This window comes from Onychomys torridus, chromosome 12 (genome assembly GCF_903995425.1).
Source record: "Onychomys torridus chromosome 12, mOncTor1.1, whole genome shotgun sequence".
Classification (NCBI taxonomy): Eukaryota; Metazoa; Chordata; class Mammalia; order Rodentia; family Cricetidae; genus Onychomys; species Onychomys torridus.
Genome location: NC_050454.1, coordinates 40,690,996 through 40,835,174, shown reverse-complemented (window position 1 = coordinate 40,835,174; position 144,179 = coordinate 40,690,996).

The window sequence follows — 144,179 nt, the reverse complement described above, 5'->3', positions numbered from 1 at the left end:
GCCTGTTGGCTGGTGCTCCCACACTGAGAGCAGGTCATTCCCCCAAGTACTGTTACATATATCAATTTTCTCTGGAGAAGCCTGCACAGACTCACCCATCCTGGTGCCTCACTAATTCTAGGAATCTCTCAATCCAGTCAAGTTGACACTTATCACCATAGTGTCATCACAAATAGCCTCATTTATTTCTTTCTTTTTATTGAAAATAGATTTTTTTCACATGTAATATATTCTGATCCTGGTTTCCCCTCCTTCTGCTCCTCCCAAGTCCTCCCCCACATCCGGATCTGCCCCACTTCTTTCTCTCATTAGAAAAAAAATAGGCTTTAAAGGGATAATAATTGCATGAAACAAATAAGACAAACAAAAACTCACACACCAGAATAGGACAAATCAAACAGACAGAAGGGTGGGGGAAAAGCCCAAGAAAAGGCACAAAAAACAGAGACACAGAGGTCTACCTGTTTGTACAATCTAGAATCCCATAAAAACCAACCAAACAAAAAAACCTGAAAGCAATAATACATACCCAAAGAACCTGTAGGGTAAAGAGAGAGAAAAAATACATACATAAAATAAAAATTAAAAAATGAGATGAAATTGAAGAAATAAAGGAAAAGGAAAAAAACTTTGATATGCAAGTGGTTGTCAATTGGAGATAGCTTCTGGGTTAGGGCTAGGAGCATGTGTCTACTTCTCTTTTAAGCTCTAGGACCCCTGAACATAGGCCTTGTGCATGTTGCTTCAGTCTTGGTGATCTGTGAGTTCATATGTGTGTCAATCCTGTTGATTTTTTTTCTTTTTTCTTTCTTTTTTTTTGGTGTCCTCCATCCCCTATGGCCCTTACATTTTCTGCCTCCTTTGCAAAGTTCCCTGAGCTTGAGGGGAGGGATTGATGGAAACATCCATTATAGGGTGGTGTATTCCAAGGTCTTTAACTCGATGCATAATGTCTGGCTGTAGATCTCTGTACTTGTTCCCAACTGCTGTAGGCAGAAGCTTCTCTGGTGCTGGCTGAGCAAGGCACTGATCTATAAGTATAGCAGAATGTCATTAGGAGTCATTTTATTGCTACTTTATTTCTTCCTCTTCCTCCTCCTCCTCTTTCTCTTCCTTCTTTTCCAGAACATTAGTGTTTGATTTTTTCCCTTGGTCCCTGGGCTATCTAGTCTCAGTTCTTGGTCAGCAAAGCAATGTGGGGTATGGTTTCTATCTGTGGAGTGGGCCTGTGTCAAATCAGATATTGATTGGTTACTCCCATAAGCTTTGTGCCACCATTGCTGTAGCATATCTTGCATGCAGGATGCTATTGTAGATCAAAGGGATTGTAGATGTGTTGGGTTTTTTTCTAACTTGCTTTTGAAATTTTATTTATTTGTTTATTATTTCTGCTTATTTGCATATGTTTGTATGTATGTATGTATGTATGTATGTATGTATGTATGTATGTATACATGTATATTTGGTTCAGGGGATCAAACTCAGGTTGTCAGGTTTGTCAGTAAGGGCTTTTACCTACTGACCCATCTCATTGGCCCCTAGTTTGCTTCTGATTGTTCCAAAGTATGTCTTAGTTCTGTGGCTGTACTATTGAAAGAGTTAGCTGCCTATGGTGGGACAACTTGCACAGTCTTGATACAGGGGGAGGGGCTTGTACCTGCCTCAGCTGAATGTACCAGGCTCTGCTTTTTCCTTTGGTAGCATGCAGAAAGAACTTCTGGCACCATGAACAATTTACCACAGGGGTAACAGCTTTTTGTAGGCATGAGTGAGACTTCTCTATGTTCAATGATTTGTGTAGGTGTTGTCTTTAGCAATAAGGCCTTGCTGTCAGTTTGTGGAGAGCAACCTATAGTATTGGCAATGGCCTGGGTGGTTTGGGGGTTCTCATGGGACCTCTTTGGTCAACAACTCCATGATAACCTAATTCTGGTGTTTGAAGCTTCATTTGGTGACAAGATATGTCCAGTTAGGGCTATGTTACTCCATTATTTGCCAATTTCATTTAGATTCTGTAATATATGTATATATATTAGGAATATTGAGAATCTTCTCCTTTATTAGGCTTCCATACTGCTCACATAGCCTATGATTTTATCGGTCTATCCCCAGGTTCCCTCCCTTGCCACCCTCTTTCTTCCTCCTCCCCATTTGGTCCCCCACATCCATCCATAACTATCTATCCTGTTTCCTTTCCTAGGGAGTTATCTGACCTACCACCCCAGTCCACTATGGTATATCTAACCTCTGTGGTTCTATGGGTTATAGCTTGGTTATCATTGACTTAACAACTAATATCCACTACAAGTGAATAAATATAGTATTTATCTTTTAGTGTCTGGGTTACCTCACTCAGGATGATTTTTAGTTCCATTCATTTACCTGCCAATTTCATTTGCTTTAAATGAGTAATGTTCCATTGTGTAAATGAACCACATAGTCCTTATTCATTCCTCCATTGGGGGACATCTAGGTTGCTTTCTATTTCTGGCTATTGTGAGTAGAGCAGCAATGGACCTGGTTGAACAAGTGTCCCTATGGTAGCATAAAGCATCCTTTGGATATGTGCCCAAGAGTAGTATAGTTGAATCTTAAGGTAAATCAAGCCCCATCTTCCTGAGGAAAGACCACACTAATTTTCATTAGTTGCTGTACAAGTTTGCACTCCCACAGGCAATGCATGTTTATACCCCTTACTGCACATCCTTGCCAGCATGAGCTGTCACTTGTGGTTTTTATCTTAGGCATTCTGACAGGTATAAGATGAACCTGCCAAGTAGTTTTGGTTTGTATCTCCCTGAAGGCCAAGGATGTTTGTAGCTAGACTTTCTTTGGACCACCAGCTCTCAAATAATGTCACAGAGACTTATTAAGCATGAAAGCTTGGCCTTAGCTTAGGCTTGTTCCCAACTAGCTCTTAAAACTTAAATTAACCCATTTATATTAATCTACATATCGCCACATGGCTCATTAGCTCTCCTCACATGGCTCATTACCTCTCCTCTGTATCATAAGTGTGACTTCCTCTGTGTCTCACTGGCAAATCCCTAGCTCTCAGATTCTTCCCCTCAGTTCCTTTCTCTCCCCAGAAGTCCCATCTATCCTCTTCTGCCTAGCTATTGGCTGTTCAGCTCTTTATTAAGCGAATCAGAAGGTGCCCCAGGTAGGTGAGGATGGACAGATACATCTTTACACAGTGTTAAAAATATTCCATAACAGATGTCAAACATTTAAATGTTTCTCAGCCATTTGTGTTACCTCTGTTGCATGTTTTCTGTTTAGATCTCTACCCCATTTTTAACTGGGTTGTTTTCTTGATATCTATTTTTTGAGTTCTTTATATATGTTTTAGATACTAGACCTCTATCAGATTCATAGTTGGTAAAATCTTTACCAATTCTATATGCTGCTACTTTGTTTGAATGATGGTGTTCTTTGCTGTGTAGAAGATTTTTGGTTTCATGATTTTCCATTTATTAATTGTTCATCTAAGTCCCTGTGCTAATGGTGTTCTGTTCAGAAAGTCCTTTCTGTGCGAATGAGTTCAAGGCTATTCCCCACTTTCTCTTTTATTAGTTTCAATGTGTCTGTTTTATGTTAAGATCTTTGGTCCATTTGGTGTTGAGTTTTGTGCAAGGTGATAAGTATAATTCTATTTTCTTTCTTCTATATGCAGCCATCCAGTTCAACCAGAACCCTTTGTTCAAGATGCTATCTTTTTTTCCAGTGTGTATTTATGGTTTCCTTATAGAAAGTTAAGTGTTCATAGGTGTGTGGATTTATGTCTTGGCCTTTCATTCTATTCCATTGATTGACATGTCTGTTTTTATGCCAACACCATACTGTTTTTTTTTTTTTTTTTTTTGAAGCTGAGGATCAAACCCAAGGCCTTGCACTTGCTAGGCAAGCACTCTACACTGAGCTAAATCCCCAACCCCGCTGTTTTTATTAATATAGCTCTGCAGTACAATTTCAGGCTGGGGATAGTTGGGGATAGTGATACCTCATAGTTCTTTTATTATTCATGATTGTTTTAGTTTTCCTGTTCTTTGTTTTGTTTTTTGGGAATGTGTTTCCACATTAAGTTGAAAATTGGCCTTTCAAGATCTGCAAAGAATTGAGTTGGAATTTTGATAGGGATTGCATTGAATATGTAAATTGCTTTTGGTGGGGTGGCTATTTTTATTGATGCTTGTATTAACCCTACTGATTCATGACTATGGGAGGTCCTTCTACCTTCTGATTTCTTCTTCAATTTCTTTCTTCCTTCTGCCTTAGCCAGGATTTTTACTGCTAAGGCAAAACACCATGACCAAAAAGCAAGCTGAGGAGGAAAGGGTATATTTGGATTATACATCCATATTGCTATTCATCATCAAAGGAAGTCAGCTCAGGAACTCAAACAAGGCTGGAACCTGAAGGCAGGAACTGATGCATGGGAGGCCATAGAGGGGTGATTCTTACTGACTTACTTCTCATGACTTGCTCAGTCTGTTTTCTTACAGAATCCAAGACCAACAGCCCAGGGATGGCACCACTTGCATTGGGCTTGGTCCTCTCCCATCAATTACTAATTAAGAAAATGCCTTACAGCTGAATCTTATGGAGGCATAACACTACAAGCTTGTGTCAATTTGACACACAAAACCTGCTAGTACAACTAACCCCTTGTCAACTTGACACACAAACACATCACTATTAGGCCACGACGCTTCCTTTCTTATTCATCCCCAAGATCTCACATTAAACATATAAACAACTTCAGTTCCACAGTCTTTACAGATTCAAACCCATTACAATTTCAGTCCTTTTGAAAATTCCAATTTCTTTTAAAATCCAAAGTCTTTTAAAATGCAAAGTCTCTCAATTGTGGGCTCCAGTAAATAGAAAATAAAGCAAATACTTTCTTACTTCAAGAGGGAATCCGGGCACAGTCACAGTCAAATTAAGGCAAAACCAAAGTCAAACCATCCAATGTCTGTAATCCACTTATGATCTTCTGAACTCCTCCAAAGGGCTTGGGTCACTTCTCCAGTTCTGCCCTCTGAAGCACACACAGCTTGTCTTCTAGGCTCCACCCGGCTGCACTCCACTGCTGTTGCTGCTCTTGGTGGTCATCCCATGCTATTCACATCTCTAAAACGGCTGGGGTCCCTTGCAGCAACTGCGCTGCACTTTCACCAGTAGCCTCTCATAGCGTCTCTTTCTGATGTCAAGCCTCAACTTCTTTGCATGATCCTGAAGGATTCCAGGGCCTTCACCTGCCACTGAAACTGTACCTTCACCAGTGGTCTCTTCTGGCCTCTCACAGTGCCAAGTCTCAGTGGCTCTCCATGACTCCTTCACGCCCTCAAAACCAGTACCACCTGGGAGATTCTTATACATTACCAAGTCCAGCAGCTAACACCGTACAACTGTGGCCGACTCTGGAACATAGCTTCTCTGTGCTCTCAAAAAACACTTTCCAGAAGATTTCACTTCAGTGATGCTGGTCTCCTATTAATTGTGGCTGACCCCTCAGCCCCAGCTAAGCAGAATGAGAGACTCTTAAATCAAAATAGCAAATGGCTCTAACAGAGTCGTCAAACTTCTCTCTAAAACTTCAAAAGTCGGGTCTCCATCCTTTGCACTGCTCTCAACAATCTTGTCTCCAAGTTCCCACAGAACTTCCCATGGACCTCTCAACACTCAGTGGCTTTTCTAGCCCAAACTTTCAAAGTCCTTCTGTAATCCTTCCATAAACACGGTCAGGTCTGTCACAGCGGTACCCCACAATCCTGGTATCAACTTCTGTCTAAGGGTTTCTGTTGCTGTGAAGAGACACCATGACCATCATAACTCTTATAAAGGAAAATAATTAAACTGGCTGGCTTACACTTTTAGAGGTTTAGCCTTTTATCATCCATAATGCCATATGGTGGTGTTCAGACAGACATGGTGCTGGAGTAGGAGCTGAGATTCGATATCTTGACCTGCAGGCAATGGGAAGTGGTCTGAAATACTGAGTGTGGCTTGAGCATATATGAGATCACAAATCCTGCCTTCACCGTGATACACTTCCTCAAATAAGGCCACACCTACTCCAACAAAGTCACACCTCCCAGTAGTGCCATTCCCTATGAGCTTATGGGGGCCAATTATATACAAACCACCACATTTAGGTAAATATTTTTTTAAATCATACAACACTTGCACTTGTTTGGTTAGAGTTACCCCAAGATATTTTGTATCATTTGAGGCTATTGTAAAAGGTGGTGTTTCCCTGATTTTATTCTTAGTCTGTCACTTGAATATAAGAAGGCTACTATTTTTATGAGTTAATTTTGTAGCCTGATACTTTGCTGTAAGTATTTATCAACTGTGTATTGAGTGCTTTTAATTTTTTCAAGACAGGGTTTCTCTGTGTAGTTTTGATGCCTGTCCTGGATCTCACTCTGTAGATCAGGCTGACCTCAAACTCACAGATATCTACCTGGCTCTGCCTCCTGAGTGCTAGGACTAAAGGCATGTGCCACCACAGCCTGGCCTCAACTGTACATTGAGTGTTTTTAAATATCATTTCTAGTTTAGTCTATTTGGTGTTCTGTGTGTTTCTTGTACCTTGATAAGCATCTCCTTCTTATGTTGGGGAAATTCCTTTTATGAATTTGTTGAAGATATTTTCCGTGCCTTTGACCTGGGTTTCTTCTTCCTCTACTTCTATTATTCTTAAGTTTTGTCATTTCATAGTATCCAAGATTTCCTTGACATTTCATAGTGTTCAGATTTTGTGCCTACTTTTTTTGTCTTTGATACCTGAGATTCTTTCTTTCATCTCTTGTATTCTGTTGGTGAAGTTTACCTCTGAGATTCCTGTCTGAGTTCCTAAATTTTTTATTCTCAGATTTCCCTCAGTTTTTTTTCAAGGTTTATTTATTTATTATGTATACAGTGTTCTGCCTACATGAATGCTTGCAGGCCAGAAGAGTGCACCAGATTCACTACAGATGGTTGTGAGCCACCATGTGGTTGCAGGGAATTTAACTCAGGACCTCTGGAAGAAGAACCAGTGCTCTTAACCTCTAAGCCATCTCTCCAGACCTCAGTTTGGGTTTTTGTTATGGATTCATTTCCGTTTTCAGATCTTGAAGTTTTATTCATTTCCTTTCACTGTTTGTGTTTTTGTAGATTTCTATAAGGGGTTTACTCATGTTCTCTTTGGGGACCTCTGCCATATTCCTAAAGGCTATGGTGCTTGTCTTGTGCTTCATCTATGCTGTAGTTCTCAGGGTCTATTGTGGTAGAGTTGCTAGGCTCTAGTGGAGACATATTGTCCTGGCTATTATTGGTTGTGTTTTTATGGTGTCATCTAGGCATCTGAGTTTGGGAAGATTATAATTCTAGGTGCTGATAGTTGGACTTTGTTACGGGGGTATTCTGTTTCTTGGTTTCTGTTGCCCTCTCTCATTCTTAGAAAGCTTTATTGGTTGTGTTTTACCTGTAGGTACTTCTGGAATCCTGGCAGGTGTGGCCACTGGCAGTTTCTGGTAACATTGTTTCTAGTTATAAGGAGCAGACAGGAATAGAGATGGGCTTGGAGAGGGGCATTGATGTGATCTACAGGGGTGAGGAGGACGGAAAGCATGGTGTTCTGCCAGGATCTGCTCAGTCCTTTGGGAATGGTACAGACAGTGTAATGAGGCCAAAACAGGAAGTTGGATACAGAGCAAGGTATTGCATTTGGAGGAGAGGAGTGATAGTGAATATCTGAGGCTCACCTTCCTGCTTCACTGGCCTACTTGCTTCTCTGGCAGTCTTGGATGGCAGATTCCCAGGGAATGCCTACTAGAGTTGAGAGCTGTGATAACAGGATGCACAGGGAGAAGGTCAGAGGAGAAGATCCGTGTGATCCACTGGAGATGGAGGTAGAGAAGTATGGAGGCCACAGCAGGTGGTCTGCCATAGAGCTGAGGATGAGACTGAGAGAATAGATTTAGAAAAGAGGAGGGAAGGGTTAGGATGTGCGGTTAGCCTACCTACTTCACTGGTTGGAGTGGCTAATGGGTTCACACGGCGTGCATGCCTATGTCTGGGGTTGGGATCATGGGATGAGTGGAGGAAGTCTAGTTTGGAGGAGAGAGGTCTCAGTGGTCAGAGTTGGGGCAGAGTGGAAGGCAAGGATGCAGCAAGCATTCTGCTACTAGTTGGTGACAAGACTAGGGGATTGGATTTGGAGAAAAGGGAGAGGTGAAGATATGCAGTTATCCCATCTGCTTCCCTGGCAAGGGTCCACAAGTATCCTCCTACAGCAATCCCTACTCACTATTTCTCAATAACATTGAAGAACACCATCGACAATTTGAAGGGAGATCTATTTCCTTTGGTACCACGATTATTAAGATCATCTAGCAGAGATCCTGGAAAAGCACTTGTCAAAATTAAGAAGAGAACCAGTATAGAAACCCTAGTGGACTATAATGTGTACATTATCATTGTCTGATGTTACAGTGTGATCGTCGTGGAAGAGGGAAGATCTCTATATTCTTGCATAAATGTATGATTAGCCACCTATTAGGAAAACTAAGTTAAAATATTCAGATATCTAGAGAAGATGTCTATTTCTTAGATTTTCTGGGAGTATATGATGTCAGAAACAGTTAATAAAATTTTGACTGATGTAGGATATATAAACTAATTCCAAACAGAGGCAGAAGCAAGAAATATTGGAACGTGATTGGATAACAATTAATTGATTTGGTTGTTATTTTCAATTGATTATGCCTGGAACCTAGTTTCTTCTGAACATTTCTTAAAAAGTTATCCAGAGGAAAAAATAGAACAAAATCAATATTCAATTCAGTTGTCACAGATACTTTATTGCCTTTGGTTACTAATGCCATCTGTTTGGAAGAGGTGAGCAGACATCACTGAAAGCTCCCATTTACCAGTGACAGAATCTAGCCATAAAGCTGACTTTTCTATTTGTGGTTAGAGTCTAAAATGCTGAAATAGACGATCATAAAATGTGCTTTGTTCCTAGAAAATCATGCAGTTATGTGACTTTTTACACATTACATCTTTCCCCCTTCTTTCTTTAGGGACTTTTCTCTAACTTAATTCTCATCTTATACTGAACAGATCCCAGTAAATTATAACACAGTGTAGTCTGTTAGCAAGTTTATAAACCTCAGATTCATATATAACATCTTATTTCCCCCTACTTTCAGTTTTATACCTGCTATTAAATCTTCTTGCACCTACCTCCACAATATGCCTCAAGTCACACCCTTTATATTAATCAGAACTGCCACTTTCTTATTATAATTCTGCCATGCCTTAGCTATATAACTGAAAATAACCCCTAAATTCATCTTTCTGTATTCTCCCAACCCTTTCTAATCTATTTTCCATACAGAATATCTAGAAAAATATATTTAAATATACGTCTTAATCCCATATTATTTCTTTTAAAAATATTTAGTTGCTAGAGGGATGACAGAATGGTTAAGAGCACATATCATTGCAGAGGACTGGGATGTCATTCCTGCACCCATGTTAGGTGGCTCTCAATTGTCTATAGCACCAGCTCCAGAGGATTCTACATCTCTGGCCTCCATGGACACCTGCGCACGCGCACGTGCGCACACGCACACACACACACACACACACACACACACACACACACACTGTGCTTAATATTCATTGTTTAATTTGTGTATATGTGTGGGTACACAGTGCGTCACAGATTGCTAGTGGATGTTAGAGGAAAACCTGTGGGATTTGATGCTCTCCTTCCAACATGTGGCACCTCAGGATGGAACTCAGGTTGTCAGGCTTGTCATCATGTGCCCTTATCTGAAAGCCATACCACTAGCTCCCAAATTATTACTTTTTTTTAACTTAAAATTTTTAAATGGGTTCACAGAATGCTTAGAATGAAATCTGAACCCCAATTTTTGACTTATGGCTCTAGGTGAAATACCTTTTCTGGTAAGATCAGGTGTAGGGGAGGATCATTTTCTTCTGCTTTATTAACATTCAGATAACTGGAGGAAGAGTCCAAGGTATCTACACACTTACCTCTCCCTAGGATTGGTTGCTGTCCTTGTTGGTTTCATATGTCAACTTTCCACAACCTAGAATCCTGTGAGAAGAGAATCTCAACTGAAGAGTTGTGCAGTTCAAGTTGGCCTGTTGGTGTGTCTGTGGGGGTACTGTCTTGAATTTTAATTTGTGTAGGAAGATCCAGCCCACTGAGGGCAGAACTATTCCCTGTACAGGAATTCTGGATTACATAAGATAGGAGAAGGATAACTAAATTGAAAGCTGAACAAATGCTTCCTTCCTTGTGTTGCATTTTGGTCAGGATGTTTTATCACTGCAATAGGAAAGAAAGTGGGGCAGTGCTACACCTTCTTCAAAGGTAACAGTTCCAAGCTCCATGTCCATCTGGCTGCTCGTTCCCTGCTCCTATAGGGCAAGAAGAGACAATGCTTTCCAAGTGTTAGTGGTACTATAGTTATTACATATTCCTTCGTCCTTTGTATCATACCCAAGCCTTCTTACATAGCCTTCCACCAAATTTCTATGAGTTCACCATATTCTATGTACAATCATTTTCCTGCTAGGAACCTGGCTGATAAAGCACCTGGTAGGAGGGGTGGATCAGAAAATAAGTTCATTAATTGGATACTTCAACACTTTTGAGAAAAATGCAGGTAAAGTTTACATGGGGAAATAGGACATTAGTGACATGTAACTTAGAGAGTTATTATCATTCCTCACATTTTCCTTGTATGGCCTAGGCTTCTGTGTGGTTAGTCAGAAGACAAGAAATGTAGAAGTAGTGTGCTATGCCTTTGAACCTGTGTTAACAGTAACAATTCTAATGATTGCACATCATCTGGCCTTTTCTGAAGACTCTGGATATCATATGTGATAAAAGGGACAAATACAAGGTTATGAAAATCCAACATTCATAAAAATGAGGAACATTTTTTCATAATCCAAAATGCATTCATTCAAATTTCAAAAGTTCCCATAGTCTTTCAATTTCAAAGACTAAATTCCAAAGTCTCTTCTGAGACTCAAGGCTGTCTCTTAAGTGTAACTCTCAGTAAGCAAAAATAAAAGCAGAAATTATATACTTTCAACATACAATGACACAGAATGCATACTATCATTTCAAAAGGAAGACAGGGGACATGGTGAAGAAATTCTGGATAAAAGCAAGAACAAAATCCATCAGGGCAAATACTGTAACTACATTTCATTCATGTAAAAGGACTTATATGTCTCTAACCTTTCAGCTTACTGACTGAAACACACATATCCCCCCGCCCCCTTAGGCTGGATTTACTCATTTTCTACAACTCTCCTCAGCAGGTATTCCATGGCTCTGACTGCAGATGCTCCAGTGGCGCAATTGGTACTTAAACAACAGCGTGTGCATGAGGAACATTTTTTAATGGAGCTTATCCTTCTTGAGGTGACAGAAAACCGAGTGGCTGGATCTAAGCCCAGGACCTAAGCACTGCAGAGTAGCAGTACCAAGTCACAGCTTAATCCCATGGGGATACAGAATCTTATCTTCTGTTGTCTTCTAATCCTATCTACTCTCCTCAAATGAAACATTTGACTACTGCCAGAGTGGGTTGTCTCACAAAGAAGTGCCAAAGCTGTTTGCATTTATGACTATCCATGAGAGCCATGCTCATAGTAAAAGTGAGCTAATAATGTGTAGCAAATATGAATATATATGCTTCCTTCTCTGGATGGATTTTAATGATGATCCAATGGTCACAGGATCATCTGTTTGTATTAGCAAGAATCAGGAGCATGTGTAGGAGTGGTCTCTGTGGTTGTTAGATCAGGAGGCATGAAAAGCATTGATTAGACACAAATGATATTATTTACCAATGGAGATTATAGAATTTAATATCTTGGATCAAGCTTTTATGGATAATTTAATCAATTCGACTGACTAATTCTAAGCTTGTCATAAAAATGATGGAAATGGTAAAATGTTTTTGGTCTGTAGAGGAAATAACTGATAGGCCAAGAGAGAGCATAAACAATATTCAAGCCACTTACTACTACAAAATTCCCAGATACTCCTCTAACTGTATCTGTTTGTATTGCCAGAGAAACTCAACAAGGCTCTAAATTGCCTTTGTCAAGGATTATTATTTGGAAAAACTATGGCTTCTAGACTCTGTGGGCTGGAATTCATGGTTGTGACATTATTTAACTCACTGTCATTAATGAGATACTGACTCCAGGTTCTGAGAACTTCAGGAATGGCTAGGCACTTCTCTTAACAAGAGATTGGAAAGCTACAGAACAAATCCCATTTTCAATATTCTGACATCCTTAGATTAATTTCTTTCATCCAATATAAAAATAATCAAATTCTTGGAAATAAAAACCATTATTTTTTAACTGTTGATTTGAAGAATTTGATTGTTCTTTCAGTCACATTAATTAAAAATTGTTTGCTAATTTCTTTGAACAGTGTTCAACACAAGCCTATTTATATGTATATGACTAGGAACATACCATCATGGTTTTAATACGAAATGTCTCCCACAGGCTTGTGCATTTGAATTCTTGGTCCCCAGATAGTGTTAATGTTTGAGGAGATTTTGAAACCTTATGGAAATAGAACCTGGCTGGCTGAGGTAGGTCATTGCACATGAACCTTTGAAGTTATACTGCAGTCTTGGTTTTGGCTTTATTCTCCCTGCTTCCTGATGTGTCATGGAGTTAACACATCATCCTGCAAAGCTCCTTTCACCACAGATGGAGCCACTGTGGCCACCATGTCTTCCTCTCCATGATCGATTGTACCTTCTATGTTGCAAACCCAGATAAATCTCTCCTCCCTGAAAGTGTTTCTGTCAGGTATTCTTTCACAGTAGTGAACAAAGTGAGCAATATACACAGACAGACAGACAGACAGACAGACAGACACACACACACACGTATCTATTTTGTACAGAAATTAAACTGAAGTTGAAAGAGGGCTGTGGATGCAGGAAAGATTACATTTGTTCTTGATAGTCTCTGAAAAGAGGCATGGATGGTTGGCAAGCAGTTGGCTAGTTATTATAGAGTGGCCCTTTCTCTTTCTGAAAAAAAAAGTGATGGGCTATTACTATGTCCTTCAGGAACTCATAAATTATATTTCCTGCGTTAGTAAATTCTTTCAGTACTTTGTGATATGTCTTATTGGGAATATGATAATGGATGGCTTTCATCTTTTAATGAAATCTTTGATGTAAAACTGTTTTGTTACCATGCTATCGCATGACTATAATGACCAAATAAAGGATCACATAAACAAGTAAATAAACCGCTTATATTAAAAATTAAACAAAACTTGCTTTTCATGTGTTATATATTGGCTATATTTTCTAGTAAATAAAAGTAGATTTTTAGATTATTTTTTGGGGTTTGGGGATGAGAGAATATGTACACTAAGAAAAACAGTATACACTGATATTATGAATAAAGATGAATAAAATAGAACAAATATATTAATGGTAGTCTTATCAAGACACTAGATTATAGTTTATAGGAAAATATTCATCAATATTTAGAATGTTGAATGTGATAGTGAAAACAATGGAAAGAGAGAAGTATGACATTTGATGAAAAGTATATCCTGGGCTCCTATGTGGTAATGGCCTCATATAGAATACTCAGATCATTACCACGTATCCAGGCAGTTGGTATATACTTTCACAGATGAGGACACTAGGTTTGGGAAGGCTAACTTATGTTCCCATGGTAATGATAGCTAAGACACAATTGAAAGTCCTATAACATTCTCTCAGTCCATAGTACATGCTAAACTAACTCGCATTTATGGTGCTTTGAGAGAACTGTAATTTCATAGAAATAGAAGAACCAGGGTGAGCAGCCAGGTTCATATGCCGAAAGAGGTATAAAACTAAAGAAGGAAAGAAACTTAGAAGGTAGAACCTAAGAGTCTCATTTAATTAATAAGGATAACAAGGCCCACAGAATAGAAGACAGGATGCATATTATGTGGCTTTATCTCCTTATTAGCATGGCTCTTTATCCCTTAGTTTTCTTATCTGTAAAATGGAGACATTTCCATAAAGATTCACAGAAAGCTCAATGCACATTCACTGTTCCAAACAAAACAGCCACTTTCTTGACTAACAAGAAATAATGAGTAATTAGTGTTGACTTCACTGTTTCTGTGTATCAGGGTTGCTACCTCTGAAACCTTCTCTCATAATCTCCAGATGGTTTCTCCATATTCCCCAAACATGGCTTCAGTTATGGGAAAGAATTGGACTTCTCTGTTCCCCTTAGCAGGAAGAACACAAGCTTTCCCAGAAAACCGTGTCAACGCTTTGTATCAGTCTCATTTGCTAGAACTAGAGGGACCATGTTGTCTAAATAGATATTTAGTATAGAGTTATAAATAGGTTTATTTGTTTGTTTTTGAGACACTGTGTCACCATGTAGGCCAAGCTGGCCTCTGCTGCCCCAGCCTCTTGGGCACTAGGATCACAGACATGCCAGCTGTAAATGGATATTTGCTTAGTCAACAGTATTATTGATTTATATTAAATATGCAACAGTAGTACTGAGTTATATAAAATATGAGTCACACTGAAACAGGAGCTGGGACAGAGATGAATGAAAACTGTGAGGCAAAGAGCATGCAGTGTGATGGTTACATTACATTCTATATGTCGAGTGCAGCACTATGATTATTATTTCATTTATTTTTCAAGGTACCATTGGAGAAAGTGATTGTCTGAGATCCAGAGAAGTAAAGTCTTACAAATATTTTGTATATAATTTGAACTAAGTTTTCATTGCTTTGAACGTTGATTTGTGATTGGGACATAAAAAACTGAAGAATGCTGTATACTGGTACATGTTAGTGTATGAATGTTACTAATTCAAGCACTACAAAAATATAACAGTTGTAAAATGTTCACCGTCTTATCATCACAACAACCCTGGCTCATTCTTGGCTCTGTTCTGGAAGTGTGCAAATGGAGTCTGACAAGTTGACTACCCTGCCAAATTTGCTTAGCTAAAAAAAGTGAAGGCTGAGTTTGGGGTCTACATTTTGTCTAACTCCAAAACATCTATTGCATCCTATAAAACAGGTTCCAGTTTGTAAATATATGTTAGGACAGTTTTGTCCAACATCCTACCTAATGTGATGATTCTAGAAGTATGTGGAACATATCAACCTTGCAAAGACATTTGGCTGCTTCCCTGTTTCCCTGCTTGGAATGTCAAGACAGAGTCCCAGGCAATGGAAAATAAATGTCTGTAAGTTCAGGGATGTCTGACCTGGGTCCTTCATATTGTTGATGATTGGTAATTGTTTTGAAGTCACAGACCCAGGCTTCTTAAGCCTTTTTCATGATAAAAAAATTATATGTCTCTACATATGTAGACATTTAAGGTAAGTATAAAAATCAAACATATACTTGAACATGGAAGACCTTTGCCCCATGCCTCATCTGCCACATGGCAGCACAGGGTGGAGAGAGATGCCCATTCTGTATTAACGCCTAAGGCAGGTGGGAGAGTCAACCCTGAAGTAACAAGAGTAGGGAGCTGTCTCTGACCCCACAGGCTGCAATATTCAGGAGAGCAGGTCCTGCACCTCTCCAGGGCAATATAATAGAGCCAATCCTGTTAATGGAAGTGTGTGGGTGAACCAGCCCCTATGATGTGAGCATGGGAGAGCTGCCCCCCCATTTCTTATCTGTCCTGTGGCAGCATGGGCAGGGAAAGATGACCTCCTCCTACCCACCAACTCCTGAGGCAAGAGGGAGAGTTGGTCCTGAGGTCACAAAAGCTGGAGAGCAGGCTCTACACCTTACCTGGGCAACAAAAATAGAGCCAACCCTGTTGGTGGGAGTGTGGGTGAGCAATCCATGAAGTATTGAGCAAGGAAGAGCTGTCCTCATTACTCATCTGTCTTGTGTCATTATGGGTGGGTGAGAGCAGACCTTTACCACCCCTCCCACCAGCCCATCAATGCCTGAGGCAGGTGGGAGAGATGGCCCTATGGTCATAAGAATGGGAGAGGTGTCCCTGATCCCCACCAGTTGAAACACTTGGGAGAGCAGGCCCTGCACCTCACCAGGGCACCATAGTAGAGCCAACCCTGTTGGTGGGAGTGTGGGTGAGCCAGCACCACAGTTGTGAGTATTGGAGAGTGTGGGAGTCTGGCTCTCACCTTTTGAAGGGTTCTTAGGTGGAGGAGAGAAGAGTTAAGAAATGATAAATAGAAAGAGAGACCTAACTGATGAGAAGAAAGAAACACAGGATAGCTTTGGGAAGGCCTTGGTCAATACCCAACTCATCCTTTATTGAAGAGGAATTTTTATAATATGCCAAAGGGAGGAGAAAAGTCCTCCCCTTTGCAAGATCAAAGCACTCTGTACAGCCAAGTGCAGACCCTTCCAAGCATCAGATAACCACACCCGTGATAAAATCATCCCATTATGCAGCCTTGCTGGGTAAAGCTCAGATTCTTTGACCCTGAGTAATTTCTCACTAGGAAACCTCTGTGGGCTCCCACAGGAAAACTGTCTCCATTACCCATATTCCTTGTGGTAGCCTGGATGGGGGAGAGTTGTCTTCCCCCTATCAATGCCTGGGGCAGGTGGGAAAGCTGGTCCTAAGGCCATAAGAGCAGAAAAAACCGACCCTATTAGTGCAGATGTAAGTGAGTCAGCCCCGAAGCTGTAAACATTGGAGAGCTGTCCCCATTTCTTATCTGGTGGACTAACCCTACAGCTGCTCAGACCCAGACTCAGGATTATGACTTGGCCTGCCCCAACATCTACCCCATTTATGACCTACTGGAGGATGTGAAAGAAGCTGACCTGCAGACCCAAAGGGGCAGGATCTCCACAACACAGGGCAACAACAGGATACCCAGGAATAGTCCTAGTGAGAACCCAGCATCAATAGTGTCGCAGAAACCAGAGGCCTCAAACCAGACCAATGGCTCTTTGAAATCAGCAAGTAAAGATAATGGACAAAGAGGGTTGATAGTGTGACTTACTGTTTCACACTGCAGCTTCCATGATGAGGTTTTTAATTTTTTCCCTTTTTTAATTTTTGTGTCTTAAATTTTATTTTATTTGAGGAATTTTAGGGGCAGAGGGCAGATTTGAAGGGACAGAGAAATGAATGGGATCAACATACATGATGAAAAAACTCATAGAATAATAGAAAAAGATCCAAAAAATTTTTATTTTAAAACAAGTCTTTCTAATATAGATTATTGTAGCATTTATTAATCACAGAAGCATATTGACACATTAATGATAAGCGTATGCTCTTCTTTTAAGCATAAATAATTAGATCTTGAGGGGGCCTGAGAAGATGGTTCGGTAGTGATAAGCACTTGCTGCTCTTGCTGAGCACTGGATTTCGGTTCCTAGTACTTTAATTCAAGATGTTCTCTTTCAGGCTTTGAATGGCCACTCCATGTAAGTATGTGGTGTACACACATACATGTAGGCACACATAACATACACCTAAAATAAATAAACTCAATGTTTAAGGAATTCAACATACAGCTGAGAAGGTAGCTCAGCTGGTAAAGTGCTTGCCATGGGAGCCCGAAGACACGAGTTGGATCCCCAGCACCCATGTAGTTACGTCTCTGTTGCTGTGATGGAATTCCCTGACAAAAAGCAACTTTGCAAAGAAAGGGTGAAGACACGGTGTCAGCAGCATGAGGTCGATCGGGCAGAGTGACATTTCCACAAGAGCAGAAATCTTAGTGCCTGCTCTAGAAACACTGCCATTCACAATGTACCAGAGTCTCATGTCTGGCCTAAGGTATCTTGAGCAGCGTTTTTAGCACCATGGCAGGTATATCAGGGGATCCTTTTTGTGTGTTCAGAACCCAGGCTGCAGCAAAGTGGTTCCGTGAGACGCGGGTGAGTACTTCTTTCTGAGTTTGTTTTGAATTACTTTTTCATCGTTGCATGGTCAATAACTGTTTACTCGAGTCAGGTTTTATTTATTTATTTATTTATTTATTTATTTATTTATTTATTTATTATTTAATTTATTTTTTTATGACCCTCAACCTATGGGGACATGGTTGAGAGGCTGGGGAATGGAGGATGTTGCCTAGAAGTCACTTGTTCTCCCCTTCTTACAACTCTACAGCATCACACACCTTAAAAAAAAAAGCTTTTACAATACAAATAAAACAGTAGAATACAACATAAACCACCCAAGCCAGTGAAACCCATCACACTACTATCCTGTTCCTCTGTAGACCAGTAGTGTTAACACTAGTGTATTAGAATACTCAACAACTAGCATCTGTATAGAAATAAGAAAATCAAGACTGAAGCCTGGTCTTAGATGATAATAACTGTGCTAAACACTTACAGAAAAGACCCAATGGTCACTCTGCACAGGGGGTGAAGGAATGGGACCAGGTGTCCTCCCTTATTTGTTAACATTGAAGAATTCTTTGAAAACTCAAGCACTTCAGAGACAGGTATAGGGTTTCAGGGGGACAGATTTACACAGTTAACTAAGCAGAATGAAACCGTGTACCCAGTGTACACCAAATGCACCCAGAAAACTGTCACTCTACCTTACAGCAGAAAGCAGAGGTGGGGGAAATTTCTAAGCAGTGTGAGGTTTTATTTCCAGTGAAACTGTGATAAATTTATAAGATAAACTCTGTTCTTAGAGTATCAAGGTAAGATTAAAAAAATTTCTCAGAGCTTTTATCAGTGCATCTGGCTGGTTGGTTGGTTTTAGTTTGGGCTCACAGGTGAGCCTTCTCTCTAGTGAGCAGGAAAAGTAACTTCATGCAACATTAATATCAAAGAGAGGGGTAATTAGGCATTTCTGAATATTTCTGGTTATCTCCAGGTTAATAAATATTCCTTTCTGTAGCTTGAAGCTATGAAAACAAGCCATTGTATTACAATTTGTAACATTTAGAAATCTTTTTTTTCCCTATAAGACAAACACATACATAATGAACCTTTGCGTTTTCTAGAATAATTCAAGTATTTAAAACTTTGCTGCAGGCTTCTAAAAGCAACATTTTCAATAATGACATGTTTTCTTTATTCTAATGATAATAATTACAAGCAGTAGCAATAACTAACATAATGGGATGTAATCACTTTGTGCTACTAGCACAATGAACTAACTGAGACAGGTATCTTCATAAAAATTATTTAACTCACAGTTGAGAGGCTCAGTTTTCAAGATGATAGGACTCATTTATCTATCCTTTGGTCAGAGACATTGCCCAGTAACCATGACAAGAGGATGAGTCAGAGTGACCAGTCACATGATACAGTGGAGGAGAAGGAGAAGGACTATTCTGGAAACCAAGACTTTTACATGGATTGTCATTGAAATTCAATACCCAAAGCATAGCACTGGATTATTTTTAAGTGCTTGACACTAAATACTTTACTAGCCTAATTTTACTTCATTTCAGAAAATTATAGAATATTTACTCTTACTATTATTTCACAGATGAGATAAATATCCCAACAGATAAATTACTTACTCAAAATCTCACAGTTGGGGTTAAGAATGAAGCTTAGTTGGTAGAGTGCTTGCCTAGCATGCACAAGTCACTGTGTTTGACTCATAGCATCACATAAACTGGCCGTGATTTTGTATGTCTGAAATCTCAGAACTTAGTACATAGCCAATTGGAAGGCAATTTGAAATGAGACCATTTCAAAATATAAGGAAATTGATTTAAAAAAATCTTCACAGCTCAAATGCAGAAAATAGTCCAGAGCCTTAACATACAACAATGATAATAACGCTAGAGAAATAGATTGCCCAACAGTTATGGAATCTAAAACTACAGTTTTAGAATTCTCAAAGAACATTTGATTATAGAATTTCTTCATGAGAAATGCTCATAATTATAGCTCTTACCCCTTGGTTAATAAAGTCTCTGGAACTCTGATAAATGATGATGATAGCGTGTTGCTACTGAAGGAGCAAGACACTGTAAGAGACAGGACACAGTGGAATGTTTTAGATCGTGGGGGTGTTCTTTCACAGGGGCTCATGGGACCTAATCTGTTCCATGTTCTCTTGTATTCTGGCCATTAGGTCAATGGCTTAGTTGTACTATCTGATCCTTCCATGAGGCACTGGTCTCAGATCACAGCCTATCGCAAATGTACCTTCCTTACTTAATCAGAGACAAGAGCCTTTGAAATGATGAACCTTTTTTTCTTCGTGTCTTGATCCACCTTAGGCAGCTGGCTAACACTGCATTTCGGGCAGGCACGCCATCTGCAGATTGTGCTAAACACAGACTCCCTCCTCAGGGTGTTTGCACTTGCTGCTACCTCCATCACCTCAGTGTTGACTAAGATGTTTGTGGGACTCCCTGACATGCTCCAGTTTCTGCTCAAGGATTCTGCTCAAGGATTACCAGCCCCGAAGGGCATTCCCTGACTACCTGTCAAAAACGCTGCCTTAATCATTTCTGGTTTCCAGTCTACTCTGTTCTTTCCCCATTTCCCCGGGTCCTGCTTTTCCCTTCATTGTTGGGATGTGGCATTGACATTATACTACATATCTTCTCTTTTCTGTCTGATGGCAATATGGGAGTGCTTATTCAATATCTGTTTTATACTATTATCATTATTATTGGTGGTGGTGGTGGTGGTGGTGTGTGTGCATGTGTGTGTGTGAGCTCACATGTGCATCCCATGTGTGCAAGCCAGAGGACACTTTTGGGGAATCATTTCTATCCTCTTATCATTATGTGGGTTTCAGAGATTGAACTCTGGTGGCCTTGGCTGTAAAGTGACTTCACCTGCTAAGTTATCTGACTGGCCCACATTCCATACTTACGGAATGAACAATTTTTCTAAGCAGGGGAATAACATCAACCTTGAATATTCAGGTGGTAGAGAAAGGCAACTTATTTTCAGATGTTTTAGAGAGGCAATTAAAGAATATTTTTAGTGACTAACTTCTATCATAATTTTTGTTTAGTTGTGATGTCTCTTTTTTTTGTGTACTTCACAACCTAAATTTGCTTGACAGTTTTCATAGTATAGGGCAGTTGCTTGGCAAAATGTCCAGTAATTTGTTGTTGTTTTTCCTTTGGTCCTCATTTTGAGTCCAATATTTTTTTTACAGGAGTATTATACAGCCTTGGTATTGTGCCTTCCAGTCACAGTCATATCCTACCTAGAAGAACATAGTCTGAATTTGTTCCACTGTTGACGGTACTTTCTTAGATCCTTTGGATCAGATGCGATTACTGTGCTGAAAGCATCACTGGGTTTCTTTGTAATCTGGGATAATGTGCTGCATGAAACTGGCAGACTGTGGGGACCCGTTTGCTCCTATTTAAAAAGCCAGTACTCTTTGTTAAGAAGAACTCCCCCACCTCTGCCCTCTATGTGTTTAATCACTTCTCTCTCATGGCAGCACTTTATTAGTTCCTTTTCTTAAGTGGGAAAATTGTCCCACATTTTGTCAGTGGGGTCCTTCTCTTTAGTCCCTCCACTTCCATTGCTGTTTCTACTAATCCTTGAGTGCTTTTTGCTCTCTGACAGAATAAGAACCTCTAAACACACCAGTGATTTTCCTCCTGCATAAGCCATTTCTTCCAGAAACACCATTTTCCCACTTGGAGAGAATGACATTTGGACATGAAGATATTGGCACAGGGTGAGCTCCTTAATGCTTATGTGGGCAAGAACAGTGTTCACTTCTGTTCTGGCCACCCCACACCCACTCCTCCTCTCTTGTTCCCATTTGCTTCATTTTGGATTTTATACGACTGAAGCATGTCCTCTCATTGTATTGCCGTCAGTGAAGTATCCAAGTTCAAAGGCCTGAAATGCTAAGTGCTTCCTAAAGGTTGTGGAAGGTAGAGAAGCCCTTCCTTTTCATCTGACAGCATGAGAGCTCTCACATCCCACACGCCATCCAAGCTTTGCTTCCTCACTTCTGTCTGTTGTCTGAGTTTTACAGATGTTCGGAAGTATCTAAAATAAATGGGGGTAATCAGGGAACCCCAATATCTGGAAGGTGAAGCCAATTCTTACCTGTTTTGTTTTGTCATCTGTTCCATTTTGGATTCGGGGAACACATTCAGTCCTTCCAAACAGCATGTACTTTGCAACACCCTGGTGACTGGCTTCAATTCCATCTGGTTGAGTCTGATTATTTTGTGGCAACTGTTCAGACTTATAGACCCAGCAATTAAAAGAACTTAGACAGGTTAATATTTATGTACCCTTTAACCACTTGCTTCTAAAGACCTCTTAGTTCTTCTACAAGACATTGTTTCACTGAGGGGACTATTGTTATTTTAATGGGACATGTTATGTATGCATAATTCTTTTAAAAGATTTCTCTCCCTTTTTCCTTTTGGAGCTGTCAGCCCTTCATTTACGAGTAGAAGATTAACTGTAGTTTGTTTTAATTGTTCCACCTTTGACAATGGCAAAAAAACAAAACAAAACAAATCCCAGCTTTATTTTTCCCCATTAATGTTTCTGTCTGAAGATCAAGGGAGTCTGCAGCTTGTTCTAGAGTAATAATTTCTATTGGCCCAAGTCCATTAACTGCAGGGAAAACACCTGGCGAGGCGGTGGGTAGCAGCCTGTTCTTGTTAACCTTTCAGCCTGCACAATAGCCACCAGCAGGCACCGAGTCAGGGCCTCTAATAAACTGGCATTAAAGTGCTGACAGCTAATAACTTTTTATGGGTTTCCAGACCTAAATGAAAGAAAATGTTCTGATTAATTAGAATCAAAGAATTTTTCAAATTCCACAACCCTAGAGTTGAATACATCTTAGACATGGAAAACAGAAGAAAGATCAATGTGGCCTTTCAGAAGATATTTTCCACAAACAAAACAGACTTCCAAACATATAAATGTAACTATTTTAATATACTTTAATTTTTAGCTGCTACACTCTTATTATTTTTTTAGTAAAAGAGAAAGTACCTAAGAAACTGAAAATCTAGCATACTAGCTATAGATAGATAGCTTTAGCTAAATTCTTTCAATGTGCACAAGAGTTTCTACTAGTGAATTATGGAAAACCTTTAATCCCTAATAATTGTGGGAGAAAGGAACACTTTGGTGGGAGAAACATTTTGAGAAGCATATGTATATTCACTTATTCTCTGCTTTGCTCACCCAGGAGAAACCCAGTTTGCAAGTTGACTGCCATCTCTAAGGGGAGTCTGCTCCCCAATGGTTATGTGGAACCTGAGGTGGGGTTAGGATTTCCAGGAGGGAGCAGGGGTGGCAGAATACAACCTTGGACTTTCAATGACCTAGACAGATCTCCTTTCTTTGTAGAGACAGGAAGTCAATGTTTTATTGTTAGAGGCAACAACACCAGCAAAGACAAGGCAGAGATAGAGGGGGAAGCAATTTCCACCACTGTCAAAGTTCAGGAAACTGAAGTCAAGAACAGCATCATAACCCTCCATGCTAGTTTGTGTACAACATTCAAATGACCATGGGGATAGTAGTGTTACCAACTTATCAAGCCTGTGTCCCCAACTTTTTTAGGTTTCTGTGGACAAACACAGAGTACAATGCAGAGAGCCAGTAGCAATGGCATAAAAGCCATTGTGTAGATCCATAGGCTGAAACTTACACTTTTCTATTGTAGAGTTTCTGGAATACACAGTTTTCCTAAAGGGCACTTTCCCATTCAGGTGACTTTATGGACCCATTTAGATGGACTCTTAAGAAGGACAGCAGTATGTCTAGCAGAGATAAAGGTATGTCTGGTTCTTTATGACAAAGCCTCTGCTAAATGGCAATGTCATGAGCTTTAGGTGATTCAGAATATCATGTCTCCACCCAGGGCCAGACACAGATCACAGATCCTTTGACCAAATGACTGTATCAGAATAGATTCCAAAAAATTAAAGAAGAAATGAAAATGCTTCCATGAAAGTAGCCATGCTTTAGCAGAAGGAAATAGCTTGTCTCAAGAGAATGCTTTCACCTCCACCTTCATCTCCTTTCAAATGACGTCTCAAATGGTAAATAAAAGCAATTGTGGTGCATGGTCCTTCCTTCATATTAGTATGTTACTAGGGACCACAAGAAGTGAGTCTCAGAAGCTGATCTCAAGGGAGTGGTCAATTGATGCCCTTCACGTATGTTCTACCAATGTCCAAAGTTCAGACTCATCAATTTTTAGAATGATGGTGAGTAGAGACCTCATAAAGGAAGGCAAAAGTTTTACCAGACTCAAGGCACCATTCAGTCTTAAAGAGCTGCTGAAAGCTGTGCCTGCAGTGGTTTGAATGTCAATCTCCTCCCAAACTCATCAGAAATTACTTCAAAATTTTAACAATACTTCTGTAACTGGATATTTTATGATGTCCATGACCATGACCAATGATGAGCAGTGACAAGAATTGAATCTTTTACGTTTTATTTTATTCAAGACTGAATTAATGAATAGTTAGACTAGTGAATCCATAAAATTGAACTAATAAGTGAAAAATTGGGGTTTGCAAAAAAAGTCAGGTGATGTCATATTCCTAAATGGCTTAGTGAGCTGGTCTTAGGTAAGAGCTGGCTCATGTGGAATATGATGTATATAGTATTCATTTACTCATATCCCTTGTGTGAAATTTTGTAGCAAGTATCCAACACATCAAGATATTACTACAACCCAAGCCCTATGAGACCTCTTGGCAAGTTATTTTCATTTCATCATAATTAAAATGACTGACAGGGCACTAAAGGGTTGCCAGACATGTTTTGATTCACAGTTTCAAAGGGTTCATTCCACCATGGTGGGGCATGGTGAAACAGCCCAGTTTATGGCATTGGGAGTGTGAGGTGGTGTTTGTCCACCCCAAAGAGCACCCAGAATCAGAAAAAATTATGGTAGGAACTAGGAACTGGTCTAAGCTTTGAAGGCCCACCCCTAGTCACCTGTTTCCACCAGCTAGTTCTCACCTTTATGAGTTCTACAGGTGCCTAAGATACTGCTGCCAACTGGGGACCAACCATATAAAATGTGATCCTGTAGGGGAATATATGAGACTCAAAATATAACTATACGTGTGTGTGCGCGCAAATGCGCATTCCTATTTTCCCTCCCACTTCCAAGTTGATTGGTGACCACATTTACATTTTGGCTGAGCTGACAGCCTCACTCAGTTTGGTCCTATGTAGAGACTGATCACTACAAAACAGTGGCAAACCTCATTTATGTATAATAAAAAATGAACACCTTACAGTTAAATGTCTCAGCTGTTTTGAAAACAATTCTTTATTGTTATAAGGGGTACATTGTTAATAGAAATATTTATTTAAACAACCATTTGCCTTTGAAATATGCTGTCATACTTAGGGTTTTTAGTTGTGAAGAGACACCATGACCACGGCAACTCTTATAAGGAAAACATTTAATTGGGGTGGCTTGCTTACAGTTCAGAGCTTCAGTCCATTATTATCATGGCGGGGAGCGTGGTGGTGTGCAGGCAGACGTGGTGCTGTAGCTGTAGCTGAGAGTTTTACATCTTGCAGAAAACAGCAAGTTGACTGAGGCACTTGGCAGTATTCTCAGCATAGGAAACCTCCTCAAAGCCTGCCCCACAGTGACACACTTCCTCTACCAAGGCCACACCCACTCCAATAAATTCCTATTAGTGCCACTCTATTAGATTATGGGAGCCAGTACATTCAAACTACTACCTATGTGCTATGGATTCAGATGCAAACCACCCGTCAACTCGAAAGGGGATCACATGTGAGTATATGGTGTGTTACTTCACATGTGCTTTTGAAATTTACATTATATTCTCTCTCTATCAGAAGGAATGGGAACGTATAAGAACTGGTAGTGGCTGAAAATACATTTAGCTTTGTACACCAATTGGAAAGGAAAACCACCCATTTCTCAAGCTTAATCACTAACTTTAGCATTATAGCTAGCTGGCTAAGAATTATCATTTTGCTCTCAGCGTTGTAGAGCAATGGCCCAATATCTGAGCGTTCCAGTGAACTAGGCTCGGTCATCTGTCTTGATATGCCAGCCAATGAGAAAAGCAGAGGGGATGGGAAAGAAGGAAGTCCCCAGTAGAGTAGCCTTACTGAGAAGGACAGCTACAAAGAATTAAGGAAATTCCACGGCTTAAGATCTGTCATAAGAGGCTAAAAGGACCTGTAAGACCTTATCAAGGAGCAACAAAGGTAAGGACTGGATGTCCGCATAGCTGGAGAGATTCACAAAGCAGCTAAGTTTGCTCTAACCAGGGCCTAGTTGATAATTATTTTAGGAGTAGCCTTGCAAAGCTCACAGATGGGGACAGTTTGCTAATCTGGGTGAGGTGATGGCTCCTGATGGCATATGGTATCTTTCCAGAGTGATCTTTTTTGGAAGACATTGGCCATTGCTTGGGGGAGCTAGTTCTGGTCTTTTGTAACAAAAAAAAAAAAAAAAAAAAAAAAAAAAAAAAAAATGTTATCAGATATGTCCTTCCTGTAATCCAAGGCAACTGCAGAAGGGAGTGACTTACAGTTAAAAAAAGAAAATAAAAAAAGAGGATGGAGTACAAGAGAAAAACTAATTAGTCTAGTCATTGCCTGGGCTCTCATTTAATTTCACTTATTATGTCACATCCATCCTTGAATGGAGACTCTTTCAATGCTTGTCCCAGTGGTAGAGGAATCTTTTGTATTTACTTAATGACTAAAATATCTCTGCAAATAATGCCATCACAATCGAAATTTTAAAAACAATGACAGTGAAACTAATATGAATAATCATGTTTTCCCTAGAAATTATGTAGCTTGTAGCTTGTGAGAGAAGACAAATGAACTTACTTATGGACTTTCAAACCTGTGCTCCTAAAAGCAAATCCAAGACTGCAACCTCTATATGTCCCTATTTCCCATGTTTCAAATATATTTTTGAAACTCATGGGTTGTTTTTGCTTGTTTAAAAACAATTATTGAGTTTTCTGTACAGGCTTTCAGCCATTTGAACCTGATTTCTTTCTTCTCTACCCTCAAGGTTAAATGCCCCTAATTCCGTGGTGCCAGCATCCCTCCTGGTAAAGGGGACATGGCAAGGTAGCGACCGCATATCCAGAGTTCACCTTGAAGTTATGTGATGTTAAATCAGTTTGACTTAGGGATGTTTTTCACCCCAAGGTCCTTTTTATTCTGTCATACAATTTTCTGTCAAGCTAAATGATGCATTTAAATAGAATGACCAAAGATAATGACTGTAACAAGGGAGAGGCCAGGACAATTGCTGTTGTAATGTCATTCTGATCTGGATGACCCTGTTATGTTGAAGTCAGGATATAAAGAATGTCAAGTTATGGTAACCTACTGATGTTCCTCAGCCAAATGATGGAACTCTCAAGTGGAATGGCATTTTCAAAAACTTGTCCAGTGGATATTTGTTACAAGACAGGTTGAGCAGTGATCATGATACTAACTGGAAATAAAATATAAGAACAATTACCTCAAGTTGATCACAGACTATGAGACATTAAAATCTGTTTTTCATGGAGCTATCTATCATGGCAAAACATTTTAGGAGTACAGAATTGAGACCAGAAAATAGACTTGGCCATAGTAAAATAGAAAGAGCAATTGACAAGAAATGTTTTCCAAAGATTCAGTTGGACTTTTGTACTGGAAAAAAAGCAATTGCACAACATCCAGAATACATAACAATGTAGTGCCATCATCTCTTTTCTTTCTCTCCTCCCTCTCTCCTTCTTCCCCCTCCTTTCCTTCCTGCTTCTTTGCCTCCTTTTCTTCCTACAGGATGAAGACATGGAGACCAGGATTATCTGCCTTAATTACACAAGGGGAGCTCTTCAAATGTTGCTTTTTATGTTTCAGGTTTCTGTTAGATGGAGCTAATAACCACAGGTAGTTGACTTACTCCATCTCCAGGAGTAATGGGCAATGCTGCACAGCATCTTTCTGACACAGCTTTATGCACTGTTTCCCAGTTTCTCTTCGTTCATGGACCACAGGGAGAGAAAAGTCTTGTTTCTTAAAAGTTGTTCCATGACATGCTACATATTTTCTTATTTTTAAGTAAAATGTCCCATAATCTCCCTCTTAATTCTACAGTCCCCCTTTTAAATTTATAATATGACCACAAGATTCTAGTTAATTGAGTCCGCTGAGACCAGAGCTTTATTTTGTAATTCTTGTATACGCTTGTCTTTTTTTCCTTTATAAGTAAAGTAGTGCTTAGTTAAATGACTGGTGAAATTTAAAGGGACTCAAGTGTGAGGCTGGCAATGACATAAGAAATGGAGGCCAGAAGTTCAATGTGTGGCTGGTGGCTAGAGAGAATTTGGTGTCTGGGGTAGAATTGTGGAGGAATCCCAGTGATAGCCTATCATTTAAGACAAATGTTTTAACCTTTTCATTTCCATCAAAATGCACCAAGTAACTATTATTGGTGAAATTATTAAGGCCACTCCATGTAGTTAAAAGAGGGTTTATTTTGTGGGGTAACTTACAAATGAAGGGATAGGTTGTAGGGTCTGGCAAAGGTATGGCGCAGTCTGGCGGTGTTCTCTGGAGAACTCTGCTCGGTCTACCTCCAGCGTCCAGTCCAGGGTCCCAGAACCAAGAGAGACCTCTCCTATTGATCCTGGGTCTTCTGCTTCCTCTCTTAGCCCCACCTTGTGGGCGTGACCATTTCTGAAGCCTCAATGGGGGTTGGAACTTCCAGGCCAATGCTGGGATGGCTACCAACTACAAACTATCTTTCTTAAATGTGCTTTTTGCCAATATATACTTTTCATATTAGTGGGATATGCAATTTGCTATTATTTATTGTGGTGATTTTTTTTTTTCTCTAACAAATAAAGCTTGCCTGGGGATCAGAGGAAAAAGCCAGCCATTATACTTAATGCAAAGGTCAGGCAGTGGCAGCACACACCTTTAATCTTAGCATTTGGGAGGAAGAGATTCATTTCTATGAGTTCAAGGCCGTATTGGGAACAGAGCCAGACATTGTGGTACATACATTTAATCCCAGAACTAGTTAACCACAGAGGTCTGGAGGTCTGTACAGACAGACAGGAAGTGGTGTAGCTGGGCAGAAAGAGGAAGTAAGATGGCAGGGCACAGAAAGGTATATAAAGCATGAGTATATAGGAAATAGCTCTCTAGGAAATATCTCCACTAGGAAATAGCTGAGGATTTCCTAGTGGTAAGAACTCGTGGCTGGCTTATTCTATTACCCTGATCTTTTAGCTTTCACCCCAATATCTGGCTCCAGGTTTATTTATTTTTTTTATTAATAAGACCTTTTAAGATTCATGTTACACTTTATATCAATTTTGAATTTCCTTTTGGTTTTGATATTGTAGTCCTTTACTATTTATTTAACTTTTTTCTATAAGGTTGATTGAATGTGTTCTTTGACAGCTTCACATGTGTAGAAAGTGATTCTGAATCCTGCATGCTGTGTAATGTCGTTCTGTATGCTGTGAATATATTTGCTCTGATTGGTTGATAAATAAAATGCTGATTGGCCAGTAGCAAGGCAGGAAGTATAGGTGGGATAAGCAGACAAAGAGAATTCTGGGAAGAGGAAGGCTGAGTCAGGAGTCACCAGCCAGACACAGAGGAGGCAAGATGACAAGGCAGAACTGAGAAAAGGTACCAAGCTACGTGGCTAAACATAGGTAAGAATTATGGGCTAATTTAAGTGTAGGAGCTAGTCAGTAATAAGCCTGAGCTAATGGCTGAGCAGTTATAATTAATATAAGCCTCTGTGTGTTTACTTCGGGGACATGAGTGGGAGAGATTTGGCCTGACTGATGGCTGGCCGGGACACAGGAAAACTTCCAACTACCGCTGCATCCTCACCCTTTTTCACATCTCTTTTCCACATTTGTGCCTCTCTTTTCTCATGTAACCCTTTCAAGTTTACCATGCATCATCTGTGTGACCCTGAGTTTGAAACGATCCATTAGAGCCTGGTGGACTCCATAGTGCCTCTTGTGGGCACAATTGAATACAGTGACAGCTCCTCCCCAGAATTCATCAGCAAGAAGGATTGAGCCCTTCCTTGATTTATGACTGGTTATTGACAGGTCCAGTCTAATACTGGCCAGAGCCATTGTGAGGTCATGAGAGTATTGGCTACATAATGCCTAGAAGATAGCAGCTCTTTCCCCTATATTCTGGTACACACATTCCTTCTGCTCCCTCTTACATGATGATTCCTGAGCTTTAGATAGTTATTATTTATGAGTAATGAGAGAACAATTTTGATGTATTGATAATAGAATTTAGAAAAAGCTTGTAAGAAAAAATCCCCATATACAGGGCATCCAAAAATGTGGATTTAATATTTTAAGTAGTAATGAGTGAATTACAACTGTATTTCAGAAAACAAATGCAAATACTTGTATCTCATGCTATTTGGTGACTTCTCCCATTGAATTGCTGACATTTTCAGTCTTGCTTAAAGAGTTACAGGAAATTTCATCTCAAGTCTCCCTTGTAAATTTGGTATAGGGACTTCTCTATTTTCTGAACTGCTTCTTTTTCCTTCCTTGTACTCACCCTGCTCACTCTCTTCCTGTCTTTCTGAGCTGTGAGTTTTGCCTCTCTTTTATTCTCTATAATCCAGTATTTCTCCAAGTGTGGTTGTTGCATGCCAGTTTCTTCTAAGATTGAAACATTTCATACTTCAGGGAAGCTGTTTAAACAGGGAGATAGGCAACTCAAAATATCTTCAGGAAGTTCCTGAAACTGACCAGATTCACTAGGCCCCTCCCTCATATCCTAAGCAATAAAGCTACTGAGAGTCACTCTCAGACTAGTCGTTCTGCAAAGAAGACTCTGAAACCAGACCAGCTGCCTAGAACAAGAAAAAAAACAAAACAAAACAAAACAAAAAACAAAAACACTGAGCTGCCTGGAAGAGGTTAGACCAGAGTCACTTGGAAAGGCATGCTTGCTACATCTTGTTGAGCTGCCTGTAAGCTGTGCAATGTGCTTCACGTTCCCAGCTTTTATGAGCTGTCACCCATGCCATGTTGGGCTTTGATGATGCAGCTGTCTTTGAATCATTTCATATCCTATGTGTAACTCCTCACCCATATTCCTGTAAGTAACCCCAATAAAACTCATTGGTTCACCAAGTTGGGCTTTGGTGCTATCTGTACTTTGGTCTGTCTTGGGCTCCCTATCTGGGGTGACTAGACATGTGTATTGTATCTCCCCAGGCAAAGTCTTATCACCTAACAGGGATGCTTGGCCCATCTGCAGATACAGCCACCACCCTGACAGTCCTGCTAGAATATTGAGACCAAATCATCTGATCCCAGTGTGTGAATCTAGTGCCATCTAGAATCCTAGTGTAGAAATCCTACAGAGAAATCTGATGGGGGCACCCCAGAACCTGCCTTGGAGCAGTGTTCTCTGTGAGTCTTTTCTACACCAAATTTCAGATCTGTTTCCTTGAACAACTGGCTGTCGGGGTTCCCCCACATCCAGTCTTAGATGCACCGAAATTCTTCCTAATCCCCAGTCGTACATTAAACTTCTGGGTCCCATTGTTTGTCCCCCTTGAGTTTCAGGCTTACCTCTGACCTCAGGGAGTTCTCAACACTACACAGTTTGGAGGACCCGTTCTTCCTGCATTTGGGGACCCGTTTGTGCATCTTTCTATGGTTGGCATCAACTGTATGTATGCCTCTGCCAGAACTAGAAACTGAGGGCTAGTTTTTATCTTTTCTTCATTGTATCCATCCACTCACAGACGTGTGTTTGTTGTGTCTAATAGCACATTTAGTTCCCTCTAGCACCAGTTTTTGAGTAGCTTTGTTCTGTGCACTTACAATATTTCTCACTTACAATATTACAACTGTGACTTTTAATGTTTCCTATGTCTCTATTAAGTTCAGATCATTCCTATGCAAAGCTATGAATTTATTCCTTCCAGTTTGATAAAAAGCTTTCAGTAGCTCCCATTTTCTGGAGTGTAAAATGCAAAGGCCCCAGTGTGGCTTACAATATACCTCATGACCTGATTGTTGTCTAGCAAATTTATTTCTGCTTATGCTTTTTTTTTTAAATTTTCTCTTTACCTCTCCAGTTTATTTCTTACTACTCCTTATTTCATTGTTTGGTCCTTTTATTTTACTGACTGGTTCTATAGATAAGTTCTTTAGCTTTCCCAGCTGTTCCTTGCCTCTGGGCCTTTAGTATAGAATACTTGTTCTTTCTGAACTCTCCCATACCCTCCTTACTTTATCACATCCATTTGATGATTGGGTCTTTCTTCTGGAATACTTTTATCTTTACTTCCTATTATGAGTGCCATATAATAGCAAATATTTCAAGCAAAAAGCAAGAAAGAATAGATCTGGCCAGGACTATGCTAACAATTTATTTTTTTCATAGTATTTTCCAGAATTGGGCCAAATAGTTACCTGTAGCTGCAAGGGAGGCTAAGGACAAAAGCATTGTGCTAAATACACACAATATAAGATCAGTTCAGACAAGTCATGATTCATCACTTAAGAAAGACAGATTGCAGTTGAGAACAAAATTGAGATATTACCAAGAAACAAGATGGGATGGCCTAAGGGGAGGTGATCAGAGACTCTTTCCAGATTTTCCCTTCTCGATTGACAGCACATACAGTTGTCTAACCAGTCTATTCCTCAGACCAGATGCTCTCCTGTAGCACAGGCAGGGCTGTTTCTGAAGTAAGAAACAAAGGCCTCAGGCTCTCCTAGTCAAGGTTAACCTGTCTGCATGTCAAGCTTGCTGCCTCTTAAGGGAGCCTCTTGCTGCTTGGCATGCTGCTTGTTTCTGGAGCTGCTTAGAAGGATTAATTTGGCTAGTGCTCCAGAGAATTTGGAAAGTAAACAACTGTTTCTCTTTTGTCAATATGGCAATTAAGAACAGGGAGATTAAAGAAAGAGAAGTAAATGCAGCTTTTATTTCTACAGTAGACTGATAGGCTTGGTGAGTCACTGAATAGGTAATGAGTACTGAGGAAAGATGTTGGATTAACAAACCCAGCTCAGTGATGCAGTCCTCTCCGTGCTCAGTGCTCAGCTTCTTCCCACCCCCCACATAACCAAACACGGCATAGACAGAAAGCTTGTACATTTCATGATGGGATTTTGTTTTCATTGACTGTGGAATAAAACTCATTTTATGCCAGGGATGGAAATGTGCATGAAAATTTGGCTTCCAAATTTTAAAGGAGCATTTTTTTTTTGCAGCCAGGTCTATGCCCTTTTTGAGTTTATTATGGATGAGGAAAATGTAAATATAAATTTGTTATTCAGTGATCCAATGGCAGTACTGCTCATTAACACAAAATCATATTTGCACACAGTGAGAACTTGTTCCAACCTTGTTAGCAATTTACCTGTCAGTGATCTCCTCAGATCTCTTAATCTTTCAGGGACTGTTTCTTTACTCTTTCAAGAGTCAAGATAATGCTTCCTGCTCCAAGGACTCATTGAGGGCCCTGTGTGGTACTTCAAGGAGATAGGGAACTATCACCATGGAATATGCCACTTTTATATGCTGATTACTTCCATCTGAGAGCACTTAAGGAGCAGCAAATGTCTGGAGCTCCCTTATTTGCTAAAGATAGATCCTCCAAAAACGAATTCAATTGTCATGTACCCCTCTAGGGGAGTTCTGTCAACTAGGGAAGATAACTCACAGGAGCAGAGGCACCATCCTTAGACAGACTGTCAGAGAACATTGACTGTTCTGATGGGCTCTTCTGGGACAGGTTTTATTACCTGAGAGATTGTATCTGCATACGTATATGATCTTTACTCATCAAAAACTTCCACCCATCCTCCCCAGAATAGGAACAGTGTGAATTCCTAAACTTAACTGATACCATTAAATGCCTTGTACTTACCAATGGAAAAAAACACAAACAAAATACTTCAGTTTAAGGGCTGGGGATTTGGCTCCATGGTAGGACACTTGTGTAATACATAATATTGTTGGGGTTTTTTTGCTCTTTTGAGGGGGCCTGCCACCCAGCTCCCAAATAAATACACACAGAGACATATTCTTACTTACAAATGCCCAGCCTTAGTTCGGTTTATTTCTGGTTGGCTTTTAACTTAAATTATCCCATATATCTTTTTGCCTCTGGGCTTTTCCTTTTCTCTTACTTCTCTAAATCTTACTGTAAATCTTACTCTTACTCTGTGGCTTCTGTGTAGCTGGGTTTTGGCCCCTAGAGTCTTCCCCCTTCTCTGGCTCCTAGCTCTTCTTCTTTTTCCAAGATTTCTCCTATTTATCCTCTCTGCCTGCCAGCCCCACCTAGCCTTTCTCCTTCCTTGGTATTGGCTGTTCAGCTCTTTATTAGACCAACAGGTGTTTTAGACAGGGAAAGTACAGAGTTAAACAAATGCAACATAAATAAAAGTAACATACCTTAAAATAATATTCTACAACACACAGAAATTCCTGGGTTTAATTCCAGCATGGCAAGCAAACAAGACAGAACAAGGGACACTCTGGTTCAAGTCATATTTGTGCACATGCTAATGACAAAAATGCAGTCCTTCCATATCAACATGTTCATTGTTAGTTCACTTCTTAGACTCAATTATTGGACCTTCAGAAATAATCTTTCTCTTTTCCACAAGCCCAATTTAGAGCCCATCATGTGATAGATATCCAATGAACACTTTTTTTTTTTTTTTTTGAGCTGAGGATCAAACCCAGGGCCTTGCACTTGCTAGACAAGCACTCTACCACTGAGCTAAATCCCCAACCCGTGAACACTTATTAAATTGAAGATAGCATTGGAAATCAAGTGATCCATGTATGTAGAAGCATTATAAATTACCATACATATATAAGCAGGAACACACCATCAAAGGCATTCCCTCTCTCCAGCTGAGAGCTCCAGATCATTTACATATAAAGGTCTATGTGATGCCTACATGCTAGTTACCATACATGATTTACTTTTTCAGAAAATTGGGTGTGTAAGAGGATCCTAAGAGGAAAAGGATGTTTTATCAGGGGATCTGTGTCTTAGAAATGCACCAGGAGATAATACAAGGGGTTATTGTCGATTCTGGTAGCTCTTTAGATCAGCAGCAACCAAATTTGATTGATGATAGGGATGAGGATGCTGTGGTAAGGACTTAGTCGTTGTGAAGCAGTCTTCTGTTGATTAAATGGTTAATGTTAAGCCATTGAGTTGTAATTAATTAGTATCAACAACAGTACAGTGACTGTAAACAAGGGCAATGCTTTCATTCAGAAAAAATAGCTTTCATTCAGAAACAAACATGGATGACATTGAGCAATAGACTCACCTTGTTGTCTGTTCTCTGTCTTTCAGTGCTGTAGGCTTTTTGATTAAACTGTTGTGAGGCTGGCTGTCATTGAGAAAAGCAAAAAAAGAAAAAAAAAAGAAAAAAAGAAAAAACACAGAAGGAATATTGGGATTGTCAGATTCTTGACTTTATGGCTCCTAAGTACATTTTTGTGGTTTTCCATAAAAAATATTTGTCTGAAAGTGGAAGGATGCTTGAGAAAGAATAGGAGGTGTTTGGTTGAGCACCAGAAGTTGGGTTTGGGAACTCACATTAAAAAGCACAGAGTTTGGGATGGGGGAGGCAGGTCAGTGGGTAAAGTGCTTGGTGCAAACATGGGGGTCTGAGTTCAGAACCTCAGCACAAATGGAAAAGCCAGGTGCAACAGTATACGTCTGTAACCCTACTACTGGTGAGGGAGCTGTATATAAACGACTCCTAGGACATTCAACCAGTCTCACGTCAAACACTGAGAGACCCTGCCTCAAAAAGTAAGGTGGAGAGTAATAGAGGAAGACACTCACCTGAAGTGTGTGACTTCCAAACATTTATGCAAAGGGTAAGTGCACCTGCACACACACACACACACACACACACACACACACACACACACACACCCCAAAGAAAATCCTACAGTGTTTGAGGGAAATGAACAGTGAACCATTTTTTTTTGTCCTTGAAGTAATGAAGAGAATTTTAATTGACGTGACTGGGATTTATGCTTATAGGATCCTAAAGACGTCATGGCTGTACACATATGAGGAGCTAGAATACATTTTTGTATACTGGTCAGCACCATCTCTGGCTTTGCTTTAAATTATGTGACTTTAAAAAGAAAGCGACTATATCAATTAAAGGGAAAAAAGCCCTCATAATCCCATTAGTTCAGCAGCACATATTTCAATATTTATCCTGCTATTTTTCTATGTATATTGATGTATGCTTATATGTATTTATATCTGCACTTGTACCTATACTCACAACTGTACTTACATCTACTTCTATCCACACTTGTAACTGTAGATAAATATGGTTCTAAAAGTAGTGCATCCTAGGGCATTCTGGGAGGAAGGTGACAGGTACACGGGAAAAATTCACAGCTGATATTTACAGCGAAACTAGGTCACAAGCTCTTCCTTTGAGTCCTAAAATATAAACAACTGGGAACAAGTTATTGACTATCTCATAGCCTCTGTAGCAACAACATCTTACTCTGAGGAAACAAGAAGGGACCAGTGAGGTGACTGAAGTATTTGAACACAGGAACACACAAAATAACTCGAGAAGGGCATGGGATGATCAAAAAGCAAAAGACAGCACTAAGTGTTTTCTCTAGTTCCCACAGCACATGGTGTCAGAATCACAGTGAGGTTGGAGGAGCTGGGAGTCTCCAGATGATACAACATATGAAGATTCTGTGCTCTATAAAGTTCCTTGAGAATTTTATAGACTACATTTTGATCATACTCATCTTTCTCCCACAAATATGCCCAGATCTGCCCCCACTTCCCAACCCAACTAAATTCAAATCTTTTTATTTTTTCTCTACCAAGGCTGATTTGTGTAGTCCAAATTTTCTTGGATGGGTGTCCTTCCACTGGAAAATGGTTGCTTTAGCGAGAGCTACATTCTAGCAACTAACAGTTGCCCATAGCTAAGGTTGAGACTTAGGGTCTAACTACCTTCTCCATGCTGGGATAAGGAGGTCTGGTTTGGGCTCACCTACATTTTGTTCATGCTGGCACAAACTCTGTGAGTTCATGTGTGCAGCTGATCTGGTGTGTCCAGGAGAGACTGTTTTCTTACACACATCTACTACTACCTTTCACTTTTAAAGTCTTTCTGCTCTCTCTCTCTTGTAATGATCTGTGAGTCTTTGAAGGGGTGGGGCAACAAATATATTCCATGTAGGGATGAGCACTTTCATCCTCTTAATTTTTGCGTGTTGATCACATGGGGACCTTTTTATTAATCACCACAGACTGCAAATAGGAATTTCTCTGATGAGGGTTCCAAGAGCCAAGGGTATGTAAGTGTAATGGTAAATGATTAGGAGTTGGTTTAATATTATATCACTTTGGCAGAATAATTGTAGTAGGATCTTTCCTAGGCTTTATGAAGGTTCTTGGCTTGATAATGGTGCCAGGTATATATTTCATCTTGTGAATCAGGTCTTAAATCCAAGCAGAAAGGGATTGATTATTCTCATTATGTTCATGGCCCTATTGCTTCAGTGAGTATCTCCTGCCAAGCCAGTCATCATCATCATCATCATCATCATCATCATCATTATTTAAGTTTTCCTTTTTTTTAACAACTCCATGGCCCTCAACTTGATGGACTCTTTTTCTTTCAATATAATCTATATTTAATATATATGTATACATACATGTATATATTCACACACACATGTAGCCTGAGTTCATAACTCAAGCACATATGTCAAAGTCAGGTACAGCAGTAGTCATTTGTAGCCCCAGTCCAGGGGGAAGGTTACATCAGCTCTAAGGAAAAACAAAATTCTGGCCTTTGAAGGCAAATGAATGAAGCTGGAGAGCATGTTAAGAGAAAAAAAAAAAAGAAGCTCAGAAACACAAATCCATCTATCTCCTTTCTTTCTTTCTTTCTTTCTTTCTTTCTTTCTTTCTTTCTTTCTTTCCTTCCTTCCTTCCTTTCCTTCCTTCCTTCCTTCCTTCCTCCTTCCTTCCTTCCTTCCTTCCTTCCTTCCTTTCTTCCTTCCTTTCTTTCTTTCTTTCTTTCTTTCTTTCTTTCTTTCTTTCTTATTTCTGATATGTTAGAAGAAATCAGTATAAAAGGGGAGTCAGAAAATGTAATAAGCATGATTATAGGGCTGAGTATGGAATTTTATGCACCCTGGGCACTTAAACTAGTATAAAGCAAAAAGGCTTATCGGTGAAATGGCTATTTCTAGATATATAACATGATATGGACAAGTTGGGAAAATCTGTTATTTTAAGTGATAACACAGCTAGTTGACACTGTACTGTTTATTTTCAGAGCAGAACCTTGTGCTCTACCACTGATTAAGACACCCCAGATCATTAAGTGATTTTCTTAAATATTTACTTTGTTGCCTTTTGCTTTTAATTTGTTTTATAAATATGTTAACAGACCTTCAACAGAACCTTAGTGATAGAATTTTTGTTGTAGCAACAGTTGTTTCCTTAGGATATCAAGATTTCCATTTTAGACATATTTTAATGACTTAAAGTATTTTATTGATTCTGTAAGGATTTTGTAAAATATAGTTTGAACATATTCATCCACCTCAACCCCTCCCATCACTTATCAACCTTTCAACTCTCATCTTTTCCTATCTAATTTTGAGGTTTCTTCTTATTTTTATTATTATTTTGTTCCATTTTTCTTCTTTCTCCACTAAGCAGCTTGTGTTGTCCTTCTAGGCTTGGGATTGATGGTTTTGATTATATGAATAAAGGTTTTGATAAAGAATATAAATGAACAGGCAGATGAAAGAGATGTATAAGTAGGCCTTGGCAGGGTGCTAATTACCTACCTATGCCCTCTTTGCCCTGCCAACTTGTAGGCATCTCCATGTGTTGAACATTTCAGAAGCTCTCTAATCCCTACCTTTTAGGTTTAGGATGGAAGATCATTAAATAGTCATTGAAGATTACATAATTGGCCATTTTTTTTTTTTTTTTTGTCAGAGGGACTGAAAGATCCAGTGTCTAGTCACAAGATAGTTTTCATGGCTACTACCCCTACTCTGGCTCTTCAGAAATCCACCAAGGGAAACCTGGGTCAACCCTACAGGGCTGTGAGGGAAGGGCCAAGGGATGCAGGAACATAGGGTCAGGTGCGTCTATGACTCAGAAAATCAAAGACCATAGTGACCCTGGGTCAGGAACGAGGGCCAGAGGCCAAATGTTATAACAAAAGATTGCTGTATTGCCCCCACCAACAAGGGGTTCATATCAGGATCAGGGTCTATACATGTCACTGTAACACATATTTGTTGTTCCCTTTTACTTCTGTAGTGCTTTTTATTGTTTATTATTCCGTTTAGGTGTACTTCTAATATAACTTTAAATTGTTCTTTTCATTATTTTAAATACTATGGAAGGTGACAAAATCAAAATAAAATCCAGGTCTGGTGGCACATACTTTTAATCTCAGCACTCAATAGACTGAGGTAGAGCATACTACCATTTCAGGTACACCTGGGCTACATAGCAAGTGCCTGGCCTTCTAGGCCTGACAAAACAAAGCATACAACCCTACCTCCCAAATCACACACACATAAATTAAGTTAAATAAAATACCATGTCTTATCTGAGCTGGTTTATTTAATAAAATTAATCAGTCACTAAGGACTATCAGTTATTTCAAAATATTCAGAATTTAGTAAAATAGGTAACTAGAAAAGCATTTGTGCTGATGAACTGGTCCAAAATGCCTATTCATCTGTTTCTGCTATTAAAAGCAAACAAGTAAATACAACTTTAGCTTTGGTTTAGATATTTTTCTGGGAATAATTGACTACATTTTAGAACAGAAAATTCCCCATTGAAACCATATGTGGCACATACTTAAAGTGTGTTTCCTAAGCTGCTGTGGGATGGGAGATTTCTAAAATACAAACCCTGATATTGAGGTCTCCCACTGCAGCCGTGGTGGGGGATGTTAGAATTGGGCAGATACTCATTTAGTTGACTCTCAAATACCTGAATGCTGAATTTCATTCAGCCTAATTGGAACAAAGGGATCGGGTGGAAACAGCTGGGTATGCATGTGCTGTAATTGTTAAAGGGAGAAGTAATTTCTAAGTGTCTGATCTACAAGTCTTTGTTAATATTCTCAGGATATTTCCCAGTAGACAATTTTAGTTTTTTTTTAAATATATATTTCTAGACAGCGGCACTTGCTATTTTATTTGCCAGGGTAAAATATCATGGCTGAGTATCCAAGGCTATATTTATTCTTTGTTTTCATCTATCCCTCATCTCTGTCCAGTGAAGTGTTTTGAATTTAATACAGTGTTATATGTATATATTAAAGGTTTCCAATCCTTCATATTGTTCTTCTCTATCTTGCTATTTTCTTCTATTTCATCATATTTATCTCACATATTAAGCTAATTTAAAGGGTAGTTAATGAATGTGTTTTAAAATGTAGAGAGTCTCTGCTTTCTAACTTTGTATGAACATGTTTAGCTGCCCCCACCAAAGTGAACTACATTCTTTCTAACTCTTGTAAAAAATAAACCTTCCCTACATTAAGTTGTAACTTATCAGATATTTGATCAAGTGTTTGGTATAGAAACAAGAAAAATAAAAAAAAAATCAGTATGGAGAACAGACAGCTGATGTCATATCCTTGGCTATGTGATGTTTAGCCTTTTGGAACTGGTTTACACATGTGAATACTTATGTGTTTGTGTACAATTTGTATATTTGTTTGCTTGTGTACATATATATATATATATATATATTTATGTGTGTGTAAGAAGGCAGGTTTGTGTGTGTGTGTATGTCTGTATTTATGTTTTTGTGTATACATGTGTATATTTATGTGTGTGCATATGTATATTTACATGTGTAAATTTATATACACACAAAGATAAACTTACACAAACAGAATGTGGCAGTGGTGTCCACATGGTATTAGTCCTTCATGCATGAGATGTGCAGGATTGAGGGGTCGTGGAATCTTGTATCATCGTTTCTGACAACTGCTGAACCTAGCAAATATGTAAAAGGTTTTCATTCTCTGCAAGGATGCCTTGGAAGGCCTTCGATGAACTTGAGAAAGTGAAACTTGGGTCATGGAAACTCGAGAATGTTGGAGATGTCAAAACCATGGGACATTCACCAAGGAAAGCTGCAGGCACAGAGGTTATCTGGGCCAGAGAGTGTTGCAGGTGGCAGAGCTACAGGACCAGGGTTTCCCTAACTCTTTGGACCTGCTGGTAATACAATGTATAGAGTGTCTGTATAGTCCCAGACACTCTATACAGAGCTAGGGATTTACTGTTCGTTTTCTTTGGTTTTTGTTTTGACTTTGATCCAGTCTTTCTCTGCAATGCCCACATTCTGTCATTTTGGAATGATAATTCTTATTCTGTGCCAGTATGTTTTGGAAATGGATTTTTTTTTTAAATTTTATTTTATAAGGACTCACAGTTAAGAACTTGTCATGACTCTCAGATGATGTTGGATTTTGAAGGGTTGGGACTATGAAGGACTGTGGAAACTTTTGAAGTTGAACTAATTATATTTTGCATTATTATACAGCCATAAGTCTGTTGGGGGACAGGTATGGAATATTGTGGCTTGACTATGAAATATCTTTATAGGCTTGTGTGTTTGATTTCTAGGCCTCCAGCTTATGGCACTATTTAGAAAGACTGTGGAATCTTTGGATGTGGAACCTCTCTAGAAGAAGTGGGTCATTGGGGATGGCCTTGATAGGAGGTGGGGTCTCTCTAGAGGAAGTGGTCCCTGGGGCTGAGCCTTGAAGTTTTGTATTCCAGACTCCTTACCTACCCACTCAATTCTTCTGCTCCATAGATGAAATAGCAGCAGCTGCCTTCCCTGCCTCCTGCCATGCTTTTCCTAGGGACTGTATCCTTTGTCACTGTAAGGAAAAAGAAACTCTTCCTTTCATTAAAAAATAGTAGCACATTTCTGGGACTCCTTTGACCAATAACTTGAAGGGAAATATCCCACACTTGATACTGGTTTATTCTTTGATAACCTATGGTTTCTAGGAGGGGAATTATCCTTTTATGTGGGGTAACTCCAATTAAACTTTTCTCCCCAAATTATCCTTATTCCCCCTTTCATATCACCTGTGTCTACTATTCTCTGCCTAAACTCTTTCGCTCCTCTCCTCAAGGGCTTCTTTCTGGTTTACTGGCTGCTATAAGGTATTCTAGGTTAAACCACAGATCTAAATATCTGAGGCTAAGCTCCATAAATGAGAGAGAACATACCTTATTTTTCTTTCTAGGTCTGGGTTACCTCGTTCAGTATAATATATTCTGGTTCTGTTGGTTTGCTTGCAGATTTCATGAATACATTTTTATTTTCTTTACAGGTGAGTAAAATTCCATTGTGTAAATATCCATTTTCCATTCATTTGCTGGGTAACATCTAGGCTGTTTCTATTTCTTAGTTATTGTGAATGGATCCACAATGAATATGGATGAGTAGATATATCTAAACTGGCATATAGAATGCTTTGGACATATGTACAAAGTGGGATAGTTGGATATCACCACTGCTTTTTGTTGCCCACAAAAACTTGATGTTAAGTTTTTATTTTTTGAAGACTCCATACATTTCTATCACAGGGCTTAGGATAAAAAATCAGACTTAAATGGACCTGGAAGTTTCTTACTTGCTGGCTAGCTTTCATGGTGCTGGGAGGTGCTGTGTAGCCTACTGGAGGGAAAAAGTCATTATTAGTCTTAGCCAGCTGTGAACCTTGTGAGCTATAGTAATGATAACCTTAGCCTTGTGATAGATTTCCATTGGTGTAGTGGAAATAATAGTGGCATAGATGTTCTTGGGGTAGTACTCATTTTACAATGAAATTAAACTCCAATTCACAGAAGGGAATGCAGAATGGATAATGCAAACCTGGCCAAGAACCTATGGCTGAGGAAGTCATACACCTCCTGAAAGAACAAACTGTCACTATATTGGACATGGTCTCAAACTGCTTTCTAAGTATTTGTCCTTATATCCATAGACAAAACTCCAATGGATATCTCTAAACCATAAAAATGTAGGAAGTACTAATCAGACTTAAAAGATTCTAAAGGAAAAAAAAAGATGATATTGTAGCTGGAAGTTTTCCTGTGTTCTGGCCTGCTGGCAGTTGGGACAAATCTCTCCCACTCTCGTCTACCAAGTAAATACACAGAGGCTTACATTAATTATAACTGCTTGGCCATTAGCTCAGGCTTATTACTGACTAGCTAGTATACTTAAATTAACCCATAATTCTTATTTAAGTTTAGCTACATGGCTTGGTACCTTTTCTCAGTTCTGCCTTGTCATCTTGCTTCCTCTGTGTCTGGCTGGCAACTCTTGACTCAGCCTTTCTCTTCCCAACATTCTCCTCATATGCTTGTCCTGCCTATACTTTCTGCCTGGCTACCGGCCAATCAGCATTTTATTTATCAACCAATCAGAGCACACATATTCACAGCATACAGAACAACATCCTACAGCATGATATGAAGTTAGGAGAGGGATGAAAGGAAGTTCTTGGAGAATTTGGAGGTGGGGAGGTATCATAAGGATACAACCAAAATACATTGTATGCATGTATGAAAATCTCAAAGAATAGTGTAGCTAGAGTTTTCTCTCTGGGTCCTGCCAAGCCCCAGAAGTCCCATAGGCCACTTATAAAATACACATACAGACACTTATATTATTTAAACTGTTTGGCCTAATGGCTCAGGCTTCTAGCTATCTAGTTCTTACATCTTAAATTAACTCATTTCTATACATCTATACCTTGCCACATGGCTCATGGCTTACCAGTATCTTACATGTTAGTACTCACGGTGGTGGCTGGCAGCATCTCCTCCAGACTTCCACCTCCCAGCCTCTCCTCTCTGTTTGTCCCGCCTATCCTATACTTCCTGCCTAGCTACTAGCCAATCAGTGTTTTATTTATTCACAGCATACAAGACATCCCACAGCACTTCCCCTTTTCTGTTGTTTTTTTTTTTTTTAAGGAAGATTTTAACTTTAACATAGTAAAATTACATATAAAAACAGTTATCTAACGGGAATTACAGTTACAATATCTAGTCTATTTGTATTTGGCAAAATTAAAGAAGATATCCTATCTATCTTACATTTGTGAGTCTAAAGTTTCATATCTAACTTATCTCTTATCCTAACTAAGGAAATTATAACTATCTAGTCTTCAACTACATCAAAGACTTCAGAAGGATATAATATTACCTGAGAAATGGGAGAAGGATACAAGCAACTTTTGAGAGTCTTGTAGGGTAGACAGAGAAAGCTGGCAGCCTGGACAGTCATCTAATGTTCCTTTGTAAAGATGGGGCATTTGTCTTCAGTCCACAGGTCTAGAGTCTCTCAGTCACTTCTCTCCATGTCCTGTAGAATGTCTGGCAGTTTCCTCCATGAAGCAAAAACCTGAAGGACCATTTTGCCAAGCAAAGTTCAGTGGTCACCTTCCTATGGGTCCTGCATGCCCAGTCAATACACTTTTTTCAAGCAGTCCAGACAAGAACAGTTTCTTACCCAAAAGGGTATTTTTGCCAAGGTTAAGATAAACTTCATATGGAGTGTCTTCGATGCCCGTCTTCCTCTCTGAAGTAAACCAGTGCTGCCAGGAGCAGCCATGTCTCACTGTCCAGAAAGTCTAAATTTTTAAAACATTTTAAATGTCATATTCTGCTGGGCGTTGGTGGTGCACACCTTTAATCTCAGCACTTGGGAGGCAGAGCCAGGCGGATCTCTGTGAGTTTGAGGCCAGCCTGGGCTACCAAGTGAGTTCCAGGAAAGGCACAAAGCTACACAGGGAAACCCTGTCTCGAAAAACTAAAAATAAATAAATAAATACATAAATAAAAAAATAAAATAAAAAATAAATAAATGTCATATTCTGTAGGTCTTTCAAGTGTTTGAAGATTACCTATCTATCTGAAATATATCTATGTATACCTAGAAGACTTAACTAACATGGCTACAAGTATGATTATCATAGATAGCTAATTATTAATCTATTTCTTAATTATCCATTATAATCTTAAATGAGCTGTGCAAACATAATACCTTAAATAAGAGTAGAAATATACATACAGTATAATAAAATTAACTTTAAGTTTATATCAATAGACTCAAATCTATAGCAATGTAAAACATTTTTAAATAAGTTGTTGCTCTTTAAAAGTAGGTTCAACAATCTACCCTTTTATCTTATCATATCTATATCCTATATATCTATATTATATCCCCTTTTTTCTTTTAGAAAGATATTTTAGTTATAATTAACCTGTTTAAATAAAAACATTGGTTTTTCTCTGTCCCACACTAGAATACTCTTCTGTTATGGGACACAAGGATCTCTCAAACTTTTTTTTTTTTTTTTTGACTATGCTTGGGTTTAGAGAAGAAGTAAGATAATTCCATCCCTAAAGCCAGTTTGGTATATTTGGGAATTTGGGAATATATATAATCTCGTACTACTTTCTGCTGGAGGGGGGCACTGTATCTTTTGGGGACACAAAGAAAATTTTAGGATTATAGAGTAGTCTGTGAGAGTGTATTGTCTGAGCCAGTTGCCTTGAAACCATTCTGGATGTTGGATCATCTGTGCCATGGTGTTATCAGAGACCTTTCAGGGGGTCTTGGCTGGTCAAACCTGATGTATCTTAATCTGGAACAAATCCATAGCCTCTGGCTTTCTGTGGAAACAAAAAGCAGAGCCTCCTTTCCAAAGCAACATATTCTTACATCCAAATTTTGAAGTCAAGTTACCTTTAAAATATACATATTGGCTCAATTCAACAACTTTTACAATCAATTGTTTTTCTGCAGTTAAGAATCCCAAAGACAACACAATCCAGAATCTCTGTGTAATATCCATCTTTATGTGGCTTATTTTTTATACTACCTTTACTGTCTCTTTAAAGACTTTATTCTTAAAAACTATTTCTTTATATAACTGTATATATTTCTTTTTCTCTTTCTTCCAAACCTACATACATTTTTACACACATTGTAAAACATTTAAAGTCTTGTTCCATCTGAATCTGTCTTATTGTGAGTCTGTTGTTTTAAACTGCAGCATTACTAGGCCCAGCTAGCTTAGTCGGTAGAGCATGAGACTCTTAAATCTCAGGGTCATGGGTTTGAGCCCCACATTGGGCGCCATTTGTAGCTCGAGTTTTTCTCTCCAGGTCCCTCCAAGCCCTGGCAGTCCTGTAGCCCACTTATAAAATACACATACAGACACTTATATTATTTAGCTGTTTGGCCTAATGGCTCAGGCTTCCAGCTATCTAGTTCTTACATCTTAAATTAACCCATTTCTGTAAATCTATACCTTGCCACATGGCTTGTGGCTTACCAGTATCTTACATGTTGGTACTCATGGTGGTGGCTGGCAGCGTCTCCTCAAGACTTCTACCTCCCAGCTTCTCCTCTCTGTTTGTACCACCTATCCTATACTTCCTGCTTGGCTACTGGACAATCAGCATTTTATTTATTCACAGCATACAGGATATCCCACAGCAGAATAGATTAAATAAAATTTTAAAACAAAATCAATTTATTGTCATCTTTTACAACTAAATACTTTTGCTTAAAAAATCAGTTGGGACGTTTTAGTGGAAACATATTCTGGATCATCAGTTTATATGAAGCAGAAAGAAAATACCAGTATTACCTAAGCCATGGCATTCCAATGCTCACAAAACGTTTCACAGCTAGAAATTTTTGTAGCTACTCAAAATGTGAATTATCTTGCACTGCAATTCATGTAAAACAAACAAAAAAATAACCCCCTGATTTATTATGGACTACAAAAAAATTAATACGGGTCCTCTAGAATTATATGCGGAAAGTGCATATTTTGGTTTTTATAGCTGGCTTTCTGTGAGCATGGATGTGATTTTGATAAAGTGGTACATGTTTTAATACTGTTGCATTACTCTTTCGCATAATGTATATGCTTGTTTTTCAGTGGGAAGACTCTACAGACAATACTACTTGAGAAAATGGATGGTATCAATTTATCAAGGAGCTTTAGTAAAATAATGAGGTTCTGATTATCAGAATTATCTTTAGTCACAATATGATTCATCTGTCCTTGTGACCTGTTTTTTGCCTTGTTGATAGATGTTTGCTCTGATAGACTCCCACGCACCATTCAAAGAAGTCTTTACAGACCTTTAATAAAGATTTTAAGTATTAAGCTCCACTACCAACAAGTGCGACCATCACATTGACTGTCCCTTCACATACTGTGGACCATCAGAGCCATAAACCCATTAAATTATCTCACTCTATAGGCATGTTGAACCTTGGACATTGCTACACAATGTTGCTATTTACAAAGTTCATGGTCAAGAACTGTGTGATCAAGTTACAAAAACATCAGAACAAAGTTTTAGAATGTTTTAAGCTTATAGTTTTAAGTCTGTTACGTTTTGAATGCCTGACATTGGGGCAGTTGTAAGTTCTAAGGGAAAGTTATCCTGGCAGGTGGGAGCCAAGGAATACCACAAAGTCACACTGCACAACAAACCTCATACAAGAGATTTAGTGGGAAAGACAGAGGAGGGTGGCTGCCTCTGCCTGGGTGAAGAGCAGCAGGGAACTGAGCAGAAGTCAAGGGGGCTAGAGAGATGGCTCAGTGGTTAAGACAGGGTTTATAGAGGGTTTCTTGAGTGTGTGTGGAGCTTTCCAGGGTGGCCTGGGATTGGTGGGAGTTTTGTGGCCTCATATTTGGGCAAGCTCATGGATTGGTGGCATTCTGTGGCTTGGTCCTAGGACAAGCTCGAGGATTGGTTAACTGTTGTTTTGACCCTGGTCTGAGGCTTGAGGTCAAGTCAGAGGCAGGGTTTTCTTTCTCTAGCCCTTTTACCCTACAGCAGTCTATGCCTCTGTCTTGTGGCATCATTTTGTCTTCCCTCCCATCGATTCTTAGAACCTCCTTGAGTGGATATTCCTTCATTCTCAGCTCTTTTAATTTGATCCCTACTGAAAATTTGCAATTAACTGGCTTTGTGGGTAACCCACCCGTAGGTCACTGGCTGAGCTTCTTATGGCAATAGTAAAGGACAGCCCATCAGTCACTGTATAAGACAGTTTAGTTCCCACTCTGGAAGGACACTGACTGCCATCACAAAGGACTTGGGATTCTTCGGATTCACACAGAAATGTCAACTCCAGAACGTGGCCCTTGTCTAAGCTGGCTTCTGAAGTCTGGGTAGCAGAACTTAGAAGCAGAGGGATAATCATGGGATAGCTACTTCTTGAGCTCAGTTGGTTTCCACAGAGTTGTCGCGTCCTGCTCTGGCTCATAGTGTACTGTCCAGGACTTCTCACATGCCCATACTAGGTTGAACAGCAGACTAGGTGAGTTCTTCTTTATTCTGCTGTCTAGGTTTCCAGTTAAAATGGCGGAATGATAGACCGAATGTTGGGGGTCAACTAGTGCTTCCGTTACTCCTTGCTGAAAATTCTTGACTTAAATAAATTAGTTTTGTTAATAAATTATAATGTACTAAATGAAAATAAAACTGAGTAAAAATGACCCAAGGTCTAAGAACATTTAACAATTTAGACTCCTATTCCCCCTTACGTAGTTTTTTTTTTTAAGATGTGAATTTATGCTTGTTTATCTTATGTCCAGGTGTCTCACCTGCATATTTGTAAGTTCACCTCTTGAGGGCAGTGTCTATAGGGGCCCAAAGAGAGTGTTGGCTCCCAGGGAACTGGACTTATAGATGGTCTGCAGCTGCCACATGGGGACTGAAAAGTGAACCCCAGTCCTCTGCAAGCACAGTGAGCCCTCTGACCTGCTGAGCCATCTCTCCAACCCCACCTGTACGTTCAGATCCAGGCATGATTTATATATTGTTAAAATTAGTAGTTCAGTAACAGTTCTTTTCTCATTTTGTGCTGTGAAGTGCTTTTTTATGTTAGTATAGAACTTCATTATTTATTATTAAATATATAGTGAATATTCTGCATATATTATTTTTCTTTTCTTAGATTAATTTTCTTAACCTATCTACCCACCCCACCCAAAGAATGGCTTGGTGAAAGAATTAGGATTATTTAATGAGTTTTGAAGCACAATAAAAATGACTTTCTAAATGACATTAAATCATCCTTAAACCCCAATATTCCATCTACAGGAATAGCAAGGCTGCCATGGTTTGAAACCAGGTGTGACATTTTTCCTGTCAAATGTTTGCAGAAAAGTTAAGCATGGAAGCACATACCTTAATTTTGAACATTTGATTCCAAACTCTATCTGAAATGAGAATAATTGAAGACATGAATTATCATGAAATTTAGCAAAATCTAACAAACAAATTCCACCAATAATTCCCCCTTCACATTCTCTTTCAAAACGAAAATAAAATGAATAGTTAAAATTCACACAAAATATCAGTGCAATGCAAATATTTGGACATATACATTCAAGGAAAGGATTATTTTAATGATTATTCTCTGACTAGTTTCTTCTCAATTAACACACACACATACAGACACACACTCACACACACACACACACAAATACACACGAGTGCATGCACACATACACTCTGATCCTCTAGGTTCTAACTCTTTGCTGTGATTGTGTGGTTCAATCTATTAGAAACTTGCAGTACCTGTCCCTGCCCACACTCGACTGGAGGAATCACAATTTCACAGTTTCGTTCCCTGTCATAATGAGTTTCTGGCTCCGGACATGCAGGGAGAAATCCCAAACATTGGCTTCTCAATAGGGAAACAGTGAAACATCAGAGGAAACAGAAATTAGATCAATATATAATAATAATACAACAGCTCTAGAATCGTTCCCTGTACTCATATGTATGTTGCTGCAAATATATATATTTCCTTCCCACATCATTTCTGAGCAGAAAATTGTACAAGTTTAAGTTGGAGGAAGCAACTGAGAAATGTAGGTAGCATGCATTATTTATTTATTGTGTCACTGGGCTTCTTTTATTAACTAGGATAAGAAAAATTATCAGGACCAAGATTTTAATCAGCCATAACATTTATAATGCAAAACTATTTTATGAGTAAGATTTTTATTTTAAATCTGTTAGTAAGAAATATGAAAATAAGCCACTATAAAGACTATAAGATTGAATACAGGGTAATAGGACATATTCAATGTACATTTTGTTGAATTTATCAAAAAATATGGTCACAGGTCAAATAGAAGTATCTAAAGCCATTTTAGCAAATTGATGTCACATGTACATGTGACATTCTTCTCTCTAGATGGGTGACATATGCAGATATGACATTAGACTGGTCACCGGTGCTCCTTTCCCACAGATGGATGATGTGTACAGATGCAACTGAGTTGAAGGCAGTAGCTGGGGTCCCTGCTGTTCCTTCCTTTATTCATTCTTTGTCCCTGGGCAGCTTTCTTAAGCCAGAGGAAATTGATGTTGGCACTGTGTTCCCCTGTGTAGACAGTCTCTGGATTTAACCATGCTCAAGTTGATACTGCATTCATATATATATATACATATATATATATATGTATATATATACACACGTATATATACATATATGTATATATATATATATATATATATACATATATATATGTATACATATACAGACACACACACACACACACACACACACACACACACACACACACATATATATATATATCTTTTTGGTAGGTAGGTATTAGTATTTCTAGTACATAGCACATATACATGAAGACATATTCCCCCAAAGGCTTCTCCATTTTGACACTTCAGTTTATTATAGTTGAACTTTTTACTGTGTTGGGAGAATTCATGATTCTTCTACTTCTTCTTCTTCTTCTTCTTCTTTTTTTTTTTTTTTTTTTTTTTTGGTTTTTCAAGACAGTATTTCTCTGTGTAGATTTGCACCTTTCCTGGAACCCGAGTTGTAGACCAGGCTGGCCTCGAACTCACAGAGATCCACCTGCTTCTGCCTCCTGAGTGCTGGGATTAACGGAGGTGCCACCACCGCCCTACAATTGTTCTTTTTATCTTGTGGCTCTGGTGATAGAATGTATAGCCTCGGGCATGCCAAGTTTTTCACCACTAAACAATACCCTTACCACAGCCACCAGTGTTTTGGGAGTAATATCCTTTGTGTGCCAATAGGAAGTGGACTCACTCTCTAGGAACAGCTTCCTGGCTCTGACCTGATTCACCAACTCTCACTTGCTTAGTGGCACTAGTTTCAGAAGGAGATCCCAAATCCAAAGGGCACTGGGCTATTCGTTTCCTTATGATATTGATAAGTGCTGGGAAAGTCAAAACCATGAACGTTCATTGGCACTGTATCCATGGGAAGTAGGAGAAAAAGTTACCTCAAGTTACTGTCCAGAAATGGGGCAGCAGTTGATGGCCACTTAAAAGCAAAGTTCCCCAGTACTGTTTCCTCAAGAAGGGAGGTAGGGAGGTGTGTGTGTGTGTGTGTGTGTGTGTGTGTGTGTGTGTGTGTGTAGGTAGGTAGGAGGTAGTTCAGTGCAGCGCACCTCTCTAATATACTCAAGGCCCTGGGCCTGATCCCCAGTCCTGAGAGCAAAATAGGAGAAATATACGAAGGGAGAGTTGAGATTTTAATAATTGTTATTTTCCTATTTTTATTTATTTGAGATCTGGAAACTCAGCAAGTTGATAGTGAACCAGTTACCTTTGCAGACAGAAGAAAAGGAAAAAAAAAATCATGGCTCTTTTTATCTTGGTATGTTAGACAGAAATCTATAGAGATCCCTAAGCAAGCAGGTATTTGCGAGGGGTGGTGATGGTGCACGCCTTTAATCCCAGCACTTGGGAGGCAGAGGCAGAAAGATCTCTGTGAGTTTGAGGGCAGCCTGGGCTACAGTTCCAGGAAAGGTGCAAAGCTACAAAGAGAAAACCTGTCTCGAAAAACCAAAAAAAAAAAAAAAATAGAAGAAGGTATTTTCAACTGATACTGGGTGACAAAGGGAGGAGTTTTCTCCAGTGTAACTGGGCATATCTCCTACACTCCAGGGCAGGTCCTATGCCCAGCAGTAATTGGCCAGCACAAAATGGACTTGCCTGTGTGTGTATGTGTGTGTGTGTGTGTGTGTGTGTGGCTTGTGTGTGTGTGTGCGTGCGTCCGTGTGTGTGTGTGTGTGTGTGTGTGTGTGTGTGTGTCTTTGTTATTGTTATTAGTTTGTTCATTTTAATTTTCTTTCTTTTTTTTTTTTTTTGAGAGAGAGACAGAGTAAAGATGGGTGGATAAAGAGGAGCATAGGATCAGGAAAGAGTTGGGGGAGGGAAAGGTATATCATTAAAATGTAATAGTATGAAAAAATAAAATAAGATAAATAAAAAATATGGGGGGCCCTCAAAATTCTCCATCTTCTAGGGCACACCATCTTCTCTTCAGTGTGAATAGAGTGGATGCCACTTCTGGATTTAGGTAGCATTATGTGACAAAATTGGAAGACTGTGCTGACTGATTAAGGATACAAATCCGGTGACTTTGAGTTAATTACAAGGAACGTCACCCTGGGAGGGCCTGATCGAATCATGAGTGTCATTAAGAGATGCCTATACCTCTCTAGCATTAGACATTTAAGCAGCATAGATGTCCAAACTGCCATTATATAGACAGGGCAGGATGTCAGGCAGCAGATGGCTTCTGGAAACAGCAATAATGCATGGATGACAGCCAGACACAAAACCAGGACCTCCGTCCTATAGCTATAACGTGCTGAATTCTGCCAACAACCAACTATCTCGGCCAAAGACCCCAACTTGCACAAGCACTCAGCACTATGTAGTGCATTGATTCCACTGTTAAGGCCTCCCCAGAACAACCCAGTTTGCTAAAATATGAACTCATAAAGACTGCAACAATACCTCTAAGTTTGCAATAGAAAACTGATAGATTTACCTTAAAATTATCTCCTTTTTCTTTTCCAATAATGGAAAAAAAACCCACACATTTTCCTTTAAAGTTGACTATTTCCTTTGGGGACATCTTGATGTACTATATCTTCAACCTATATTGTAGCCGTGACTCTAGAAACCATGTCTGGTCTTGTTTAGCACAAGCCTACATCTTTGTCAAGTCCTTCTTCAAGTATCTCCTCAACTGCATCAAGAAGAGTCCTTGTCTGTAAGGATCTCTTGAATTCATCATTTCTCATTCACTGAAAACTGGCCTGCCCCTACTAATACACAGGGACTTTCTTTGACGCGCTTGCCTGTGACACTTTTTTGCTACTAAGCACAATAGACACTATTTTGTTATTGCTCTTGGCCAGTCAGTAGTGTCAGCAATTTCTCTTTCAAACAATTTATTTTACTTTGAACACATTTTTCTCCTTTTTTCAATGATTTCTCTTCTGTACTGAATGTTAGTAATAGAAGGCATCAACACTCACTTTCTTCTTAATAGAACTCCTCTCCCTGAACAATAATATCTGTTCTCTTTATTTAATTTGCCATGAACATATGGTAATCATCAATCTAATTCCAAATATTTTCTCCTTATTTTAAATACACATGTCCATTAGCTTAAGAATGTTTTGGTTTTGGTGGCCAATGGTCATTCTCTCATATACATAAAGATCAACTAACATCTTGCTGGGTTTGAATTTTGTTTCATATAGCCCTGATTTTGGTGGCTATCACCACCATTTACCTATTTAGGCAGTCTGAGGAACTTGATATCTGTATTAGCTAGAGGTCTCAATAGGATGACTTTCTGCTGACTGAAAGGCCAAGGGTCTGGGACTTCCTCAGTCCACAAGACTGGATGTCTCAAAAGTCACAGTATGGTGCTGGAAACCCACAGTATTCCCAGAGAGCTGCTGGTCTTCCATTCACTTTGGTATGGGAAGAAGTTGGTTTGAATACCACCGAAAGACTGTCTTAGCAGTAGGATCAATAAACTTGCCAGCAAGAGAGAGTGAAGGAAAGTACAAAAAAAGCAAAAGCTTTCTTTTCCCAAGTCGTTTTGTTTGGGCTGCTCTCAGAAGATTTGGTCCAGATTTACTGTGGGACTTCTAATCTCAAAGAATCAATCAATGAAGTCCCTCACAGGCATGTCCAGCTGCTTAGGTTCCAGATGTAGCCAAGGTAACTAAAATTAGCCATCACAATATCTTACACTAACCTCCTGTTAGACTTGCCTTTGTCTTATCACTGGCCGTTAATCATTTACCAAAATCTGCTCAGACTTAGTATTCTGTTCACATTTAATGTTTTATTCTTCCATCTGAAGCCACTGATATTTCCCAGTATTTCACGATGTCCATTAAAGTTATTTCTGTTTTTAATCTAGATAATTTGTTTCATTGCATTGTCTGAAGTAATTTTAGAATACATGTATTTGATTAATCACATTCAATTGAAAATTTCATGTATCATTTTTTGTTCTGTGTATAATTCCCAATTCCAGCAGGGCACATCAACCCGGCATCTCCTTGCCCTAATGGCTGTCTCTCGTTACTTTTACAACTCCATCCTTGATTCTAGCCACATTTCTTTTAGTACTCTACTTAAAACTAAACAAATCCTGGGTTATACATCTTTTTACTACCATCTATTCTGCCTGGAAAGCACTTCCTTCTTCCTTCCTTCCTTCCTTCCTTCCTTCCTTCCTTCCTTCCTTTCTTCCTTCCCTTTCCTCCCTCTCTCTCTCTCTCTCTTTCTCTCTCTCTCTCTCTCTCTCTTTCTTTCTTTCTTTCTTTCTTTCTTCAGTTCTTCCTTTCTTTCTTGTTTTGTGAAGGAGGTGTGCTTATTCCTGACCATTAACTTAAAGAGTCCACCTTTGCTCCATTAAGCCTGTCTTGGGTATTCTTCTATCTATGATAGCACTGTGCTCTGTGATCTTAGACTGAATTGGAGATGAGTGGGTTTTCTTTATTTTACATAACATCCATTTAGAGTTATCACTTCCTTCCCAGACCATCAATCCCAGCACAATGCATGATGCTCCAGAAAAGAAAATCATTATTATGTCAATAAGATGAATTAATATTGTAAAATGTACAGTTTTACACATGTTGAGAAGTTCCTGATTTCCATGATAATATATCTCATACAGTAAGGCTTTTAGCACTTCCACAGAGACTTCCCAGAGGGGTTGAGGACACCAGGAGAACATTGCCCACAGAATTAACTAAGCAGGGCTCCTAGGGGCTCACAGAGACTGAAGCAATGACACGGACCTCAGACATGAGTCTGAGCGAGGTCCTCTGTGTACATGTTATGGTTGTGTAGCTTGGTGTTCATGTGGGACTTCCATCAGTGGGAGTTGGGGGTGTTTGACTCTTTTGTCTACTCTTGGGACCCTTTTTATCCTACTGGTTTGCCTCCTCTAGCCCTGATATGAGGGTTTGTGCCTGGTCTTACTGTGCCCTGTTATGCCGTGTTCAGTTGATATCCCTGGGATGCCTGCTCTTTCTTGAAGGGAAACAGAGGAGCAGTAGATATGGGGAGAGAAGAGGTGGTGGGTACCCAGAGAGGTGGATGGAGGGGAAACTGTGTGATAGTACTTTCTCATCAGGATCTCCAGCTCACAAATAATGACATGGAGACTTATTATTAATTATGACTGCTCAGCCTTAGCTTAGGCTTGTGCCTATCTAGTTCTTATAAATTAATCGTATTTTTAAAATCTACATCTGGCACATGGTTCATTGTGTAACCTCTGTACTCCCCATCCTGCTTCATTTTCCACATCTGGATGTTCACTCAGCCTTTCTTTTTTTCCAGAATTCTCTCTCTGCCTGGAGGTCCCACCTTTACCTCCTGGCTGTTAAGGCTTTTTTTTTTTTTTTTTTTTTTTTTTTTTAAGACAGGGTTTCTCTGTGAAGTTTTTGGTGCCTGTCCTGGATCTTCCTCTGTAGAACAGGCTGGCTTCAAACTCACAGAGATCCATCTGGCTCTGCCAAGTGCTGGGATTAAAGGAGTGTGCCACCGCTGCCCAGCTGGCTGCTCAGTTTTTTATTACACCAATCATAGCAATATGTCTTCATACAGCATTCAAACATCCCACAACAAAACTGTGAATAGGATGCAATGTATGAGAGAAGAATAAATAAGAAAAAATAAAGTTAAAGCAACTTGAGAAATGAAAGAGAAAGCTATTCAAGTCTAAGGCATCATGGTTATAAATAATCATATCTAATTTTCCCACTTTGAATTTGTTTTTGGTAAATTCATGGAGTTTCCTCCACAGCATGAGAAACATTGGGTTCCAAAGAAAGCTTAAATTATTTGGGGACAAATAAAGGTGTCTGTGGTTTGAATATTTAAAAAAATATATCAAAAAACACCCCACAAAACAATAACAATAAAACAACAACCAAGAAAAAAAAAAAAACAAACCCACAGAGGGATCACTGTGCATTCAGTACTCCCTAAGCCTGACATTATGTAGCCAAATCCAGTTCAGACATTTTTTTTCTAAAGAACCTTGAAAAACCAAAAAAAAAAAAAAAAAAAAAAGAAAAGAAAAGAAAAAGCTGGGTGGTAGTGGTGCATGCATTTAATCCCAGCACTCAGGAGGCAGAGGCAGGCGGATCTCTGTGAGTTCGAGGCCAGCCTGGGCTACAAAGCAAGTTCCAGGAAAGGTGCAAAGCTACACACTTGAAAACCCCCCCCCCCAAAAAAAAGAAAAAAAAAAAACAAAGAAAAAACCTTGACTTCTTGTCTTGTCTGCTTTCATAATTCAGTTCCAATGTGGATTTTTAAATATTATGTGTGTGTGTCTGTGTGTGTGTCTGTGTGTCTGTGTGTATTGCTAGGGCACACATGTGGAGATCAGGTGATGAAAATTTGGAATTGCTTCTCTCCTTCAACCTTATGAATTCTGGGTATTGAACTCAGGTTGTCAGGCTTATAGCCAAACAGTTTTACTTTCTGAGACATCTTCCTGTTTATAGAATGAAATAGACCTGAACACTATTTAATAAAGACCAAATATATTAAGATGATTTTGCTGTTCCAGATTTTAATTTCCCAGAGTTCCATGTTGTTTTTTTTTCTTCTTCTTCAAGCATTGTGTCCTCTGCTTTTTCCCTCTACAGTCTTTGGAGATATAACAATGACTGTTTTTCTTCCTTGATGTCAAAGAATCTTCTTTTATCTGATTTTTCCCTGGGGTTACAGAGAATGATTTAGAATAAACTAAATTTGACTTGATTCTTGACTTGTTCCTGGAAATGTCAAAGTTCTAAATTGTATTCCTCTGCAGGGGATTTTTAATGTCCTGACTTACTTCCAGACTCTGTTCTGAGCAGGAAAACACACTGCTTTCCATCTGAGTTCATTGAAATAGTGCAAAGTCTGTCTGGAAGTATTGCTTAGTGTCTCTTCTTCCCTTGGAGCAGCTCCACCCAGTGAATGCCGCTGTCTACAGAGGCAAACCTCTGAGCCATGAGCATAGATGAAATCCACAGTCACATCTTCCCTGTGATGGTGTGGATAGAGAGCACTGGGCAGATGCTGCAGGGTGTTTACATGATGTGCTCCTAAGTTGTTCTCACCAGCTATTATTTCAGAAAGGCATCACATCCCTTGCTTTTGTCAGAAGACTTTTACATAAAATTATATTTAATCTTTCCATTTGTAGAAGAAAGCTGCTCAGTTTGGAACATGTTGGTCTCTTTGAAATGTTTCTGTTGAAAGCGGCACGCTTTTGAAAAGCCACATGCATTAGGCTCTATTTTTAATGTTCTCATGACGGTTTCCACACTTTCTGGAGCATGCAGTATCTAAGCTTCTGCTGAAGCATGTAATTACCAAAGATGACTTAACATCTGGCATGTGGCACATGGAAGCAGTGTCAAAAAGGGAAGATTGGCAAGATGGAGACAGTCAAGTGAGGCATATCTGAAACTCACGGGCTCCGCCAAACACTCTCCCTGGGACTATAAAAAAAAGAGAACCTGATTCACAAAGGGTGCTCATTTAATTTTTACAATGGTCTTCATCAGAGATATCAAAGGGCTGTTTTTGTTTGTAATGAAGACTGTTTCTTATGGACAATGACCTTTAATTTGTTGTCTGTATTGTTCGGTTTGCACCTTTGGATCAGGGCATTCATTATGTACAGAAGACCTATATCCATGCATAGTTAAAAATGAGCCTATAATTTCACCAACTATACTAGATAGGAACCCGCTGAGAGATTATTAAAATGTGTATTCCTGAGCTTTGCTTAAACAGAATGTTAATCCTAGTATGCTAAGAATTAAGTCCAAAAACCTTCCGTTTCTTAGAGTTGGATTAGACTGAAAAGGAAAGACCACTATTATAACTTGAAAAAATGCTAACTTTCTATCTTTTCAGTCCAAGTAGAGCTTGAATGTTGGATTAGCTATATCATAACAACCTCCTGGAACATGACAGAATGCAACAATCACAGATCTACCCTTATGAGTGAGGAGTGAGACTTTGCATTTGGATGAGATCCTGGGGAAACTAGCATAGGTAATGCTAGATTTAGGTACAGCTGAGTAATTCATTAGACACACTGATACACAGGAAAAAGAATGGGGGATTGGACACAGACAAGGAAATTATAGATAGGAGAGGGTAATATTCAGGAAATGATGAAGACTGGAAGCTGCTTACAGGATGATCGGGGGATGTTTCACAATAATTCTAGAGCCCTTTGCTTAAAGTGGAAAAGAATTTAAATGGTAATCATTTGTTTAAAGACATTTTGTAATTCATTCAAGCTTTAGTTTGCACAAATTATTTTTGATAAATTATTTTTGATAAATTATTGTGATGTATCTATCACACTTTAATATTTAGTAATTACAACAGACCATTTCTGGGTTTTTCAAAATATGTACAGATCGACACAGTTATAGTCACTGAATAATTCAAGGAGAAAACATTTCCAATACCCCTCAGGTATCAAGATCTGTAAGTCTGGCTACAAATCTGAAAGAAGATTAAAGTTACCAGCAAAACCTAAGTGCAATATTCTCTGAATGAATTCAGTCTAGTGAAATGAGTTTGGTTATTTTAAGCTTCTATCAAGCAGAATAAATTATATTAAAATAAATTAAATCATATAACCTAATGAAGGTATTTCTAGTCACTTAGCAAGATAACTCTTACAAGCTAAATACTGAAAGCTGTGTATCTAATTGATAAAAGCACATTTATTATTGCATTAGGGACATATAAAGTGGCCCTGTAATGTTCCCACCACACAGGGTTCTGTCTCATTAATTCCAAGAAGACACTGCACAAGTTTTATGCTAATTCTGACAAATTAAATTTCTTAGGGTTTTAATTTGGATTTTGCAATCTTTCTTGCAAAGTAACCATTTAACCTCACAAATGTTAGCTTTATAATAATTAATTGTAATTCTCACATAACCAGTAAGTTATAATCGCTAGGTAGGCTTTTATTTAAAATATACGCTCATTTTAACAAGGAAAAAATTTTTTGGAGTAGTATTTCTGGGGTTAATGAATGTGGCCACTTTTCCTAAGTACATTGAGAGAGGGTTCCCATGGGACAATGGATGTTGCCTCTTTTCCTAACTCAACTCTCCTGGATCCTCCTTTCAAGGGTAGTGAGGAATCTGGGATCATTTTTGGAAAAAGCTTCACAGAGTGCATTCTAGTTTTGATGTACTGATTTGGACAGTGTTCTTTCTGCTCAAGGAAGAGTGATAATAATGCATATTTGTTTGCTTATGACACATTGGTTTCCCAAATTTCCGTAAGGGGAAGAATCACCTAGGGTACTTACTAAACTGTCATCTACCAAGGCTTTCTCTGGAGATTCTGGTTTACTTGAATTGGGATCCAGCACTGGGATTTGTGTTGTCAGGGACCTGAATAAGTTCCAACACGAAGCATGGCTGTAACACCGTATTCTAACTAAGAGGCAGAAAAAAAAAATCTAGAAACATTTGTGCACAAAGTATAGATCAATACTCTCAACTTTAGGTGTTCATTAGAAATCCTTGTGTGGGCACACACGTGTGTGTGTGTGTGTGTGTGTGTGTGTGTGTGTATGTGTAAGTATATGTGTGTGTATGTGTGTATTCACATTTGTGTCTATCTGCATACATATGTGCATGTGAATATATGTTGCACATGCATATAAACTCTAGAAGGAAAACTCTGGGTCATTCCTCAGGAGGACTTTTAAAAATTCTTCCTTTTGAGATATGTTCTCTCAGTGGCTGGAAGTAATGAGGCAGGATATGCTGGCTGGTGCACAAACCCCAGAGAGCTGCCTGCCTCTGCCTGCTGAGTGCTGGGATTACAAGTATGCCTTACCATGCCTGGAATTGTTTTATGTTGGTTTTCTGTATTGAAATCAGGTCTTCATGCTTCCAAGGCAAGCACATTACTGCTAGACTAGACCCCCAGACTAGAAATACTCTTCTAAAATCTTGATGATCACAAACTTCCAGACCAAATAAGTCAGAATCTGTATAACAACACTCTAGTGTCAGAGTAAGTAATCAAGAAGCCACCACAGAGAAGGTGGTGGCACAGTCATATTATGCTACCAGAAATAAATTATAAAAATTCATTACTTATGAGTTGTAACATCTAGTGTTTCTAATCAGTAGGTCCACAGTAGTATACCCACCACCAGTTTTATGTCTAGCAAATTATAGGTGGAGTTGATACTGCAGGCTGAAAACTTCTTTGTGAACTGAATGTTCTGTGGGAAGGTAAAGATAAAATTGATTAAATGGAAGTATACTAGGACCACAATGGACTGAGCCCAGGACTGAAAAAACTGTTCAACATCCTACCTGCCTGCCTGCCTATCATGTGCTCAGGTAGATTAGATGTGTGTGTGTGTGTGTGTGTGTGTGTGTGTGTGTGTGTGTGTGTGTGTGTGTGTGTGTGTGTGTGTAATACTTACAATAATGATAGATGACAGACATGGTTTATTATTTTCACTTTTGAAGTATGGGAATTGAGGCACATGGAGGTTAACTTGTTCAAAGTTAGGAAACTGTAGACCTGAACCAGGAAAGTTGGAGTTCAGTTGGGATCACTTCAGTGTCGTGATGATTAACCTTGGTTGTTGTCTTAGTTAGGGTCTCTATTGCTGTGAAGAGACACCATGATCAAGGAAACTCTTATAAAGGACATTTAATTGGGGCTGGCTTACAGTTCAGAGGTTTAGTCCATTATAAACATAGTGGGACATGGTGGCATGCAGGCAGACATGGTGCTGGAGAAGGAGCTGAGAGTTCTACATCTTGGTCCACAGGCAGCAGAAGGAGAGACTGTTTCACTAGGCATGGATTGAGCATATATGAGACCTCAAAGTCTGCCTCCACAGTGACACACTTCCTCCAAGAAGGCCACACCTAACAGTGCCACTCCCTACTGGCATATGGGGACCATTTTCTTTCAAGCCATAACAGTTGTCAACTTGAAACATTGAAATGCAAGCCTATGGGCTCTGAAGAGGGATTTAATGACCAGATTATCTGTAGGCTGAAGACCTACCCAAAGTGTGGGCAACATCTTTTGGTAGCAGCCCAGATAAAAGGTCAAAGAAGAAGGAAAGCTTACTCTTTGCCTGCTTGCCTTCACTATCGCTGGTAAGTTCACATGATCTGTCACTGCTGTGTTCTATTGCTGACACCAGAATTAGCCACTTCAGGCTTATAATGTAGACCGAACCCCAGCAGCTCTTCAGGAATCCGCTAGATCTTCAGCAACATATTGGAACTGCTTAGGCATTCAGCATTGCGGAATGAGAAGCTACTAAACTCTCAGCCTCTCCAGTGTGAAAGAACCATTGTGTCATTACTCAGACCATACCATGTAAGACAAGCTAATAGATCCCCTTTTAATATCTATACTTACTCTATCAGTTCTGTTACTCTAGAGAACCATGACTAATCCAAGAGTCCAGGCAGTTACCCAGTATTATACTTAAGGCGGTGAAGATGGATAGTAGCTGAGTGTAGCTGTCCACTGTACACCAAGAACATAGATGCTTTGCTTTCAGCCTTCCCATACATAGAAATTGAGAGATGTATGTTAATGGAATAAATATCTGACAAGAGCCAAAAGAAGAAATGATAGAAATAAAGGTGTTCATAACTAGAAACAACTTGATATATATTAGGAGAGGACCAATGTAAGAGTTAAAGATATAGTGGTTTGGTTGTGCCTAAAACAGTATGGCAATACCAGATGTGAACATACATCAGGAGCATATTCCATAATTACAGAGAAAAAGGTAGAACAGGAGAAAGCTATTACACACACACACACACACACACACACACACACACACACACACACACACACAACTTAGGTCAGTACCGCTGTTTCAATTCATCCACAGGTAAGAGAATGTTTAGTTAGAAAAACATGCATTTGTTTTCATTAAACTATCAAATTTTTACTGGCTATACGCTAAGCACTCAAGATTTGGCAGAGAACAAAGAACTGTTTTCTATTGGGAATCTTCTTATGTTCTAGTGAGGTGAGTGAGAGTGAGCATATATATACAAAGAGTAAGGTGTTGATACTTTTGGGAAAAATAAAGTCGAGTAACGGGGATGGACTGTGATGAGCATGGTGGATGTATGTGAAAAAGTGACGGGGGAAACATTTGCTCATGTAAAATCATCAAGGACATCCTCTTTTATAAATTGATAACTGAACAGAAATTTAGAATCAATGTAATGTGAAGAACAGGATAATATATAGCCTTAATCAGAACCCTAGAGTAAGGTACCTTATGTAAAATGAAACTCTCCTGCCCATATCATCTGTCGACAGCCTAGTGATGTTTTTTCCTTGTACCCGAAGAGACCAACAGGAAAACACTGCCTGAACATTGATTGCTAAAGGGTAGGATGGATATGGCCTGTAGCTGGCAAATTAGACAACATGCTTCTCGGGAATGCGCTATAAATGTGTGTCTCCTGCCATTGGTCCATATGAACATGTTTGTGTGTGTTTTATTCCCAGCTTTGTTCATCATATAAGAGGAAACACTGAACATACTCTAACCTGTGAACAGAAACGTTCTCTACCAGTTTGTCTCACGAAGATGCTTCTTTTGACCCACAAACACATTTTGCTTCTATTGCTGTCCAGGTAAAAAGCAAAAGCACCTTGTGTTACCCAGCCTCGTCACATTCTTCATGAATCTCTGTGCTGTGTTCCTACTGAAAATCGGAAGGAGAAGTTAAAACACTTCTGGTTTACAACAGATTCAGGAAATGGGTTTTGGTGCTTGTTTTTGGAACAGAGCCATTATACAGGCGAGGATGACTGGGAACTTGTGATCCTCCTGTTTCAGCTTCCTCAGTGTGTAGATTATTCCACCACTCCTGCCCGGAAACAGATTCAAAAGCCTCGTTTAGTCAAACAGATGCATTAATGTGAAAGAGTCAAGGACAGACACTAACATTTTTCTTTTGTGTTGGTCTCCTTGTCCTGGGCCAGGATAACATCGTCCTATGACAATTGTGGAAACCATTGCACAAGACGCTACAGAAGCAGTTAGATGGGCACACTGCCTAAGCTCCCCTGCGGGTGGCTTAGAATTCCTGCCAAGCAGAGAGAGAGAGAGAGAGAGAGAGAGAGAGAGAGAGAGAGAGAGAGAGAGAGAGAGGGAGGCACTAGCACAGGTTTTTGAAACTTCAAAGCTCTCCCCAGTGATACACTTTCTCCAACAAGGCCATACCTCCTAATTCTCCTAATTCTTCTAATCTTATCAGAGAGTTCCACTCCCTGGTGACTAAGCATTTAAATACGTAAGCCTATGGGGGACATTGTTATTCAAACCAGTACAATGCTATGCAGCCAAGCAAGTGTGAGTCCTCCACTAAGCTGTACAGCCCATCTGAAATCCTTTCCCTGATTCAATGACATCATCATGAGAATAGAGCATAGGAGAGAATGTGCAAGCATGGTGCAACCATAGTTCTATGGCAAGCACAAGCTTCTTGCCATGGAGCTAGTCCTCGGCTGGGAGGAAATGACTTAAAACAGGTACTGTACCGGAAGGTGAGATGGGTTCAGATGGAAGGGCATCTGAGAAAGGATGTGATTATGCCAGTCTCAGGAGAGATTCTGGCAAGAAAATATTGTTCTGAGCTCTCGCTCAGACTTCAGAATGACTAATGCTTAAATTGCTGTGTCTAGAGAAGGAAACCTGACACCTGCTGAGTTTTTCCTAAAAACTCTACTTCATAATTTGCATAAAAGAAGTGATGCCATTTTTGCTGTCTGTTGAATCAGCCTACTTGAAACTGGAGCTACAGTTTGGCTCACATGCTGTAGCTTCTACTTTTCACTTTGCACTGTTTTAAAGTTCTACAATGAAATGTAAAAGGAGGAAATTACCCAGACTTAAATGCATTTTGAGTGAAGAGAATTATACATTTTAAATTATTTGAGCAGAATGAAATTAAGTAAGAAATGAACTAAAAATAAAATAGCCAGGAAATCAAAAAATATATTTTTTGAAGTTAAAGATAATAAATGCTCACAGCATGCATAATAGCTTAATCACTGTCAGTGTCCATGTGCCAGGAGTTCTGAGGAATTTTACGAATATCTCCAAAACTAGGACAGGCTGTAAATATGGAGACCAACCATCATAATAAATACAACCTGCTAGCTTCTACTTCTGGCTGGAATTGAGTAAATGTTCCACACTTCTCTTCCACCATAAGCAACTAGGAAACTAGACACAATATGGGAAGCAGGTGTTTCAGACATTAAACAGATGGCAACATGGTACTGTCATCCAAAAGAAGAAGAAACCAAGCAAGACGAGGTGTGTAATTTTTTTTTTTTCCTTTCTGCCTGGAGGTCCTTTCTGAAAAGCATCCATAGCACATTAGGATGTGGAATGTGCACCCAAGTAGAATACATTGTGCTGACTGAATTTTACAATAAGCTTGATGATGAACTTTATTTGTCAGAGTTAGGCAGAATGGAAACAAAAAATTGAAAAGAATTTTCCTTAAGTATTAAATGTATTTTGTATCCTTTTTTGTGTTTACAACCTTTGCAGTCACTGGAGAGACCTAAGGCTGCTTATGAATAGTTCCTACTAACTTTTCCTAATAGGTGCTAACCTCTTTAGTATGAATTTGGTAAGCTTTTATTTATAGCTATGTTGCACACACAGGGCTATGAGGTCTAAATGGAGGACATATTTCCAGTGAGGGTTGTGTTCACCTCTCCGCTGCAATCCAGGTCATGTAATAAATCTGAGACGATTTTCATACTTTCAGTTCCAGATTTTACCAGTAATGATGAAGGTAAGTTCCAGGTGAGATTTTATGTTTAGTGTTTTTACTCTCATTCTCTTCTTCAGCAGCATCATCCACCATCATCATGATCATCGTCATCATTGTTAGTGGTGGTTCTACTTAGGAGCCCTGGAAAATATCTCAAAATTGCCACCTTTTTCTCTCTACTGCAGGATGGAGCATTCCCATACACACTGTCATTACATGGGGTTGGATTGCATTTTGTTTACTCTCAAGGACTGACCTCTTTGAGGCTCCTATTTCCATGTGTCTCCTAGTTACACATTTGCAGGTCTATTTTAACAGTCATAATGTAGGAGTGCCAGTCTTCCTGCATTCATTATTTATTTCTCATCATTTATTTGAATATGAGTGGAGGACTGACATAATTTGTTAGCGCTTTTAAAACTCTGCTACTATTAAAATCTTGTCTACATGCCATGCATACATAATTTCATGCCATCACGGGTGAAACACATATCCTCTCAAGACAATACTCTTTGGAATCATACATTGAGAACATCTCATGTTACAATTTAAAATACAAGTCGAGAGGTTTAGGATAAAATGAAATTAAGGTGAAATGTCAGTACAATAGCTGTAATTTCTGAGCATTGTAATATAACTGTAGTTGCTCCTTGATGGAATCTTGGGGGCAAGTTTTACCATTCAGACATTTTCCACTCATAACTAGAGATCGTCTTATTAAGAATAAACAAAATAGACATTGGTTCCCTTGCTAGTGATTGGTATTATTTCACACTGTAAGTAAACTAATGGTTGGAAAGAATAGTGATCAAAGACAAGTTTATGCAAGGAGGTTCCTCTATCGATGTCTTCTGAGTACTGAGTTCAACACTGAGTCTCTAGGATTATATTATAAATGAGTTAAGGTTTCATATTAATGGTACAAATCCAAAGAGAAGTATTTTAATTTAACCAAGAAGTTGCAGTATAATATTTAGAATCACATAGTATATGTTTCCATAACATAGCAATATTTTCTGCATTGAGTATAGTTTAAAACTTACTACTATAAAGTCTTTAAATGTCATTACTTAGAGAAGTATTTCAAAATGTTTTAGTAGTAGGCTTTTAAAGGGGAATTTTATAGCCGGTGAACTGACAATATGGGGCTTTTGGTTTATGGATCAGATTTCCTTATTGTGTATTTTCTCAAAAAAATTCAGTTATATTTTTTATGAACTTATACAAAGGGAATAGCAAGCTGTCATTTTTTTTCTCTTATTTCAAAATAGAGGATTTTCCCTGTTCATGCATTACACTGGTTCTCTGTCCCTTTTACATTATTTTTTATTTAACTGTGAAAGACATTCTATACATGCATACCATGAATTTTATTTCCTTCATTGGATATTAAAGAATTTGTATAATTGCCAGTAAAGACAGAACTGTATATGCAAAGAGTAAAAGAAGAACAAGTGATTTTTTTTTTTTTTTGCATAGGTCTAATCTATAAAGATGGCTAATGGTAGAAGCAGAAAGTATGGCAGATAGATCCTAGGACTTAACTGCTCATCACAAAATCTATCTAAATGCCCAAATATGTTATAACCTAAAACCTCCTTGGAAGTGTGACTAGCATTCCCTCGTGAACTGGAGTGATTATGGAAACTGAAATTTGTGGTGCTAGTTTTCTGTGAAAAGACTGTAGCTTCCTCAGTCATAATGGTGTGCCATTTATTGTTTCATAAGAGCTTACAATAAAAAACTAAAAATTATTTATATAAAGTATTATAATCTCCATTGCAAAAATCTTCGACAATACTATGCTTTTCTTCACGGATGTATAAAGTCATGTAGTGGGTAGCTTTTATGGATATCTAATTGATTTTATGGTTTACATGAATCAATAGTTGATACACTTCAGCCAACTTTTCTACATTGAGTGCATTTCTCTCGTATCTTGAAAAGTGAGTGTGATTGGTGGGCATTTCTATTACATATGGTAAATTTCAAACAGGCTTCTTTCTTTTAAATGAAAAACTTATGTGTGTCTGTGTGAGGGTATATGCACTTGAGTGCAGGTGCCTTTGGAGGCTATATGAGAGTGTCTGGTCCCCTGGAACTGAAGTTACAGGTGGTTAAGAGCCACTTAACATGGATGCTCAGATCGAAACTTGGGTCCTCTGGAAGATCAGCAAATACTCTTAACCACTGAGCCATCCCTCTTGAAAATAAGAATGGTGCAGCTGACTAGAGATTTGGGTCAAAGATCTCTCTACATCTTTTCTCTGCTCTCTCCCAACTCTCTCCTTGCTGAAAGATTCACTCATCCTCTGTGGTGTTTCAACATCATCCACTTTTGTGAATCAAGGGCATTTTTCAGCAGGGGAAATTTACTTATGATTCACTAGGAATCCAGGGATTATACATGAGAAGGCATAGTTGCTTTCTACAAGGGAAGTGAAGCTGAGCATGTTTGTCTCTGCCAAGTCCTTTTGCTTTCTTTCTTCTAGCTTACTCTCAATGGTCTTTGTATTTTTGCAGGAAAAGAGTCAGTAAGGACTTTCACACTGGGAGAATATCGTCCAACCAGAAATAGGCCTGAGACCTTGGCAGGACTATGATCTGTCAGCATTTAGTCCTTGGAAGAGTGGCTGTGACTATACTTTTCAGTTGGCTATTTTATTCCTTCTTCAGATTTATTCTAGAACACATTCATGGGTGTAAAAATGTCTACATAGTTTTATATTACAGTTATAATGATATTCTGATAGTAGTCTTTGTAACATCACGAAGTTAGGATTCTCATATTGACAATGGCCTCAAAGTTCCATCCAAGTATTTTATTGTATATCTTTAATATACCTTAGATAATTATAAATTATGATCATATCTTATATGATTTTTTGCATATTTTACAAAAGGACATTGTCAATATATCTATATGTATTTATTAGTGTTCATATATAAGTTGTATAGGGAGGGGGAACATTCCACAGCACATGTGCGGAGGTCAAAGATCAACTTGTTGGGATCCACTCTCTCCTTCCATCATGTGGGTTCTGAGGATTGAACTCGGGATATCAGACTTGGCAGCAGGCACCTTTACTCAGTGAGCCATGTGTTGGACTTGTCCTATGTTCTCTAATATCTAAATATATAGAAGGAGTAAATTCTGACTTTCAAAGTAACTGTATTTTTATTATACTTAGTTAAAATTTCAAATTTGTAAATAAGAGCCTAAAAAGTTCTGAGAACTTTTCATTAAGATGAATTTTTCTTATTAAAACTAAAACTAGGTCTCTTGTTTTCAATTGCCAGTTTCCACGCAATGCCATTCCCAAGATCTGGGACTAGCTTACTGTTTAAGAAGGGCGCCAGGCAGTGACTTCACATTAATAGCGAACAAATTACCATTTAGTTTTCTGTTACAACTGTGAAATTGATGTATAAAAGTACAAAAGCAAATGATTTCTCTCAGTAATAATACCATGGTAATCTTTTGAAAATAAAATTTTAATCCAGATCTTATTATAAAGAATGTATATCAACACTCCAGCTATGATAAGAATGCATTGTTTGTAGAAAATTGTTATTAAATTAAATTGTTCTGACTTATGTTGTAAATCAATTTTATTTAACCAAAACCCCATCACACTGACAGAAATCACATCAGCAATAATAGAAGGGAAGAACGGCAAGCTACATAGTCGGCCTCAACTCCAGGAAGGTCAAGAGACCAACCTTGGATTAATATGAGGAGGCCTTCATAACTTAAGAGAGTCCAGAAAACACCCAAGTCACCTGGCGATCCTAACTGTGATGGAAATCATGCACGGAAGGGGGCATTATTGTAAATCTTTGTCTACATGACAGATTTACATTTCCTTACCTCCATAAAATTCTCCGTTAATGGCACAACACCTATTAAGCTGAGATATTTCTAGGTGTAGTACGTCATGGTATTTTCCTGTACAGTTTACATTATTCTTGGCATTTCACTGCCTGTCTCATGAGATGGCCAAGAAGGAAAATATAGTAACTTGCACTCACATCTCAAGGACAAAAATGCTGTGTCTTACCACAGGATATGTTACAAAACTGAAAACCAAATATTGAGAATAATAAAGTTGAAAAATGAGAAACCCAAAGGCTAAGGGGGAAAATAGTTTCTTTCTTAGAATAACGTTTTAACACATATCAAATCCATCAAATTTCTAGGCTGTAAGGTGTTTCAGAGGTGGTCAAACCACATTTATAATGGCTCATTCTTAGAGAGATGAGAATGTGCAAAATACAATCTTGTACATAAACCCAGTGTTAGACTTTATACTTCCTCTGGCCCTTCTCTATAGAAACCCTGGGCTCTCAAAAACATTAGCACAATACTCCTGCAGTGCCTTGAAAAAAGAGTGGGTTTGCATGAGAGAGGCTATTCAAATGTACAGGCAACCTTCTGAGCAATGTCAGCACGTCAAGAGCCTGAGATAATTTAATTTTTATTAGCATGTGGCTGGGGAGAGGAAAATAATTTCAACACTTTTATTTTTTGCCTTTTTTATTGAAAAAAAATGTTTCATACAATATATTCTGATTACCCTTTTTTCCCTCCCTCAACTCCTCTCAGATCTTCCCCGTGTCCCGCCTCGCCCAATTCCATGCCCTTCTTTTCTCTCTGTTTAGAGGCAAACAAAGAAACACGCACACATATCCATAGGCACATCCACAGTTACAGAGGCTCACATACCCAGAGGCACAGACACACACCACAAAACTCTTAACTATGCAAGCTTTGCAAATTCTCGGATAAAAGAAACCAAAGTAATAGTTGCAAGAAACTGTTAAATTCCAACTCATTCTGAGTAAATTTTTAGGTTTATGGTAGGATATTCTGCAAAGTAAAGTCTGGGCATCGCGTGTGAGCCCAAAAGGAAACATGAAAGACATATTTCTGCATTTCAGAGCTGATAGAGATTAATGGTTTGTTTTTGTTTTTGCTTGTGTTTCCCCAGTGAAAGTTATAATTTTCTGTGTTGGAGCTGCCCATGGACTGAGGCAAGGTCATGCTGATATCCAGTGGTAGAGCACACTTTAGACACAGATGTTTGCTTTGTGCTCTGGGGAATTCTCTGAATCCATTAAGAAACAGCCATGCTTCTTCTTTGGTAACTGGCTTCAAGAGCAGAGTAGAAAATGTTATTCCTTAGCTTTTAGATTTTTTTTTTCTTTAGTTTGGCCAAAGAGAAGCACAGAAGATGAGTTCTTGAAGTTTTAAGGAAATTTTCAGAAAGAACAATTGTCCTTCTTTCCTAAGTAGTAGGTATTACTGTGTGAGCAACTGTTTTGCTTGGTGCAATATCCTTTTCATTTTACATTAGCAATAAAAGGCTCTGTGGAAAAGCCTCATGTGTGACAATATGGTCATTACACAATGCTTTGGATATATGGTATTTATTGATGTTACAAACCATTGGAAACAGCTGTATAGATCATGAGGGAGAACTCTATTATAATGGCTAGTAATAGTTTTCCACAATAGGAGCTTGGAAAGTATTTGTTATTTGCTATGCTTCTTTTGTAGAGGGGTGTGTGTGTGTGTGTGGTGTGTGGTGTGTAATCCTGTATCTAAGATAATCCAGTCTGGACCATGAATAGTCTGAAAAAATTAATATGCTGAAGTGTTGAATTGTTCCATGCACATCATTATTTAGAGGTTTTTACATAAAAGGAGTTTCTAAGGGCTGTGTTGCAGGCCTATTCTCACTGCAGAGCAGAGCAGGGAAGTTCTTATATTCTTAACAATTAGCAAGCAGTGTGTGCTTCCTTCTGATTTACAGAAAAACTACAAGAACATTCAGAGGAAACTGCCAATGCTTCAGATTCTAGCTAAATCATGTCAAATGTGCTTTACAGAGACTCTTCAGCTCTGCTGGACAGAATATTCTATTACAGACTGTCTGTGTACCCTCCAAATGCATATGTCAAAGAACAACTTCTAGTATAACTGTAGTTGAAGACAAGATCTTCATGAAAATAATCATCATTAAGGCCATACACAAGGGACCTCTCTTCCCATTGGTTAAGTATCCTTATAAAAAGATATATTAGTCTCTCTCTCTCTCTCTCTCTCTCTCTCTCTCTCTCTCTCTCTGTCTCTCTCTCTCTCATCCCTGAAAAGCCCCGAAATGCTCTCTACAAGTATACAACCATATTACAGCTTGATCTTGAACTATCTAGTGCTGTGGGATGTTCTGTATGTCAAATGTGTTGCTCTGATTGGTTAAAATAAATAAAGTGCTGATTGGCCAGTATCCAGGCAGGAAGGATAGGGTAGGTGGGACAAGGAGGAGGAGAATGGTGAGAAGTGAAGGCTGGGGCTGAGAGACACAGCCAGCCACCGCCATGACAAGAGATAAGGTACTAGTAAGCCACGAATCATGTGGCAAAGTATAGATCAATAGAAATGGGCTAAATATAAGAGTAAGAGCTAGACAATGATAGGCCTGAGCTAATGGCCAAGCAGTTTAAATAATATAAATGTCTGTATGTTTATTTGACAAGTGGGTTGTTGGACTAATAGGGCTTGGCGGGGGCTGGAGAGAAGGTCTTCAACTACAATCTAGTCTTAAGAATTATAAAAACTCCTAGTGTTTAACCCAGGTCAAGATCTATGGCATTACTGTTATAGCACCCAGAACTAATACATTTACCATTTAAAGTAAAACTGTGATTGATAAAAATCTAAAAATAAAAAAAAAACATTATATTTAAAAAAGTTTAAACTTTCAGTTAGTTGTTTTCTCTCCTTTTTACTTCTATCTTTTTGGATCTTAATTTAGCCCTTCATAGATAGCAAGAGATGGAAATATTCGTGGGAAAACTAGACACAACAAACACAACTTGTACAAAGAAATACGTTATGCTTGTTCTAGGAACCCAAGCTCATTGCAGGCCAACCAAAGAGAAACATGACATTGAAGCAGCATTCAGGCCGTTAGGGGCCGACCGTGCATGTGAGTTCTCTTGTTCTTGCTACAGCTTGTCTCAGGTTTATCTCTTGCCCAAACACAACAAACAAAACGGCTTCAGGAACAGCCACCATTTCACCGAGAACCCTTCAAAGGCACAAGTGTTGAGTTTCTCCAAGATGAGGAGTCATGTTTTCATAGCAGAAAACCCTAATTTAAGTTGGAAATATGTTGGAAAATGTCATTTCCTTTGCAACCCAAACAAATTAAGAGAAAGGGAAATATCATTTAGAATTCATAGCGTGAGAAATTTTGAGAGTCGTAGGAATTTGGCAAAACCTAAAATATTGCTTGGCATTTATAAGATAAGTATTTTGGGAGTCTAAATTAAACTTGTGGCTAGATATATCTGAGAATGTGTTAATTTGGCACTGTATCTGTTTCTTGCTGTAATTAATGTCCTATGAATTAAGCACTTGTTGTGTATATAACTTACTTGTCAAACCAATGGCAAACTTCGTGTGTGTGTGTGTGTGTGTGTGTGTGTGTGTGTGTGTGTGTTTCCACAATGCCATGATTTATTGAGTAAGAATAAATGCACAAGTTCTACTACAGTTTCATTGGCTGCAATTCACCAAGAGTACCAGTTTATCTCAGAAGCTGACTGTGGGAAAATATGGGCTTCTTTCTCTAAATATCACTCACTATCGTCAACTATCAAATCATTTATTACACAGTACACGTATGTATGAACTTAGGTTACAGAATGCCTACAATGGGATCAGATAGGCTTCAGCAGAGTTTGGAGTTCAAAGAGGCCATACTATAGGCAGGCAGAATCCTAACAGAAATGCTAAATATTTTAAAACCGTGATCATTTCTCTGTAATGGAGCTTACTGAGTGCTTACAAAGCTAAACATAGAATAGCAAAATTTACTTGTGTGGTATTTGTTACTACTGTGATGTATACCATGTCCCACTCGAAGGGCCAAAGGCAATGCCTTGGAAGTTTAAATGTGGGAAAACCATTTAAAGAAAACCTCTTTCATTCTGTAGATGACATAGATTTTAATATTTTATATTGTCACCTGTTGCCACTATTATATTTCCTTTTAAGTCTCTCCTGTACAGGTTGGATGGTTCAACTTTGTTGGTGTTCCAATTTTTACTGTGAGTCCTTGAAAGAAAGATGAGCTCTTCATGGATGGCAGTGTTTGTAGAAACATGGAAGTAGAAGCCATTACTGAAGTAGTACAAATCCATCGTTTGAAGGCAGAGTAAGAAACTTAAACCATTTTGCTTATGGCAATTGAACTCTATTCCTATAGAAGAATCATAGCTATTGTCATTCTATATTTCTCTTTTGTATGTTTAGTAAATATACTGTGGTATATATAATTTCTATTACATTACTTTCATCTCTTTCCTTCCTTAAAGAGGATGGGCAATGGGAAAGAGAAAACTGAGACCTGATTTGGCTGAATGGAGGATATTGCTTGGCAATCTGATTTGGTAGTTGTTACTAGAAAGTGAAAACAATGGAAAGCAGGTAGACTAGTTTTAATATCTATTACTTAGGAAAAAAATGTATCTGATTTTAGGATCTTTTGGAAGAATTACTTTGGATATAATTCCAAAGTAATAAATATATTTACTAGGATGGATTCCTAGTAAACAGTAGAAATACTTGTCAAATGAGCAAATAAACACATAGGAGCTAAATAAATATATAGAAATACACATGAAAAACATGTTGATACTGGTAGCAATATATGCAGTGCTGACTGAGTAAGTCAGGAATGGAAGATTCAGAATTTACTAATCTTCTTGCCTTTCTACCATAAGAAATAGCCCAGACTGGATGGCTTATAAATGAAATAAAGTAATTATGTCACAGTTCTAAGTGTCCAAAGTCCATGAACATGGTGTCATCAGCACTGGTTTCCTGTAGAGTTTTCTTCTTGACTTGCAGTTCACATCTTCATACTGAATCCTTACACTCTCTCTGTGGATCCAAAAACGAGAGAAATCTCTGCTGTGTCTTCCTCTTCCCATGGTCCTTTTGGGCTAGGATCCCACCCATCCTGTGACTTTTCTTTGCCCCCAGTCAAGGTATTCACTCCAAATATAGATGCCTTGTGGGTTTGAACTTCAATATGTGAACCCAGAGAGGGATACAATTCAGTTCATATAAGACAAGGACACTTATAAGAACTGTCAGCAATACCCTTGGAGCAGCTCTTGTCTAGTATTCACATATGTGTTTCTTCATATACTTCACCTTGATAATTAATATTAAAACTATAAAAATCTCATTCAATCAAACATCTGCAGATGAAATACGAGAAATGTTAAGTTATTCAGTGTATCAGCATTCCAGTCTTTCACATTTCTTCTATTTACATTCCTCTATAATATTTTCCATCCAACAGTAATGAGCTCAAACCCCTGTCGCCCAGATTCAATGTTTGTAAACTAAAACTCATTTCATAGTTTATTTGAATTCACTTGAATGGTGTTAATTCAAAGTGGGGGATTGAATAAGCTTGGTTTTCGTATTCTCAGCTGTTTAGGTAGATTTATTTATTAGCTAATTGTCTGAGGCAAAAGGTAGAGCTTAATTGAAGAGCACCTGTCAATCATGCTAGAGGCGGGCCCTGTTGTAGAAGCCCCAAACCACAGAACATTGTTGTTTTTCTCTTTTATGTGAGTGACCCAGCAAAATTATTAGAATTTACACTGCCTTTGGCATAGTGTTCACAATCTTCTCTCTAATTTCAATTTTAATATAAAAGCAAATAACTCCATGCCTGTAAGGGCTTGAGATGTGGAGACTTACTGTCTTTGGCTGCTTGAATCTATTATTGTTTACAAAAAGCACAGCATTCCTTTATATTATGAGAAACCACAGATTATGTTAAACTCTACTACCACCACCTCTGAAAAAGAGACTACAAGCATTATATTATAAATATGAAAATTTTCTAGTAGAAACAAACTAAAAACAACAACAACAACAACATTGCCTTAAGTAATTTGTTTGGTTTAAAAGAAGAACTGGAAATGTTGAACCATATATGGTTTGATTATGATGTTCCCTTGTAAACTTACCATACTGTGTTTTAATTATAATCAATACATATCTCAGACTAATGACTATTATTCTTCAAGTTGAGGTAGTCAGACTATTTCTAATCTCATATTGCATGACCTGTATATGAGATGTGTGTATGTATTCTGAAAGCATATACATTTTGGGATTCATGAGAAAAGCAGCAAATTTGAGATCACGACACAAGAAAAGGACCCAAGCTCTTTTGCACTGTAATGAAAGTAATTTCTTTCATTTGTCTTTTTTCCTTCCTGACTTTCTTTTTCTCTTCCACTAACTGTGATAAAAAACATCATCTGCTTTTCCCCATTTGCTCACATGACTCTTCACTAAGCATCTAAAGTGAACATATTTCCCTGAACATTTCTCAAGTCAATTATTTCTAAAAGTGCATGTTGTGTCTCTTTCTCCCACACATGTAAAAGGAATATACAGGAATAGCTTCAGACTTACTTTGTGCTATTTTCAAGCAAATTTTAAATAATTGCAGTAAGTAGACTTATGATTTGTAACTCAATAATATGCATCTTATTTTCTTCTGCTATTTTGAAAAGGGCATTGATTGTAACTAAATACCACACCCCACAGTTTCCTGATACATATAAATATTTCCTCTGTATTTATTCTTCTCCCTCATGTTACACTTTGTATTCATTAAAACGCAAGTTATGACTGGTTTTGAAAGGCTGTCTGAATAATTGTTTTGGAAATAAAAATTATAGGTAGGAATTATTTGAAAGTGGAAAAATTTGAAACCAGGGAAAAGTTATACTGTTCTTTCTTTCAATTTTTTAAAAATCCTCATTTTAAAAATCTTATTTTGTCATAGTTTTGTGGTTTCTCAGATGGACATGGGAACACACATAGTTTTAGAGAATACATGCCTTTTATATTTAAATCATACAAAGTAGCCTTTGGCCAACAACCTGCTTTCCTCTCTGTCTTTGCTCTGTGATTTCAGTTACAGGGACAGGCCAGGGCCTGCAGCTTTTAAGTTCTTAGAAAGACTAGATTCATGAGGTATGTGTCCTAGAACCACCCAGGTTATAGGAATATGGTCTAAGTTCCAAGTGCTCTATTAATTCTGCTTGAGCATGCTGTATTGGTTGTAGGGAAAGGCTAATTGTATTGTGTGATGCAGAAAACTAAGACAAAAACGTTAGAATGATAGGATTGCCATGCCTACAAAGATCTGAAATAAGTGTGTACTTTAAAATTGTTCAATCAATGTTTTATTGGAAGTCATCTGATGTGATTTAGTCATCAAGATCCTTGGATCAAATACAAGGAAGAAATTTAGCTAAGTGAAAGTAAAGATTGATGGGGAAAACGATTCAGTTTATAAAAGAAAGAAGTGTAGATGTCAGACACTGGACATAGAAGCTCAAGCTAACATGATTGCGTCTTGTGGGATCTAATGTCTATGTGTAGAGGTTCCTGTCTTTTAGATTCCCTCATGTGGAAATATTTCTCTAGACTAAAGATGAAAGGGGAATCTTCATCAAAGTTTCCATTTAGAAATATCCTAGTTAAAGTCTCTTATTAAGACAATTTCAGCCATGCACCTAATTCTGAAAGAATCCCTGGGCCAGAAGAATGAGCTACCGGGATCAGCTGCTTGTGGATGAGATAGGCAGGCCTTCATATTTGGTAGTGAAACACAAGGTTCTAGTCATGGTGGTGGTGGTAATAACAAATATCCAGGAAACTCCCATGTCTGTAGTAACTACATATCTCATAAATTTATAATTTAAAAAGACTTATGTTTTATATCTAGTTGTTTTGTCTATGTTCATACACCCTGGTTCCCTTTTCTAGATAAGTATCAATCAAAACTAAATCCAGATCCCAATCTGGACTTTGGGCAGATTCTCAAATCAGATTGTCCTTTGTCATGATGCAGCTGGCTTATGTGTTGACGAGGAACTGAAAACCTCCATGTATTTCCATTCAGGTAGTAAAGTGGACCTTCTCACAGTGGGCCAACGAGCATTTTTATCATGATTTTTTTTTTTTCTAGGTGGTCCTAAGCACCATAGGCTATTCTGCAGCACTCCTGGGCTGTGGCCACTAGATGTCAGTAGCACCTTCCCAACTGTTTGCCAACTGAAAAATTATCTCCATCATTGCAGATGTCCCTTGAACACTACATCTGCCAAGGTGTGAAGGGCCACTGAGATAAGGAAAGTTGTGAAGTAAAATATAGTTATCAAGATACAGTGCCCCTCCATTCTCACTGGACTGAGCTGGTGCAGCTCTTTGGGTTTGGAGTTTGACATCAGCATGTAGAAGTTTTATAGCAGTGGGTAATATGCTTCTGACATCTCATTTTCTACAAATCAACATGGTGACAGGAACAAACCATGGAGTGGATGGTTCCATGAACCTTTAGCATAGTGACTTACATAATAAATGGCTTTTCCACTAAGGTTATTACTGCTTTGGGGCCAGGAAGAAACATTAATGCACGTCTACACATTGGCTTACTTTCCTTATAGCAGAATGAGTGTCTTGGTTAAATATTTTGATGTCCTGTTTCTGACCATGGTAAAAATAGATTTTTCTGAAAATTTTTATAGCTATTACCCAAGAGATATCAATGGGGTGTTATCAACTGAAGGCTAGCCTACATATGGAGAATGGTTTATCATAACCATGTGGATTGTTTGCAGTTACACAATCATTAACTATTATTACTGAGCATGAGGGTAGTCTTTCAGTAAACTCTTCCCTCCATCCATCCATTCATCTTTTCTTCCTCCCTGCCTGCTCTTTTCTTCCCTGTTTTCCTTTGTTCCCATTTTCATCATTATCTTCCATTTCCCTTTTACCTTTTTCTATTTTTCCTCCTTGCCACTCTACATACAATTGCCTGTAAATTTCAGGATAGAAATTTGTTAGCAATAAATAACACTAGAATCCATCAGCCAGGATCTTTGTATATAGATACCTCTTTAGCAGTTTCTCTATCATAGCAACAGGTTCCACATTTTCCCTTTCTGTGAAGTCTGAGCTCAATGTCTTTGGCCTGAATCAGTGCATAGAACAGAACTAAGCAATGGGCTAGAGTGGTCAGGCAGACCTTCTCTGATGCCCAGGATCTGAACTTCCTTTGATCGTCAATGACTCAAGCAAGTAATAGTAGAAAGAAGAAGGAGAGAACTTACTCAATGTGGCCATGTTGGAAAGGGGGAGGAAGAGATCCTGTTGTTCCCCCAAGTCAATCTTATTGGTTGTGGTGTGAAGTTGAGGTTGGACTAAAAGTGAGGAAATTTGCATAATGAAGCAGTCCTGGTCGAGGTGTGGTCTTGCCCATTTTTAAAGTACTGGTTCAGCTCCAGTACCTCAGGCAAGGTGGTCTAATAAATTGTAAATATTTTTCCAGAAGGGAAGGACTAGACTCTATGTAGAATGAGGCTTCAGCCTTTTCTTTCACCCAGTGTGAGATTCCAGGAGAAGTTCCAGTATCTCAACAGGAGAGAGGCACTAGTGTCAGACCTACAAAGATAGTTAATTGCTCAGCACACATGAAGCCATGAGACCAATTCCAGTACTACTACATAAAACAAAAGGACAGAAAAGGCTAGATGTTTTAATTTTTATGTGGACTAATGCTATGGTAAAATTCAGATAAATAACTTTCTTCCACCAGCCCCTTTCCCCCTCTCCCCTTTTTCCTTCCTCCCTCCCTCCCTCCCTCCCTCCCCCCTTCTTCTACTTTTGTTTTCTTTCCAGATATCTTTTGCTCTGACAGTAGTACTTTGTTGCTATCTGTGTATGACCTAACATCCTTGTGGTTATTGGATAAGTCCTTTTGGAATTTATTTACAGACTTTTAGCTTCTATAACATTGAGACCTATCAAAGAGATTTCCTCACATTTTTATAACCCCCTACCCACTCCTTAATGTACATGAAAAATAAGCTGATTTGTGACATTGTTCTTTTACTATAAAATAGTATTAAACTGTAGCCACATAAAATTTGGGGTGACCTTAATCTGTGTTCTCTCATTGTGGTTGATAATCAGAGATGAGAAATGAGTTTTTGAGCTCACACTTTATTCATTACTTATTTTCCTTTTTAATGTTTTTATTTTTCTCTATGTTCTTTGTAGGGGATTTTCAATATGTATCCACACTGGCCTGAACTGACTGTTCTCTTGCTTCAGCTTTTCCAGTCCTAGCACTATTGAATGGTACCACTGGGGTTTCCCAGCTTAAATATGGCCTTTTGAGTTATATCTTTCTTGAAAAAAAAATCTGTTGATGGTTTCGTGTTTTATTTGCTTGGTAATGCCCTGACTAGCTTTACAATTAATCAATAAAGTTATCTCCTCTTTCTTTGTACGTGCTCTATTAACACTGGAAGTAAAGAATCTTCCCTTTGTAAGAATCATGTTGTTTTCCACAATAAAATTATCTTTCAATATTGAGAAATACAATAAGATTTCAGAAAGGTTAACAAAAGATTTAGTGAGAGGAACAAGAATGTTGTAGTTCATGGTACTGTACAGCAACTAAAATTCTCATTCAGGAATTTGCACAGTGGCAAATTCTGGTGGGTGGATAGAGTGGCCTTGTAGTTTGAGAATGGTGTACACTGTGGGTGATCTAGACTTGCAAATGATAAAGATATTCACTGATGACAGATATTATTATCTAGCTCCTATTTCTCCTTCATTCTTGATAGGTGATTGTTAGGTTTTAATTATGTCACATATTAGTGTATTCATATTAAAATTGTATATGGTCTCTGAAAGCCTCACGGAATCTCAGGCTCTAGCCCAGAGGAATTGACACTGCTTTTCTGGACCACAAAGGTGTTAGCTGTGTTAAGCTCCATAGGCAGTCATAATATAGGCAGGAAGACTTCTTATCTCTCTTCATGTCATACAGAGTATGAAAATGAATATGCTTTCCTGACTATTTGATGATGGATCTGATTCTGCTTTTTTGTTATAACATGACCTCAGGACACATGAAATCCCTGGGTTCTGAATGACACTTAGTACTTGGTCTAGAGAATTAATGTCAAGCACTCTAACTTTTACCTGTGTGGAATACTAAAGCATAGGGGAAATGTAAGTGACCTTTGTGTAGTGTGGGGCTTGAATCATAAATCCTGTTTTGGGTCAAGCCAAGAAGTCCACATAGAGACTTGGTAACTCAAGTCTGACTATTTTCTGTTTTGGATGGTGGTATGAGGTTTATAGTTTGGGGTCTACAGATTAAAAAAAACCAATCTTTTTCTTACTGAATGCTTGTAGTAGGTTACATTTGAATGTCTGAGTATTAAAAATGTTGTGGATATTATGTCTTGTAAAGTTGAAGGTTGTTCAATGTAGCTTAAGTTTGGGGTGAGTTAAACATCATAAAATGTCAAACATAGACCTCTAAATGAGGGGCTTTCATACCAAAATGTTCATACAGAATGGCGGTTGTTGTGACAGAGGAACATTTAATAAGTATTCAATTATTTTTCTAACCATGTGCTTGTCAGGCAGAAGATATTTCTCTGTGGTTAAAGCACTTGCTATGTTAGTTTCTAGACTGACACTCCATCCCCATCTTCCACACATGTAACTGGGTGTATTAGCATGCACTTGTAGTCTCAGAATTCAGTAGGTGAAGACAGATGGATTCCTTAGGCTTACTGGCTAGTCAGCTTAGGGGGACCTCAGGTCCCAAAGGAAGATCCTGTGTCAAATATAAGGCAGATGGCTCCTGAGGTTGACCACTGAGTGACAAGGGGGTAGACCTATGGGTCTCCACACAACTGACTCAGCATGTGTACATTCATGCCCACATGCTTCCAGCCCCTAAAAGTGCACTCATACTTACTATGTGGCAGACAATTTGTTAGACATTTTGAGAGAAGTAAAATAAAAGGAGTTGTTATGATAATAGATGTGGAAAAGACATATGTTAATTTGTATGTGAAAGATACTTAAATTATACTGCGTAAGAGACAAAATGCTGATTAGATGGTTAGAGTTCTCCAAATCTGAATGGTTATCTATGCATCTGACTTGAAAAGCAATGAAAATGAGTATAAAGATGTCCCTGGCAACTGTACAACCCCAGATAGAGTTTTGTAACCTCTGATCTTAAGTTTCAACTTGAAACCTCTAGTTACTCCTCTTTAATTTCTAAAAAATTATTTATGTGTGTATGTTTTATCTGCACATATGTCTGTGTACCATGTGCAGCTTGGTACTCACAGAAGCCAGAAAAGGACATTGGATCACCTGGGATTAGAGGTCCAGATGGCTGTGAGCCACCTTGAGGGTGCTGGGACTTGAACTCTGGTCCTTTGGAAGAACAGCTAAGTGTTGAGCAATCTTTCTGTCCCTTACTTTACTTCTTATTTGCTTCCACATTCTAAACTTTGTCTTGCTCATCTTGATTAACATTCTGTTTTCCCTTGTTCCTCATTTCCTACATTCCTTGGATAACACAGGTCTCTTTCTAGACATAGATCTCAAAAATAAGACTAGACATGTTTTTTTTTTTTTTTTTCAAATATCTTTCAACCAGTTTTGAAACCATTGTGAGTTGGCTTTTGTCAGTTCACCTGACTACTGACCACTAATTGTGGTGATATTTTATTTGTGCTGAAATGTGGTGATATTTTATTTGTATGTTAATAAATACAGTTTGCCTGGAGATCAGAGGAAATAGCAAGCCATTAACACAAAAGTCAGGCAGTGATAGCACATGCCCTTAATCTGATCACTTATCAGGCAGGGGCTCTGTGTGTTCAAGGTCATACTGGGGAACAGAGCCAAGCTTGGTGACACACGCCTTTAATCCCAGTACCAACCATAGAGACCTGGAGGTCTGTACAGACAGACAGTGACAAGGAAGTGAGGTAGCTGGGCTAAGAGCCAATGAGAGGGCAGAAAAGCAAGGCAATAAAGGTGCAGGTTAGACAGGAAGTAGCTCACATTTTGGAAGCTACAAAGCTGGTGAGGTGAGGTGGTTGGTAGTTCTCACTATTTTCCCCATCTCCAAGGCTTTCACCCCTATATTTGGCTCCATGTTCGACATTCAAACTATTTTATGAATTTACATGGATTTTAGATATTTGCTACACTTGAACTTTGGAAACAGCCCTTGTATTACTTTTCACAATTGAACATTTATGTATTGAAAACTCATGATAGGAATTTAATTTTCATATGATGTTAAGAAGCTGTTCATTGATATCAAACAATTCCTCAAGATAGATTTCAAACAGGAGAATGTTTTTCTCCCTGGGAATATTTGACAATGTCTGGAGGTATGTGTGTGTGTGTGTGTGTGTGTGTGTGTGTGTGTGTGTGTGTGTGTTTGTGCATGTGTGTGCGTGTGCTCACGTGTGTGGATTTGATTGTAACTAGGAAATGTTATCCTGATAGCTATTGGGTAGAAGTTAGGGATGGCACTAAACATCCTTCAGTGCATACCCCCTTAACAATGGTCTACTGCTGCCAGGCAGTGGTGGCGCACGCCTTTAATCCCAGCACTTGGGAGGCAGAGCCAGGCAGATCTCTGTGAGTTTGAGGCCAGCCTGGTCTACAGAGCAAGATCCAGGACATGCACCAAAACCACACAGAGAAACCCTGTCTCAAAAAGCCAAAAGCCAAAAGCCAAAAAAAAAAAAAAAGACCCAACCAGTACATTATTGAATTTTTAATGCTTGCTTGGAAGACATGGTATTATAATTTTTATCTAGGGAAAAGATAATTTAAAAGCATTTATTCTTTGAGTCCTTTTTTTTCTTTCGCCATTAATGTATTGCTTCTGAAGCTCTAAATTGAGCAGATTAAGTGATTTCCTTTCTAAAATGTTCAACTACCTATAACCACAAGTCCTTCCCTTAAGTGCAAGAGCAAGCTGTCTTTTCAGTAAGTTATGCGACATTCTCTTATGAAGAAAATGAATACCCTGCAGATAAAATATGTTCTCATTTCAAAATAAATTACACATTTAAAGGCTGAACAACAATTTTCTAAGTATGTTTCTTCTGTACAAATCAAAATTCTATTTCTGCGTTCACCACATAGTTTTACCAGTAGTACTGGGGCCTGATTTCTTTGTCATCAAGGGAATGTGGATGGATGTAAACACACACTTTCCAGGCTGCTACAAATCTGCATTGTCTGTATGCATGCTTCTGTATACTGGTGTATAGTGTGTGTACGTCATAATGTTTTTAGACTTTCTTTCTTGGTACCTAATTTAACGCCTTTCAAGGAGTATTGTGGTATTGCATAAGGCACTTAGTCACATCTGTGCTTTTTAAAGGAAAACATTGTATTGTTGGAGATCTTCACAAATATACTGCTCTATATTCAAATACATGTTGTTCCTGCCATTTGTTTCTGTTTATGAAACTGACAGAGAGAAGTAAAATTCTCTTATAGGATGCTCTTCCAGCTCATCAAATTTCAATTATAGTTCTTCCATCCCAAGTATGCTCCATAGTTCATTTGCTACTAGGTTGTCTCATAATAACTTTCTGTTTGCTGTGTCGCAGAAGTGGTCATAAATTTTTCTTTTGTTCTATGTCTGGCATGTTATCTGGCATAAATAAAACATATAAAGTGATGGTTTCTAAAATGCAGGGACTCTCCTTGTTCATGACAAGAAATTTTGGGAGATAAAGATTGACCCTTATTGAATGCACTTTCTCATCCTGCTAGCCAAACACTCTACAACTCAGATACTCAGATACTCGGCTTGGTGGTATTGCAAACCCAGCCTGTTTCTTTTCTTTCTTCCTTTCTTTTTCTTTTTCACCTTTTTATCTTTCTTTCTTTCTTTTTTTTTTTTTTTGTGTGTGTGTGTGTGTGTGTGTGTGTGTGCACATGTGCATATGTGTCTTGATTTAGAGTTGCTTCGGTATTTTACCAGTGGGGTATTCATGCACACTAGTCTATCTCTAGTCTCTCCTTCTGCATTCCTAAAAGGATCTCACATATTTTGACATAGCTAGCCACCAGTCTACCCATTTGAAGTGGATGCACCTGAAGCCTCAGGGCCCATGAGATGGACTAAGACAATTGTCAGAGAATCCTTTCCAGAGAACAGTTCAGCCATCCTTAAGTAAACCAGGAACACTTGGGATGTTTTGTGGGGTTATTTAGTTATTAACTAAGGGATTTTTGTCTGATGAAATGAGGAGAGGATTCTTCCCCATGTTCACTGTACAGGAACCAGGCAGCAAAGCACCCTGCTGCCTCAGCTGCTGGCACTCATCTCCTATTGCAGAGGAAGCCTTTCTAATAATAGAACTGAGCAGAGTAGAGAGAACGGGTGAGCGACAGCAGAGAAACTGAGCTGGGGTTGCACCACATGGCACCTGGAACCTCTCCTGCTTTTTTGTGTACGCTGTGGAGTATGTGAGAAAATGTCTGGGTGTATTTTTAAGCCTGATGCAGCAATGCTTTTATTTTTCTTTAACTCATGTAACAGAGTGATAGAAATCCCCAACCATCATTCTCTTTTTAAAAATATCATTCCCATGAGTTGCCTTTGGCTTCTTTAAGACTGTAATCACTCACAATACATTCAGTTCTTTCATCTCTGGCTGAACCCCAAAATGTCACTTAGATCTCTCCTACTCAGAGCCCTGCTGACAATGTCTTTTAGTCCTTAATTTTTCTCCAAGTGACTTATCAAAACTCATTTAAAACAAATACCCTCTTCTAAGAGAAATTCCAGTGCCAGTTGTTAAGGCAGTAAAACTTTCCCATTTTCTCAGTCCTTTTGGTCCTTGAGGATGTCAGTTATGTAATACTAAAGGAAGCATAGAGGTGCTCAGGTGCTCAGACCCGAGATGGATTGCTTTCAAATATTGGCTTTACCAAATGACCTTGGGCAAGGCACTTAACTATTCTACATCTCTGTTTCATTTTTTAGAACTAGGACAATGACCCACAGGCTAGCTGCAGCACCTCAGTTTTTTTGTTTTTAGTTTTAACAAAATAAAATCACACTTATTAGATTGTGTGCAGTGCAAGATCAGTTGAATAATTACTTGTGCAGATCTTGTAAGGCTGACAAAGCCTGAAATATTTCTTCTTTATCCTCCTACCAAGAATATTTGATCACTCCTGCTCTAGAAGGTAGAGCTAATAAAAAGCTCATTAGATTGTTGGGGGACTTCAATGAGACACTACACATAGATGCTAAGCAGGTCAAGCTGCATCTATAAACCTGTCATGAATGTTACCTGCCATGCTGTGGTTGCTAATGACAATGATGCTGAGACAGAGGTCAACAGGGGTAGGTCAGAAGCCAGTGGAACCAATCAATACACTTATCATTCACAGCAGTTGAAAACAGTGATTGCCAGGAGGACATGATATAGGTTCACTGTAGGGTGGAGAAAGGAATATTTATGTCTGGAGCAAGTCCAGGTGGGGACTTAATATAAATTAAGGCTGAATGGGTTTGTGGCACCCCAGGAGATGGAGACACTTTAAGTATTACTGTTGAAACAGACAAAATAAATGTTATTTTAAAAATCATAGTTCATTGCTACTGTTAATTCAATAATAGCAACTGTGTACTAAGTTGCATTCCAGGAGCGTATTTGCCTAGTGTGTGGCCAGACAGGGGAACAATGAATAGAGCTCCCATTTCCCCTAAGAGGTTTATTTGTCATGTCAGAGTTACTCTGGTCTGGTGCAACACAGATGGTGTTGTGACAGCACAAAATGATGAGTGCCACGTTGTTCTTCTAATGATCTTCTCTCTGCCATTCATCTTCCTGGGCTACCTTGAATCTCTGCAACATGCCTGATTTGAGGATACAGGCACCTAGTAGGGGAACTCAAAGAAGATTTGATTCTCTGGTCATCTTCCTGAGTATTTTATGACAAGATGTCATTGAAACCTAACACAGGTAATAATGCTGATGACAAAAATTTGTTTTTCAGCATTAGAAGTTACCATAGTTTTATACCGAAGAAAGTTTGCTAAGTGAGTTTGTCTCTATGACATTTTTCCTTATGTGACAATAAAAGGTGAGTGTTATTAAAAACGACCCTTGTACCTTGTGATTATTTTTCTTTAGTTCATTTCTTTTATTGTTTTAATGATCATGTGTGTATGTGTATGATATGTGTGTGTGTGCGTACTTATGTGCCATGGTATAAACATGTGTAGAGGTCAACCGAAAATTTTGTGGAATCAGTTCTCTCCTCCCACCTTTATGTGGATTTTGGAAATCAAACCCAGGTTACCAGACTTTCACAGCAAGCACCTGTACTTGCTGACACATCTCAGTTTTCTTTTTTCAATTTTTAAAAAATATTTGTTCGCCGGGTGGTGGTGGTGCACACCTGTAATCCCAGCACTCAGGAGGCAGAGGCAGGTGGATCTCTGTGAGTTCAAGGCTAGCCTGGTCTACAAAGCAAGTTCCAGGACAGCCTCCAAAGCTACAGAGAAACCCTGTCTCGAAAAACCACACACACACACACACACACACACACACACAAAATTCTGTTCAAATCTACATTGTATGTTAGACATAATCCCTATCTCCATAAAACTTTTTCTTAATTACTTATGAATGATATAACAGTATTTAGAAAATTAATTAACCAGTGTAGCAGTGTACATGTCAACAGAGAAAACATAGTTCATATAATGAGAAATATCATGTTTAAAACCTGGTGTTATATTATTATACATTTGCAAACACCAACTAAAATTGTTGTAACTGAAAGTTTAGGAACACAACAAATTACATTAAAATTTACATTGTTCTAAAATTCACTGTGCAGCTTTCCCTTTTAAAAATATTTCTATAATTTCTGCTTCTTTAGATAATGAAGTAAATATTGCTTCAAAGTTTCCACCATCTCTTTGAACAGTATCTTGAGAATAATGGTGTCTTAGTCAGGGTCTCTATTGCTGTGAAGAGACACCATGACCACAACAACTTTTATAAAGCAAAACATTTCATTGGAGTGGTTTGCTTACAGTTTCAGAGGTTGATTCCATTATCATCATGGAATGACATGGTGGAGTGCAGGCAGACATGTTTGTGGAGAAGGAGCTGAGAGTTCTACATCTTGCTCTGCAAGGCAGCAGCAGGAGACTGTGTTCCACACTAGGTGTGGTGTGAGCATATGAGATCCCAAAACCCATGCCCACAGTGGCACACTTCTTCAAACAAGGCCATACCTACTGGAACAAAATCATACCTTCTAATAGTGCCACTCCCTACAAGGGTTGTTTTCAAACCACCACAAATGGTGTCTTTAAGACTAACTTAGTTTTAATTTGGAATTTTAGACTCCTCTAGAATCTAAAGTACTCATTAAAACATCCAAAATAAGTGCCAATCTTAACCTCCAGATTGATCACATGCTTAAAATTTAAAACATTTTAAATGGGTAATTAAAACAATCCCATATTGGTAAGAATTATGGCAGCCGAAGGCTTTCACTTATGCCAATTTTAGGTTTGCTAGAAGTTACCCTGAGCCACATATTAAACTTTGCTCATGCCAGATTTTAAAGTGTGTTATGAATTAAAGTAAATACCTTAAAATCACAGATCTTTGTAAATGGATTTGATTTTTATGCTATTAAGTGTATTTGAATCCGATTTTCCTTTGGGTAGATGAGGACTTTTGATTTAGACTAAGGATCCTGTACTTCTTAATTCTCTCTGGTTAATTTCCATCTTAGAGATCCTATTATGGTAGAGCACTTGGATGGGAAAAAATGTGCTTATTGACTTTTGTTTTGAACATACTTCTTTTTCCAACAACTAAAAACAACAAAACAAAACAAAACTCAAATATTCTTATGTAAGTTCTAAAAGTTCTATGCAAACTATTGCATAGAAATAGTTTTGTTTTGCTTTTGTCTTCAACAATAAAAATTGCCGTATTTTGATTCTTAAATGATGGCTTGCGGCTTTTGACATTATTAAACACATCTCTGAAATGTACCTCTTGAATGGGCTGGGTACAGATATTGCAGCCATCCTTTGGGTATGACTATGGTCAAGAAGTAATGTTTTCCATCTCAAATACTGTTTGGGATGGGCTGAACACATTTGTCCTTCACTGTGAGTACACGTCACTGTGAAAAATGACTCACTTATGTATTATCATTTTTTCATACAATATACTGAAATATTTTTAAATGACTTGATGAAATATAAATATAATGAAAGATTGTATCAATTTTCAGTACTGAATCTATGTTAGTGTGGGCATGACATTTACCATCTACTGGACATTACTGGGACTGGCATCCCAACACAGCCCATTTTAGTTTGTTTGTTTGTTTGTTTGTTTTTAATTACGCAGTAGTATTTCTCCTTGTTAGAAACAGAAATGAGGCTGTGTGAAAGTCAATTCCTGTATGTATGTTCTAGAGTTTCCTACAAAAGAAAAATATTCTTACTCCCTATCACCTATTTCCAGTAATGAACAAACCCTAAGATATCATACATATGTCCTTATACTTCACACAGCAAAACTCTTATTTGCATGCTTGTTATAGGCTTTATTTCATTTATGGATCAAATGTTTACAATATAGTAGCAATTAATAGCAACTAATCCATGCTATGGATGTTCAAGTAAACATCTGGGCTGTGTCTGTAAGTAGGCACTCATTTCTCTTTGTCTGGGTGGACACCATTGTCAGAGTAGAGTCCTTGGACTCAGACGTGGAATGGTGTACGAAAGAGCATAGGAGACTCCTTCCTTCTATCACTGGACTGTACATGATTGAGGAATAAACTATCAGCTTGTTGGTTAATTTTATTTATTTATCTCTCTTACAGGTGATCAGTCTTACTAATTAATATAAACACATCTCCTAAAAGAAAATTACATCTGTGACCATAAATCTGGCTATATCTATATCCACAAGTAGAGAAATTGATTAATACATTTGAGACTAAGTTTTTTAATCTGTAAAATTTATAGGTGATAAACACCTGCCTCATATGGCTATAGCAAGGATTAAATGACAGGAATTATGTGAATGTATTGAATAAATTTCAAATCCCGTGACAAATACTCAACATATTTTAACTGTTGAATGTGCTGAATTTACTGTTTTAATACTATGAATATAAGCTGATCATTAATTCATTAATGATATGAACGTTGGTTATATTTATTATGTGAGATTCAGATGACTTGATTATTGCATTAACCCTGTGATGTTTGTGTACATTAGCCTGATTCTATATGTGTCCAGTAGATACAGCTCCAAACTATCAGTTGTTTGTTTTTTTGTTTTGTTTTTTTAGCGATTATGGTTTCTTTTCCCTTTTAGACTGGATTATATTCTTCATTTAATGAAAATGTTCTTAAACATGACCTTGATTTGTATCGGGTGGGGCTCACGCTCTGGTGAGCCTGAGGCTGTCAGAAGCACCTTGTGTCAGTTGTTTCTCTTTTTCCCTTAGAGGTTCCTGGGGACGGAACTGGAGTCTTCAGACTTGGCAGCGAGAACCTCTACCCAGTGAATGGTCTCTTCAGACCTTTTTCTAAGCTTTAGTCACCATAAAGGTAATGGTTGCGTGTTGATTGGCATATCACACTGACTGACATCCACAGATTATTATTATTTTATTATTTCTATTTTAAATTTGTCTTTCATTTTAGTTATGAGGGAACAAAGGTGATCCAAAGATATAAAGCTGTTGTTAAATTAAACACATGGAGACTTACTATTCCTTATGAATCCCCTGCCTTAACTTGGCTTATTTCTTGCCAGCTTTTCTTACCTTAAATTATCCCATCTACCTTTTGCCTGTGGGCTTTTATCTTTCCCTATTTCTGCATACCTTTCATTACTTCTTACTCCATGGCTTGCAGTGCAGCTGGGTGGCTGCCCCTGATGTCCTTCTCCTTCTCTACTTCCTCTGTCACTTTTCTCTCTTTTTCTCTCCTATTTATTCTGTGCATGCCAGTCCCGCCCATCCTTTCTCCTGCCTTGCTATTGGCTGTTCAGCTCTTGATTAGACAATTGGGTGTTTCAGACAGGCAAAGTAATACAGCTTCACAGAGTTAAACAAATGCAACTTATAAGGGAATGCATCACACTTTTGCATCATTAAACAAATATTCCACAACAAAAACAAATGTAACACAGCTTAAAATAATATTCCACAAAAAAGTAACTTCAAATTCTATTCTCCATGTTGCATATTCTTATCCTTGATGAAAGTAGAGTTAAATCATGTTAGTTTTGTCATTTTGTAGTAATTACCAGTACAGGATTATATGATAGTTGATGCTGAATGAAATTTGGTGACATTTGAGATTCTAGATTAGAGTATTTTCCTTGGGAAGGACTTAATTGTTGTTTCTGGAAAACTAATAACTATTAAGTTTTTCTTTAAACTGTTGATGGTACTTTCATTTTTTTTTTCACAAAAATACAAGATGTAGTATACAATATTGCCAGTAAAATTTCAACAAGCAGCAGATTTCCATTTTAAAAGGGCTTGTTTACAATAGTGCAATTCTTCAGTTTCTCTCTTCACAAATCCACACTAGATATGTGTCATGACAGAATTTAAATATCTAAATAATCACAATTCAATTTTTATGATAGCAGAGCTATCTATGCAGAGTTAGCTCTTCTGCAATCCAGGGTTTCAGGGCTTGCTGCTGACAGCATGCTTGCTCCTGCTCCCTGTTTTCCAACACCCCAGGCTCTGTGCATGCACATGCAGCTACCTCTTTTAAGTGGCCTTAACTTCACAACATTGCTTTTTGCTTCTCTCCAGATTGAGTATAGATCATAACTAGACAAACAACCAATTCTTCCCTGAGAAAAGCAGGTAAAATAACAGGCTTATCCTACTTATCATATGTCTTTGGGGATGGAGCTTGGCTTTCAAATTCTGCTATAGTAGCCCTCCAGTGCTTCAAATAAAAACTTTAAAACGTGAATACCCGGAATGTCATCATAGAGCCTTTCTCCAGTAATTGATGGAAGCAGATGCAGAGATCTACAGCCAAAGGCCAGGCCAAGATCCAGGAGTCCAGCTGAAGACAGAGAAGAGGGATTCTATGAGCAAGGAACATCAAGATCATGATGGGGAAACCTACAGAGACAACCAAACCAAACTTGTGGGAACTCTTGAAATTTAGACCAACACCTGTGGAGCCTCCATGGTGTGGTGGTATTGTGTTCCCCAAAATATTGTGCACCCTAATAAATTTATCTGGTGTCAGAGAACAGAGAGCCACTAGATACAGAGGCTAGAATATGGTGGCACTCATGCCTTTAATCCTAGCATTTCAGAGACAGAAATCCCTCTGGATCTCTGTGAGTTCCAGGCCAGATTGGAAACAGCCAGGCATGGTAACATATGGCTTTAATCCCAAGAAGTGAGCCTTTAATCCCAGGGAGTGATGGCAAAAACAGAAAGATATATAAGGCATGAAGCAGAAACTAGAAGCATTTGGCTGGTTAAGCATTTGGCTGGTTAGGCTTTGGAGCAGCAGTTCAGCTGAGGTTCATTAGGATAAGGACTCAGAAGCTTCCAGTCTGAGAAAAAAGGATCAGCTGAGGAACTAGCAAGGTGAGGTGGCTGTGGCTTGTTCTGCCTCTCTGATCTTCCAGCATTCACCCCAATAACTGGCCTTATGTTTGATTTTTATTAATAAGAACTTTTAAGATTCCTGCTACACATGGGACTCGACTAGGCCCTCTGCATAAGCGAGACAGTTGTGTAGCTTGATCTGCTTAAAGGGCCCCCTGGCAGTAGAGTCAGGATCCATCGCTGGTTCATGAGCTGGCTTTTTGGAGCCCACTACCTATGGTGCAGCCTTGATGCAGGGGGAGGGGCTTGGTCCTGCCTCTACTGAATGTACCAGGCTCTGCTGACTCCCTTGGAGGCCTTACCTTCTTGTAGGAGGGGATGGGAGGATTGGAGGTCAGGCTGGAGGGGTGGGAGGAGGGAAGAGGGGGATCTTTGATTGGTATGTAAAATGAATAATAAAATTTCTTAAGGAAAAAAAAAACCTTTAAAATGCTACATTTGTCTTTCCTGAATTTTTTGTATGGTAGGGAACATTGGTATGAAAATGTCCTTCATGGCCATTATGCACAGAAAGGCCAGCTCATTCATGCTATATGAACTACTCACATGCTGCCAAATGCCTCTCATGTTCATTTTCAAATACTTACTTGGTTTTCCTCTAACCACCACTCACATGCACACATAGACATTCACCTCTGTTTCTGCCTTTAGTCCTTAATTCTATTCCCTCAGTTTTATTTCCTTGTTTCAGAAAACCTGTCCATGCTTACTAGTTCATATGGAAACTACAATGCCCTCAGCTCAAATTGCTCAGGTTAATAACTCTGCTAAAAAACAAATCCAAGTCCCCATATGTAATTAGCTATCAAGATGAATCAATATTGCTATCATATGAGGTCTGTTTACATTCAGACTCATCTTCGATATGACTTCTCCCCTGTCTTATTTATCCTTCTTCTCAAACTTAAAAGTGTCTTCAAAGAAAAACACAAAAGAGACAATAACAATAATTGTGCCCTGATATATAATCTATGTAATATACATAAAATTTTGATGTGATGACAAATGAATTACTTAAAACCTCAGCACAGGTTCCAGCAGTGACACTGTCTTTTCACCCTGTAAGTCCTGACTGCATTCTTAGGTGTCTGTAATTCTTTGTATGGAGTGGAGGCTCCATGAGGAGCCTTGCGGTGTTAATGTATTTGTTCATGTCATCGCCATTCAGGACTTGTGTAAGCAGCCATGATGAGACTTCACACTAGCAACTTCCCTGAGTACACTTATAGTTTGAAATTAAACTACAATGATATCATTCTGCCTCTTTTCTACCCTTTTCATGTATCCCTTGTTCTCTGTTAAATTAATGGCCTCGTTTTCTTTAATTGTGGCTAAATATATGTGCATGCTTGTGTGTGTATGGGTGTGTCTGTCTCTGTGTGTGTCTCTGTGCGCAAATGTGTGTGTGTGTGTGTGTGTGTGTGTGTGTGTGTGTGTGTGTGTGTATTCCTAAATGTACAAATACAATCCGCTCATTTTGTATAATGTTACTTTCATATTTATGATTTCAGGGCTGACCACTTGGTATTGGACAACCAAGTTGGGTCTCTTCCCTGGAAAAGAGTATTTTCCTTACTCTTGAAGTGCCTTAAAAATAAATAAAATAAACTTATGCAGAAATAAAAAAAAGACTAGATTACTGGTGAGGTGGAATCAAAGCTACCTTGCCAAGCTCTGAGCCCGATGTTGCACCAGCATCACTGGTCCTGACTTTCTTAAAAATATCACTTATAGACCTCCACAAGATTTGACTCATTTTCCCCTTATGAGCCAAATCTGAGTCAAGATGTGTGCAAGAAGAAGCCTGTCATAAGACCCAGAGTCTTATTTTACACTTTTCCTGAAAATACGTGCTTTTCTAAGTGGTTACTAATATAGAGGCCAATTAGTGTTTAAGAGTAAAAACTGAAGTTCCCTAAAATGTCCCTGTGTTCATCTTCTATATGCATAATTTAGTAAGTTTTCCATAGCAAAAACTATTTTCTTCAGTTGTCCCTCACCTACAACATTTTAAGATATTTCACTTTGGAGGGACAGAAGATATGCATAAGTATAATAAGCCAATTTAGGGAATATTTCAGAAATTGTAAGACAACTGATGTTCTTGGAGCTCTGAGGATGAAATGGTTATTCTTTACAATTATGAAAAATAGAAAAGGACCACTCAAACAATCACTACAGGTGGCTGGGCAGTTAGGCTGCTGTGAGCCATTTGGGGATTTGTGCATTGTACTGTGGAGAGGCAAGTTGCTGTATTCTATTCCAATTCATTGATGTAGTAGTGGATTTAGGTCCCATTTGCTCATAACCTCTGAATTGCTCATAGTTCTGCAACTTTGATTGTTTTTAAATTTTTACCTATCTATCTGTCTGTCTATCCATCTATTTATTTATTTGCCTTTTCATATTCTGTTTTAGGAAATGTTTAACGTGAATCCCATCAGTGGGAGAGAATTTGGTTCTTTGAAGAGAGCAAATAACTTGTGATATATGAGCCAATTGATTTGGTGAGGGTCAGGCCTAGCATTAAAAGTTTTACTAGTTTTTCCACAAGGCTTGAGAAGCTAATCTGTCAGGGAAGGTGTCTTATACTGTCTCCTGTGGGAGCTAGCTGCACTGCACTCCACACCCACTTGCTGTGACTTTCTCTTTTTTCTTTCCTGTGTTAATGAAGGAATTCGGGATGGCTATTCATCATGGCTCCATTTATTTCTAATTCTTAGTTCTTATTATGGAAAATATCATTGGAAAGACATCATACTTTCATAGATGACTAATTCCCGACTAAGATAGATCACCTATTGCTTCATAAGTAACATCTGGCATCAAAGATAATTCCATTGACTCGAAATCTCATAACATGTAACATCATTAAATTGAAGAAAAGACTGTCATTCTCTTGGCTTATCATGATACATTCCTACCAGAAAGTCACATAAAGGTATTTTATACTTCTCCCTAGAGACCTATGAAGTAGAAAACATGGTTTTGAAGATGTTTCTGAAATTTTCTTCTTGTGACAAGAGGTCTGTGAACAATGAAGACAGAGGTACAAATCTGAGGCATAGAGTGCTTCTCAGAGTGGTTTCTAATTGTCTAGTACTCCTTTGACTGATCTATAACCACATGTACCAAAAGAAGAGTCAATTGATTTCTAATGAAAAATATGTTTCCGTAGATACATGGTCCATAAACATTATCACTTTCTCGCCAGATACTAAATTTAAGTGGGGAAAAATATCTCATGAAGAATTACATCATTGACAGATTTGAATTGATGAGAAAGCTTTGCTGTTTTCTGGGAATAAATCAAGAAATCATTATTTTTTATACAATCTGTAATGATGTCAGGTCAATGCTGGGAACTCTGTCAAGTTTATATTAGGTAATTGTTACTTTAGCAATAAGAAATAATTTCACATGAACTGAAACAAGTTCTAAGTTATCTAATCTAGTAATGAAAAATTAAAATGATGAAGTAAGTGAAATTTTCTTTAAAGACAATTTTGTTTGAATTTGGTTTGCAATTATGGAATTAAATGTTCTCAAGAATTTTGTTTACACACAATATTCAGTACTGTATTGTTATTTTGAGAACTGCTTTCTTTGTAATCTTGTGTGTGGTATAGTTGAAAAATCATCCCCATATTAATTTTTTAATGGAAAAATATTATTTTGAATAATTAAAGCACATAAAGTGAAGAGGTTAGCATAAGCTAAAATACTTTCACTTGTGATAATCCTGTGAGTGAATAAACTGAAAAATCTATAAAATGCATGCACAGTTGTTAAAAAATCCACCCTGTTTTATCTAAAACAACTAACTGGTAATTTATCTTCCTTTGAGAAATCAATGAGACTTCCTCAGAAAGAAGGAAACAGATGAATTCATACATCATTCATTTTTATGAATAGGACACTGAATTCTAATTAGATTATCCCCTAGAGTTTACTGTATTTTAAAATAAGTTATCCAAGAAAAGTTATCTACACAAATATATATTTTCATTGACTCAACTATTTAAGTTCATTTAATATTGGGTGACTTTGCTTGAAAAATAAAACCAAACTGAAAACAAATAAGCAAAACTCCTGAACTCTCCAAGGGCTTGGATAATCAGACACACTCAGAGTTTCCCCTGAACAACAGCACCAAGGAATGACTTTGAAACCCTTTTGTTTTTGAGTTTTAAACAGAAACAATGCACAGAGTATCTGGTTAGTACTTGAAACCCTGGTGATAATCCTAGAAGCAATGAGAATTCATATTTTTACAAAGCCTGGCTGTCTGGACTTCTGTCAGTGTTCTACAGACAATATTTTCATATGTTTACAACAATGCCATGATTTATCTGTGTGGGTGCTGGGGTGCAGAGAGGCTAAGCAAACTATTCAGGGTCATGCAGCAAGTGCATGCTGACTGTCTTCTTCCAGCCCCCATGAGTATGGGGGCTGGTGAGATGGCTAGGTGGTTTTAAAAACACTTGGTGCTCTTGCAAATAACCTACTTTGGATTCCCAGCACTCACAACAGATCACTATACAACTCCCAACTGCTTGTGACTCCAGTTGAGGGGATCTGACTCTTCTGGCAACTGTTCACATGTGTTGTACATACAGATAAAAAGGCACACAACATATATACATAAACTAAAAAAAATGAGCTTTGAAGACCAGATTTTTACATTATTACTCTATAAATTTCCACTTAATGCAAAGTCTTTGAAAAGTTAGCTTTTTGTGAAGGTATGGATTAGCTTGTAGTAGAAGACTTAGCATTAGCTTTATTTAAGTAGGTTTTCTATGTAAGGAAAACCTGTGTAGACTTAAAATACCTCTGTTAAACAGGAGAAGGAAATTTTGAAGGGGAAGGTCCCAGGTACTTGTGTGGTCACAATTGTGATGGAAATGACATTGTTTGCTGCCTGCAAGGCCCCAAGTTAGTCTGCATTTCACACACACACACACACACACACACACACACACACACACACACACAATGCAAGCTTTCTTAATTTAAAAACATTATTGTTAATATTTGTAGTATAGAGCTTTGCCTGAGTTGAGCAATTCCTACCACTGAGTAAAACCATACCCCTCCCCATTTTTTGCTCACAACAGAAAGCAGTGATCAAAGTGATCAATGTACTTCTTATATAATGTAGGTTCTAGAGGGAGATGCCAATGTCCAGACGTTTAATTTTATGTGCAGCACCTTGTTCCGGAAGATGAGGACTTCTAACATTGGAGGCTCTGGAAGTTTTGAGTTTATCAGTTGGTGATAGTTACATCCTCTGTTCTGGAAAGAGATTCCTCATTATCTTCAAATATAATGTGGTATCTTCTGGGGTGATAGAGGAAGGTATTTCTAGAGTTGTTACCCTGAAATCTAAGGAAGTATCTCTGGAAAGGAAAGCAAATGCTTTTTATCTTTACAGTCATTGAATGCCTCCTCTTCTCTACAGAGACTCACTGCCACGACTAGCTTTTATAAGTATGTTCTTGGTTTGACTGTTTGAAAGTATGTAGAAATTAAAGAAATTCATAGAAATTTGCCTCAACAGTAATTCCTTCGTCTAGATTCAAACCACTCATGTCTGTAACCCATGGTTTGGACTTTAGCTCATACACTAGTAAACTACTTATTATTTTATTATTGTATTTGTTTTGGTGAGCCCGTTAGCTCTTAGAAAGCTGTGGTTACAAGTACTCTATTTGAGAGTATGACTTGGACAACTGGAAGAAGAGATTAACCAGTGACATAGGAAGGAGGGAGAGGAAGCTTAATGCAAGGCCATACTTTAAAGTGCTTCCATGGAACCCTTGTGAAGCATGCCCTGCCCCTGGGTGACCATTTGCCTCTTTGTGGCTTATAGTGTAATGATACCTAGTATAGCATGCATTGTATCACATTTGTAGCACGGATCTTAAAATGTCTTATTAATACAAACAAACCTAGACCAAGGTATTGGAGTGAATGCTGGAAGATCAGAGAAGCAGAACAAGCCACAGCTACCTCACCTTGCCAATTCCTCAGCTGATCCTGTTTCCTCAGACTGGAAACCTCTGAGTCCTCATGTAGAATGAATCTCAGCTGAACTGTTGCTCAAAAACCTTAAAAGCTTAACCAGCCTAGTTCCTGGTTTTCACACCTTATATACCTTTCTGCTTCCTGCCATCACTTCCTGGGATTAAAGGCGTGAGTCACCATGCCTGGCTGTTCCAGTGTGACTTTGAACTCACAGAGATCCAGATGGATATCTGCCTCTGGAATGCTAGGATTAAAGGTGTGTGAGGAATGCTAGGATTAAAGGTGTGTGCGCCATCATTTTCTGGCCTCTATATCTAGTGGCTGTTCTGTTCTCTGACCCCAGATAAGTTTATTCAAGTGCACAATATTTTGGGGAATACAATATCACCACCTTTCCCCCTTTTTTTGTCTAAAATTAAAATAAGCTTATAACTAATACAAGATAAACTATGTCCAATAAGTATATACAATATATACAGTCAAGATTACATTAATGATGTCCAGTCCATTAACATTTGACAGATTCAGACAAAAATTTTCATTACTTATCCTATTTAAAACAAGTAGCTCATTTTTAAAAGTAGATTCAATTATCTCCCTTTTTATCTTATTATATCCATATTCTCTTTTTTCATAATAGATTAAATAATCTGCCTTTTGTCATTTTTATATCTTCCCCTTTTTCTTTTTAGAGTAGATTCAATGTCTACCCATTTATCCTATTATTTCTTTATTTTTTTTCCTCAGAGTAGTTTCAATGTTCTACCTCATATCTATATTCTCTTTTTTCTTTTTCTTTTTTTTTCAAACAAAAACTCTGAATATAATCTCCTTGTTCAGCTTTTTTCCTGACCATTAACAATTAACAACTAGTAACCAACCATCATAAACAATGACAATATCCATAACTCATTAAACAACCAAAAAACCTCCTAACCCACCTCTTGGGAATGTGGGCACTGTTTGCTTAAAATTACTTCCTGATTTTTGGGGATGAAGGCATCTTTAGGGAAACCTGAAAAGAAAATTTTTGGGTGAATTGTCAAGTCCTAAGAGAGTTAGCTGTGTCATTTGTTATCCAGGCTCTGCATAATGGGAAAGTGCAGGGCTTATCTCAAGTCCTTGTTCGAGTAGTCTATGAATCTGGATCATCTCAGCTAGACATCTTGAAATTGTCCTGAGCAGTTTGTAGTCCAAAGCCGATCTTTCCTTGGTGTTAATCAGCTTAATGGCTTTACCATAGTCCACGTGGAATCATCATTGTGGGGTCCCTTCATCCTTTTGAAGATTCAAAGTTGCTGTTAGATGTGGTCATGGTTCACTTTAGAATGAATTTCTTTCTTTCTTTCTTTCTTTCTTTCTTTCTTTCTTTCTTTCTTTCTTTCTTTCTTTCTTCTTTTCTTTTCTTTTTTTGTGTGCCTCCTCTGTGGTTTGGAACAATCACAGTCTGATAAATGTCTGTCTCTCAGAACCATGAATGTTCTTCCCTAGAAGAGAACATCTTCACAGCAATTTCTCCCCACCATTTGTCTTGCCAAACTTTTCCAAACTGACCTTTGCCGATGCTTTCTTATAACATGATGGTCCTGGAATTCTTCTCTGAACAAGCAGCAGTAAACCCTATGTCCCAGGTAGCAGCATCACCACAGTCACCAACAGGATGAGAAGCAGCCAGCATCTTGGAGCAGCAGCTGTTGCTTCCATGTTACCACTGCTGCCATTTGTGGCTTGGCCCCAGCAGCAGCTTCTCCTTAGCAAGCCTTTTAGGCTGGCCTCAAACTTGGGATTCTTCTGCCTCTGCCTCTTTCAGCAAATCCTATGGGTGTGCACCATCACAACTGGCCAAGTGTAGCTCAGGCTTGAGCCCTCGAGGCCATAGGCAAGTAGCTTTTTTGAGAATTTGTACCACGAATGTTGGGTGCCAGATGTAGCACAAATCTTAAAAGTCTTATTAATACAAACAAACCTGGACCCAGGTATTGGGGTGAATGCTGGAAGATCAGAGAAGCAGAACAAGCCACAGCTACCTCACTTTGCCAGTTCCTCAACTGATCCTGTTTCCTCAGACTGGAAGCCTCAGAGTCCTCATCCAGAATGAATCTCAGCTGAACTGTAGCTCAAAAGCCTAAAAGCTTAACCAGCCTAGTTCCTGATTTTCACACCTTATACACCTTTCTGCTTCCTTCCATCACTTCCTGGGCTTAAAGGCTCCTGTTACCACACCTAGCTGTTTCCACTATGGCTTTGAACTCACAGAGATCCAGATGGATATCTGCCTCTGGAATGCTAGGATTAAAGGTGTGTGTGCCATCATTTTCTGGCCTCTATATCTAGTGGCTGTTCTGTTCTCTGACCCCAGATAAGTTTATTCGGATGTACAATATTTTGGGGAACACAATATCACCACACACATTGGCTTATATATTACGTCTTAATTCTCTTTTATCGATCATTCTTTTATTTTGCTTCCATGCCCCTATATGAAGCATTTCCCTCTTGATTTTTGCTTTGGAATTTGGTTTCTAGAGACTTATGGCTAAAACAAAAGTGTTTTGTAATTTTTGTAATTTTTTATTTTTTATTTATTATATTTGTGTTTTTAATTTTACATATCAGCCATGGGTTCCCTGGTCCTCCCCCCTCCCGCCCCCGCCCTCACCATCCCCCCAGCTCCTCCCCTCCATTCCCATCTCCTCCAGGGCCAAGATTCCCCTGGGGATTCATTTAAACCTGGTGGATTCGGTACAGGCAGGTCCAGTCCCTTCCTTCCAGGCTGAGCAAAGTGTCCCTGTGTAAGCCCAAGGTTCCAAATATCCAGCTCATGCACTAAGGACAGGTCTGGGTTCCACTGCCTGGGTGCCTCCCAAATAGTTCAAGCTATTCAATTGTCTCACTTATCTAGAGGGCCTGATATAGCTGGGGACTCCACAGCTCTGGTTCATAATTCATGTGTTTCCATTCGTCTGGCTATTTGTCCCTGTGCTTTTCCAATCTTGGTCTCAACAATTCACACTCTTACAGTCCCTTCTCTTTCTCTACAATTGGACTCCTGAGCACCACCTGGAGCATCCACTTTCATCAGTTATTGGATGAGAGTTCCAGCATGACTGTTAGGGTGTTTGGCCATCTGATCACCAGACTAGGTCAGATCAGGCTTTCTCTTGACCATTACCAGCAGTCTACAGAGGATGTATCATTGTGGATTTCTGGGGACCTCTCCAGCACTCTGTCTATTCCTGTTCTCATGTGGTTTTCATTTATCATGGTCTGTTATTCCTTGTTCTCCCTTTCTGTTCTTGATCCAGCTGGGATCTCCTGCTCCCCTAAGCTTTCTTTCCCTCAAACCCTGCCCTTCAGTACTCCCACTGTTGTCCAGGTTGTTCATGTAGATCTCATCCATTTCTCTGTCATTGGGTGATCCCTGTGTCTTTCCTAGGGTCCCATTTTCTAGGTAGCCTCCCTGGAGTTGTGTAGCAGTCTAGTCATCTTTGTTTTACATCTAGTATCCTACAATGAGTGGGTACATAACATGTTCGTCCTTCTGAATCTGGGTTACCTCATTCTGGATGATTTTTTTTCTAGATCCATCCATTTGCCTGCAAACCTCATGATGTCATTGTTTTTCTCTGCTAAGTAGTACTCCATTGTGTGTATGTACCATATTTTCTTTATCCATTCTTCAGTTGAAGGACATCTAGGTTGTTTCCAGGTTCTGGCTATTACAAACAATGCTGACATAACATAACAACAGACAATGAGGAAATCCAGAGAATCATCAGGTTATACTTCAAAAACCTCTACTCCACAAAACTGGAAAATCTAAAAGAAATAGATAATTTTCTGGATAGGTACCACATACCTAAGTTAAATCAAGACCAGATAAACCATTTTAATAGTCCCCCGTAAGGAAATAGAATCAGTCATTAAAAGTCTCCCAACCAAAAAAGTCCAGGACCAGATGGTTTCAGTGCAGAATTCTATCTGATCTTCAAAGAAGACTTAATACCAATACTCTTTAAATTGTTCCACACAATAGAAGCAGAAGGAATATTACCAAACTCCTTCTATGAGGCTAGAATTACCCTAATTCCTAAACCAAACAAAGATGCAACAAAGAAAGAGAACTACAGACCAATCTCCCTCATGAACATTGATGCAAAAATACTCAATAAAATGTTTGCAAACAGACTCCAAGAACACATCAAAACAATTATTCACCATGATCAAGTAGGCTTCATCCCTGGGATGCAAGGGTGGTTCAACATACGAAAGTCCATCAATGTAATACACCATATAAACAAACTCAAAGAAAAAAAAACACATGATCATCTCACTAGATGCAGAAAAGGCATTTGATAAAATCCAACACCCCTTCATGATAAAGGTCTTGGAGCGATCAGGAATACAGGGAACATACTAAACATAATAAAGACAATCTACAGCAAGCCAACAGCCAACATCAAATTAAATGGAGAGAAACTCTAAGCAATACCACTAAAATCAGGAACAAGGCAAGGCTGTCCCCTCTCCCCATAATTATTCAATATAGTACTTGAAGTTCTAGCCAGAGCTATAAGACAACATAAGGAGATTAAGGGGATACAAATTGGAAAGGAAGAAGTCAAGCTTTCCCTATTTGCAGATGACATGATAGTATACATGAGTGACCCTAAAATTTAACCATGGAATTGATACAGCTTATAAACACCTTCAGCAACATAGCAGGATACAAGATCAACTAAAAAAAAAAAAAATTAGTAGCCCTCCTATATACAATAGACAAAGAGGCTGAGAAGGAAATCAGAGATACATCACCCTTTACAATAGCCACAAATAATATAAATACCTTGGGTTACTCTAACTAAGCATGTGAAGGACCTATATGACAAGAACTTTAAGTCCCTGAAAAAAGAAACTGAAGAAGATGTCAGAAAATGCAAAGATCTCCCATGCTCATGGAAAGGCAGGATTAACATAGTAAAAATGATGAACTTACCAAAAGTAATTTACAGATTCTACACAATCCCCATCAAATTACCAACACAATTCTTCACAGATCTGGAAAGAATTATACTCAACTTCATATGGAAAAACAAAAAGCCCACAATAGCCAAAGGAATCCTGTACAATAAAACAACCTCTGGAGGCATCACAATCCCTGACCTCAAGCTCTACTATAGAGCTACCATTATAAGAACAGCTTGGTACTGGCATAAAAACCGACATGTGGACCAATGGAATTGAATTGAAGACCCTGACATTAACCCGCACACTTATGAACGTATAATTTTTGACAAAGAAGCCAAAAATGTACAATGGAAAAAAGAAAGCATCTTCAACAAATGGTGCTGGCATAACTGGATGTCAATGTGTAGAAGGCTGCAAATAGATCCATATCTGTCACCGTGCACAAAACTTAAGTCCAAGTGGATCAAAAACCTCAACATAAATCCAGTTACTCTGAACCTGATAGAAGAGAAAGTAGGAAGTAGTCTTGAACACATTGGCACCGGAGAGCACTTTCTAAATATAACAGCAGTAGCACAGACACTGAGAGAAACAATCCATCAATGGGACCTGTTGAAACTGAGAAGCTTTTGTAGAGTAAAGGACACATTCAACAAGACAATGTGACAGCCTACAGGATGGGAAAAGGTCTTCACCAACCCCACATCTGACAGAGGGCTGATATCCAGAATATATAAAGAACTCAAGAAATTAGACATCAAAATGCCCAACTGTCCCATTAAGAAATGGACTATAGAACTAAATAGAGAATTCTCAACAGTGTAATTTCAAATGGCTGAAAGACATTTAAGGAATTGCTCAACATCCCTAATTATCCACGAAATGCAAATCAAAACGACTCTGAGATACCATCTTACACCTGTCAGAATGGCTAAGATCAAAAGCACAGAAGACAGCTTATGCTGGCGAGGATGTGGAGCAAGCTTGTACAGCCACTTTGGAAATCAATATGGCGCTTCCTTAGAAAACTGCAAATCCATCTCTCCCAAGACCTAGCTATAGCACTCATGGACATATACCCAAGGAATGCTCAATCATACCACAAGGGCATTTGCTCAGCTGTGTTTTGTAATTTTAAGATCACCCCCATAAGTCTGACCTTGCATGGCCATTATTTTAAAATAATATTTAAAAAATCAAAGTAACATTGCAAGCACAGTCTATTAAATGACCTTATCATTCTCTCATGTAGCAAACTTCTTAAGTGCCAATCTTCTGCCCTTCTGCCCTCACTGCCAATTTAATCACAGAAGTAATCATTTTCCTCTCTTTAGCAGTTTTATTTACTTCAGCGTTCTCTCATATAGAAATCCAGTTTTAAAAACAGCAATTTCAGTCAGTGCCTGTTTACTCCTTATTAGCATTTTTAAGTGTTTTGGGCTTATTCTTTTTGTTCACCCCATTTACTTATTTATTTTTCTTTTGAATAATAGCTGTCCAATTTTGAAATTTACCCAGATTCATATACTCACATTCTAAAATTTCCAAATTCTCCAGCACAATCTATGAGATGCTAATGACCATATTTTCAACCACCCAGTATAGTAAATGTTGTATAATTTCTATAGAAATCCATTTTCCAAAATGTCTACTTTTGTCTTTTATTTGTAGTACTTGACCTCTAGGACTGATGTGCAAATGCTATCCTGGCAATTTCCTTATTTGTCTGTTATTTATTGAATCTTTTATTTATATGTTTAGTTCTCTCACTATTTCTCTGTCTGTCTGTTTGTCTGTCAGTCTGCATATGCTTGCAGTTGCCCCCAGACTCCAAGAGATCTGGAGCAGGCATTCTAGGCAGTTTTGAGTCTTCCAAAGTGGGCGCTGAAGAATGGACTCTAACCTTCCAGAAAAACAACAAGTAGTCTTAGCCACTGAGACATCTGTTCAGCTCTTTGAATCCATTTTTTTTTTCTGTTTCTTTGTTTCACCCTCCACTATTTTATGGAGCTTATTATACGGCTTTTTTTTTTTTGTTTGTTTTTAAAATGAAAGGTGACAACATTGAGTCCTTTTGAGACAGGTCAACTGATAGCACTCATCTAGATTCCAGGATGGAGAGAAAAGTCACTGGAGTTTGCTCAAATTACTTTGATTTCCTCTAAGCCAGTAAACAATAGTGGAGAAATATACAGGGTTTAAACATGAAGTTTGAAGGAAAATATTTATTGCCCAATTGTCCTCCAAGTTTCATGGTGAATGCAGCCTACACATGGTGTGCTAACCTTGGGGTCATAAATGTTATGAACCACATGCTTGCTGCTTTTGATTCTATTAGCTTGGTAGAATAGGTCACGTCAACATTCAAGGGTCTGCTCACGGCTTTCTTGTTTTATTTATTACTGGAGCATTTGTCCATGGCTAACCATTCTTGCTTGGCAAAAATGTTTTCATCTTCTCTATGTGTTTCACCAATAGATTGGCTGGATAAGGTATTACAGATTGAGAGTAACTTTTCATCAGAGTTTTAGAAGTTTTGTCTGATTCTCTGTTAGCATCCAGTTTTGCTGGTCTGTTTTCTGGTGCTATTCTTATTTTTCTTTATTACTATGTCAGTTTTCCCTTTTGTTCTCCCACTTAAAGAAATGTATCTTCTCTCTAATCCATTGAGTTATTTTATTTGTGAGAATCCTTTAGTCCCATCTTTCCTCACTACATTTCTAGCAGTGTCAAGGTTAGAAAGAAGGAGATGGATAAGAAATTTTCTGCGTAGATGAAAGCTAATAATTACTCACCTTCATTCCCATCAGAGAGTTTACTAAAGAATCTCCTGGTTTCTCTTTCTCTTATTGTTTCTTTAATCAGAAATGAATGTAGGCAGAAGTTTCTCTGTCACACCTAGCCTTGCTGTCTGGACAAATCTCTCTCACCCAATCTCTCGCAGCTGCTTATAAAATAATCATTCAGAGGTTTATATTAATTACACATTGTTTGGTCTATGGCTCAGGCTTCTTGCCAGCTAGCTCTGACAATTTAACTCAACACTTTCCTATTAATCTATGTCTTTCCATCTAGCTGTTCTTTCACATTTTGCTTCTCCTGTTGGTGGCTTGGAGTATCTGCCTCACTCCATCCTTCTTTTCCCTGTGTCTTGGCTTGAATTTTCCTCCTGGCTCTATTCTACCCTACTAACGGCCAATGAAGATTTATTTACTAACCAATGGGAGCAACATATTCACAGCATACAGAAAGACATCCCACAGCACAGAACCATAGAATTTAGAGCAGATTTAGGTGCCAGTTGATAGAAAGAACATGTTAATGATGAAGTCCAGAGAAGACTCAACATAAAGCATAAGAATGACAGACTGGTGGTGAGCAATGGGACGGTCTAAACTGTACAATTTAGACAAATGGAATGTAAACGTGTGTGTGTGTGTGTGTGTGTGTGTGTGTGTGTGTATGTGTGTGTGTGCATATACACACTTCTGGATACACAGATGCCAGTGCATATGAGGATACTGTGCATGTGGAGGCCAGAGGCTAGCCATGAATGTTGTTCCTGAGGATCTCTGGTGGTTTGAGTGAGAACCACCACAGGCTTATATATTTGAAGTTTGGTCTCCAGTTGGTGGAACTGTTTAGGAAGGATTAGGAGGTGTGGCCTTGTTGGTGGAAGTGTCATTTGAAACCTCAAAGCCCAAGCCTTTCTTAGTTAGTTCTCTCTCTCTCAGCTTCCTGCTAATGAATCAGAGGTTAGCTCTCAGCTACTTCTCCAATACCATACAGGCCTGCCTGGTACCATGCTACCCACTTTGACAGTCATGGACTCATCCTCTGAAACTGAAAGGTCCAATAAATTCTTTCTTCTTTAAGTTGTCCTAGTCATGGTGTAGTTCTTCACAGCATTCAAAAAGCAACTAATTCAGAAGCCATTCAGCTTCTTTTTCTTTCTTTTCTTTTTTTTAAATCTTTCTTTAGACAGGGCTTCTCCTTGGGACCTGGGATTGTCTAATTGTACTAGGCTGGCTGGCTAGTGAACACCATGTATCTACCTCTCTGCCTCCCCAGAAATGGAATAAAGGCACATGCCACCATGCCTGCTTTTTATGTGGGTGTCAGGAATCAAACACAGGTCCTCTTGCTAGCACCACAAGCACTTTACAAACTGAACCGTTTTCCCAGGGCTCCCAAATGCAAATTTATAAACATTATAAATATGTGAATAATCATCATCATCAATAGATTGGAGTATAAAAAAACCCATAAGTTTTCCCATTTCTCTACCTTTATTCTATAAAATAAGAAGTGGCCAAGTCTCCGTGTAGTAACTAAAGAAACAATAGATGGGGTTATATCTATAAAAATTTAACTGTAACTTTCAAGGTGATTTGAAATTAACAGCAGCATCAAAAATGACAGTAAAGCAGCAGGAAATGAGAATGTCTTATTCAGTTTTTATGGAAGTAGAAGTGTACCATCACTATGGGAAGACGTATGGTGTTATAATCAAGACACTCAATACACACTACCATGTAATCTAGCTATCCTGACCCTGGGTGTATATGGAGAGGATGGAGGGATACTTTCCTACATCTATGCAATTGCTACACTGTTCACAAGAGCTAAAAACCCAAAACAAACAAACAAACAACAAACAACAACAACAACAAAAAACCCCACAACCAGCCTACATGCACACCAAGAGGTGAGTGGATAAAAATGTATACATATGCCCACTGTGAGTCATTCAGTTCTTTGGCAAATGAGCCCAGGATGTACAACATAACTGATCAAGCTAGAGAAAGCAACTCAGTAAGCAGTGTTCTTCCAGGGTCCTGCTCCTAGGTTTCTGCTTTGAAACTTCCCACAGCTTGTAAGACCAATAAATCCTTTCCTTAAGCAAGTTGGCATTGATCACTGTTTTATCTCAGCAACAGAAATAAAACAGAAACCTATTGCTTTGTCAGCTTATTTTAGAAAAACAATGAAAAATAAAATTTAAATTCATTAAAATGAATGAATATGTCATTATCCACTGTAAAAATCATAATCCCCAAATTCTTTTGGATGAACACATTTCTTTGTTATTAATGTTTGCTACCACATCCCCATCATTTTAGGAAAGTTGCACCAATTGCTTGTTACCCTTCATTGTAACTCCTTTGAATGAAAGATCCATGTAGTTGGTGAGAGAAGGAGACACTGGAGAAGACAAAGTAGCTACCGCTGTTGCTAATTTTCATAATTTTACTGGAGAGGGGATATGGTTTTCATCAAAATTTGCCACTCATTCATTTATTTTCAGAGCACAGTATTCAATTGATTTAACATTATTCTTGGGTTTTCATTGGTATATGGAACTTTCTTTGGCAGTTTGGCCACACAGGAGCTTAACTTTATCTACTACACACTTACTAATTCTAGTTGTTACATTTGTAAAATGGCACCATTTTAGTTACCTTCAGTATTTTAAGACAAAGAAAAGGATCCATGGGATGATTTGTTAACCTCAGAGAGTGGGAGATAAAATAGAAATAATCAAATATAAGTTATCTCATTATTCTTTTCTGGTGTTCTCACTAGCTAGTCATGGGCTTAGTGTCAAAGTCACTCGTGCTGTGGATACAAATTTATTTATTTCCTGAACAAATTTGGGGCAGAATTTATAGAATCTCAAAGTTTCCAGGGACCTGAGCAGTTGAATGGCTTGTCCAACCTCTGTGAGTCTATTAATGACAGAGGAAGAGTTAACAGTGGGATTACTGGAGTGACATTGGGTACCCAATTGCTTTCTTCCCGTAAAACCACATTTCTCAAATTTTGTTGTCTGATATTCTTAGGAGGATCATTAGATAGTTTTTCAAGTGAAGTAACAGGTAGAAATATGCACTTAAGTATTCTCCTCTTCATCTTCCCACTAGGGTGTTCATCACTTTAGGGTTGTTTTTGTTAAAGCTATTTAGTGATCATCTGAAACCACAGAATATTTATATTATTTTGTGTAGTCAGAAGTTTTCCTGTGTCCCAGGCACTCTTGCAGCCACTCAGACCCAAGTAAACACACAGAGGCTTATATTACTTACAAACTGTATAGTCTGTGGCAGGCCTCTTGTTAGCTAGCTCTTATATCTTATATTAACCCATAACTATTAATCTATGTATTGCCACATGTTCCATGTCTTTACCTGTGTCCCATTAGATGTTGCTCCTTGGGCAGATGGCATCTCATCTCTGCCTCTCCTGGGGCCAGAACCCATGACCCTGAGATTAAGAGTCTCATGCTCTACAGACTAAGCTAGCCAGGCCTCACTCATTCATTTGGGCTTAGGTAAAGAGACTAAACCAAGGGACTACTGTCCATGGACCGGGATCAGCAATAATCAGGAGCCAGGACACAGCCTACCTCCTCTAGGAGGCAGAGGGAAGGGGACTAAGCGGTTGTCAAGCATAGTCTTCCCTGTCTGCAACATAGTAGTAGCCAGGAGGCTGGGCCTGCATCTAGATGAGGACAGTGAGGGGCAGGATCAGAGGCCAGGGTGCCTTCTTACCGTCATTCTGAAAGTATATCTCAAGTGAGAAATTCCCATTGTCTTTCTGATACAAATAATTGGACTTATTGGAGTGATATTGGAGTGCCCAATATCTTTCTTCCCTTAAAACCATATTTCTCAAATTTTGTTGTCTGATATTCTTAGAAGAATCATTAGATAGTTTTTCAACTAAAATAAAAGGTAGAAATATGCATTTAAGAAGTATTCTCCTTGTCTTCTTCCCACTAGGATGTTCATCACTTTAGGGTTGTTTATAGTGATATTTTATTTGTGCTGAAATGTGATATTTTATTTGTATGTTAATAAAGAAAGTTTACTTGGAGATCAGAGGTCACATAGCCAGCCACAAGCAGAATTCTGGCAGTGGTAGCACACGCCCTTAATCCGATTACATGGCAGGCAGAGTCTCTGTGTGGTCAAGGACACAGCCAAGCGTGGTGACACATGCCTTTAATCCCAGTACCAACCATAGAGACCTGGAGGTCTGTACAGACAGGCAGTGAAGAGGAAGTGATGTGGCTGGGCTTAGAGCCAATGAGAAGGCAGAACAGGAAGGCAATAAAAGCACAGGTTAGACAGGAAGAAGGTCTCTCGCTGGGGAAGCTGTAGTGTGGTAGCAAGCTAAGGCTAGTTGTGGCTATTCGCTGTTTCTCTGATCTCTTTGGCTATTACCCCTGTATTTGGCCCTGTGTTTCTTATTTAATAAGACTGTTTAGAAATTTGTCTACAGTTGATTCTGTTAAAGCTATTTAGTAGTGATCATCTGAAACCACAGAATGTTTTTTTTTTTTTTAAGATTTATTTATTTATTATGTATATAGCATGTATGACTGAAGGCCAGAAGAGGGCACCAGATCTCATTACAGATGGTTGTGAGCCACTATGTGGTTGCTGGGAATTGAACTTAGGACCTTTAGAAGAGCAGTTAGTGCTCTTAACCTCTGAGCCATCTCTCCAGCCCTGAATATTTGTATTATATTGTTTGAAGCTTGGTAAATGATGGTGAGGTCATTTCTGTCCCTGCATTTCCACAAAGAAGTCAGGTACAACCTGGCATCCCTGTGCTTCATGTTCAACATCTTGAAAGTTGAAAACAACAGTTACTGTCCAAATAGTAAGACAAATTGTTTATCTCATGTCACTGCTGTAGACTACCCTGTGTGAAAATGGTGATGGTCTATGGCAGTCATCACTGAAGTTCTGGTTACAGGAAAGGAACTCAAGGTCCTTTCCTCTGGGCAGTGATATCCAGTCAGCAAAGGGAATGGCTATGTATCCCATTGTTTATATTTTTCTTCATTTGCATTGTAAAGCTTTAGGAGCCTGTGCTGTGATACAACAGTGTAGTTCATAGTCTATTGGTATTGCTGTGACCAGTCTTCTGAGACGCCTGCATGGACACGATCCTGCAGGTAATGGGCTGTTTCAGTTCTGCTTGGAGTGTCATCGGTTTCTCTACTCCAGCAACAGCTGCATTTTATTGATGTCATTTGGAATAGTAAAAGGGAGAACACTGATATTCCTTTCAGTATTCCTTTCCAATAAATAATTCGAATAAGTGAAAAGGATGGCCTGATGTTTTCAAAAACAATAGCAAAGCTGATAGCACGTTTTTGTAAATTGTGAGCATATTCACAAATCGGGCATTTTCCACACACTAACCACAATCTGAATGTGATTTGTCAGTCAAGTTTATTTTTGGTAAATTAATTTTCAAAAGCAAAACAAGCAGATGTCTCTGTAACAAAATGGGAAACAAAGCCATACAAACAAAGCTGTTTAGATTGGGAGAAGATGTAAGGTTATCTAATTCAGAGGTTGACAGCTATCACCTCTCTGTCAAATTTGTCATTGGTGTGCTTTTATAAGTAAAGCCCTACTGTCACTCAGCTACCTCCATCCATTGATGTGTTGTCTGTTCACATACGGGTTACATGAGTAGAGGGGATTAGTTGTGACATATACTATATGCATCCCAAAGTCTAAAACATGAATGATTTAACCATTTAATAAAGGATCCTTCATCTAAAGCAAGAATTTATAGCCTTTATAGAAGTTTTCTGAAAGCTTTTGAAAAATGTGTAGATACCTGGACTTCAGGGTTTACTTTAGCTGAGATGTATAGGGCCCAGAGATTCCTAGGTAATTTGATTGTACAAGAACTAAAAGTCACCATCAAAATTCTACGATACATTTGATTACCCACAAAGTACATTACTTTTTTTTTTTTTATCAAGGGTAAAGGCCAGTGAGAGAGAGTCAGACTTGTCATATCAGACAAGACCTCAGGTTAAAAACCAATGCATGTAATGACAAAAATGGCTTCCATCTTTCCTTGTTTGGCTAAATGAATGAGCTGCCATGACTTGAAAGTATTCTACAGAATCTGAAATCCTTGTAAAATTTATTTATTGTGTTTCAGAGGAAGGAAAGATCACTTGGAGTTGAAGTTTCAGAGAATATATCACAAATAACTATTTTGAACTGTGCCTGAATGCTTTAAGCATGGGTATGAATGAATCTTTCAGATAAAGACCGTGCAGTGATCAACTTCTAATTTTCTCTACCAGTCTGTCAGATGGGTTTAGGAATAGCAGTTTATCTTTTGTAACTTGCTTTATTCCGTCATCTCATGAAAAATCTGTGATTCAGATCCCACTGGCACTGTCCAGAGCTGAGTGTAGCATAGTGAACAATGTTGACCTGTTAATATTCTTAGGGAACTTCTCATGTAGTGACAATATAACATTAACTATAAATACTCTCCAGTAAGGAGGTATAGGGTATCCATAGGTTGTAAAAGAGAATTAATTACATTACTCAGCCTTATATACTCTCAAAGTATTTTCAAAGTGAATATATCATATTTGGGGAAAATTAGAAAGATTAGTATGGTGTGGAGGAAAATTATGAGAAATATAAATGCTAGGAATGACAACTTTAGAATGAGTAGCATATAGTACAAGATGGCATGGTGGACGTGGAGAATGATGAAGAGTAAGATTTGAAGATATTTTCATACCATATTGAGTGACATGGACTTCCATAAGATATTGGAAAGTCCTAAAGGAATTTTGAATTTTGTATGACATGATCAGTAGAAAATTTTATATTGATATGTGGGGAAACAATTCAATATGGAGCAAGCCTTGGAATAAGAGGTCCAGTTTTATGTCTGGAACACACTCTTAGAGGCTGTCTAAAAGAAATAATCCAGTGAGATGAGGAAAAAAAACCATGAGTTTCCAAGCTAATTTAAAGGTACAATAGATACACACCTAAGTGACAGCTTGTATATTGGCTGTAAAGAGAGAACTTGGGATGACGGAAGGACTGGCTTTACCTTAGGCAGGGTAAAGCATTTAGACTGTCAAGACATTGACCTATAGCATTTACCACTTGAGTTTTATATCTTTCTTGCCTCAATTCTGCTACTAAAATACCATAAAATGTCTCTAGCTCTACTGAGACCACCAATACAAAGTCAATTTGCTTCATGACCCTTGAGAGGGCTGATTTTGAGGATTTCATTTTGTAAATGTCTGTGGGCTCACACTGAAATGAGCTGTGACACATTCAAAACCATTTTGATATTGTAAAACGTTGAAGGCAAGGGCATTTGCATACTTCTGTCTGGCAGTCTCAGACAGGAACTCCCTTTACCTTAAAGGTCCATTCATCCTTCCAGTGATCACATTTAATGTATGACTCATATTCATTCGACTGCTATACTTGGAGCATTTAAAGGAACCATGGGCCATTTACTTCCTTTAGAGATTGTTAGCAATGCTATCCTGGGGATTTATGCTTCCTTTACCATGTTTCGTGAACTGTGAGGTGGGTCTTTGCTATTCATTTATCCTAGTCTGGGAAAAGCAAAAGCAGAAATAAGAGGAAAAAATGGTGAGCAGAGCAATGTTTGTATTTATCGTTTGCACATTTAGCATCGGCAAAGCACTATTCTGCATTCAAATGATAAATATTCAGCAACTTGTGTATCAGCTATAGAATTATCCAGTGAAAAGAATAGGTTTTATCTGCATGCATATTGATTCGTGGGCAGTCATACATCATTTTTATTGAAAACAGCACATGGCTGGGTCTGAAAGCAGTGTGTTCTTGTGCTGTCATGCTATGCTAGCTTGAAGCTCTCGGACTCTATACTTTGTAAAAATGTCTTTCTCATATTCACAGCCAAACATCATATGGATCTGGATAAGGGGATGGAAACAAGCTTAAATTAGCTAACCTATTTTAAAAATGTAATTTCTTCCTTCCTGTGCTATATTTTCTACTAAACTGGAAAGCCCCCGGTAATATCACAAATCACTTCCTCTCCATATGTTGATTTCTTTCTTACATTTCCAAGCAGAGTAGATGTTTGATCTGTAGTTAAAGTGTTCACTGTGTTTCCTTTTCTACTCCCTCTCACCCTGAACTGTCTAACAGCCACGTTTTCTTAGGCATCTTGTGTAAATGATGATCCAATTTTCTATCGCTTTACATTGTCCCCTTGCTCATCTCCAAATCTGTCCTTCTTGCAGAATTGTTGCTTTTTTGGAAGGTTTTGATCTACCTAAAATTTTATACATAACCCTAGAAATACTTTTCTTTCCTGAAGTTAAGTCTCATGTAATCTAATTCGCATATCATCTCTGTATTTCTATGTGCAAAAATATGCAAAAGAAACAGTCCCTCTTCTAGGTTGTTTGGAGAAAAATCCATGGCACTTCTTATGTTGAGAATAATTAAGGGACAAACATATCTGCTAATTAAGAACACAACAGAGAATGCTCTAGCGAGTTACTGGAAATATTTATATTGAAAATGATGTGTGTGAAGAAAGTGAGGGATGGATAGAATTAGAATAGAAAAGGAGAAATAAAAAAGACCTGGGGGAAGGGAAAAATATGGCAGCTACTTCCAATAAAGAAACTGTCTTGAAACTGGGCATGGTGGCCCATGTCTTTAATCCCAGCTCTTGGGAGGCAGAGGCAGGTGGAGCTCTGAGTTCAAGGCTAGCTAGTTCTACAGACTGAGTTCCATCCAGGATAGCCAGGGCTACAAAAAGTAACCCTGTCTTGAAAACCAAAAACCAAAGCAACCAACCAAAGAAAAGGAACTGACCTGAATGAACAGGCTAAGAGATGGTTGGAATCACGGCTTGATGCAGTCATATTTATGGACCATGAGGAAGTCTGGCTTTCTCAACTCAGTAAAATGTTTGTCTTTAACAACTGTGATTGATGCTTTGATAAACTAGCATTGTACTATGTGAATTTTAAGTTTTATTTGTCTTGATTATTTCATTCCAGATCCTGGGCCTTGGTACCATGCAAGATCTGGCTTTTGTTTTCTCTATTTTATTTAACTTGCTTTAGTTAGTTTATACTATGCTTTGTTCCTTAATAATGTAACAGAGGACTTAGTTTAAAAGATACAATTTTATTTTGTTACTAAGCACCTCTGGTACTTGAATAGTTACTACTTTCAATGTACATGACCTCCCTCTAACTTTTTCTTTTATTCTTTGCTGTGGGATGTTCTGTATGTTAAAATGTGTTGCTCTGATTGGTTAATAAATGAAACACTGGTTGGCCAATAGCTAGGCAGGAAGTATAGGCAGGTCAAGGAGAGAGGAGAATTCTGGGACATGGAAGGCTGAGTCAGAAAGACGCTGATAGCCACCACCATGAATAGTGAGATGTAAGCCACAAGCTACATGGCAACTTATAGACTAATAGATATGGGTTAATTTAATATATAAGAACTAGATAACAAGAAGCCTGCTGTGACCATACAGTTTATAAGCAATATAAGTCTCCGTGTGTTTACTTGGTTGGGTCTGAGTGGCAGCGGGACTGGCGGATGAGAGAGATTTGTCCTGACCCTGGGCCAGGCAGGACCAGAAAAACTCCAGCTACAAATCTTATGTATTATAAATGTCCAAAAGGGAAATAATAAATTAGTGATGAAAACATAGCACATTGTACGCTAAGGTACTATTCAACTTTAGTAAAGATGTAAAATTTGTCATTTGTGACCTCACTGAAAAACCAGAAAGAATTTTACTAAGTGAAATGAGGTAGACACATGTGGAACAGTAAATTCAGCATGAACTCACATGTGGAATCTGAGAGGTAAGCCATGAAAAAGAAAGAGCAGGGTGGTGTTTAGCAGGGGATGCAGGATGAGGGAGGATGGAGGAGGCATTGCACACAGGGCATAACATTTCAGTTAGGTAAAAGGCGCCTGTAGTTCACTGTGGAGCCTGTACAATGATGCACTGAATCCACACAGATTGCTGAGAGCAGAGAGTAACATCTCACAACACATATACAAAGCACTGACTGTACTAGGCTCCTTGACTTAGCCATTCCACAATGAATACATCCCAAGCATCATGTTGTAAGCATAAGGACTTACAGTTATTTTGACAATTAAAAACAAAGGAAAAAAGACATATAAACTGCATATAATGTGATCAAAATCTACAGATCTTAAGTTTTGAGAAGACATAAAATATCTAAAACATCATCTTGCAATTGATAAATGTAATGTTTTATCAGTTATTTGATAAAGGTGAGATAGATGGGTCTCAGTTTAGGTATTTACAAGCAAAAACATAACACGAGGCTAGTCAACCTGCTATTTAGGGAGCAGGCCCTGTTATTTATTTATTTATTTATTTATTTATTTATTTATTTACTTACTTACTTACTTACTTACTTACTTACTTATTAATTATTCCCCATTCCTCATTATCTATGTTCTAACAGCTCTTTTACCCTTTTTGGTTTATCTATTACTCATTTTCATCTCAAATTCCACTTTGATGACAAATATATCTAATAACTCCCTAAAGCCATCTTTCCATAACTAAGCTATGCTGCACATACCATCCGGACTGTTAACCTTGTAAGGGTTTATTTTTTGCTATTTTACATGTATTAATGCTTTGCCTGCATATATGTCTATGTACTAGGCGTATGCCTGAAGTCCTCAGAGGTCAACAGAGAACATCCCCTGAAATTAAGGCTTACAGATAGTTATGAGACACCACAAAGATGCTAGGAATTGTACTTGGGTCCTCTGCAAGAATAATCTGCTCTTCACTGATGAGCCATCTCACCAGCCCCCAGATTATTATTTTTCTTATTTATTCTCAGAACAAACACATTTCAAATACACAAGAAGATAATAGGGCAGACTTGTTTTGTATTCCCTAGAGTTTGAAAGGTTGAGGTGGGACTGCTCCTTGAGTTAGCATTTTCAGGGAAGGTATCTTTGGGGATGTGATGAATGCGCATATGACACCTTAACACATACAGGACTGATGGTGAAATGAACCGATTATGTTGACGTTGGAGAAGAATGAAAGCAGGTGCCATGAATGTAAAGACTCAGTTGGGGTTGAGCTTGATGTTCCCAGGAGAGAGAAATATGGAAATCATACCTTAAATAAATGGAAATAAAGATGTAGGAACGTTTGACTATAGGATAATAAAGGGTAAAATTTAACACATGTTATATTTATACTTAAGATTTCTATGAAAGAGCATATTTTCAATATACCCTATTTAATCCAAGTTTCCCAACCTATCTTGATGTGCTTTGGCATTCTTGTTTAATTTTGGGATTGACATTGCTAAGGGTTCACTGGAAGTTATACATTCTGAAAGAGTTGATCAATTTCTAACCTGTGGTAAGATTTTGGCTTGAAGCAAATTTATTACTTACCAAAAATCAAAGCAAATTTTCATTCCTTTTTAATATTTAAAATGTGATAAAACTTGTCTTTGTTATTACGTATTCCAGGAGGTTTAGGCTGTTGTAGGTAGGCAATGCTAAATGGAGGAAATGCTAATAAAATTTAGCCATGGGTTCATTTCATGGGAATATAAAATAGATGAGAGATTTGTTTCATTCTTCAGCCTAGGCTGGCGAATTTTGTAGCTTTTAGATGTGAATTTGAATTCTGGATATTTTCTTTACTGACTCGTGTTAACTTAGAAAAATTTAAAAATCATATGCCTTCTTTCCCTTCTTCCATAAAATGAAAGATCGTTTGATGAGTGGCTTATAAGGAATTAATGAGGTGAGCTGTGTGGAAGGATTCTGCTAGATACTCAGCCCATACTGTACTTACGACATGCTTGTGTGTGTAGATTAGAACATTAGCACACATTCACTATTCTCTTTATTTATGACATGCTTGTGTGTGTAGATTAGAACATAGGTGCATACTCACTATTTTCTTTTTCTATACTTTTTAAAGAGCTTCTTATGTACTGGATAAGAAGCATTCTTCTTTTTTTCTTATTAAGATTTTTTTTTAATTCATTTTACATATCAACCACAGATCTCCCTCTTTTCCCTCCTCCTGATCCCCAGCCTTGTCCCCAACCCACTCCCCATTTCCACATTCTCCAGAGCAAGGCCTCCCCTGGGAGTCAGCAGAACCTGGTACATTCAGTTGAGGCAAGTCCAAGCCCCCCCCCCCCCCCATATCAAGGCTCTGCAAAGTGTCCTGTCATAGGTAATGGGCTTCAAAAAGTCCACTCATGAAGCATTCTTTTTTGAAGCAATGGTCATTGATGGGATTTTGGGAAGTGATTGGATCACAACAGCTGAGTGTGCCAGTCAATGGATTAACATCATCATTGATCCAAACTTTGAGGAGACTATTGGATAGTATGGAGCTGTGGTAGGCAGGACCTGGGTGGACCTGGGAGTGTGTCTTTGAAGGACATCTTTCTTGGCTCCTTTCTCACTTTCACTCTCTACCTTTAATTTTGCTTTTTAGTAAAGAAAAGCGTGTTTCCTTCACCACAGCTTTTCTCCATGGTACTTTTTGTTTTGTTTTGCTTTTTATTTATTTATTTTTTTCTTCCTTACTCTATGGGTCTGGCCCCAAAGAAATGGATACATCATACTAGGACATCCTTTCTGAAAATGTGAACCCAAATAAGCCTTCCTTCTTCTAAACTGGTATTCTCAGGTTTTTGCCACAATGGCATGGTGAGCATGCCTCTTAAAATCTGCAGATGCATTTTCCCCACAGAAGAAATCCTGTTCTGCACGACTGGTGTTGAACAACTCCCAAATCACTGACATTTGGATCAGGAAATAGAGGAAAAGACTCGTCATCAGCTGATTATTAAGCTGCATATTTCAGAGAATACTCTTACTGTATTGCTGTATTTTCAGTCCTCTCTTGGAAGTTTAGCTTTCTATGGGATGCCTGTGGCAGTTTTGCTACTGAAGTTCACAACTAAAGAGATTCTTTGAAATGTTCTCTCTGGTTCTCTTGGCTATAGAAAGCCTTGAGATGGAAGCCCAGGAGGCCTCTCGTTATCTCGGCTCTTTTGAATGTGTGAATCTGTCTCGAGCACCCATTATTTTCTACTCACTCCTGTTCTTCACTGTGCGGAAATTGGCTAAAGCCTTAGATGGCCCTAGCACGGACACTAACAGCAGTATTCTCTAGACAGCCTTCGACTCGGAGAACTTAGATTCTGTCGAGGTTCTAACTCTGCTGATTCTTCATTTTTCTTTTTAAAAATTCATTCTTCTCTCATACAATACATCCTGACAGCAGCCTCCCTTCCCTTTCCTCCTCCCCAGGCTCCCCCCACCTCCTCCCTTTCCAGACATTGTTACCTGGTTTTCCTTCAGAAAACAGCCGGCCTCCTGGTGATAGCAACCGACCACTGCATAAAAGCATGCAATAAGACTGGCATAAACCTTCATATCAAGTTTCCCTGGAACAGGCAAAACAGTCAGAGACCACCCCACTCCCATTGTTAGGAGTCCAACAAAAACCTCAAGCTAAACAACCACAGCATGTATGCAGAGGGCCTAGCGTAGACACATACATGCATCATGGTTTTCATTTCAGCCTCTGTGAGCCCCTGTGAACCCTGCTTAGTTGAACCTGTGGACTGGACTGTGTTCTCTTGGTGTCCATGATCCCGCTGGCTCCTACAATCCTTCCTTCCTCTCTCCTGTGGGGTTCTCTGATGTCTGCCTGTTTGGACATGGGTGCTGTGGATATCCCTCTGTACAAATAAAATGCTGTTTGGCCAATGGCTAGGCAGGAAGTATAGGCAGGACAAGAGAGAAGAGAATTCTGGGAAACAGAAAGCTGGAGGGAGACACTGCCAGCTGCTGCCACCATGAGAAGCAACATGTAAAGACACCGGTAAGCCACAAGCCATGTGGCAAAGTATAGACTAACAGAAATGGGTTAATTTAAGATAGAAAAGGTAGATAACAAGCAGCCTGCCATGGCCATACAGTTTGTAAGCAATATAAGTTTCTGTGTGCTTTCTTGGTTGGGTCTGAGCGACTGTGGGACTAGCGGGTAAGAGAGATTTGTCCTGACAGGGCCAGGCAGGAAAACTCCAACTACAAATGGCGCCCAACGTGGGGCAAGAATTTCCACCTAAAACCTGAGAAAAAAGATTCTAAGACAGAGCTAAAAACAGCTTCCTAATTGTCTCTCTCAAGTTAGCGGCAGACTGCCGGTTTGAGCTACTATGGCGGGTTCCTGGCGTGTGTGTCTGACCTACAGTGTGGCGGGAATGAGGAGTCTACAAGCGGCACTTTACTCTGCTGCGTGGTGGATTTAGCCTTTGCTAGTTTAAAAAAAAAAAAAAAAAAAGATTTCTGGGCTATGCACTGCTTTGACAGAACTCCTTCTGATAGTTGATGGTACACATGGCTCCAGACCCAGAGCTGGCGGTAAACTGTACCACCGCCATGTTGGGAAGCTGAGGTGGGCGGAGTCAGCAGCCACAGCGGCGTTTCAATCTTACAAAGATGGATATTACACAGAAAATCTGGTTTGTCTTGTCTTTCGGACTTTTAACTACAAAAAAAGATTTGATTGTAAAAGCTGTTGAGTTAAATAAATATGTAAATTTTAAAGGTAACTTAACTTCAAAATTTGGATATAAGGATATGTTGCTTTGGAAAAGAGTCTCTGCTTTTGTTTCCACAGAAAGCCAGAGACTGTGGATTTGTTCCAGATTAAGATACATCAGGTTTGATCAGCCAAGACCTCCTAAAAGGTCTCCGATGACACCATGGCCCAGATGATCCAACATCCAGAATAGTTTCAAGACAACTGGCTCAGAGGTTCACCCTAATGGACTACTCTATAATCCTAAAATTTTCTTTGTGTCCCCATAAGATACAGCGCCCCCCTCCAGCAGGAAGTAGTAAGACAAACTACGCCCACATTCCCAAAATTATCAAGCTGGCTTTGGAGATGGAATTGGCTCACTCCTTCTCTAAACCCAGACATATTGCTAAAAAAAAAGGTTAAGAGATACTTGTGTCCCAAATCAGAAGAGCCCTCTGGTGTGGGACAGAGAAAAACCAATATTTTTCTTTAAAACAGGTTGATTATAAACATGATCTCTTTCTAAAGAAAAAAAGGGGATATGATATAGATATAATAGGATAAAAGGGTAGATTAAGGAACTTACTTCTAAAGAGCAACAACTATCTATACATTGGTATAGATTTTAGTCTATTGATACAAACTTAAAGTTAATTTTGTTATACTATGTATATATTTCTATTGTGTTTAAGGTATTATGTTTGTATAGCTCATTTAAAATTGTAATGGATAATTAAAAATAGATTAATAATAAATCATCTGTGATAATCATACTCATAGCCATGTTAGTTAAGTCTTCTGGGTATACATAGAGATATTCCAGATAGATACGTAATCTTCAAATACTTCAAAGACCTTCAGAATATGGCATTTAAAATATTTTTAAAATTTAGACTTTCTGGACAGTGAGACATGTCTGCTCCTGGCAGCACCGATTTACTTCAGAGAGGAGGATGGGCATTAAAGACACTTCATATGGAATTTATCTTCACCTTGGCAAAAATAGCCATTTGGGCAAGAAACTGTTCTTGCCTGGACTGTTCGATCACCTGGACATGCAGGACCCATAGAAAGGTGACCACTGAACTTTGCTTGACAAAATGGTCCTTCAGGTTCCTGCTTTACAGAGGAAACTGCCAGACATTCTACAGGACACTGAGAGAAGTGACCAAAAGACTCTAGCCCTGTGGGCTAAAGACAAATGCCCCAACATTACAAAGGAACATTAGGTGACTGTTCAGGCTGCCAGCTGTCTCTGTCTACTCTTACAAGGCTCCCGAAAGTTGCTTACATCCTTCTCCCGGTTTTCAGGTAATATTATATCCTTCTGATGTCTTTGATGTGGTTGAAGACTAGATAGTTATAATTTCCTCAGTTATGATAAAAGATAAGTTAGATATAAAACCTTAGATTCACAAATATAAGATAGATAGGATATCTTCTTTAATATTGTAACTGTAATTCTTGCTTGATAATTGTTTTGTTATATGTAATTGTACTATGTAAAAGTTAAAACCTTCCTTAAAAAAAAAAAAAAAGAAAAGGGGAAGTGCTGTGGATATCCCTCTGTACAAATAAAATGCTGTTTGGCCAATGGCTAGGCAGGAAGTATAGGCAGGACAAGAGAGAAGAGAATTCTGGGAAACAGAAAGCTGGAGGGAGACACTGCCAGCTGCTGCCACCATGAGAAGCAACATGTAAAGACACCGGTAAGCCACAAGCCATGTGGCAAAGTATAGACTAACAGAAATGGGTTAATTTAAGATAGAAAAGGTAGATAACAAGCAGCCTGCCATGGCCATACAGTTTGTAAGCAATATAAGTTTCTGTGTGCTTTCTTGGTTGGGTCTGAGCGACTGTGGGACTAGCGGGTAAGAGAGATTTGTCCTGACAGGGCCAGGCAGGAAAACTCCAACTACACATGGGTCTCTGCATCTGCTCTCATCAGCAGCTGGAAGAAGCCTCTCCGATGAAGATTGGGATAGGCACTGATCTTATGTGCACAGTAGATTATTACACGGCCAGGATACAGAAGCTGGATAACTTAGACACATAGGGTAGAACAAAACAATACTTAAAAAAAAAAAAGCCAATGAAATGATTCCTAAAGATGCTCTGCTGTATTCATAAGATTGGTGCTGATTATTTTCAAAGGATCTTTAATTTGAGATAAAGGAAGGTACCAGTGGATGCATTTTCCTACTGGAAAAATAAGTATAAAAAGTCAATGAAATTAAAAGGAAACTTGGAGAAGACTAAAATACAGGGACATGATGTCATTCTCAAGATTACAGAATGGATTAAACCTTTGGTTTATATTACTAGGTCTGCAGTTGGACTTGACTACTTTAAGTATGTTCAATTTTATTTTGACATACATATTTATAATTTTAATACCCTCCTCTGTAGCCTATGATAACCTCAAACTCAATATGTAACCCAGGTGATACACCTGTGGTAGCTGCCCCAGAGCTCATAGGCATGCACCAATACCATTAGTGCTGGGAGGTGCTTAGATTCCTATTAGCATCTTCAAAGGGTTTGTAAGCACTTGATCTTCAGTGGTGCCTTGCTTTAAACAATAATGCAAACTGCCTCGGCATTTTTAATATTTGCCAGAGAAGCAAACTTCATTCCATGTGAGCAGATGAGACCTTAACCAGTGCACATGATTAATTGTTCTAGTAAGAGAGTGTGGGAAGTCCCAGAGCTCATAGCCTATGAATAGCTGTGTGCCTTCCTTGGGAACTAAGTGGAAAGGCAGGGGCAAAGTGGAATCATAATGTAGCTGGAGTCACTTCCCATGTGAACATGAGAATAATAATAAGAGGACTAGGAATGATGACTAAAGGGTCTGAAAAACATACACAAGAAACTCAATAATCCATTCAAATCAAATAACCTTGCTTTTTGCCAGTGCTGAGAATGAGCACCGGGCCCCATGCATGCCAGACAAGCATCTACCAGCTGACCTAATGCTCCAAATGTTTTACATAAGCTGCTGTTCTTGGGAAAGTTCTCATCACTCCTCATATCCCCCTGCAGTGTGAGGGAGTGGCCCATTCTTAGTGAATTTTTCCTTCTTACAATCACATAGCTTGTCTTTGTAACCTCAATTGTCTTATCATCACGGTGATGAGAAGGAAGTTGTGTACAAATGTACTTGCACATTTTCCAACTTCCTGCGACGTTTGTAAATGGGCTAAGAACACCTCATCACCACTTTTTCCAAGCTTGCTAGAAGCTTATGTGGAAATACATAAGCTGCGTGTCTAATAATAATATCCTGGAGATATATAACACCTATAGATATATTAGGTGTTATAAATATAACATCTAAAATATCCCGGAGAATAGAACACCTATAAATTGAGAACTCAAAGCAGAGAAAAGAGATACTTTCATCAGCCTTGTGGCCCTGTAAACATCTAGCTTCCTAACATCCATGTGAAATGTATAGACTGTCCCTGAGGTTTGACTCAGGACATACGATACCTGTTAAATTCACAAAATCATCCAACCTATAGCTCGCTACTAGTGATGATTTTGTACTCTATTAATAAGTCAGATAAAGTCCTCACCTTTAATAGAATCAATGGCTGTAAGAGAGCTCAATACAAATGGCAAATTTTGAGTTTGTTATCATGGCAATTTTTCCAGTCACTGATAAAAATTGTGAATGAAACCTATCTTAACTATTTTCAAAGAACACCAGTAAACCATGCAGGTTCCCCTTCATGCCACAGTGGGGAATATGTAACTCAGATTGCTCAGCTGTGGGCCCTGAGGAAGACAGTTTTCTTGTTTGCTGCTTGTAATCATGTTCCTACCAGCCTTCACCCCCAGCATTAAATGGGTTCAGATCAATCTCTCAGTTCCTGTCCATTGGAATTCCTGTATCTTCCTCATAGATCATGTAGCTCCTGAATGCCAAATTTTCCATTTGTGCCATAATTCTAAATAAAACGGGGTGCTTAGAAGTGCTTAATCTTTGCCCCAGAATCAGGCACATACATTTTCAACCTTTATGTAGGTCCCTGATCCTGTATTCACTAACACATTCAATTTCTTTTCAAAAAATACATTTAAAAAATTTGTATGTATGTGTTTGAACTTGTGTATGATCCTGTCCATATGCAGGAGAAAGAGTCAGATCCCTGGAAGTCAGAGTTACAGTGGATTTTGAGCTTCCCAGTGTGGGTGCTGGGAATCAAACTTAGGTCTCCTGCCAGAGCAGCAAGCACTCCTAACTGCTGGGCCGTCTTTTCTCAGTAGATCCACTTATGTGCTCATGATGGTTCTCTCTATATATTCTCCCTTCATACATAGATCCTTTTATGTCATCTTTAAACATTTCAATGTGTTCTACACTAAATAGTTTAAAACATAGTTCTTACTCATCAGGTTTTACTATATATCTTTTAAAAACATATAAAACAATAATTATATATTATATATGCGTATATCTATCTATCTGTCTATACACAATAATAATTAAAGATGTCATGAAGGAATTGGAGGAGATTGGAAGGAGAAATTGGAGCAGAGAAATGGTGTAATTGTATTTTAATTAAATTTAAAAAATTAATTTACTTATATTATCTTTTAACGTGAGTCTGTGCATTAAAAAACCCTCTTGCATCATTTACTCTATTTATATACTAAGTGTTCATAATCTTGCACTTTGAAATAAGTACTATTAGTCTTGATTGTCACTCTCTAAATTATTTTTTTCTAGTAATACATAAGGAGTTCAGAATATATTCTAGAGATATATTAGAGTTGTGACTTCATTGTTAAAATTTGAGCAGTGATTGTTAAACTAGATTTTAGGGCAGCTTCTTCAATGAGCTACTGTGGTGGTAGGTTGGAGGAGGCTAGTGGAAAGACTAAAGTTGGAGATGATTAAACTACTGACATTCTGATAGTGTTACCCCATTCCTATTGCATTTCCTACTGTTAATGGAAGAGTGGTCTTCTTATGTCTTTGCTAATAGTTTACCTGTGAAGAAATGGCTTCATAGGTTTATTCTTTTATATTTAATTTTTGATAGAAGTAAGACAGAAAGCTCAATAAAAATAATACTTTACTATAGTTCATGTTTACCACAGAAAACATCCTAAAGACCACACACACTTCACTGAAACTCTGTATCCTGTTGTAAAAAGTCACAACCACATCTGCCCAGTTCCATCCCAGAACAGTGAGGTAGCATCAGGGGGCTTCTTTTGGCTTCAGTAGCTTTTCTGATCTTCCAACTTGGAAGCAGTGCAAATGACAGATGACAGCTGTTAACAGGCTTCAGAAGAGATGAAATATTTGAGGGAAATGAGGTGATGTTTGTTGACTGCTGTGTGACAATTTCAGTTCACACTAATGGCATGGCTTCTTAGAAATCACTCTCCGCTTTCAAAGAAAGGGACTGTGTAGCATGTCTTACAGAGTATTTCATGGATGGTTGGAGGAGCAGATCATCTGATTGCTGTTTTGGTGGCAGATCACTTTTTTTTTTCTTTTGAGAGTCAAAACACAATTAGATGTTTATTTTGGGTGTTCACATATAAATTTCTATGTGAAAGCATTGCCTTCTTAATCTGAGTAATGAAATAACTAAGTTTTTAAAAAGGAAGAGATAATTTGCACTTATGTAGATCCATATAGAAATGTATTGCAGAAATGTATAAACCCCAAGCCAAACCCTGTATCAGGAGCTTCAGAAGAATCATCAGTGAGAATGTGGATTCTGACTGTAATCTCCTGTTTACATTGTTTGCTTGTGGTCCTCTGCTTATGTATTTTTCACCAGCACCACAAAAATGCCAACATTGTATTCATAGTGTCTAATGCATTTTCCATATGGCATATGCATAGCTCCCATACCTGAGCTCTCCTAGGAATAAAGACTCTGTGTTCATTCTGCACCAGCTCTCTTTGCTCCACATCTTGAAAAACTTAGATTTCACAGCAACTAAAATCTCTAGTTGTTTATGTCCCACTAAGGATCACCCACTACTTTTTAAAAATTAACTTTTCAGGTTTGCATACGCAGCAATAGGTTTGCAGCCTGACATCTCCACATACACCTCATTACAGTGTGTTCTCACTTTTCCCCTCCTCCACTGACCTCCTTACCACGGGTCTTCAACTAATTCCCTTTTTCCTCTTGCTTAGGTTCCCTTGTGTTTCCATATCATGTGTACTCAATTACCTTATTTCCAACTTTGCAAAAAATTTCCTCCTCCCTTCTTATAATCTCTCTTGTAATTTCATGATCTACTCATGCACATATAAATAAACACACATATCTGCTCTTACATATTAGTTACTATTCTTGTTGTAGTAAAATTTCCTTGTGAAAGCAGTTTAAGATGGAAGGGTTTACTTTGTTTTGCAGGTCAAGGGAATGTGGAGGGAAATTCCAGTTCTAGGAGGTTGAGGAGGCTGGTCACAATGCATCTGTAGTCAGGAAACAGAGAAAGGTGGATACTCAAGCTCATGTAGCCTTCTCTTTTTTTATACAGTGCAAAACACAAGCCCAGGCAATGGTGCTACTCACTTTCAAGATGTATCTTTTTTGTCTCAGTTAACCCAATCAAGATAATCTCTCATTGCTTGCCCTTAGGCTAGTCTCTTTGACCTATCTAGCTGACAATATTAATCATCACAATATACATCCACTTATGCATTTAAGTTTAAGTTCTGTATGTAAGGAGAAATGTTGTATTTGTCTTTCTGAGTCTAGCTTATTTCAATCAGTACAATGATTTCCGGTTGCATACATTTTTCTAAATGCCACGATTTCATTTTTTTTTCATGGCTATATCGAATTCCATGAGCCACATTTTATTTGTGTATTATCTTGTATGGTCTAATTTCTCATATTTTCATACAAATATTTTTCCTCTTCTGAGACTTCACTTTTTTTTTTTTTTTAACGCCTAACTTGAACGTTCCTCACTGTTCTTGAATTCCTACTTAGATGGCATGTTTAACACTTCTCTTAGGGTCCTTCCTGACTTGTTTTGTAGGAGGAGTTTCACTGAAATGTTATCTGGTTTTTAAACTCTCAGGCCACTTAAAACATTCTGTCTCAAATTCTTTCATTGCTGCCTGGCCTCCGTTTGTGCATATCTTCTTTGATACTGGATGATCAACTCAATTGATTAATAACTGTTGGCTATTTATTGCTGAACCTGTAACTGAGTAGAATAGAAAAATCCTTCAGTCTTTGCTTTTTCTGTGCTTCTATTACAGAACACATGGGACTAATTAATTCATAAGATTATCTAGCTCAGAATTCTGGAGCCTGGGAATACCCAAATTATAGTACCTGCTTTTTACAAGCATCTTCTTGCTAGGCCATCCCATGAAGAAAGGTAGAAGAGGAAAGAATGTATGTGAACCTGAGTGAGCAAGATGGTACACGTTTACAGTAACTATCCCACCCCCCATAGGGCATTAATTGATTAATGATAGGAGGGCTCTCATAACATAGTCACCTCTTTGTAGACTCCCCATCTCTGAGTACTGTTGAACTGGGGACTGAGTTTCCAACATAGGAACTTTAGAGGACCCATTTAGACCACAGTGTCTTCAAAATAATTTCCAGATTAATACTCTGAAAAAAATGACCTTTTATGGAATATAATGCTACTTACTCCTTGAGTATGAAGATTTCTCTTCACACATTTTATTTGCTGATCCTCTTAGTATTTCTAGTGGTTGATATACATAGATTACACATTATATACAATAAAAATGTGTGAGAATCAAAAATAACATGTAATAAGATATTTACACATCCAATTTTATTGTGACACTCTTTTTTTTTTTTTTTTTTTGGTTTTTCGAGACAGGGTTTCTCTGTAGCTTTGTGCCTTTCTGGAACTCAGTAGCCCAGCCTGGCCTCGAACTCACAGAGATATGCCTGGCTCTGCCTTCTGAGTGCTGGGATTAAAGGTGTGCGCCACCACCACCTGGCTGTAACACTCTTATAATAATGATATTATACAACCAGTCTCTGGAGGTTGTTGCCTGTCAACAGAGGAATCAATAATGAAAATATGGTGCATACACAAATGGAATATTCTTCAACTATAAAGATAGGTGAAAATATGCCATTTGTAGGAAAACAATAGGAACATGAGGTTTTTATGTGAAGAGAACCCAAACTCCAAAAGGCAAATATTACATGTTTTCTCTAATATGCAAGAATATATATTCTTTTAAAGATGTGGAAGTATAAGTGAGATTATTTGAGGGAAGGAAATCCAGCAAGAGGGGCCCAAAAGAGGGCGGTTAGACATGAATATAGTAAAAAATACATTGTATTTATGTATGAAAATGCTATAATGAAATCCATGACTTTGTGCAATTAATTTACACGAATTAAAACAAAGTTTCTTTGATAATTGGTTGGGCTCACATGAACTGTAATAGAGTAAGCTAAGACTATTTTATTATATCCATATTTTGAGACTGGTGTACTGTATGATACAGTGGATAGTTCTGTATGACTCAGATGGTTCCACATTTAAAAAAATAGCTTACATTTTTTTAAAAATTAAGTATTGTAACAAAGAGTTGGAGTGAATTTCACAGTTGTTTTGACTTTGAGATGGCTACAGTTTGGGTAAAACTGATACAGGGAGACTAACTCCTTCCTGAGAAGATATTCTGGGTTTCATCACCATACTTTGCTTTTCCAGCTCATCCATTACTATATTGTGAAATCACTTCACAAGTGAGTGACCTATAGTTCAAGGTTACAAGAATCTAGTCTGCTTCCCATGTGCAGTTCTGCACTGTAATTTTTTCCCTTTAGATACAGACACACAATCCAAATAGTTCCAAAACATACCATGACTATCAGGATTCTTCCCTTCCTCCTCATGTTTCCCTCCATCTTTGATCCCTCCCTTCTTTTCTTCTTTCTCTCCCTTCCTTGCTACTTGCTTCATGAATAAAATGTCTGACACAGCCAACCTTTTAAAGAGCATGTCCCCAAGGATCTCTGTGGAGTCAGAGTGGTGGTGGCACTCAGATGTTACCACTGACTGATGTTAATAAAGAACATGATTTTTTTCAGAACAAATTTATTCCCAAGCCCCTGGATATGCCTCCCAGGAGCTCAACACTAGCTTGATAGGCAGGTGTCAACTCTGAATAGACACATGTAACCACAAAGTCAGTAAAGACGGAGGCTGCTGTAGTCCAATTCAGGGGATAAGAAAAGAAGAGGGAAGTTTGTGTCTGCTTCATAACACCTTCCAAGAGAAATCAGTAGGTTAAAAGAAAGACTTCTGGAAAAGATTCCACAGAATGGTCTTTACTGCTTGTCATTCGACCCCTGTGCAGATCCTTTCAACATAGTGATAGCGAGCATCTTTGACTATGATCCGTAGAGATGCACTTCCTGGATTAAAGTCAGGTAGTGGTATGAATGACTTCAAATTGATTTTCTGGATGAAGGCTTTTGCAAAAGAGGGAGGAGGTTTGGCAAATGAGAGACAAGAAATTTGGGGATGGAACAACATACACAGGTGGGTAAGAAGACAAAGAGTGGCACTGGTATTATATATAAAGACAAACCTACCTATTTAAATGCTCCGGGGCCAGAGTGCTCTGTTTACAAATATACTTAAAGAATTGCCCAGGGTGAATCAACTTGATAGAGGACACTGCCATTGAACTGTGACAGTGATCCCTTAGAGGAGGTGACATTGTGCCTATACATCCTTGAAATTGGCAATGAGGAGAGTAGAGAAAACTGTGAGAAGGTAAGACAGAAGTGCTGTGTCACAAAACACATCCAAATGAGAGTTAGAGATTTTAGAAAAAGATCATCACTACCCATTAAGATTATGGGTCAACAAAATAGTACTGAAGACTCACAGAGCCTGCTTTGGGCTTAAGTTTGAACTTACAATTTCCTTTATCTTTATTATTTTTGTTGTTGTTGGCTGTAAGTATAATATATAGCATTCTTTTCAGATTCTGGTCTACACATGGTGACAATTCCAGAGCTGGCCAGATTCCTACTGAAAATCAAATTAGCAACATAATATTTTCCCACAAAGTTCTTTTCCTTTCCCAGATTACTCTGTATGTATTTTTTACAATGTGAAAACTCCCTTTATTTTATTCCTAGTCCCTAGTAACTTACGTATTTTTTTTCCTGCTAATGCATGTAACTAATAAAGCATCACACTACATAGAATGCAGACAAGGTTCTTTACAGTTCTGACAGTTAAAACGTGAATAGTCAATAATAAAAATGCTGCATGCATTTTTTAGCAGCAGCCATGAGCACCACACTGCCATCTGAGTAACTGCATTTCTGACTGTGATCTGATTTGCTTAATGTCAGTTGATGACAACTAATAACAAGAAAATCACTCAGGGCAACACCTTTTGTGGTTCAATGAGATCATAGGCTCCACTTTGTATAGAATTTATTCATAGGATTATTATAAAAATGGGTATCTGATGTCTATTCTAAAAATTTCTGCAAAAGAAATAATAAATTTTTGTCCAAATGTCTACTAATGACAACACGTACTTGTAAGCTTGGGTTCCCTCTTCTCTGGTCTGTGGATCCATTTAGACATTGTTGTAGTTGTCAGAAGAGTCGATTCCGGCAAGTTTTTCAGCATTGATGCATAATTTTCCAACTACTACTTCCTATAAATCTACTAATTAAAATCCTTTCTTAGTTTTAACTGATTATAATTGAACAAACTGTAGCAGCAACTTCCCATTAAGGATATTATAGCTTCCTAGATGACATGATTCCCCACCCCTTTGGCAGGACCTTGATCCATATTTGGAGAATGGAATAAAAGTGCCTGTATCTCAGCAACGGGGAGTATTGTGTGTGCTGTCATTCTGATGGGTCTGGAGCAGGGCTGTACGGGTAAGACTGCCTTTGAACAATCAGGAAGGCAGAATTCCTTTCTGCTCTCCAAAGGCACCTCGCTCATTACTGTGACTAATGATTAGAAAATGAGCTTGGAGGGCGGAGAGAGTCTGCAGATCTTTCAAGACTCCTGTTCAGGTTCCTCCTCCATTGTTAAACTTTCCAGTTAATTCCAACCCCCTGTAAGCTCCATGATCAGAATGCCTGTACCCCTTATTACAGTATTCTCTCATTGTGACTTCTACTAAGGTGCAGTCTCCAACATGATGTAAGTGTTGCTGTCCTGTGCTGCAGTATTCACTGGGAGTCAGAATACACCCCCCTTTCAACTCCTCTTGTCTCAATTATGGGATCTATCAAAGGCTAGTCCATAGATTACAGCCTAGTTGAACAAATGAAATATAACCATTACCAAGTGTTTATAAAGAGCTTCAAATTAATGCGATGTCTTAATTAGCACAAAGACCAAATGAGCTGATTATTTACCACCTGATGGATGGACATTGCATTACAAAGAGCATACTACTCAAACTTGAAGCCTATGGAATAGGTATTGTCAACACAGCAACTTTTTGGTGTTTAGTGTTACTTTTCTTCTTAAGTTTGTTTCCTTGAAGCATTTGAAAACAATGATTGACTGTTGTTCAGTGTGCTCAGGAATGTGACAAAGGAATGAGGCAATGCCCTAAGGAGTGAGATAATATGTAACTGCTTGCTGAGAAAACCCAAACCAATCTAAAACAGGAACCAGTGAAATTGTAGCTTTACCAACAGACAAAAAGTATCCCATATTGACACACTAGGACAACCTCACAAAGTGTTGTCTACTGAATGGGAAATTAGAAAGGAAATTTTCTGTCCTCAAATGGAACAGCAATTGAGTACAGCGTTGCTGGTGTCTAGTGATGTCACCTTTGTCTGGATACTTACAGTCTTTCCCTTCAAATGAACTCAACACTTTCTGCTTGTTCATTTATTTGTTCATTCAAGGATTATTTTTTGCAGGGCCCATTTTATTCTGGGAACTTTTTAAGGAGCTAGAGGATTTAGCATAAGGCAACAAGACAAAATTCTAGCTCTTATGGGTATTATTATAGTATATGTAGTTGTGTTTTTTTTGCATGTGCGTGCGTGCGTGTGCATGTGTGTGTGTGTGTGTGTGTGTGTGTGTGTGTGTGTGTTTTGGGGAATGGTTAAGTGTAAAAGTGCATAAAGTATAGAATGTGAACATTCTTTAGCAGCAGCTATTATTACTGCCATGTACCAAGAACTTTCTTTGCATTATTTCTCACAATATATTAGTCCATATTTTATTTACTTATTTATTTATTTATTCATTCATTTATTTATTTTTATTTTACATGACAGTTCCCCTTCCCTCCCCTCCTTCTGCTACCCCATCTTCCTCCCCATTACCTCACCCCCCCATCCACTCCTCAGAGTCAACAAAGCCTGGCATATCAAATTGAGGCAGGACCAAGCCCCTCCCCACTTCATCAAGGCTGAGCAAGAGACCATAGGGAATGGACTCCAAAAAACCGGTTTATGCACCGGGGTTAAATCCTGGCCCCACTGCCGGAGGCCACACCAACTGCCCAAGCCACATAACTGTCACCCACATTCAGAGGGCCTAGTTTGTATCAGGCAGGCTCCCCAGCTTTCAGTCCATTAGTCCATATTTTAAGCATTAGAAAAGAAAGGAATTGGCTTGGTAGGAATTGCTATTCAGAAATGTATAAGTGACACAGCCTAACTTAACTATTCACTCTTAATAAATGTTACTTGTTAACAGTTTCTTGACATTGCTCTTCACAATGTATGTTACTATCAGACTTGTACTCGGTACAGGCACTTTAGGAACGATATCATTCAATATATGTTAAATATGGATGCTCCTGGGCATATGATGAATGAATCTGATGATCTTTCAGCTTTTCTATGCCAGGAAAGCAAGAGGAATTCATTTTGAGAATGTATTTAAGATTTTGAGTTTTGATCTTTTCCTGTCCTAATGATTCTACATGCCAGAAAGCTTTTGTGATACAAGACAGAAACATGGAGCTATCACCTGCATCCAGAACAAAATCTCATAGTCGTGGTTAAACAATTGCTATTTTACAATGTGCTGTTGCAAAGGTGTGTTTGGTTGCTAGGTTAAGTACTCCATATATTGTACTATTTTTGATGTTTTCCGTTCAATATGAGTTTATGGGAATATAACTACATTGTAAATTAAAGAGGAGCTCTATGAGTTGCTGTGGCAGTGAATACATGTTGTTCCTATCGGTTAATATAAAAAGCTGCTTTGGTATGGTAAGGCAGGACAAGGGCCAAGCTTCCAAATGGAAATACAAAGAGAAGAAGGGAAGAGTCGGGGAGAGTGGAGCCTGCCACCCAAGGAGCAACATGTCATCAACAGTCCGGTCATAGCACAGCCATGTGGCAAAACATAGATTAATAGAAACGGGCTGAGTTAAGTTATAAGAGCTAGCTAGCAAGAAGCCTGAGCCATAGACCAAACAGTTTGTAGTTAACACTAAACCTCTGAGTAATTATTTTATAAGTGGCTATGAACCACGGGTGGGAGAAATTCATCTGGACCTTGGAGCTGGGTAGGACTGGAGAAACTTCTGTCTACAATGAGTTTTATAATGATCAGCTGTTTTTGTTTATATTTTATTATCCAAGTTTTCTTATTGTCAATTCACATACTCTTTGCCAAGTTAGTCTTTTTAAAAATGTCTTCTGTGTTCCGTGTGTGTGTGTGTGTGTGTGTGTGTGTGTGTGTGTATTTGGTGCTATTGCTTTCATGTGTGCGTACGCATATGTGTAGGGACATGCTTGTGTGTTTGTGTGAGAGCTTGTAGATGCCCAGGATTGATACCACAAATTGTCTTTGATTGTTTTTTCCATCTTATTCATTAATGCAATTTCCCTCAGCTTCCACTGATGATCCCCTTTTTCTGCCTTTCAACGCTGAAATTATAAGTGACCACCCCACATTCCCATGGGCTTCTGGGGACTCTGACACCAGTCCTCATGTTGCACAGCACACACTTTAAATTCTGAGCCATCTCCATAGGCCCCAAGTTAGTCTGTTAAGGAAGAGAAATGAATTCTGTGCCCCAGAAGACTTGCTTTATCATGAAAGGCTCAAGTGATACATGTTTAGCTGAGGTATTGGTAGAACTAAGGTTGCTAGCTAACTGACCAACTGGGTCTCCTGGCCAGATTTCCTTGTCTCAGTGAGGTGTGGTCAGATGGGCAGTAGCATTCAATTTCATGTGTTGGAGTTTCTGCTAGCTCTCTAGGGTTCTGCGAGGCATCCCAATTTTCTTCTGCCTCAATCATATGATCTCTAAACCACTTTTGCAGAATTGCGAAAGGTGCCTCTGGTTTCTCTGATCATTTAGCTCTTCTTTGCTACATTATCCACTCATATAGTGATAAAAACATTACACATGATTACAGATGCAAAAGGGTGACTATTGTGTGTGTAATGAGCTATAAGTGAATTTCCTCTTGCTACAGAAACTCCTTCAGAGACAGTATGGAACAGGTGTGGGGAGGGTCGTTCTTTATCTTATTACTCAGATAATTCTTATTGATAATTATTAATTCTTAGTTGACCATCTGATATATGATGAGCAAAATAATGCATGATTAAATAAAAATGTCAGGGATAGGGGTGTAAATCAGTTGGAAGAGTGATGATCACACATGAACTTCTAGGTTAATGCCTGAAACTCCAGTACCTGGGAGACAGAGGCAGGAGAATCAGAAGTTCAGTGTCATTCTTGGCTATACAGCAATTTTAAAGTCAGCCTGGGCTATGTGAAACCCTGTCACAATAAATAATACTTTAACAAACAAATAAATAACAATAGTTCAAACTGATGAATTAAGGTTCTACTATGTAAAATAGACTTTGAGGTATTATAATATTATGTATATTTGATAAATATCCCTTAGAGGCCAGTGCATGATGCAAATACTTGAAAAGCTGAGAGCATATTTGGATGCTATGTGGAATGTTCTATAAAGTAATAGCTTGCTTTTGTTCACTTTAGTAAGACTCTGGCTTCTAGGATATGGCATATGCTGGGTCTTTGATCCGTTTCTGTGAAGTGAGTAAAGCATTGGAACTCACATCTGTGAATATGAAATGAGCACAAGAATGGCAGCAATCAGTCCTCTAGAAGTCTAAGTGCCCATGCCTAGAAAACCTTACAGCTAATAATACCATCTAAGTGTCGTTGCAGAGGGCATGGTATTTTACACGTATCATTTCGTTTTGAACTTAATATTCCTGGGAGAAAGGCAGTAGCCAGGTGTCACTCATCTTATAGATGAACTGGCAACAAGAGATTGACAAAACTTTTCCAAGTGCTTTAGCTAGTGTTTGGCAAAGCAGGGACTCAGACTTCTGGCCCTGTGTCTTTTCTCAAGTAGAATTGTGTCACTCTCCACTTCCCATTAGCAACCCTGTCTCACTAAATTATCGCAGGTTACTTAAGATACACGTTGCCTTTATTTGTTTTCCTAGAAACTGAAGGATCATCTTCAGATCACTATGCCCATCATTCAGGAGGTGTCTGTGACCCCTCATGGTTTCAACACTCATCTGAGATGACATCAGCTCTCTAGATGACATTGTGGCTTTGAGACTCCGTGTACGTGGATTGTGTGTATCTGTGGATGAAAAGGAAGAAACAGAGCAGTAATACAAAACCAGGCAGGGAAACACACCAGTGGACCAGTCACTCACTTACAAATGGTTCTTGGACAGTGAATGTACAAGCTATAAAGAGGGATAGGATGCGAAGTCTGCCCTAGTTAGCTTGCCGATAAAAATTGTCTCTTAAGTGTGTTTTAGTCCATATGGTAGAGCGCATTTCTGGCACGAGTGCTTTCTAAACAGCAGGCTTCCTTGTAGGGACTGGAACAGATTTCACAGGTGATAACCTGTCTGTGCCCTAGAGCAGGTGCATTATTCTGCAACAAGAAGCTGATGCTTAACCTTTGCCTGGCCTCAGAAGCCCTTAGAGGCAGAAGCCAAGTAATTTCAGATATTTCAAGTTAATGTACCTTCAAGTCTCCAGACTGCTCTGGTCTGCCTTGAATATTATCTATTTTGTGAAAAGTCAAGCCCCTTAATAGGCAGGTAAAGTCTTTAAGGAAGTGAACCAAGAGAACTGTGATGGTCTCTCTGTGACCCCCTGGGCTGCTGTTCTCAAGCTGCCAGATGGAGGGTTGTGTGTCTTCAGCCTATGCTAGTCCTGAGGAATTGTTTCTGTTGCCTTGTGCTGGGTAACTTCTCCCTGCATAACTGACAAGGCAAAGTGACATGCAGCAGATTTGTGGGTTTCCCAGATCGGGAACTTTCTAGAGGAAAGATACTGATTTGCTGAGGAGGGTATGTCCCTTTTTTTGTGTAATTTGACTCCATAACAGACCTTTGCCTCATGTGTCCCTTAAATTATCTCAAACTAGATTTCTGAGAGTAGTCTTCCTTTTGTGATGATAGATATAGCATGGCATTCCTGATATTACAGTTATAGAAACTCTAAAAATCATCAAAAGGCCACATGGTTAGGCCACAATGCTCATTTTTGAAATATCCCTTGAGGCAGTGAAAGCTGAACCTTTTGGGGCATAGCTTGGGAATCCCCTTGGTATCATGCAGGCCAGGCTGATGGAAAACCTGATTTTCCTTCATCAGCCCATTAAAAGATCCCTTTCATATTTGCCATTGTTTTTGATATTTAAAACCTTCTATATTTTCATTGATATGGTGGTACATATAATCTTACTGGCATTTCAGCATTTCGTACATATAACTGTTTTTCTTTCCACATATGTTAGGCCTACTTTCCAAATGAAAATATAAGGTATTCGGTAGGAGTCATCCAAGGCATCTGTCTACAGGACAGGTACAGATCTATATGATGTTAAGGGATTCTTCTCAGGCCTGGGTCTCTTCCTCCATAACTGAGAAAAGTGAAGGTTGGTTGAAGGGTTAGTATCTTTTTCAAAATGTTTTAATGAGCTGGAGACAAAATTAAAATGATTCAGCCAGTTCCTGGGTATTTTGTGCATCAGCCCACTGTCTAACCAAATTTACACATCATGTAAGTACTTGAAGTGTATGTATTGACTTGTATGATGCTTATTCAGATAGCCTGAAGAAGCTCTTTTTGTTTTCTTGCAGGGGTAAAGATCTAATCCAAAGCCTTGTGCAAGTTGAGCAAATAAGCTGCAACTGAGCTACATCCTCAGACTTTTGGAGCAGTTATTCTTGATGGCTAGCCCTAGTGTTGGGTGGCTGATACTCCAGTAGGTATATTAATATGAATTCATCTGTACTCACATATGTATGTATTTGTCTGTATAGATTATAAAATAGAGGTTTGGAACTTTATGTCATGTGAAAAGGATACTCAATTATGGGGAATTGCTTCATTTTAATAAAACACCAATCATTTTCTCATGTTAAGTGGTAAGGAATCATGAAAATGATGAAGTCTGCTAGGAAAATGATCTGGAAGGTATCTACATTAAGAGGTAATAAAAGTAAAAATTTAATAGGTTTGGGAGATGGCTGGATCTCCAGAACTCTTGTAAAAACTGGACAGAGCAAAGTGTCTCTATCACCCAAACACTGATTGGAAGGGCAGGATCATATTTGTCCACCTAGCCTAGCTGAACTGTTGAGCTTCTGGTTCAGTGAAAGATCTATAAGGTGAAAAACAATTGACAAAAGTACCTGACATTACACACACACACACACACACACACACACACACCAGTCAACATTCAGATGGAAGATTTATTAACTTCATATAATTTTTTTTGCTTCAGTTGGTGAACTTCAGTTACAACAGATCAACAATAAGGATTCTTTTGGAGCTGTTGGTTGGATTCCTAGTCACTGAGTAAACACATGGACTTAGAGGTGCATCCCTTATTCCATGCATTGTGACGACATGAGCAGAGGTTCTAGGGTCAAAGGTTATTTTTATTATCTGTGCCTTGATCTTTATGTTCTCTTTATTCAGAATAGAACAGCATTTCACAACTAGTGAGATCCATTTTTTTTTTAACTTTTATTGACTGTTACAATTTTTTTTAATTGTAACCACACTCCAATGTAGATATCTTGGCACTGATTATAGCTGAAGTTGACAATTTTATTTATGAAATCGTTTACTTATTAAACATTTTCCTGACCTCTATTGTCCAGTTTTCCAAATAATCTTGAAATAAGTCCAAGAGATTTGTATTTTCACAGCTGTAATTTTTTAAAAAATCATTTATTTGTAGATGTAACTGTCTTATTAAATAAGAAACACAGAGCCGAATACAGAGTTAATAGCCAAGAGGTCAGAGCAATAGCTGAGAGCTGAGAACTATAGCATGAATCTTAGAAGGTCTTATTAGTAAAATCAAACCCGAAGCCAGTTATTGGGGTGAATGCTGGAAGATCAGAGAGACAGAACAAGCCACAGCTTCCTCACCTCGCCAGTTCCTCAGCTGGTCTTGTTTCCTCAGACTGCAAGCTTCTGAGTCCTTATCCAAATGGGTCTCATATGAACTGTTGCTCCAAAGCCTAAAAGCTTAACCAGCCAAATGCTGAACCAGCCTTATATAATCTTTCTCTTTCTGCCTCTACTCCCGGGGATTAAAGGCATGTGTCACCATGCCTAGCTGTTTCCAATGTAGCCTTGAACTCACAGAGATCTGCCTGGTTCTGCCACCTGAGTGCAGGGATTAAAGGCATGTGCTACAACTGCCTATACTCATGTTTAAGATTGTGGCCATCCTGTTCTCTGACCCCATATAAGTTTATTTCGGGGAACACACAATATTTCAGAGAACACAATACCACCACATTAAACCTTACCCTTCACTGCTGCTGTTGTCTTTCATCTCTGCAAGAGGCCTACTTCCTGTGTCCTATCTTTTTTTATAGACTTTCTGTTCTGCTTTCTCATTGGTTGTAAACCCAGCCACATGACCTCCTTGTCACTGCCTGTCTGTACAGACCTCCAGGTCTTCTGTGGTTGGTATTGAGGCATGTGTCGCCATGCTGGCTGTATCCTTGAACACACAGAGATCCTGCCTAGCTCTGCCTACCAAGTGCTGGGATTAAAGGCATGCACCACCACCACCCAGCTTCTGCTATAGCTTGCTCTGACATCAAGGCAACTTTATTAACATACAAATAAAATCACATTTAAGTACAAATAAAATATCACCATATTTATTTTTTGAGATTATACTATAAACACATCATTTCCCCCTTATTTTTCTTCCTTTATAAACTTTCTTGCTCTCCTTTGAAGTAATGGTCCATCCTTTTCAATAATTTAGATACATGTACACACATCTATATTCCTAAATACATAAATGCACCCTACTCAGTCTGTATAAAGTTACTCGTGTGTATGTTTTCAGGGCTGACCCTTTGATATTAGATAAGGAATTGGAACTCTCCTCTCTATATTTTTATTAGCTAACATGAGTAACTTTTACAAAACTATTATTTTCTTATTGCATTATTTATGAGTGTGTATGCATGCAATGTCTACTCTCAGCACAAATGTGTGCCTACTTTATACCTGCTACTGAATGTCCTGGTTAATCAAAGCAGAATATTAAAATGTTTTTCCCAAAGCATCTATTTATTACAGCAGTTCTCACCCTGTGGGTCACAACCCCTTTGAGAAACACAGATATTTACATTATGATTCATAAAAATAGCAAAATTATAGTTGCGAAGTAGCAATGAAAATAATTTTATGGTTGGGGGTCACCACAACATGAGGAACTGTATTAAAGGGTTTCAGCATTAGAAAGGTTGAGAAACACTGATTTATTAGATTGCCTTGGTGCTTCAAAATGAAATATCATGATTCTTTTACTTCATTAAAATATTTATATCACATTGAGAACAGAGGATCAGTCCTGGGACACAGGCAACATCTAAATGGCTGTGCTTGGAGTTTTCCTAAAGGTATAGAACCATCTTGTAATTTATTCATATGAGATTTGCATAATTTATATTAAACTAGTATTCCAAGAAACTGAATAGAGTGGTCAGTGTTAAATATGTTGTAAACAGAGAAGTAAATTGCACCTAACAAATCCTAGATTAGTACTCAAACTGTACTGTCTCCAATATATCTGTATTTTAAAACTATACCTAAAAGGATTTTCAAGTTTTGTTTTGACTATTTGATAACGACTGAGTGGGAATCTTTTCACAATGAGGTGATGCTCTTGGACATGGAGCAGATTGCTGTTTATTTCAGGTCAGGGTGATGGACATATTTAGAACAGTTAAAGGGCTCTACAGGTTTGAGATAGTCAATGAAGGTGTTTTATATCTGAGGAACATCCTTTTAAGTAAGAAGCTGTTTTGATAATTAGCACTGCACTGTACAAAAGGAAATTACAGAGCATATTAAGTTAACATAACCAAAGAACACATATCACTCCTAAAAAGCACAGCCCCTTGAGGCAGGCATAAACAATTAGCAGTGAGGTCACTCTCGGGCTAATAGTGTATTTGGATTATAAGACCTGGGTTTTAAACAACAGGGTTCAGTGCTCCAGAGTAAGTTAACCAGTCTTTCACAAGAAAGCAACAGAACTTCTGCCATTAAACAGTGCTTTTCAGCTCCAAATAATGACCTTTTCTACATTAATGGAGCCCTGAGAAAAAACTTGCTCTGAGGAAAAGCTCTTGACAGTTCCTGAGCACTCAAACTTCTTTGCAAGGAGCTCTCTTTTTTTGTTTTTTTTTGTTTTTTTTTTTTTTGATATAATGATCTTCTCACTTATAAGTGGTCTGCTAAAAGATCAACATTACATTTTACAACCTGATTGAAAAGAGAAATTATCTCACAGTTTGGACCAGGACAGCTGGGATTCAAAAAGATTTGCATTCCCCGGGATTCAGGGGTAGTGTCTAGATTTCTCTGTGAACTAAGAGCTCAGGAGGATTGAAAAAAAGTTCACTGAATAATATGAGATGTTAATAATATGGAATATACTAGAATATCCTTTAACTGATTTGATTTTTTTTTTGTGGGGGCAGTGTGACAATTGGGGAAAATGCAAGTTTGGTTTCATTTATTTATTTTTCATTATTATATGCTATCAATTAAAGTTGACATAGCTTGTAATGCCATTTAATTTGATCCAGTTTTATAAATTAATGCACATATGAACCATCCCTTTCAAATCAATGTTTCATGTGTTACAAAAATAACTCACTGCAGTCTTAGTTTTTTTTTTTTTGTTCCAATAAATTCTAGACACTTCATTTCTTCTGTGTGCTCCTTCTTCTTAATCATGAAAACAGAGAACTCAATGAAATTGTAAATTGTCAATTAAAAATAGGGGAAAATCTGGGGGAAAAAAATACAAATCTTGGCTTTACATCACTCAAAGTCAAATCCAGGTCCATCTCTGGGAATATTTTTGATATATGCTTCCCTCTTGACTTGACAATACTTGAGTGTGCCAACTGGTTTTTGCTCTAATGATCATTTTCTTTGCCATGTCTAGAGTTCCACCCAACCATGGAGCTCAGAATAAAAATGATTCAATCATTACATTTATTGGAAATACTTTCCAAGTTCTTTTTCCATCCTTGAATCGACATTGTCAAAGTAGTGTTAATAATGACACTTGCATGAATTTGAAGCGAATACCTTCAATGTGTTGTGGCATTCACTGTTCCTTCCTTTCTCCACTAACAACTGCATCAGCTTGACATGAGTTAATTAGTTACAGATAACAATACATGCTGGATAACAACTATTCAATCCACATTCCACCATCAAACTCAGCCCAACTCCACTTTACTGTGGTTGCTCAGATATCTGCAGTCTTTCCCATTTCAGACTGAGTCTTACAAACTACCTCATAGAGAAATACACATGTATCTTGGATTTGTACATTTTTATGAACACATACATGGATATTTGTCAACATTCCTCATAACAAAGCATTATTTATTTTTCCAGTTAAACAATGAAGTCCTCATAGTCAATTCATGAATAAAATTATCAAATGGGGTACTACATTCTTTAGTATGGTGTACCTGCCTGCATGGTGCAAACACATACTCCCTTGCGGCTCTCATATGATAGCTGTGGCAGCTCACTAGTCAAAGATGGATGAAAACATATTTCTAGAATTTGTAGTCAGTTTTCTATCTACTTTGCCCTCAAGACCACATATTTATTGTTTATGTTTTTAAAAGACACTTTGGAAGTCTATGCAGTGACATTATTACTAATATCTTCAATGTTAAAATAGGCTTTCTTCTTTATTTTTTATAGTACTTTTTTTTTTACTGAAAATAAATTTTTCCATAAAATACATTCTTATCACAGTTTCCCCTACCCCAACTTCTTCTAGATAATCCCCATCAACCAGTAAATTGTATTATCTGCAGTCACATCTACAAATTCAAGCTTTTATTGTTTTATTTTCAGCTTAGAAACTTGTAATTAGATGGCTCTAGTCACCTTAAAAGGAATGGTTGCCCACCATGTTGGCAAGAAAGAACAGCTTTAGCAAATTCTAGTTCATGATGATAATAGTAATTACTAAGTGTACAACTTTCTAATAAAACTATTTGACAGCTTAACATCTTTGTGGTTTTTTTCATTGTAAATGTCAACACTTACAATAGACATCCTTAGAACACAAACTATTTCTTATCCCTTTACTTTTCAGTTGGGCAAAATTTTATTCCATCTATATTCCTCCCCCAAATTAGTGGCAGTTTCTTAGAGCTAACATGATGATATGTTTCTAGGATATTCAATCATCACACAGAAAAGAAAAATAACCCTACTCACCAAAGTGTTCTGCAGACATTCTGATAATTGAAGAAATTACAGCTGTCAAGTCCAAGACATTTCAGTGAGAAGAAACTTATCTCCAATAGTCTGACTTCATACTACTATTTAAATTTGTGCTACATTCTATTTAAATGAATGTAGCTATATATGCTATATATTTCAAAATTCACTTTATCATTTCACAGTTTTATACATTTATACAATAAATTTTAGTCCTTTTTACAACCCCCCTCATTACCTTCCTCTCCTACTGAACCCCTTCTCCATTCCAGGAAGTGCCCACCTGATATTCATCTCCTATGTTTGTTCCATTGAGTTTAATTCGTTTCCTGTCCACACATGGGTGGGAGATTATTTACTGGAACAAATTCAAGTCATCAGTAGGCATATCACTACTAAATAAAATAATAAAATGATGCCATCTCTCCCAATAACCATTAATTGCCAGAAGTCTGTGAAGGGTAGGGTCAATAAATTATATTTTAAAATGCTTTTAATTCAATCTAGAAAAGAAACCCAGGATAAGGAATATTTTTGTCATAATTTTGCTAAACAAATTTCCCAATATTCAGTAATCAAATAAAATTGAAAATGAAAGTCATATAAATATCCAAGTATAAATATAAATGTATCAGTGTATGCTAGCTTTTGTAGCACCAACTACTTACCATCTCTCACCAGTTCATCTTGTATAAGATGGGTAAGATGGCACATTATGCCTTTTCTCATTTTGCTCTTGTAGATTCAGATGTATTATATTGGAGTAAGAAGTCTCTTTACTGGGTGGAATAGAGTTAGGAGTCATCATATTTAGGGCTGCATTGTGTTTTTCAGAAATAAGAGAAAATTTGCATGGATAAATAATTGATGACTTGAGCCATGAAGGAATATATAAAGCTAATTATTTTTGTAGTCCTAACTGTGTTATAGATTTTTCATTT